This window comes from Argopecten irradians, chromosome 1 (genome assembly GCF_041381155.1).
Source record: "Argopecten irradians isolate NY chromosome 1, Ai_NY, whole genome shotgun sequence".
NCBI classification, from domain to species: domain Eukaryota; kingdom Metazoa; phylum Mollusca; class Bivalvia; order Pectinida; family Pectinidae; genus Argopecten; species Argopecten irradians.
In genome coordinates, this window is record NC_091134.1 from 60,311,349 (window position 1) to 60,455,527 (window position 144,179).

At 37.7% G+C, this 144,179-nt stretch overlaps 7 protein-coding genes, 1 long non-coding RNA gene and 1 other non-coding gene across 9 annotated transcripts; 1 reads left to right on the forward strand and 8 right to left on the reverse strand.

Moving 5' to 3' along the window:
* Positions 1-1,885: 1,885 nt before the first annotated feature.
* Positions 1,886-4,270, reverse strand: LOC138304738 (mucin-6-like). The gene has a single exon (XM_069245024.1). The coding sequence runs from the start codon at positions 4,268-4,270 to the stop codon at positions 1,886-1,888; it is 2,385 nt and encodes a 794-aa protein (XP_069101125.1).
* On the reverse strand, positions 4,267-13,573 carry LOC138304811 (mucin-3B-like). The gene is made up of 3 exons (XM_069245153.1): positions 13,388-13,573; positions 6,568-9,978; positions 4,267-6,078 (listed from the first exon to the last, which is right to left on the reverse strand). Exons 1-3 carry the CDS (start codon positions 13,571-13,573, stop codon positions 4,267-4,269), a joined length of 5,409 nt encoding a protein of 1,802 aa, XP_069101254.1.
* Positions 13,574-27,664: 14,091 nt separating this feature from the next.
* Trnae-uuc (transfer RNA glutamic acid (anticodon UUC)) lies at positions 27,665-27,736 on the forward strand. The gene has a single exon. It is a non-coding gene; the product is annotated as a tRNA-Glu (tRNA).
* Positions 27,737-35,055: 7,319 nt separating this feature from the next.
* Positions 35,056-50,904, reverse strand: LOC138336029 (uncharacterized). The gene is made up of 2 exons (XR_011210380.1): positions 50,610-50,904; positions 35,056-40,103 (listed from the first exon to the last, which is right to left on the reverse strand). It is a non-coding gene; the product is annotated as an uncharacterized lncRNA (long non-coding RNA).
* An 8,427-nt stretch (positions 50,905-59,331) lies between these two features.
* On the reverse strand, positions 59,332-64,975 carry LOC138336033 (uncharacterized). The gene is made up of 3 exons (XM_069285302.1): positions 64,418-64,975; positions 63,114-63,198; positions 59,332-61,282 (listed from the first exon to the last, which is right to left on the reverse strand). The coding sequence occupies exons 1-2, from the start codon at positions 64,905-64,907 to the stop codon at positions 63,128-63,130; spliced, it is 561 nt and encodes a 186-aa protein (XP_069141403.1). The 5' UTR covers positions 64,908-64,975; the 3' UTR covers positions 59,332-61,282; positions 63,114-63,127.
* Positions 64,976-104,906: 39,931 nt separating this feature from the next.
* Positions 104,907-105,500, reverse strand: LOC138304882 (octapeptide-repeat protein T2-like). Its single transcript, XM_069245282.1, has one exon. The coding sequence runs from the start codon at positions 105,498-105,500 to the stop codon at positions 104,907-104,909; it is 594 nt and encodes a 197-aa protein (XP_069101383.1).
* A 303-nt stretch (positions 105,501-105,803) lies between these two features.
* On the reverse strand, positions 105,804-106,571 carry LOC138304945 (octapeptide-repeat protein T2-like). The gene has a single exon (XM_069245396.1). The coding sequence runs from the start codon at positions 106,569-106,571 to the stop codon at positions 105,804-105,806; it is 768 nt and encodes a 255-aa protein (XP_069101497.1).
* Positions 106,572-106,666: 95 nt separating this feature from the next.
* On the reverse strand, positions 106,667-108,130 carry LOC138305033 (uncharacterized). Its single transcript, XM_069245467.1, has 2 exons — positions 107,685-108,130; positions 106,667-107,654 (listed from the first exon to the last, which is right to left on the reverse strand). The coding sequence occupies exons 1-2, from the start codon at positions 108,128-108,130 to the stop codon at positions 106,667-106,669; spliced, it is 1,434 nt and encodes a 477-aa protein (XP_069101568.1).
* Positions 108,131-108,253: 123 nt separating this feature from the next.
* Positions 108,254-109,609, reverse strand: LOC138305116 (sarcoplasmic reticulum histidine-rich calcium-binding protein-like). The gene has a single exon (XM_069245553.1). The coding sequence runs from the start codon at positions 109,607-109,609 to the stop codon at positions 108,254-108,256; it is 1,356 nt and encodes a 451-aa protein (XP_069101654.1).
* Between the last annotated feature and the right edge of the window lie 34,570 nt (positions 109,610-144,179).

Here is a 144,179-nt window from a genome sequence, read left to right on the forward strand (position 1 = left end):
CATGGTTACGTGTTGCGGATTTCCGAACGTGTAATCTAAGGATTAAAGTATACCCCGAAACATCATGTAATCGATATAATCTAGATATATACCCATTGGAATGACAAGGAAATTGAATTTGTGTGGTGAGAGTACGTTTTCTTACCGAGTTCTGAATGCTGATATATACCCGCTAGTGTGTCTGTCATTTCCAACCTTTGATCCTAATGTTTCCCTCTATTTATCTACTAATGTCAACCATTGATAAAAAGGAACAGCATAGCGGAGGTATAATTAGACGCGGAACTAACCGCATGCTACAATGTTATGGAATCTGATTTGTCTGAATCTTATACATTGTGTACCATCCTTATTCGTTATTGCCATAGCGATACAGAAGAAACAGTATCATTTATTGAATACTGGCTACGAAATAAAACTCAAACAGCGGTACGTTTCATATCATCAACAAAGACGATATGGAGATTCTTCGACATTTGGTGTCTCGTTCTTAAGGATACGAACAGAGCAATTTCGTCTGCAATGCGTGGATATTTAATTAATTAGGAGATTGATTCAATGAATTATTCCTATTTTTAGGAGAATATTGGATTCATGGGAAAAGAAAACCTGGTAAAACATTTGTATCATTGATAAGATAATAATAATAACTCTGGAAGATGTTGTTACTTGTTAGTGGTTACTTGTCATAGCTTCATTAATTTGCGTTGCGATTTCGAACTTCTCTATATCACTGTACAGTGTGGTGTATTGAGGGTGCTTGAAGAACCCATACGATGTATGTTTGTATAGATCCCCAGGGTGAAGAAAAACAGACGACAAAATTTCAATTTACAGACTAGTATTAGGTAATATTAACAGACGATAAAAATCTAACAAAATCTTAAATATCTTGTATCTTACCTTTGTATTTTTACTTCGTAGCCACATGTTTATAAACGTGACATACTTAAACTCCCTAACCACACAGCCTTGACACCTGGACTAGTGTACAGGAGGAAATGTCATATATAACATATATTAATAATTGTCAGGATTGCACTTTTTATAAATGAGTTACAAAAAATGTGATATATCGTTGTAAAGGTCGCGTGGGGTGATGTATTGACACAAATAACGGAGAACAAGGAACTGATGGTGGGACACGAAGGTGGGGTACAAAAGAGGGGCGATGTTGGAGACACAAAAAGGGACGATTGCGGGGCACATAAGTGGGATGATTGTGGGACACCAAAGTGGGATGATGGTGGGGCACAAAAGTGGGATGATGGTGCGGCCCAAAAGTGGGATGATGGTGCGGCCCAAAAGAAGGATGATGGTGCGACCCAAAAGAGGGACAATATTGGGAGGCACAAAATGTGATGATTGGGGCATAAAGCAGGGAAGATGGTGGGGCACAAAAGAGGGACTCGGCGATGATGGGATACAAAAAAGGACGATTGTAGCTGAATTTTCACAATAAATGATGAAGGTGGGATTATATGATGATTATGTTGTGATAACTTAGCAGTAATCAAATGTTCACTGACTATAATATACCTTTGTATGTATGAAACATTTATAAGTCTTTGGGGTGTAATAGGCTTCGAAACAAGAGATGCGATTCATTTATAACCAGGTTAGGAAGCAAACTAAATCGTTATTATACAGGAGAGGGAGCAAAGACTGGGCAGCGGGATAAAAGCATAACAATGAGGAACAGATTAATCAGAAGAAAGAAATTTGTATAGAAGGAATATGTAACAACAATGAGAGCGTGTAAATTATACAATTTTAAGGAAAACCGAACCAGGAAATACAAATAGGTAATGACAAAAGGAGGGAGGCAAGTTGAGAAAAGAAAGACTTAAAAGGAATGGACAATGGATATGAGCAATACAACAACTTAAAAATAAGTGGGATGAAAGTTAACATGAGGATGGGAGTGGATGAGACGAGGGCGAAGTTTGATGATGTGAGTGTGTGGAGGGGGTGGGTGAGACGAGGGCGAAGTGTGATGATGTGAGTGTGTGGAGGGGGATGGGTGAGACGAGGGCGAAGTGTGATTGTGTGAGTGTGTGGAGGGGTTTGGTGAGACGAGGGCGAAGTGTGATGATGTGAGTGTGTGGAGGGGGATGGGTGAGACGAGGGCGAAGTGTGATGATTTGAGTGTGTGGAGGGGGATGGGTGAGACGAGGGCGAAGTGTGATGATGTGAGTGTGTGGAGGGGGATGGGTGAGACGAGGGCGAAGTGTGATGATGTGAGTGTGTGGAGGGGGATGGGTGAGACGAGGGTGAAGTGTGATGATGTGAGTGTGTGGAGGGGGATGGGTGAGACGAGGGTGAAGTGTGATGATGTGAGTGTGTGGGAGGGGGATGGGTGAGACGAGGGTGAAGTGTGATGATGTGAGTGTGTGGAGGGGGATTGGTGAGACGAGGGTGAAGTGTGATGATGTGAGTGTGTGGAGGGGATGGGTGAGGAGGGCGAAGTGTGATGATGTAGTGTGTGGATGGGGATGGGTGAGACGAGGGTGAAGTGTGATGATGTGAGTGTGTGGAGGGGGATGGGTGAGACGAGGGTGAAGTGTGTGATGATGTGAGTGTGTGGAGGGGATGGGTGAGACGAGGGTGAAGTGTGATGATGTGAGTGTGTGGAGGGGGATGGGTGAGACGAGGGCGAAGTGTGATGATGTGAGTGTGTGGAGGGGGATGGGTGAGACGAGGGCGAAGTGTGATGGTGTGAGTGTGTGGAGGGGTTTGTGAGACGAGAGCGAAGTGTGAAGGTGTGAGTGTGTGGAGGGGATGGGTGAGACGAGGGTGAAGTGTGATGGTGTGAGGTGTGGAGGAGAGTGGGATGAGACGAGGGCGAAGTGTGATGTGTGAGTGTGTGGAGGGGGTGGGTGAGACGAGGGGATAGTTTGATGGTGTGAGGGTGTGGAGGAGAGTGGATGAGACGAGGGCGAAGTGTGATGTGTGAGTGTGTGGAGGGGATGGGTAAGACGAGGGCGATGTGTGATGTGTGTGAGTGTGTGGAGGGGGTGGGTGAGACGAGGGCGAAGTGTGATTGTGTGAGTGTGTGGGGGGGTGGGTGAGACGAGGGCGAAGTGTGATGGTGTGAGTGTGTGGGGAGGAGAGTGGATGAGACGAGGGCGAAGTGTGATTGTGTGAGTGTGTGGAGGGGGTGGGTGAGACGAGGGCGAAGTGTGATGGTGTGAGGGTGTGGAGGAGAGTGGATGAGACGAGGGCGAAGTGTGTGATTGTGTGAGTGTGTGGAGGGGGTGTGGGTGAGACGAGGGCGAAGTGTGATGGTGTGAGGGTGTGGAGGAGAGTGGATGAGACGAGGGCGAAATGTGATGGTGTGAGTGTGTGGATGGGGACGGGTGAGACGAGGGTGTAGTGTGATGGTGTGAGTGTGTGGATGGGGATGGGTGAGACGAGGGCGAAGTGTTATGATGTGAGTTTGTGGAGGGGTTTGATGAGACGAGGGTGAAGTGTGATGGTGTGAGTGTGTAGATGGGGATGGGTGAGACGAGGGCGAAGTGTGATAGTGTGAGTATATGGAGGGGGGTGAGTGAGACGAGGGCGAAGTGTGATGGTTTTGAGTGTGTGGAGGGGGTGGGTGAGACGAGGGCGAAGTGTGATGGTGTGAGTGTGTGGAGGGGTTTGATGAGACAAGGGTGAAGTGTGACGGTGTGAGTGAGTGTGTGGATGGGGTGGGTAAGACGAGGGCGATGTGTAATGGTGTGAGTGTGTGGAGGGGGGGTGGGTGAGACGAGGGCGAAGTGTGATTGTGTGAGTGTATGGAGGGGGTGGGTGAGACGAGGGCGAAGTGTGATTGTGTGAGTGTGTGGAGGAGAGTGGATGAGACGAGGGCGAAGTGTGATTGTGTGAGTGTGTGGAGGGGGTGGGTGAGACGAGGGCGAAGTGTGATGGTGTGAGGGTGTGGAGGAGAGTGGATGAGACGAGGGCGAAGTGTGATTGTGTGAGTGTGTGGAGGGGTGGGTGAGACGAGGGCGAAGTGTGATGGTTTGAGGGTGTGGAGGAGAGTGGATGAGACGAGGGCGAAGTGTGATGGTGTGAGTGTGTTGATGGGGATGGGTGAGACGAGGGTGAAGTGTGATGGTGTGAGTGTGTGGATGGGGATGGGTGAGACGAGGGCGAAGTGTGATAGTGTGAGTATATGGAGGGGGGTGAGTGAGACGAGGGCGAAGTGTGATGGTTTGAGTGTGTGGAGGGGGGTGGGTGAGACGAGGGCGAAGTGTGACGGTGTGAGTGTGTGGAGGGGTTTCATGAGACGAGGGTGAAGTGTGATGGTGTGAGTGTGTGGATGGGGATGGGTGAGACGAGGGCGAAGTGTGATGGTTTGAGTGTGTGGAGGGGGGGTGAGACGAGGGCGAAGTGTGATGATGTGAGTGTGTGGAGGGGGATGTATGAGACGAGGGTGAAGTGTGATGATGTGAGTGTGTGGAGGGGGATGGGTGAGACGAGGGTGAAGTGTGATGATGTGAGTGTGTAGAGGGGATGGGTGAGACGAGGGTGAAGTGTGATGATGTGAGTGTGTGGAGGGGGATGGGTGAGACGAGGGCGAAGTGTGATGATGTGAGTGTGTGGAGGGGGATGGGTGAGACGAGGGCGAAGTGTGATGGTGTGAGTGTGTGGAGGGGGATGGGTGAGACGAGGGCGAAGTGTGATGATGTCAGTGTGTGGAGGAGGATGGGTGAGACGAGGGTGAAGTGTGATGATGTGAGTGTGTTGAGGGGGATGGGTGAGACGAGGGTGAAGTGTGATGATGTGAGTGTGTGGAGAGGGATGGGTTGAGACGAGGGTGAAGTGTGATGATGTGAGTGTGTGGAGGGGGATGGGTGAGACGAGGGCGAAGTGTGATGATGTGAGTGTGTGGAGGGGGATGGGTGAGACGAGGGCGAAGTGTGATGGTGTGAGTGTGTGGAGGGGTTTGATGAGACGAGGGCGAAGTGTGAAGGTGTGAGTGTGTGGATGGGGATGGGTGAGACGAGGGTGATGTGTGATGGTGTGAGGATGTGGAGGAGAGTGGATGAGACGAGGGCGAAGTGTGATGTGTGTGAGTGTGTGGAGGGGGTGGGTGAGACGAGGGAATAGTTTGATGGTGTGAGGGTGTGGAGGAGAGTGGATGAGACGAGGGCGAAGTGTGATTGTGTGAGTGTGTGGAGGGGATGGGTAAGACGAGGACGATGTGTGATGGTGTGAGTGTGTGGAGGGGGGTGGGTGAGACGAGGGCGAAGTGTGATTGTGTGAGTGTGTGGGGGGGTGGGTGAGACGAGGGCGAAGTGTGATTATGTGAGTGTGTGGAGGAGAGTGGATGAGACGAGGGCGAAGTGTGATTGTGTGAGTGTGTGGAGGGGGTGGGTGAGACGAGGGCGAAGTGTGATGGTGTGAGGGTGTGGAGGAGAGTGGATGAGACGAGGGCGAAGTGTGATTGTGTGAGTGTGTGGAGGGGGTGGGTGAGACGAGGGCGAAGTGTGATGGGTGTGAGGGTGTGGAGGAGAGTGGATGAGACGAGGGCGAAGTGTGATGGTGTGAGTGTGTGGATGGGGACGGGTGAGACGAGGTGTGTAGTGTGATGGTGTGAGTGTGTGGATGGGGATGGGTGAGACGAGGGCGAAGTGTTATGATGTGAGTTTGTGGAGGGGTTTGATGAGACGAGGGTGAAGTGTGATGGTGTGAGTGTGTAGATGGGGATGGGTGAGACGAGGGCGAAGTGTGATAGTGTGAGTATATGGAGGGGGGTGAGTGAGACGAGGGCGAAGTGTGATGGTTTTGAGTGTGTGGAGGGGGGTGGGTGAAACGAGGGCGAAGTGTGATGGTGTGAGTGTGTGGAGGGGTTTGATGAGACAAGGGTGAAGTGTGACGGTGTGAGTGTGTGGATGGGGTGGGTAAGACGAGGGCGATGTGTGATGGTGTGAGTGTGTGGAGGGGGATGGGTGAGACGAGGGCGAAGTGTGATGGTGTGAGTGTGTGGAGGGGTTGGGTGAGACGAGGGCGAAGTGTGATGGTGTGAGTGTGTGGAGGAGAGTGGATGAGACGAGGGCGAAGTGTGATTGTGTGAGTGTGTGGAGGGGTCTAATGAGACGAGGGCGAAGTGTGATGGTGTGAGGGTGTGGAGGAGAGTGGATGAGACGAGGGCGAAGTGTGATTGTGTGAGTGTGTGGAGGGGTGGGTGAGACGAGGGCGAAGTGTGATGGTTTGAGGGTGTGGAGGAGAGTGGATGAGACGAGGGCGAAGTGTGATGGTGTGAGTGTGTTGATGGGGATGGGTGAGACGAGGGTGAAGTGTGATGGTGTGAGTGTGTGGATGGGGGGATGGGTGAGACGAGGGCGAAGTGTGATAGTGTGAGTATATGGAGGGGGGTGAGTGAGACGAGGGCGAAGTGTGATGGTTTGAGTGTGTGGAGGGGGGTGGGTGAGACGAGGGCGAAGTGTGACGGTGTGAGTGTGTGGAGGGGTTTGATGAGACGAGGGTGAAGTGTGATGGTGTGAGTGTGTGGATGGGGATGGGTGAGACGAGGGCGAAGTGTGATGGTTTGAGTGTGTGGAGGGGGGGGGGTGAGACGAGGGCGAAGTGTGTGATGATGTGAGTGTGTGGAGGGGGATGTGTGAGACGAGGGTGAAGTGTGATGATGTGAGTGTGTGGAGGGGATGGGTGAGACGAGGGTGAAGTGTGATGATGTGAGTGTGTGGAGGGGAGGGGATGGGTGAGACGAGGGTGAAGTGTGATGATGTGAGTGTGTGGAGGGGGATGGGTGAGACGAGGGTGAAGTGTGATGATGTGAGTGTGTGGAGGGGTTTGATGAGACGAGGGTGAAGTGTGATGGTGTGAGTGTGTGGATGGGGATGGGTGAGACGAGGGCGAAGTGTGATGGTGTGAGGGTGTGGATGGGGGATGGGTGAGACGAGGGTGAAGTGTGATGATGTGAGTGTGTGGAGGGGGATGGGTGAGACGAGGGCGAAGTGTGATGGTTGAGTGTGTGGATGGGGGATTGGTGAGACGAGGGTGAAGTGTGATGATGTGAGTGTGTGGAGGGGGATGGGTGAGACGAGGGCGAAGTGTGATGGTGTGAGTGTGTGGATGGGGGATTGGTGAGACGAGGGCGAAGTGTGATGGTGTGAGTGTGTGGAGGGGGATGGGTGAGACGAGGGCGAAGTGTGATGGTGTGAGTGCGTGGAGGGGTTTGATGAGACGAGGGCGAAGTGTGAAGGTGTGAGTGTGTGGATGGGGATGGGTGAGACGAGGGTGATGTGTGATGGTGTGAGGATGTGGAGGAGAGTGGATGAGACGAGGGCGAAGTGTGATTGTGTGAGTGTGTGGAGGGGGTGGGTGAGACGAGGGAATAGTTTGATGGTGTGAGGGTGTGGAGGAGAGTGGATGAGACGAGGGCGAAGTGTGATTGTGTGAGTGTGTGGAGGGGATGGGTAAGACGAGGACGATGTGTGATGGTGTGAGTGTGTGGAGGGGGTGGGTGAGACGAGGGCGAAGTGTGATTGTGTGAGTGTGTGGAGGGGGTGGGTGAGACGAGGGCGAAGTGTGATGGTGTGAGTGTGTGGAGGGGTTGGATGAGACGAGGGCGAAGTGTGATGGTGTGAGTGTGTGGAGGGGATGGGTGAGACGAGGGCGAAGTGTGATGGTGTGAGGGTGTGGAGGAGAGTGGATGAGACGAGGGCGAAGTGTGATTGTGTGAGTGTGTGGAGGGGGATGGGTGAGACGAGGGCGAAGTGTGATGGTGTGAGTGTGTGGATGGGGATGGGTGAGACGAGGGCGAAGTGTGATGGTGTGAGTGTGTGGATGGGGATTGATGAGACAAGGGTGAAGTGTGATGGTGTGAGTGTGTGGATGGGGATGGGTGAGACGAGGGCGAAGTGTTATGATGTGAGTTTGTGGAGGGGTTTGATGAGACGAGGGTGAAGTGTGATGGTGTGAGTGTGTAGATGGGGATGGGTGAGACGAGGGCGAAGTGTGATAGTGTGAGTATATGGAGGGGGGTGAGTGAGACGAGGGCGAAGTGTGATGGTTTTGAGTGTGTGGAGGGGGGTGGGTGAGACGAGGGCGAAGTGTGATGGTGTGAGTGTGTGGAGGGGTTTGATGAGACGAAGGGTGAAGTGTGACGGTGTGGTGTGTGTGTGGATGGGGTGGGTAAGACGAGGGCGAATGTGTAATGGTGTGAGTGTGTGGAGGGGGGTGGGTGAGACGAGGGCGAAGTGTGATTGTGTGAGTGTATGTGGAGGGGGTGGGTGAGACGAGGGCGAAGTGTGATTGTGTGAGTGTGTGGAGGGGGATGGGTGAGACGAGGGCGAAGTGTGATGGTGTGAGTGTGTGGATGGGGATGGGTGAGACGAGGGCGAAGTGTGATGGTGTGAGGGTGTGGAGGAGAGTGGATGAGACGAGGGCGAAGTGTGATGGTGTGAGTGTGTGGAGGGGGATGGGTGAGACGAGGGCGAAGTGTGATGGTGTGAGTGTGTGGAGGGAGATGGGTGAGACGAGGGCGAAGTGTGATAGTGTGAGTATATGGAGGCGATGAGTGAGACGAGGGCGAAGTGTGATGGTTTGAGTGTGTGGAGGGGGGTGGGTGAGACGAGGGCGAAGTGTGATGGTGTGAGTGTGTGGAGGGGTTTGATGAGACGAGGGCGAAGTGTGATGGTGTGAGTGTGTGGAGGGGGATTGGTGAGACGAGGGCGAAGTGTGATAGTGTGAGTATATGGAGGGGGATGAGTGAGACGAGGGCGAAGTGTGATGGTTTGAGTGTGTGGAGGGGGGTTGGTGAGACGAGGGCGAAGTGTGATGGTGTGAGTGTGTGGAGGGGGATGGGTGAGACGAGGGCGAAGTGTGATAGTGTGAGTATATGGAGGGGGATGAGTGAGACGAGGGCGAAGTGTGATGGTGTGAGGGTGTGGAGGAGAGTGGATGAGACGAGGGCGAAGTGTGATTGTGTGAGTGTGTGGAGGGGGTGGGTGAGACGAGGGCGAAGTGTGATGGTGTGAGTGTGTGGAGGGGTTTGGTGAGACGAGGGCGAAGTGTGATGGTGTGAGTGTGTGGAGGGGGATGGGTGAGACGAGGGCGAAGTGTGATGGTGTGAGTGTGTGGAGGGGTTTGATGAGACGAGGGCGATGTGTGATGGTGTGAGTACGTGGAGGAGAATGGGTGAGACGAGGGCGAAGTGTGATAGTGTGAGTATATGGAGGGGGATGAGGTGAGACGAGGGCGAAGTGTGTGATGGTGTGAGGGTGTGGAGGAGAGTGGATGAGTCGAGGGCGAAGTGTGATTGTGTGAGTGTGTGGAGGGGTTTGATGAGACGAGGGCGAAGTGTGATGGTGTGAGTGTGTGGAGGGGTTGGGTGAGACGAGGGCGAAGTGTGATGGTGTGAGTGGGTGGAGGGGGATGGGTGAGAGACGAGGGCGAAGTGTGATAGTGTGAGTATATGGAGGGGGATGAGTGAGACGAGGACGAAGTGTGATGGTGTGAGGGTGTGGAAGAGAGTGGATGAGTCGAGGGCGAAGTGTGATTGTGTGAGTGTGTGGAGGGGTTGGATGAGACGAGGGCGATGTGTGATGGTGTGAGTGTGTGGAGGGGGATTGGGTGAGACGAGGGCGAAGTGTGATAGTGTGAGTATATGGAGGGGGATGAGTGAGACGAGGGTGAAGTGTGATGGTGTGAGTGTGTGGAGGAGAGTGGATGAGTCGAGGGCGAAGTGTGATTGTGTGAGTGTGTGGAGGGGGATGGGTGAGACGAGGGCGAAGTGTGATGGTGTGAGTGTGTGGAGGGGTTTGATGAGACGAGGGCGATGTGTGATGGTGTGAGTGTATGGAGGGGGATGGGTGAGACGAGGGCGAAGTGTGATGGTGTGAGGGTGTGGAGGAGAGTGGATGAGTCGAGGGCGAAGTGTGATTGTGTGAGTGTGTGGAGGAGGATCGAGAATAGGATAGTGTGATACAGTACCATGTTAATACCTGTACAGTACGTACTCCAGCTCTGTAATGGGATTAACTCTGATCTGTCCACTTAAAGATCAGTCACGACCTACCTCCCCTACTCCTAATAATGAATGTAGCAATGTCCCATATACAACAAGCTGTTATCATACATCCTATCAAAATTAACATATATATACACAAATAAATTGTTTTCCCTTCATACACAGCAGGGAGGAGTATTCATTCATAAATACGTTGCATGTGTGTGCGTAAAACATCTGTATCGCTAATATATTCAGAATAAACTAATTGCATTTCTTTTAATATGCAAACATTGTTTTTTACGTGTGTGGGTAACACTCTCTGAGAGTCTGCATCAACCAATCAAAATGAATATTTTGCAATTTATATTATCAATGCAAAGTAAATGTATCATGTATCATTTTGTCAATGTGTTCAATTGCACAACCTGTAAGTTGGCGTTATTTATAATGCTGAAGTAAGATATTCAGGCATGTGAAGAATGAGTAAAAGGAAATTCTGCTGTAATACCATGCTGACAAGTTGATTGTGTTACAGGAGAAGACCAAAATTAGAGATATTTTCCTAGATCATACTGTCATCAGTCTCAGGTAAAAGGGATCTACAACTCTCGTCTGAAGAGCAAGGAGTGATTCAGAAATTTTTGAAACTGCAATTGAAAATTCATTAAAAAAAATATCTTTCGATATGCTAGTACACAATATGATATTAATATTTAAACCCATTTCACTGGAGACGCTACTCCAGAAAGAGAAATAAAATGATTTATAAACTTTTGACGTATATTTGCGTGTTTAACGAGCACCTTTTACTGCCTGGACAAATTAATATAAATAAAACTGCCCACTATGTCATTGCCTGATACTTATGACATATTATCTCCATCATTTCAGGCGAGAGCGGCTCTATCCATCCATCACATGACGATGTAGGCTAGCTGTGTCCTCCATCACAATGCAGTGGCTAGTTTAGGGTCACTTGGCCGTCGTCACCTTCTGCTTTAGTACACTGAAAAATGACTAAATGGCACGAAACAAAATGCAGCTTTGTTTTATTCTGTCACCATAATGTTATTGTTCATAGGGCGGAAGATTTACAACTCATCACTGACGAAAGCTCGACATCTGGAAAGTGTCGGGTAAACTACAGGGCGCGCCGAAGAGTATTGTTTGGTAGGTGTCATGGTATATCTTAATTTGAAATACATTCTTAGTATGTTGATTTAGTTGAGATGACAGTTAGTTTTATTTATTAATATGATTGGTTCTTACGTTGTGACAAACATTCATCATATATTTATATATGTGCATTTCAATAATCAGGGCATACCTTTCTTCGTGTTAACGTTGCAATAAATGATAGGTAACTAGGTCAAGAAATCGACAGTTCTACAACGGAACGTTATCTAAAGGTCGGTTACAAAAACACCGGAAGTGGCTGTAGCAAACGTTCCCAAAGGTTCACTGGGGTTATCTTCGAAACTCTATAAGCTGCTTATCTACAATTTGGCACAAATATAAAAATCGTTTAGTGTGTATTGATGATAATTAGTCGACATACGGGAACAGAGGTGGAAGACCGGGTCGGCCACGTGCGCCCAATTCTTCAACTGCGATAACGCACCAAATCTAAAAGACGGCGATTGCATAAGGCCTAAAGGAGTCGGACACGGGTCAAAGTTCCGGAAATTTAGCGTGTCTTAGTTTTTACCATTGCCGTTGGAGAACAGTACAGTGTTAAAGTGATAAGGCATATGGCAGGGAGGGATCCTTTGTGGTAACTCCCAACTGAACGGAACCAGATTTGTGTGAGATAATAAAACGCAAAGTAATGTGTGTATAAATGCTGAGTCGGAAATTATATATCCTGTATAGTAATGTCTTCTCCTTTGTCGTACAAAGAAAACACAGATGTAGAATGGAATAGCTCCACACAAACGATACTTCCATCAACTATTGTTTAATGATATAATTGCATCGTAATAACTATATCCTTAGTAACAACCCATCAAATCTAAAAGAGATGGAGAAATTTCGAGTTCTTTTCCGATTCAAAGACTTCATTATATTAAATGGTAGCGAAATGTGGTCTGGCGAACACGTGTACAGTTGACACCTTGATCACTTTGTTTTGTTCATGGAGCGAGAAATGGCCACCAAATAAGGGTTAATTGCTGTAATGAGTCCGTCATAGCAGGTAAAGAGACAGACTTGTCATAAAAATAGTCCTTAATGACTCCGGCGATGGTATTTTGTATCGAGTGTTGGATCGTTAACCATTGCCAAACGATGTTTTCAGTAATTTCGTTGTGATGGACTAACCTAGGTTGTACTGTCTTCCCGAACAAAATCTAAGGTGATTCTAATTAACCTTTCTGTATCCATATGGTTTCTCTGGCGATTACATATTTCAAACCAGCATTCCAAAACTTACAACGCTTTGAAGTGATTCTGGAATGCCATAATTGGTTTAAATATACAATAATCACTTTAACACGGTATTCTGCGCAATAAAGACAATTCTAAAGATTTTAAACATTTTATTATTCTATAAAAGACCCGAGATCATACGAGATATATATATACCTATCGCGTGTGACTGAGTTAGCATGACACCGGTGATGAATCGTTTTGAGGGGAGTTCGTTTGACAAAAATAACAAATTGAAAATCAAGTATCTTAGCAATAAAATTATTCGGATAAAGCATTTACATCTGATGTTGTAGTTTGTTGTTATTCTTTTCATCCTCGTATTAACTACACTATGATTAAACTACACTATGTAGATGTTGATGTTTATCTCTGCATGTACTACACAACACCGCGTGCACTTCTAGGGACTGATGTGATTATGTGGGGGTTTGTAAGTTCACCCAGTACATTAACACTTGATTCGCACCTAAACAGCCTAATGTATGACGTATTTCAGAGGAATTAATTGCCTTACAACCTGATAGTTCTACTTTCGTTCACAAGGCAACAAACGCGTCGTATAAAAAGAGAGAAATTAACTTGTTAATTTAGTATGCAATCGTATTTGTAATTAAACGGGACCTAATTAAGTAAATGCTATATACTTACGTGATCAAAACATTCACTTGTAAAATTGTAACAAATCAAGCAATGGTAAAGCATGTATAGCCGTTGATGGTCGTCGACATTTTGTCTATCAAATATGTGCTTCTTGTCACACAACATATTATGGTTATGTAATATTTTAGAATTTTTGTGGTGATGAAGGATAAAGGTTAATGTTCCTACCTTACCATGATAACAAACCACCAACCTTCACTGGCCCGTAGCTGGGCACCCAGGTGTGCAAATGGTAGCGATTATCAAACTTTCCAATATCCATTGAGGAGTCGCTGTGTTTCCTGTAGTCCAGTTGGTTTTTTTAATTATTTATTTTAGGTTTCCTTCTTCTACGTGTTTAACACAACTATCAAATGTATTTCTCTGCTGAATGTCGTTGTGTTCTCTGCTGAATGTCGCTGTGTTCTCTGCTGAATGTCGCTGTGTTCTCTGCTGAATGTCGCTGTGTTCTCTGCTGAATGTCGCTGTGTTCTCTGCTGAATGTCGCTGTGCTTTGGTTAGTCTTTTTGGTGTCCCCATCTTCCCTCATATGATCCTGCATGGTTTGAAGAGGTTAAACTACAAAAACAGAAACAGAATATTTATCAGCATATATTGAATAGTCTAATGCCGGGGACCTAGTTTAAGGATAGGAATACGTAAAGTTTAATAAGGTGAATAGTAATTTCCTATGATTTTCTTGGTGCATTTACTCATTTATTAATTATTCAAAATAATTTCAAAATAGTTATGTGATACATTTAGAAAACCCAAACTAACTGAGTTTTTATTAAAACATATTAATCGCTGCATATTAGAAGACAATAATTACAGAACAATGATTTTTAACTTCGTGGATTGTTTCAACCAAACATCAGCAAGTATATTTTGGTAGTTAGCGAGGTAAGTGGCATGGAAAAACCTAAGTCATTTGTTGTGGTAAATACTATAAGACTCTTTCATATGTGGATATGAAGGATAGGGATATTCTACCCGAGGGTCACAAAATGTAGTAAAACCCGAGGCTTGCCGAGGGTTTTGCAACATTTTGTGATCCCGAAGGTAGAATATCCCTATCCTTCATATCCACTTATGAAAGAGTATTTTTCTTTCATACCTCGACGTTTTATTGTAATTTTACAACAATAATATCTCGCCATTTTGAAATAAATTCGAAGAAATCCATGATTGAAAGTCAATATTCCATACATGAAAATTTACGTGATATTTTCAACACAAATTCCGTTGTTTGCATCTTGTATAATGAAAGCAGTCAAGTTTGTGAAAAAATGTTAAAATTTTACGGAGAAAATAGAAATTTTGTTGACGCCGTGACGTCACGAGGCTTTATTGCATGGGTAGCCATGCAATACAGCCTCAGGCGACATGAGTGTATTGCCCTAGATCAGCCAGTATTACACCAGTAGGTATGAAAGAAAAATATATATATTTAACCATTAATAAGTCTCTTTTAAGATCCAGTATCATATCTAAATTTAAATTATAATTGTCAATTGTGTAGTTTCGATTGATTTCAATAAATATCTTTAAAGAAACAAAGTCGATATAACACAATCCCTTTGACTTGTGTGATACTTCCCATTGGAAAAGGAAGTGAAACCAGTGGCCATCTTTGGTTCCAGTTTCAGTGACGTGGCAACTCAAACAAGGAAACTAGTCGGTAACGTGACATACGGTGTTACTTCCTCGTACTTCTCTAATCTTCAGAGTAGATTTACACTTCAGTCTAGATTGACAATGAGGACATATAACCACCCATGATGTAATGGCTATCAATGTTGTTTAAGGTAAAATTATATTTTAACTCGAACAATAAAACAAACAAAAAACTCATACCTCAATATAATCGATAATATTATGTAATAATATCATAATCATATTTACCAGGTTATCTTTTTCACAAACCTACAAGTACAAGTAACTACCATAGTTTGGTGAGAGTCGTAGTTAAATGAGAAAATATATATGCCCAACAGGCCTACTAACAATCTAGTGTTTCCCAAAGACATGCTCGTCTCAGATGAGGCAGTTACACAAAATCATTTATGAAATGTTTAATTTGTTTTAATCAACACACCATATTCATACAAATTATTAAATAAAAAGATTAAAAGAATTAATTGTAAAAAAAACCATTAAATAAAGCGAGAAATACAAATGAAATCGGTTGATATTTCCCCTGATATCTTATCCACCTTCAAACATCAGTTCCTGATACCTCACACTCACACTATATACCCATATAACGGGACAAATGTACAGACGTGCGCTATATTTTATAGGGCGTGAAATATAAACGATCTCCAGACCTTTTCACAAATAACTACAAATCTTAACAATTAAAAGGTGAACATTGGAAATATATATATCAACATGTGACCATTATAATCACTGGCTGTGCTGAAACATTGCTGTAGACTTTATATGATCTCGATGGTAGGGTCACATTTCATTTCAAACATGTCCGTTTGTATACAGCCCTTTGATGTTCATTTCTGTCGTGTCATCCAAGACGTTCCATAGTAAGGGAAATGGATATTTTTTCCTTACAAAGATGAAAAGGCCTCCAGAGCTCTTTACTCCTTATGATAGGGTGAAGTGGGATACATTAGGGGGAGGTCTTAGTCGCATCTCCTAAACATAGATATACCTGTGATCTCTGAGGCGTGGCCCTAAGAGAATGTACCACATACTTGAATTTTGTCCATTTACAGGAGAAAAGAGGCCGCACGTGAATATGAGAGTGTCTCAAGTGGCCCCATGGGATGCTTCAAGTGGTCATGGCTTTCTGAGCGGGGTTCTTCATCGGATAACTGGACGCTCTAATGATGGGATAGAGGTCTCTAATTAGCAACCTTAAACTGTTAAGGAGAACGAAAACGGGCAAATCTAAATTACACACGAATGCACTTGGATTTCTCCATCCGTGAACTGTGGAGTAGAATATAGCACCAAAGTGTCCATTGGGAAAACGTCGTTTGGAATATTAGCTCATTTACAAATCCCTCGCTCTGAGAGTCAAGTGTCCCCTTAAGGTCATTAAACAGGTGTCCAATCCACGTGGAGCAGGTCCAGATCCAACGTTTTAAACAACTGTGTACGCATTATGAACTAAAGGAAATAGTTTTGTTGTTGACATGTCGTTTAATAAATGGATATCAAACCAATTGTTACATTTCCTGGCGTATAATGAAGGCATTATTAAATATATTATAATGAAAATATGTCGAGTGACTGTTCAGAGATAAATCTATGACGTTGTCATAAATATAACATTCTGTAATCTCCGTATGCACACGTGATCATAAATCTGTGTTCCATACATACAGAATAGTTCACGGTTCACAAACATCCTTTCATGCACTCATGTCGCGTGCAAATTTTACGCATATTTGAAATGTGTCGAATTGAGTTTTCGTAAATGAATCTCAAACGTTGATGTGGAAATGATACATCTGACATTCTTCTCTGCTACCGGCGGACCTGTGAGCCTTTTCAACAGACATTGTCATAGGAGCTGTGGCACATCATCAAAACAGAAAACTATCGGGATAATCTGCAATATTTATATTTTCAAATTCATATTTGTTGGCCTACTGTTTATTTTTGAAAACGTTTTCAAAGAAAAAATCGTATTACAGATATCACTGGTGGGGATAATGTAGTTTAATGCCAACTTGTGATGAATTGTTTCACCAAAGATGTGGCTTGTTTAGGATCCACAGCAAGATCCCTCTTGACATTAAACATTCTCCATAACACGATTATGCATACTTCCCACTGTTTTAAATGCTATTGCTTATTTTTCCTTCTACATACAAACACTAGCCGTTATCATTCCTTGCATTTAAAATTTACCCTATTATATCTCGGCTTTTATACACTTTTTCATACTATTTTTTTTTTCTTTTAGACTCCTTTTTCTACTTTAGCGCTATTGTTTATTTCCTCGTGTTTGTAAACGCTAGAGTGCAACCCCATTGCGTTTTCAGACTAAGGTATTTGTTTCTGTGTAGATTTAGGAACAATTTTTGTTTTCCTGCGCTTTGGATTTTCCATATTTTTAGTATCACTTTGAGAATTTACTTAAATTAATGTGTTTGCCTGTAGATTCAATTGTTTATTCCCTATTTTGTATTTTAGACAAATTTATTATTTCATCAATGACCTATTTCTGTTATAGTTATTTCTGATTGAAGATTGCTCAAGTGCCTACAAACATATGCTGGCTCCGAACATCGAAACCTTTTTTCTGGATTTCATCATGTTTCTGATATAGTATACTTTTTAACACGTCGAAGGTCAAACTAACCAGCCTTTCTTACCTGTGAACGTGTTACACAGATGTTAATGAAGCAGAAATAAAGAGCTAGGATTGAAGGGATGTACAGGTGTGTTAAAATGACCAACGTTAAAGACGTGTATTTATGTCGTCAGCTTTAATCGGAAGGAAAGATTCGGTTACCTGAGTCCGTGTATGTTAGCCGTCAGCTGAATCACCAAGGTTTGCTTAGGTGTCGAAAATTACTGTATTTAAAAGTGCATAAACTTGTAGGGAAGTGTTTACGATTTTAACCCAGATTTTGACATTTTACTTCGCTCCTCGCATTAGTGCGCCGTAACACTTTCCTGTCAAATTTCACCTTTGATAACTAGACGCTCATTTAGCTTCTATAAATGAGGCTCTTTTGCTAGTTACCCAGAAGATTTTTGTCAGCATTTCTCGAAATTTAATTTGAAAACAAATCTCGTTTAATCATAGATAATACCTGGAAACAGCTGTGTCTGTTGTATATCACCATGGAAACCTGTAAACAGGAATCTGATCATTTTATACCTGACGCTAAATGTGTACGTGACATGTCTATCATATGACAAAAGTAATATTGATTTTATGTGTAAATAACTTCAACAGGAAAACAACTTTTTGTATATTTCTTCAAATTATTTTAGAAATAAAAGACAGTATTTTGTACTTTTGTCTAGTTTTCATTATTATAAATTTATGTTTGAGTTGCATTTAGAAATTAAGTAAAGATATAAAAATTGCAATATCCGCTGTTGAATGCAATTGATAGACTCTTTTGTTTGGCATGTTGGACTTCCGTTAACAGATTAGAATGAGAGCTCTCATCCGCCTGGACATTTATAGGCACTACCATTTAATAGAAATATGAATTTTCTTTCAGGTAATTGAGAGATGATTTGATGAACAATAGCAAAAGGACAATAACTTACACACAAACGTTTATAATTTAGCTACTGATAATCATTATGTCAGCTCGCAGAGTTTCAATACGACATTCTCTTCGACTCTTAGATAACAGTGTTGTCGTTTTGGTTGGGATATGTTCACTGTTTGATAAAACAAGGTGAGCAAGATAGAAAAACAATACAATATCAGATGTTTATTTATCAAGGTTAAAATGTTCAATAAACCATTGAGTAAATACTGAAAACTCATCGGACGATGTTATTCAAATATTTCAAGTTGCCAGATTGCAAAATGAAACAATTTTGCGGACTACTTAGTATTCCTTTCGTAAGGATTTTTGTATAAAAAAACTGCATTTTCATTGTGTGTTGCACTCAATTTGCATTGTTATTGCGTTTAATTACTTTTTGTGTTTACATTAATCTTAGATCCACGCTGTTAACACGCATTGTTAACTTGATGCAATAATCTGGTTACAACAACATCTTGTGATACCAAGGCTACACATTCCCGCTCAGAATCAATATGTACCACCTTTTTAGAAGGCTCTTGAGAATCTACTTGGAATTTCGCTGCACCTGTTGAGCTGTATAGATGAGATAGAGTCCTTATGACCAATTAGTCGTACAAACGTGAGCGACAAAATAGCGATCGCACGTGTGAGTATTAAAATATCCATTGGATTGGACTTGTTTAGTATGTACAGTGTAATAAAACGGACCACCAGGGACGAAGGGTTGATGGGCCCCGTGGGGCCTACCTGTGGTCAATTTGGGCGGCGCTCGGCGAGAAAAGCATGATAGGAGAATTATGAGAATCGATGCGAAAAGTTTATGTTCGAAGGCCAGTCAGGTAGAGCTACATTATCAAGACATCAACATAATCGATAATTTTAATGGCAAAGAAATGAACGATGGTGAAATTGATGACGATGAATAAAAATGACAATTATGATCATGATTAGAAGGAGGAGAAGGAGGAGGACGATGGTGACGGCGGCGATGACGACGACGACGATGATGTTCCCTCTTCGGTAGACACGCCCGACTACCCGTACATTATAATGGCGGGAAACACTTCTAAATTGGGGCAACCGACGCGTGATCTCTGATCCGGAAAATGAGCTATTTAAGTCTTTTGGTGACGGATATGTTAGAAAAAAAATCGCGTTTTTTGATGTATCGGAGTAATGAAATTTTTTATTGGCATCTAACTTTTGCTAGATAAAATTACAGGTATACACAGGTAAGTAAATTGCTCTGAAACTGGATCTAACCACGCATATACACTAAAGTGTCACCCAAGTCGACCTAGCGCGCGAGGAATCATTCGGCAACAGTCCGAAAGGCGTTCCGTACGGTTTGGCCACACACCTATCCTATTGAACACAACTCATGTAATTTTAAAAGGTGTAAAACTACAGATCGGGTATCATGCTTAAACTTATTTCAAAGATGTCCTTTTACATATCGTATTCTTCTTGAAGATAACGCATTATAATATAGTTTCTCGACAAAACATGACGACTATCACAGATAGAAAAAGGTACTGGTTTTAATATTTGAGAAACATGACATATGTAAGAAAGTCACTGTGGGGACTAGGTGTAAAAAACGTCCAAACTTAATTATTTCTTCAAAGTTGATACCATTCCTTTATTATCACTTTGTGGAAGACAGAATAGTTGCTCTAGAGCAATGACATGCACCGACATGGATAGTTCCAAATATATACAAAACTTAATTATCATTTTCTCGTGTCTCTGCTATACAATTGCAGATTTCTGTATTAAATCTAATCATGTATATACCCAGGTCAATTTATATTACTCTCTCACGTTGAAAATGAAGAAAAAATCTTAAATTGGAAATTGCATTTTCCTGCTACAATAAGGCTTAATTTTTACTGATCTACCCTATAGAAACCCTATCCAGGAATTTATATAATCTTATCATACATTTCACTGTTGGTTGTCGGCTAACAATGAAGATGGGATACAGAGAGCATTTATAACACAGATCAGCATTGTCGTGTACAGGATAAAAGATGATTGGTTCGGACTGGCCGGACCTCCCAGGTGGACAGTCCGGGTTATGTACACTGTCCATAACTAAGCTATATCGGCGTGAATTATTGGAGTTAGGCCATCTCAATGATCATATGTATACAGGCTCAGATTTGGTCAAACATTTCACTGATTGTCATTATCATAAGAGATAAAACAATCCTTACTTGATATACAATAAGAACAAATTCTAGTCCAGCTAGGCTTAATACAAACCTATGAAACACGATTGGGTTCATTTTGGTAGAAAAAAAAAGCTCGTTATTACGCGAAACTTTGGCGTGGATCGGCTTAGTTAGACCGGATAGATAGGTAAAACACTACAGAGAAATTTAAAGTATATAACTGCTGAACGTCGAGATAATTCGTCAAAGCAAAAATAAAAAATCTTTGAATAGTAAATACGATCGCAAAAGGAGCACACTAAAATAGTATTTGAAATTAAGTGAAGAGATTGATATGGATGAAACTCAAAGTTACTTTTAAAATGTAGCCCTGTTGCTGTGACCTTGACCCCATCACGACAGTTCGGCTACTGCCTCTGAGAGTTTGTTTACGTAATCTTCACTGACGACGTATCAAGATGACCCTGATCTGAAGGGAGAGGGGGGACTTGTACAAGAAACTCTGAAACAGTGATATACAGCTCGGCAAGGTTTTTTTTTCTGTACCAGCGACATTTTTAACAATACATTTAATAATGTGCTCATTTATCAAGGTTAAAAAATTAACACATGCAATATGTCAAAATGGCAACGACATCGTATCTCTTATTCAGTATTCAATTTCAAATAAAAAGTTGTTAAAAGTACATTTCATTTTCTGGGTCAGTCCCACTGCATATTATCGAAGTAACGCGCACAAGTCGTGCATGAAGCAACAATTATCATTAGCAATCACAAAATTGTTTTTACATATACATAAAAGTATGTATATGTCACTGCTGATATATCGACAGATGCGAGACCTCAAACATCGGTGACCTTGCTCTAAACTGCAGTGTTTTAAACACGGCCTTTTTTATCTTTCGCGCGATGGCTACAAATGATAGCGAGGTCAAAAGAAACCAAATAGGGGTTCACACAAATTACTTCAGTCAGCTGCATTTGTTTACCAGGCTAATTTCCCTGAGTATTTTTAGAACCTATGATACTTCAAAGAATTTCAAAGATGACCTCCTGTCAAAACTGTTCGAGAGAATCTACAGATGTTTTTTTGATCAAAGACCGGCCTGTTTGTATCTCCCAGCTTCTGAAACAAAATACACCATCATAAATGACCGCTCGTTGATGTACTGGACACATAAAATCCTGTCCGGTCGAGATAATTGGCGCAGCTAAATTTGTCTAAAACAAAAGGCTAACAAATTACCATAACTAAGTCCCATCAGGCCGGGCTCTTCCAAAAAGCAGTCAGCACAGCTCTTACTAACCCAAAGTCTGTTCGGCACATCGCGTTAATGGACCGCATCCCTGAAAAGATTATAAATCGTTATTTGTGGAAAGTCTTTTGACATTGATTCTTTATATCTCTTGGCACACGTTATCTTTCGATTTATTGGACCAATAGAGAAACTAAAACAATTTATGCTAAAAATTAGTAGATACTTGAATGCATATACTTGAGGATGTTAAATCTAGTAAAACAGACGTTCAGAATGAAAATCACCGAAGTGTTCGATGTAAATGTATAACTCGCACTACATTCCCACAAAATTAAGCGTATGGGCATGCTCCTGCTACACCCAATAGAAAATTCACTGTTTCTTAAGTTGTATAGTCTATGACTTGCTCTCGTTTTTGCCAAAGAAAAAAAAAAACTTTTAAAGTGTTCACAATACTTTTTCTCAAAAAATCCATTATATTCCACAGTATTTTGCATTTGTCATTTATTCCAAATCTAGCTGACGAGTGCTGGAACTTATATGGATTCATGTTTCTATAGTAAGGTCTAATAGACGGTCATCAGTCCATACGGTCACCGTGAATGAAAATATAATACTAAAGATGTGTAGACGTTTGTATTGAGCGCTGAAATTCAGGGCATGGTTAAAAAGATTTGTAATCAACCTAAATTATATATCATATTCCACGACTTTTACTGATCTAAATGGAAATGTAATATGTAATGTAATATGTAATATGTAATATCATTCAAATTTCTTGCGATGTAGAAATCGTCGCGAATGTTTTATCCATGAATAACTGAAACCTTGTAGATCATAATATGTTCTTATAGCCATGCAGATCGCGATATATAAGAGTGATAATCGCGATATTTTAGGCCAGATTCATTCCAGTGCTCTTCTGTGCCAACCGGGGTCTTTAACAGTCCATGATATTGCAACAGATCAAATCCAAATAGACGGTGACCTCGATAAGTAAAATAATATCGTTGTAAACTACAACCAGGCCATACGGTAAAGGTAAATAAAACTGCACGAGTGACAGTACCATTGGACTATATCTATAAGTCAGTGTCGTGGTATTTATCATACTAGGAATGCCAGCACTCAAAGTATTCACATTATCAGACAGAGTGAAATGAAATTAATTGTAAGTACTTTGTAATTTGATCTTCATATTAACATAAAGAATTGAATCGTCATGATGCACCTGTATAAGTAAAGCCTGATGTAGCCTGGACATTTTGACAGATAGGTGTCTGCAGAATTCTAGGTCCCAGGTGTCTGGTTTTCAGCATGGAAAATCTCCAGGACGCCCGACACAAAGTCATCATGTGAATTCCCAGTCATGTTCCAAATTATATTTATCATAAATGACGCTTGCGTGTATTTGGAATCGAGCCCCAATAGTAATATCTACCCTATAGTCCTTCCATCCAAGGTTGCTTGTCCGCCTTTTGTTTGGAAATTGCAGATCGGGCTATACATATGTTATTCTTGACCATTGGTTCGCTGTTTTCTTTTACATTATATTCACATCTAGCGACATTAAAGACGCGTCATGCTTTGACCACCGTCCTACGGTCATTACTCGCAACATCCCTCGAGTGTTGGACTCCTACCTTTCGGTGTCAGGAGAAGGTCCCGGTTGTAGTGATTTAACTCCTAATGAGGCACTACATAACCAACGAACAGGGTGATCTGTTTCTGTCTCGTAAACCTTACTGACACAACTAGAGAGTTGTGACGGTGCAAATTTCTGTGTAGCACTAAATTGGATGGTGTAAGTGTGTCAACACGGCAGGCTTAAACTAAGATCTTTATAAAGTTAACAATACAAGCGAAAAACTTCACATTAAAGTCTTCAATGAAACAAAAGTTATTCTGATTTCCATACTATGGATATGTCATCTATCGACGAAAACTAACGAATCATTCATCGATTGAATAGTCAATTGATTAGAGAATTAACACGTACAATCGTTTTACAGGAGAAAGACGACGCCTAAAAATTATGTCCTGAAAAAATTATTGTATACACAAATCACCCGCCGTAGCTGAAATGTCAATGGACCTAGGAGAAAAGGTGCAATTTTTAAGATCACTTTGACTTCTCCAAGGCGACCCGAGAACAGACATCTGTATACGAAGATCATTTCAGTATTGAAAGGTTTTGGACGAAATACCTTGATTAAGTCACCTGTTTGGTCAGATGAGTCCAAAAAAGAAAATGTAGGTGTTTGATTTACCTAAGAAAGTAACATATATGTCATAGCCCATGGCCGGGGGTAAACAATGAATTTAAAATGTGGGTTTCATATTAAGTGTTCTGAATGAGTTATGTCTATGTGAGCGTATGAAAACAAACGGGTCTTTATAAATATACATACATACAAACCACGATCTTTATTCTGACACCTAATGCATCAGAGGTTTCCTCTAAATGAAATATATTAATTGTCTCCCCTTCCAGAAGTCATAGTTCAGTAATGCTTTCCTTTGATACACGCCATTTATTACTGCTAATCAAAAATAGCAATATCGCGTTTCTTTAATTTGTTGACGAATGTCTTCGAATGAGATGTTTATGGCAATATTCTTTCTTAAAGTACAACAATATCTCGGCTATCCGATACAATATATGCAAACGGTCACCGCGCGTCGCCGTGTACCGTTGAAGACAGCTGTAGAAGCTTACTCAACGTAAAGGTTCCACTCAAAGACAAATAAATAAAGTGTCCTGATCAATCAGTTGTATTGTGCAGTAAGTTAGACCAATGATAATAAAACGGACATGCTTTCGTGACTGGTTGGTTTGGCTCTCTCGGACTTTATTAATAAATAACATAGCAATCAAGTTAAGGACATGTTCATGAACAAGGTACTTTCGTCACAAAAATAATGATCTCTCTGGGACCGAATGCCACCAACAGACCTGTATTCGTGAACAATTTACGGCCAGAAATGCAATATAAAATCCATAATGACCGTCTCAGTGGGGCTGTTCGTTGATGTGTATTCGGTTAAGGGTTTGCGTGTTGAGACTTTGCCAGAGAGAAATTGACTCTAATTTGACTGTTCGTTACCTTGGCGTACCTGTGAAGTATCGCCATTGCACATAAATAATTCAGAACGAGGTGGCGACTTCAGAGGTTACCATCGATAGGTAGTCATGTATACCTGGCAGTCACGCCATAGAGCGCTCCCTGGTGGCCACATCGGGAAGTGATTTCAGAGATTGCATTGGTTATAATGGAGTGTCAGAAAATGTTCTCTCGGCATGAGACAGAGATATCTCAATATCCTCTCCAATAGAGAGGTCAGGAATTATCTTCGATAGATCGCCTCCCGACTCCCGAGAAGTCATTCTCGCGAACCTGCCAATGCTTTTAATTTCCATATCACTGCACTATGATTGATAAGATAAATTAATAAGACATTATTGAGTCGGATTTACTTGGAATCTTCATCATTCAAATGATAACTGACCACTTTAGTAGCTGTTGATTAATGAGCGCGAGACATGTCAAAGATAACTCTCCTGGGACTTCCGAAGGAGCGCTCGATTACTGCTTTCTTGGCATACACACGTATCTTTGTACAGTTCGTGTGAAACTTTCCGGGTTCTCTGGATTTCTGTATTGGTGTACAAGAAATAGGAATTATATTATTTGGCTCTGCTTTAAGAAGCTCGTTGTAGGCGATGTTAAAAGTGATAAGCTCTGACTGCTTTCTCACCAATTAACTTTCTATTTGTTTAATTCCGAACTGCTGAAGTAAACTATATTTTTTAACATTTTCATGCGTTTAGATGTTTTAGGACTTTAGAGATCACATCTTTGTAGCATGGACGTGCATAAAGAAAGTTATAATTGTAGTTCTATTTATTTGTCTTTCCTAACGATGATTGTAAGAACACCAATCCAGTTCTATGATATGTTATCAGTAATGAATACCTGTAAGGTCGTCGTCACAGGTGTGTAGTAGTCTCCCTGCTGGGGGACCGAGAAGTGAGCCCCTGGCTCCACATGAGGCCAGAGTCCTCGTGTCATCTGCCATATCGACAATGACAGGACCGCAGCTTCGTCACCTGATACGCCGGATCAACAATAAATACCTGGCCCGGGTTCTTAATCGCGGATTTCTGACAACCTGACCCACGCACGTGTAGCGCTGTCGTATTAAATCCGTAACCCGACTATAAACCAAATCCGTATCTGTTTTCGCTACTGTCTGAGCGAGACAATTCAATTTAGACGCCATGTTGTCATTTGAGATGATATTATGATGTAGTGTGTACATTTCATGGCGGGAACCCGAGTCGAGAGGAGGGGAAGGAGGAAGGGGGGTCTTTACTACTCTCTGTGTCCTCAAAGCGTGTCATAGCTTATGATTATTTTGACAAGCTCTGGTGGTGTTGTGATATATGGCTACCATTCGTCAGTAATTGGCTCATCCTGTCCATCGCGGTGTCGTGCACCGTCCGGTGTGAGAGAGCTTCTCTAACGTAAACAATGCACTGTTGTCGATATAAACATCTCGATAATTTGACACTGTTCTCTTGGGAATAAAAAGCCTGCTTCTCGGAAACGATGACAACCCTGATCTACCCTATATGTATCGATGTCGCTGATTTGTGTGAGATCGTCAGTTATCTTCGGAGTATACGTATCCCGAATGGTAGGGAAGATACATATACCGTGCGTTCCATTTGCGGATTCGTACCAGTTGTACTAAATTGATACGGCACCGTCAAATGGACCGCGTTTGGATTTTTCCATGATGGCGGCATCTATATGAAAGATATGCTTCGAATATAAAGTCAAGAATGTTCGTACAATACAATTTACAAGATAATTTAATTCTAACAAAAAATGGATGGTAGGTTTAAATAAGAGTATTTCTGATGAAAAGTGGAATTTATTTCGAGCCAAATTCTGCAACGCGTGGACCCTGCCCCGTTTCAGTGTCTCGTCGTACTGTAGATACCCGGACCCGAAACTACAAATATATCATTGTGATTGTTGGTAGATTTCGTTCTTTGAAAAGTCTGACTGATTGCATACTAATAATAAAGAAAAACAACGCTTTGTTTGGAAATGGTGTCTTTTTACTATCTGGGGTTATGACGTACATTTGTACAATGACGGGCGCAGGCGCAGCACAAGAGCATCCATTTCCGGTATGAGTATACCCCCATACACCTTTCTGCAATTAAATGAATTAAAATTGTGTCTAAAGAAAAAAAAACAAACTTCTTTGTTTCTTAAGTTCTGTAAAACTTTATAACCACCTATTTTCCAGTCTTGAGAATTGAGGAAATATTTTATTATTCAGTTAGATGCTCCAGGTAGCGCTATTTTAACTTTTTGACCCTGTGAAATGAGCAATATGATAAACTGGACGTCTTATTTTCGCGCGTGACCGTGTGGTATGTGTGACAAATGCACTGACCCATCACAGTTTGACCTTTAAGATAGAGCTGCACCATGAGCATATGCATCACCTCATGGGTCAACCAAGATCAGGCGGGATTAGACGCGAGCTGGGCACATGTCCAGCTTGGTGTCATTACAACATATGTGTGTCCCCGTATAGACCTCATATATACAAGGGTGTTCATGCCAACTCGTACATCACCTCGAATTCCTCGGACTCTTCGTGAGTAATGATAGAAAAATCAGTATGAGTTAATGCCCGAAATAAATGACATTAGTATAGACATCTTTAGATAATATAATTAATAATCACTAGTAATACGAAATTGGAAAAGCGTGCTAATGAAATCATTTAATGTAGGTATAACTTCACTACTTTTCCCAAACACAAATTAGAAATCACACGATCCTCGCCATCACACGTGGTCATCATAGCCATTCATGTGTTGTTTCTTCTTGATAAACATATTTCCCCGCTTCGTCAGCGTCCGATGTGGTCTAGTGGTTAGGATTTCTGGTTTTCACCCAGACGGCCCGGGTTCAATTCCCGACATCGGAACATTTTATTTTTCCAAATGCATCTTGGCGGATTACCGAATACGTTTTGTTACTTCATCAGAAACAAAACTAGTGTTTGTAACTTTATACACAGAAAGGTTGATTAAATAATGAATTGTGTAGATGTACACTGTAGACCTTTCATATTTAAATAAACATTAAACATTAAATATTTATATATATGTCAGTGTTTAGACCTGGCCTAGTAAGTACTGAACTATCGTACGTATATTGTATAATAGGTCTGCTTACAGATATACAATTCAGTTCTTTATTTCCGTAAGTTTACAACTTATTGGAATAATGAAACATAACAAACATATATATATTTATATATATTCACATGAAAATTAGTACATTATCAAAGACAAGTTACAACTTTCATATACATTAAAAGCTTAAATTTGTACATCGGAGTTGTGTGGACATATGCTGTCACTTCGTATAATTTAAAATTTGTTCTCAAATAATATTTGTTTACTATACAAAGGCTACACAACATATAGGTTAAGTATACAATACTAAAACAACTACACTGAAATTATTGGAGGCGGGATCGTATTTTAATGGCCTCAAATATAAATTTTGCTAATTTACGTAGATCACTTATATTTTCGCAACATAGTAATTGCATTTACTTGTATAAAGACAGGTTACGCCAATAAAACGATTTTCCATTTTTCTTCCTTAAAGCATGATATACACATATAGACCATGACAACTAACAATCTGCTAGCTCCTACCGACGTAAAATGATACCTAGAGGGATATAAGTTACATTTATAAATTTGCCTTTGTTCATGATGCAAATCATGAATACATATAGCCACCGCTTTGCGCTGAAAAATTATATGATGTCATTTCTAATAACAAAAGATAGTGTCGTCATTGAAAGAGAAGATGTGAAGCGATCAGATACTTTTTATCGTGATCAAAAGTTGATAAATGTATTTGAAAAACCTCTCTTGTAAATTTATAAGGTTTAAAATCAGATTGTCCGAAATGTTTGAAGAATTGTGTTAGATTATACTTTGCAAAGTTCCAATTTTTAAACAAAAAATGTCGAATCTATGCGACCGTTTAGGCTATTTTTGCAGGCCTAAAATGCTCAAAGATTGCATTCCTACACTCAAAGAGGCTCGAAAAGGGGATTTAATGAAATATTCAAGTAAATAGCTATTAAATTTTTTAATGAAATTCATAAGTTCATAAGTGTAATTTTACAATTTGGTAAATGAAAGAATAATGTTTAAACCGTACCTAAGACAATGATACATGTCAACAAACTGTTTGACTGTTATTAGAAGACAGATCCCCATTTTGTCCCTCAAAAAAGTTGAGAAGGCACGCCAGCATGACCTTTGCACCCTTTGGACTGACGACGGCGCGCGTGCACAGGACTTTAATCTGTCTTTTTCAGGGAAAGCTGGTCTCGTGCCAAATATCAAGGACGAAAAGTTTTAACCACAGGCTCCATCTGAAAAAAAAGTTTCTGTGGAGAGTCTGCCCTTCCTTGGAGGCTTTCTTTTGTATGTATGAAAGGTTTATAATCTTATCTGTGTGTGATGACTCAGTAACAACTGCAGGCTCTCTATCATGCACAAATGAGGTCTAGACAACGCCAGCTAGCCTCATCCATCTGGGGATACCCCTCCCCAACATTTCGCCGGGGTCCCCAGAGCTCGTCAGGTCATGGCTCGCCAACTTAAGATAGAAAGGATTAGTGATATTTATTTACATTGAGCTGACTACAGATATCGTTTTGTTTGTTCAGTGTAAGGAAATCCGCCGAGTATATTTCCAGCTTTGGTTGTAAATTTTGAGCAGATTATGCTTAGGTTAACCTATCAGTTTACATTTTGTTTTCAAAGTTTTTGCTGAATTTTTACTAGAATAATGACATTGAAATTGAATGAATTAAGTCTGGTGCAATTATGTATTTGCTTAATATATACTGTAGTCTAACATTTTTGTCACAAATATTCTTTAAACATGAATTTTTCCTAGCTGCCACTGCAATCACTCATTCCTACTCCACCATTGTTGTTCTAAATATGATTTAGCACTTGTTATAAATTCATCGAGCATGTTTATCATTTTGCAGTTCTTGCCATATTTTAATAAATGCATTTTCAATTAAGTTTGTGATTTTAAGTTTATGGCAATAGAATTATTCGTGAAGATAATAAAAAAAAATCAATATTTAAAAAAATCCGGACTTCCATCTAATTTAAAAAGGAAACTACATATATATTGCTTTATACTCTGTTTAATTTTTTCTCCCCCTCTCTTGATTTTTACCGCGATATTTACTTTGACGTGACCGGTTACAGGAAAGCGTTGCAAAAAGCAATTAATACATATTCAGATGAAATTTGATCGCATGCAATCGACATTAGTTTTCGACATAATTTGATATTCGGATGCTGGTGGTAATGTAAACAGACATATATAGGCTAGTATTACATTTATAATGAGAAGGGAAACGTCAACAAATCATGTCGGTGTAAAAACACATAAAACATTAATTTTAAGATATCTAGTATGATGTACAGAAATTCTATACTTGTACCCTCGGCATGTACAAAATCACTGCAAACTATCATTTTTATCAGATTTGTTTCAACAAAAACATTACTCGAATAAAAAAAAAAAACACGAATTAAGCAAGAATGTTATAGTACAACTCGTCAATCCATCTGTCCCTGTAAGAAAATCATAGACTATCCAATAGCTGAAGTCGGCTGTGTCCATTCCGTTGATGAGGGGGAGTAGGTTGAATGTGGAGATGCTGTAAGGTTTTGAGATTCTTGCGTTGCCATATTGGCCCCGTGTATTGGCGAGTCATGTGCTGCCAAGATGTCGGAACTTCGATAAAACAAAGTGATGGAGGGGCCATCCACGCGTCTCCGATAAAAACAAACCAAGCAGATAAAGTCAGGGACCATGTGGCGCGGCAAACACGTGAGCACGCGTGCTCCCTTCTCGGGCACTCACTAAAGTCTGGATCATCTTCAGAATTTTTTAGTTTTTTTACCTCCTATTCCTCGAATTGCTTGAAATCATATCTATAAAAAAATGCATTTTTATAGTTTCGCTTACTTCGAGTGACGAAATAGGATGCAATGATAGCTGTGGTGTTGCTCTTTGTCAAATCAAAGTCTGCACGGAACAATATCGTCTCAAAGGTGTATGCAAAATCATTTGCAAATACACAGTATGGTGTAATGGCAGCACATTGGAAATGCTTTTAATTCCTCAAGAAATAACTTCCCGACTATTTTATGTGTTGTATTATTGACTAAACTTATACTAACTTTAATGGTTAACGCAATGGACCAGCAAATGTTCGCATCAATATCATTTTGATTTACTTAAGATTTTTCGAACCCAAATTTCACATATGATACTGGCCATGTTTTAGACAGTGCTTATTTCCATCTCTACAGTTTATTCTCTGACATCTTGTAAACCATATATACATCCCCAAACAGCCAACCCAAACAAACCCGCTAGGTCTAGTGCCCTGCCAGATTGGGCAATTACAGTCCTCCAGATGTAACGTACTACAAAATTGACAACGCCATCTGGAGAAGAGATCTGGAAAAATAAACATGTCTTTGTTTTGTTCCTATCTGTCTCCGATTACAGATTTTAATAAAGAAGTCGGTTTTTAATTAACAACGCCATTCTTTCGTTGCTTCTCGTTGTTATGTTTTCCAATACTATTTAACGCAAAGACGAGTTTCGAGCATGATAACATTTTGTTTTTCTTATGTATATTATTATGTTTATTGGTAAGGCCAGTAAGGTCAAATGTTCGCTTAGTTCTTTCCGGGACTGTAAGGCCAATAAGGTCAACTGTTCGTTTAGTTCATCTTGGTCAATAAGCAAACATGTTCTTTCCAGGACTGTAAGGACATTTCGGACGTTTCGTCCATAAAGTTACCGTAGTAATAACAAGCTTTCTTATCCTGATGCATTTTATAAAACGGACCACCTTTGCTTTGACGGAATTTTCTTTGCATATCGTTTAATTTCTCAAAAGACCGTTACTAACAACGAAATACATACTTCGATATTCCTTCAATAGTAAAAATCGTGAGAAAAAGTGAGAAGTCTTCTTTAATTGGAATTATAATTGGAATACAAGGCTGTTTTATGTCTTGTGTCTTATAAGGGTGATATTGTGATATCAGCGCCATAAAAACCGATTATAAATACAGAAAATGTAAAATTGTTGAAGCACATGAAAACTGCTGGGTATAAATCTATTTGTAAACAGGAATTGTCCTAACATTTAGCGCCCGTCTATTGTCCAGACCCTATGTGTTTGTAGTAGTCATTGTCACCAGGAAAAGAACTGCTCTTTACACTAGGAATATGTTCTAAAGATAATTTGTTTCGGTACTTAACATAAATTTGATTTTCAGTATTGTCGAGTTGTGTGGCTCTCGATTTGTCTGTAATGGGAGGTCAGTCGGACCGGACACACTAAATGGGACACTTGCTGAGAGTTCACACTTAATATATTGATATTAAATGCCATGGGTATCTAGTTAGACTACAACTAAGTATGTCGTCTTTCAGAAATCTGATTGACCTCGTCAAAACAGACTTTTAAACCCATAATCCCCGATATAATCTATTTTCCTCTTAACTTTATTTTTCTTATCTTGCCTTCCGCATATTTGTAATGGTCAAACTTTATTTTATGTGGTCAAACTACTTAAAAGCAGTGAATGGTGTTGGGGGCTTTTCACTGTCCTGTGTATATGGCTAAACACATGGACCCTATTTGGCCCTCTGATGTCCGGTTCACTTCACTTCCTTCAAAAGAGCCCCTCCACATCAAAGAATCCGTGTAGGTCTCTAGACCCCTGGCTTTGTAGGAACATATTACCACAATTCAAAGACAACTATACCCCCACACAGCGTTACAAATTGAAACAACGGTAAACTGTCTTAAGTGATTCAAATCAACGAATATTCCATAGAGCATCTTATCCATAAATTAGAAAAAGGGACATTGGCCGAGTGATCAGGAGTTTTTACTTCAGTAGTAATTGCAACCTCTTAAGTGGTAAAGGCAAAGGGAAAAATGATAAGTAAACGATGTACGATTATGTTCCTTCTTTATAGAAGACGGTTTTCATAGGGAAACACACATCTTTGAACAAATGAAAATAAAAATAAAAAATACTATTATCTTCGTTTTATTTCTTTACTGTAGATAGCCTTGGATATAATATTGTGAAAGTTCTTTATCTGCGTAATTGTGACGGGCACCAAAAAGTGATACGTTGTATCTCAAAATAGATGTCTTTAAATTCTTAATTCTGTTTCATAGATTTTATAAACAAAGAAAGTTTTCTCAAATATATTTAAAACATAAATTTGTTATCGCGCAATGCACATGCTACCGCGGTTCAGGTGGCTGAAGACCACGATCAATAGTCCCTTTGAAGGCTCGAGATGCCGTCTAAAAGTCTATTTATTTATGGAAATTAAATTTCAGTTTTTGATTGCTGCATTCTCCAGATATTTCTGAAATAGATAGATAGCATGGCCTTTAGACCTAGCGATTAAGTACGGGTAATTTACTGTACGACTCGTGGTTATCAAACGGAAGGCGGGACGGGGTCTTTTGCATCAATGGGTATCAACAAATAAGTTAACAGATATGTTTACAAGTGTGAAATATGAAGTTATCAACTGACAATAGATGTAAGCAGGTATTGATTTGGTGTTTAACTCCTGCCTGACAGTGAACTAGAAGGTGGTCGGTGTTGGTAGACTGGGTTACCTGCCTTAGTCCTATCCTTAGTCCTATTTCTCACTACTCGAAAGTGCAGAAGCAATGGCATTTAATCCATCATGTCAGTTCGAGTATACATGTATTTGTATATAACATGATATGCTGCACTGTCTGTCTAGATTGTTTTTCATTTTGATAACCTTCATCGTATAACCCAAACTATTTGCGTTGCCTTGACAACCATCCTCGTATAACCAAAGCTGTTTGAGTTGCCTTGGCAACCGTCCTCGTATAACCTAAGCCGTTTGAGTTGCCTTGACAACCGTCCACTTATAACCCAAGCTGTTTGAGTTTCCTTGACAACCGTCCTCGTATAACCCATGTTGTTTTATAGTTGCCTTGACAACCGTCCTCGTATAACCCAAGCTGTTTGATTTTCCTTGACAACCGTCCTCCACAGTCGTATAACCCAATCTGTTTGAGTTTCCTTGACAACCGTCCTCGTATAACCCATGTTGTTTTATAGTTGCCTTGACAACCGTCCTCGTATAACCCAAGCTGTTTAATTTTCCTTGACAAGCGTTCTCGTATAACCAAAGCTGTTTGAGTTGCCTTGACAACCGTCCTCGTATTACCCAAGCTGCATTGACAAGCGTCCTCGTATAACCAAAGCTGTTTGAAATGCTTTGACAAGCGTCCTCGTATAACCAAAGCTGTTTGAGTTGCCTTGCCAAACATCCTCGTATAACCCAAGCTGTTTGAGTTGCCTTACCAACCATCCTCGTTTCACCCAAGCTGTTTGAGTTGCTTAGACAAACGTCTTAGTATAACCTCAGCTGTTTGAGTTGCTTAGACAACCGTCCTCGTATAACCTAAGCTGTTTGAGTTGCCTTGATAACCGTCCTAGTATAACCCAAGCTGTTTGAGTTGCTTAGATAACCGTCCTCGTATAACCCAAGCTGTTTGAGTTGCCTTGACAACCGTCCTCGTATAACCCAAGCTGTTTTATAGTTGCCCTGACAACCGTTCTCATATAAACAAAGTGTTTCAGTTGCCTTAGCAACCTTCTTGTATAACCCAAGCTGTTTGAGTTGCCTTGACAACCGTCCTCGTATAGCCCAAGCTGTTATAACCTCAGCTGTTGAAGTTTCCTTGCCAACCGTCCTTTTATGATAAAAACTTGAGCACCTGGTATCGTGATTGACTGGCGTTGTTGGAGCTACCTTGATTGAAGTTGTGTGGAAAGTTTAAAAAGGATAAAAACGCGGTAACGACGATAGAAATAGCGATGGGTGGTAAATGTTGACAACTAACGAGGTTATTACGACTGTTGTTATTTTGTTACTTCAGTCCTGTCTCTGTGTATTGTTGTTTACCATCGTCAGCATATGACACTTAACACAGTAAGTGAGGAAATGGCAATGTGCACAATCAGGTTTATAAGCATACGGTTGTGACATCTTATACTCAGTTGCATTGAATTATTAAGACCGATGACTCTTAAGATAACCAGAAGAAGGAAACATCTATATGATGAAGTCAAAAAAATTTTAAAAATCAAAAAATCAAAAATCAAAATTTGGAAGAAGCATTCAGTAGTTAAAGGCAGCGAGTTGGTGGCGGTGGCTGTGTTAAGAGTTACATAATAATGCAGTGTATTGGGTCCCAGTCGGTATAATTGTAAAGCATGGATTAGTGACAGTTGGGTTTGATGCAAATTAAGATCTACTCCTAAAAACATCAAAGAAGATTTAATTATCAGGGATGAACGGTTTGACGCGGGTTTAAAGCACAACTGTAGCATTGTCGTTTTTAGTCTTTGAAACTGTGTGGTCCCAAGACTATTCAAAACAAGGAAATATAAATTCGTTGTAATATTTTTAATTGGCAAATATGATAAGAGTCGGACAAAAAGCATGTTTGTCTGACAAAGCGTGGTCTACTAGTAGATATATAGTGGCGGATCGTTATCGAAAAGCGGCCAGACACTTACTGGGTATTAAAATACATGTTTGGTGGTCATAAAGAACTAAGGGAGACAGCTGAGACTTTAAAACTGGTAAGCAATTCTTTTTGTTAAACAAACAGAACAACACCGCTGAACAGAGATAAGCTCCTAACTGAGGTTCGGAACCATCCCGCTGACCACGAGACGCGTTGAGTAACGTTGCGGAAAAACCGCTGCTACTTCAAAACCTGGGATAAATCAAGACACATTTGTGGTTAGAAGACATTAGTGAATTCTAAGTTGGATGCTTCTCGTCTGAATTTAATGGAAGACTTTGCGAGTTGCGGTGTGAGAGAAAAAACAACAACAGATTTAGTGTTAACTCAATGAGAAATATAATTTGCTCGTTTCCAAAGAGTTACGGATGCAAGTAGACTCAGAACCATACAGGAACGTAAGCAACTTTGTTCCAGGTGTGTTTGCGGCGAGCGAACAAATCGTTCATCTCTTCCCCATCCCATTTAATCCCTCCCTCTTACAACTGTAACTACGCCAGAACTATTACATATCATTACATATATATACACTACAATCAATGTAAAGCTATCTGGTGCAGATGGGGCGGGCGATAGGTCCGAAACCCGAGCCCTGACGGTGTAACTCGGTAAGCGGTGTTTAGTCTTTTTTCTATCCCCTAGTATAGAGGATGAAAAGTGGCGGCCATTTAATGAACACATAAATAATGCCACATCTGTTTAAAGTTTGATATAGATGGCGCTACTACTGTAGAGCTCAGCGCCCTCTACTGGTAAACACACATCTTTTTCAGCCTTTGATTATACGTAATTGCGTCTATAGCTTCATGGTTAATATCAAGCCTCCATTATTTATCAATTTTCTCCCCCAAAAACCGTGTCTGCAGATCAAGGGTCATATGCGTGGTATCAAATCACTTTGTGTTGGTGTGCTTATGTATTGTCCAATAAAAGCGGTTTGGCAGATAATGAGGATTGTGCTCGCTGGAGTTGGCCTCGCCATTACGTTATAAACCATGCCCTTTCTTTGTACTGATCGTAATTGCCACGCTTGACTTGCCCCTATCTCTTTATGATATTAAAATGGAAAGTACAATTAAGTTACATTGTCTTATTTACTACTCCCTTTCTACAGTACATTTCCAGTACCCAGAATTCTCTGGTATTTTGACATTAGACATAGAATAACGAAGGTCACACTAAAATAGACTAGTTTTATTCGTCGCCGGGGATTAGAATTGATCACTGTTCATTAAAAACAAGTACTCGCGTAGGTTTGTACGGAAACACAAAAACTATAGGGCTTCAGAGAACCATTAATCAAACGAACTACATTAGTTTTTGATGGAAAACATCCAAGGATAAAAACATAATGACGGATTGTTACATTAACAAGCTTGTATTAACAAAAAGGTGAGTTACGAACAGCATATCACTACAAACGGAACAATCAGAGGACACGTGTAAAAGTTTACAATAAGACATGGCCCGGCAATAGAGAGTTGATGAATCACAATATCCCTCAGCTTACTGATCTCCCCCCGATAGCGACAACAACAACTAGTCTCTGTGATCTGATCGAAACTTATATAATGTATACACCCGTAGTAACAGAAATCACGGCAACATCTAGAAAAATCAGCGCCATTGCACCATGGTAACATTTAGAACAATCAGCACCATTGTAACATTTAGAACAATCAACACCATTGCACCATTGTAACATTTAGAACAATCAGCACCATTGTAACATTTAGAACAATCAGCACCATTGTAACATTAAGAAAATTCAGCACCATTTCAGCAATATTGCACCATGGCAACATCTAGAAATATCAGCACCTTTGCACCATGGTAACATCTTGAATATTCAGCACCATTGCACCATAGCAACATCTAGAAAATTCAGCACCATTGCACTATGACAACATCTAGATATATCAGCACCATTGCACCATGACAACATCTAGAAATATCAGCACCTGTGTACCATGGTAACATCTTGAATATTCAGCACCATTGCACCATAGCAACATCTAGAAAATTCAGCACCATTGCACTATGACAACATCTAGATATATCAGCACCATTGCACCATGACAACATCTAGAAATATCAGCACCTGTGTACCATCGCAACATCTTGAATATTCAGCACCATTGCACCATAGCAACATCTAGAATATTCAGCACCATTGCACTATGACAACATCTAGATATATCAGCACCATTGCACCATGACAACATCTAGAAATATCAGCACCTGTGTACCATCGCAACATCTTGAATATTCAGCACCATTGCAGAATGGCAACATCTAGAAAATTCAGCACCATTGCACAATGACAACATCTAGAAATATCAGCACCATTGCATGGCATGATTTTGATAATAGATTACATTGGATGAATCGTGTGGAGAACATTGCTTTTTAATAAATTTGAATTATAAGACACAAATAGTATGCTTTTGTTGCAATTGAATTGTCATTAAATCATTTACATTTGCTGAGATTAAAATATAGTACTTTAAATCACTGGGACAGTAGCCGTCTCAATCGCCGAAGTTCCTCGTCTACAATTAACACTAGAGGCGACATACAAGGGGCAAAGTGACTGAGTCAGTGTCGGGGTGAATACGACTGTAATGAGAAGTACATGAAAAGAAGATCCAGTTCTTAGTGTATTTACCTATGAATTAGCAGAATTTTGTCAATGTTTTCCCGTCTTTGTGGCTTGATTGACTTTCGGAGAGGTATACAGCTATGATCTCACCTGTTTGCTCTATTTGACATCAAACAGACGCGCTAATATATCCAGACATTATCTGATCACAGTTAAACATTCAATCAAAGGAAGAATGTATAATTAAATATTTGATTTGGAAACATGAATACAAACATTCTACCGACCGTGATTGGGCTGACTCACCTCAGCGTTTAACAGATAAGATGGCGGCAGGGTGGAGACCACTATCTCTACATCGCGCTAACTTGTAGATACAAATCCTCGTAAACTTTTTAACTCCATAAAATAATACTTTCTGTGACGATATACACAAAAGCAGATAAAATGTAATTATTATATTATTACTCTGAACAATCAACAAAGGTTCATAAATAAGTTAGTATTACACTTCTATAATGATAATAATATATAAAATATACCTTTTGGACATGTCGCTTTCTCAAAAATTCTCATTTCAATTAAACTGATTTAGTAATGGCGATATAATCTTTTGATGGGTCGAATGTAGAATTTACAATTTCTCAATTACTCAGGGATTAACGTAATATCTTTAATGTCCATAGGGTGTTCAATTATCCATTGACCATTTGCCACACTTAGAAGGTCTCGCATATATAGCTTACTTTTGATAGATTATCGGTGGAATGACAATTTTTGCATTTACATCCAGCTCAACATTACACAGCACATCGTGTCCATTCCTACGCTGAGAGGAAAACATGTACTTAAGTCAAATAGAAAGTGTCCGGTCGTTGTCCGGAGTCATAGAATGACCAGTAGGGCGGACGTTCCGGAACATTGGAGATTTCCGAGTGTTGTTTATGTTTATCAATATAAAACCAGTCTCGAGTATAAATTAATTGTAATAAATCTACAAATAAGTACAAATAATCCTTGTAATTAGTTTTAAGTTGAGTGTCTCACTTCCGGTTCGAGATATAATTGTTTTCCGGTTTGTCGGCAGCGCACGCGACATGTTTACAGATACTGATTGTCCGGAATTTGACCGGATTAAGACAGAAATATTTGACATTCCAAAGTCATTTAATCAACATTACTCTACTTTATTTGGTATTTACATTTCGTTTATATGTTATGTATTTTTTGTTTGTGAACATAAGATTTTGGATTGGATTACCGAAGCTCTGAATGAAATAAATAAATAATAATTAAATATCCATTCGTTCTGTGATGTCGTGGCAAGTCTATGCTGATGATATAAACACAATATTTGTCTAAAAAGAATTGGTGACAATTCAGGTTTTAACACTGATACATCGATTTATTATGGGTTTTTTTCTTTGTTCATTATGCTGTGAACAAACTGTTACTGATTTACTGAGGTTTTTTTTTTCATTTCGTTATTGGTTTTATGTGACAAATCGAATTTTCTTAATTTTGAATATGGAGTATATAAATATGTATGATTCACATTTCTAAAGTTACCAATTTTCGACACACAACTCTTAAGTGATTAAATTTTGTCAGTGACGAACTTAGCAAAGTTCTCGTATCCTAAATATATTAGCCAATATTACTAGTCAATATACTAAATTTGTCAATGGCGTACCTATCATTTACTAACAAAATGTTTTAACAGATTATTGTTGTTTACAAACAATTTTCCTGTATAAACCAGCAATACCGATGAGTCGATATCCGGTAAGATCGAATTTATTTACGTCGAGCATCGCTACACACTCATACCAGGATGTCGTCTGCTTCCTGGTTCAATACACAACATGCAGTGTATCAATCACTATAGACAGCACGCAATGCACATGTAAATCAACAATAGACATTACGAAGTTTTAAACTGCAACATGCTCCCTTCAAATACTCGGAAACGCCATGTGTCCTAGCTTTTCAATTTATCGATACCTGAAAAAACGAGAAAATGATGTTAGGTTACACGGAGCGGAACGTTAGTGTATTTTCTTATAGTCGATTTTACTATAAATATAACTAATTACAATTTCCCTGCATTTTTAATGTTTCGTACTTACATATCCCTAATAAGATTTCCGTACAGAGTGGAGTCCCAGTGTACTTTCCCGATAATTCCATAGTTATATATTCATTATGTATATCCAGGGACAAAACGTGCAGCCGAATTAGATACTATTACGTGAAAATGTCTTTGCAATGAGGTGGTGTTGTATTTCCCTGTGGGTCGTTATATATTAAGGAAGAATATTGCAGAATACAACTATACATGCATGTATGCAAAAAACATGATCCGCAAAATATCGTCAGTCGTAACTAATCAGAACAAAACAATGTATTGTTGTTTTATTTCTTGGGGAAATTTTTTATTATTTATTCAAATAAAAAGGCTTGGAATCTAAGCAGTTATTTCTAGTGTTTTAATGATTTATGACACAACATAATTCATTAGGGCTATTGATAAGCGTATTTGGGGTTTAGATCAGTATTAGGTCCTGTCGTACGAAGGACGTTCTACAACGAAATGTAATAGAGGATATCAACCTGGAATTAATTTACCACAGTTCCTCTTTTCTACGTTTACAATTTGTGGAAATGTAAACTTGATGAACGATGTCAACACTGTTAATCCCAATTCCGTAAAACGAAACTCCATGAATATATGTAATTTACGCAGGTTTTTCTTTAACCATGTTTCTTAAATTATTAATCCAGAGTGTTTAGTCTTGATTTCAAACTAGTTGTCACTGAATGTGTTATCTACATACCTGTTTGATTGTCTGGTCACTAGAGACACTGGCAATGTACTTACAGCTATCCCAATGCCTCAGTGATGTGTTCGTCACTGATTTTGTAGGTCATTCTAACGTCATATCAATTATTGTATTTCATATTAATGTGTTCTTCGTCACCGATTTTGTATGTCGCACATCAATATTTAACGCCGTATCAATCGGTATGTTTCATAACGTGCCATAAGTTAAAAGACACTACATTAATTATGCACTTTCATGGGTTGATCACGGAACGATCCGGTCTCACCATGACGCCAGACCCATTCCAATGAGTTAGGCCAACCAGCTGGAAACAAAGTCATAGCTCTGTTCTGAACAATGGACTCCATGACAAGGTCACAAAGTAGGCATCGGTGGAATATATATATCGGTACATAATTATTGATGTTCTGAATCCAGTGGTACATTTAACCACCTTAATTGACTTGGTCTTTTGATGTTCATTTTTTTTTGTAACAACGATTAGTTATGCTTATTGATGAGATTTTATTGATACTAACATAGATGTAGACTTTTCGTTAAAACTCTATTTCCTAATAATAATTTCACTGAATTTTAGCTGAATTTTCTCTGGCGACCCTTCACTAACCTTTATATGTCATAATGTCCATGTCTGATGTAATGGCCAGAAGAAATTGACGGTAGATTATACCATGATGTTCATTTTGCCTCATATAGGTCATGATAGACCAGACTATATCTATAACTCAGAAAAGTTATAGATACACCCGGACTACATCTATAACTCAGATAGGGCATGCTTCACCAGACTATATCTATAACTCAGATAGAGCATGATACACACGGACTATATCTATAACTCAGATAGAGCATGATACAACCAGACTACATCTATAACTCAGATAGAGCATGATACACCAGACTATATCTATAACTCAGATAGAGCATGATACATCCAGACTATATCTATAACTCAGATAGAGCATGATACACCCAGACTATATCTATAACTCAGATAGAGCATGATACACTCAGACTATATCTATAACTCAGATAGGGCATGATACACCCAGACTATATCTATAACTCAGATAGAACATGAGACACCCGGACTATATCTATAACTCAGATAGGGCATGATTCACCAGACTATATCTATAACTCAGATAGAGCATGATACACCCAGACTATATCTATAACTCAGATAGAACATGATACACCCGGACTACATCTATAACTCAGAAAGGGCATGATTCATCAGACTATATCTATAACTCAGATAGAGCATGATACACAAGACTATATCTATAACTCAGATAGAGCATGATACACTCAGACTATATCTATAACTCAGATAGAGCATGATACACCCAGACTATATCTATAACTCAGATAGAGCATGATACAACCAGACTATATCTATAACTCAGATAGAGCATGATACACCCAGACTATATCTATAACTCAGATAGAACATGATACACCCGGACTATATCTATAACTCAGATAGAGCATGATACACTCAGACTATATCTATAACTCAGATAGAGCATGATACATCCAGACTATATCTATAACTCAGATAGAGCATGATACACCAGACTATATATATAACTCAGATAGAGCATGATACATCCAGACTATATCTATAACTCAGATAGAGCATGATACATCCAGACTATATCTATAACTCAGATAGGGCATGATACACCAGACTATATCTATAACTCAGATAGAGCATGATACATCCAGACTATATCTATAACTCAGATAGAGCATACTACACCAGAACTATATCTATAACTCAGATAGAGCATGATACATCCAGACTATATCTATAACTCAGATAGAGCATGATACACCAGACTATATCTATAACTCAGATAGAGCATGATACATCCAGACTATATCTATAACTCAGATAGAGCATACTACACCAGACTATATCTATAACTCAGATAGAGCATGATACATCCAGACTATATCTATAACTCAGATAGAGCATGATACACCCAGACTATATCTATAACTCAGATAGAACATGATACACCCGGACTATATCTATAACTCAGATGGAGCATGGTACACTCAGACTATATCTATAACTCAGATAGGGCATGGTACATCCAGACTATATCTATAACTCAGATGGAGCATGATACACTCAGACTATATCTATAACTCAGATAGGGCATGGTACACCCAGACTATATCTATAACTCAGATAGAGCATAATACACCCGGACTATATCTATAACTCAGATGGAGCATGATACACTCAGACTATATCTATAACTCAGATAGGGCATGGTACATCCAGACTATATCTATAACTCAGATGGAGCATGATACACTCAGACTATATCTATAACTCAGATAGGGCATGGTACACCCAGACTATATCTATAACTCAGATAGAGCATAATACACCCGGACTATATCTATAACTCAGATGGAGCATGATACACTCAGACTATATCTATAACTCAGATAGGGCATGGTACATCCAGACTATATCTATAACTCAGATAGAGCATGATACATCCAGACTATATCTATAACTCAGATAGAGCATGATACATCCAGACTATATCTATAACTCAGATAGGGCATGGTACATCCAGACTATATCTGTAACTCAGATAGAGCATGATACACCAGACTATATCTATAAATCAGATAGAGCATGATACACCCGGACTATATCTATAACTCAGATAGAGCATGATACAACCAGACTACATCTATAACTCAGATAGAGCATGATACACCAGACTATATCTATAACTCAGATAGAGCATGATACATCCAGACTATATCTATAACTCAGATAGAGCATGATACACCCAGACTATATCTATAACTCAGATAGAGCATGATACACTCAGACTATATCTATAACTCAGATAGGGCATGATACACCCAGACTATATCTATAACTCAGATAGAACATGAGACACCCAGACTATATCTATAACTCAGATAGGGCATGATTCACCAGACTATATCTATAACTCAGATAGAGCATGATACACCCAGACTATATCTATAACTCAGATAGAACATGATACACCCGGACTACATCTATAACTCAGAAAGGGCATGATTCACAGACTATATCTATAACTCAGATAGAACATGATACACCAGACTATATCTATAACTCAGATAGAGCATGATACACCAGACTATATCTATAACTCAGATAGAGCATGATACACCCAGACTATATCTATATAACTCAGATAGAGCATGATACACCAGACTATATCTATAACTCAGATAGAGCATGATACACCCAGACTATATCTATAACTCAGATAGAGCATGATACACCCGGACTATATCTATAACTCAGATAGAGCATGATACACCCAGACTATATCTATAACTCAGATAGAGCATGATACAACCAGACTATATCTATAACTCAGATAGAGCATGATACAACCAGACTACATCTATAACTCAGATAGAGCATGATACATCCAGACTATATCTATAACTCAGATAGAGCATGATACACCCAGACTATATCTATAACTCAGATAGAGCATGATACAACCAGACTATATCTATAACTCAGATAGAGCATGATACACCAGACTATATCTATAACTCAGATAGAGCATGATACACCAGACTATATCTATAACTCAGATAGAGCATGATACACCCAGACTATATCTATAACTCAGATAGAGCATGATACACCAGACTATATCTATAACTCAGATAGAGCATGATACACCAGACTATATCTATAACTCAGATAGAGCATGATACACCAGACTATATCTATAACTCAGATAAGATGAACACCAACTATATCTATAATCAATAGCATAACACCAGACTATATCTATAACTCAGATAGACTCATGATACACCAGACTATATCTATAACTCAGATAGAGCATGATACATCCAGACTATATCTATAACTCAGATAGAGCATGATACACCAGACTATATCTATAACTCAGATAGAGCATGATACATCCAGACTATATCTATAACTCAGATAGAGCATGATACACCAGACTATATCTATAACTCAGATAGAGCATGATACACCCGGACTATATCTATAACTCAGATAGAGCATGATACACCAGACTATATCTATAACTCAGATAGAGCATGATACATCCAGACTATATCTATAAATCAGATAGAGCATGATACACCCAGACTATATCTATAACTCAGATAGAGCATAATACACCAGACTATATCTATAACTCAGATAGAGCATGATACATCCAGACTATATCTATAACTCAGATAGAGCATAATACACCCGGACTATATCTATAACTCAGATGGAGCATGATACACTCAGACTATATCTATAACTCAGATAGGGCATGATACATCCAGACTATATCTATAACTCAGATAGAGCATGATACACCAGACTATATCTATAACTCAGATAGAGCATGATACATCCAGACTATATCTATAACTCAGATAGAGCATGATACATCCAGACTATATCTATAACTCAGATAGAGCATGATACACTCAGACTATATCTATAACTCAGATAGGGCATGGTACATCCAGACTATATCTATAACTCAGATGGAGCATGATACACTCAGACTATATCTATAACTCAGATAGGGCATGTACATCCAGACTATATCTATAACTCAGATAGAGCATGATACACCCAGACTATATCTATAACTCAGATAGAGCATGATACACCAGACTATATCTATAACTCAGATGGAGCATGATACATCCAGACTATATCTATAACTCAGATAGGGCATGATACACCCAGACTATATCTATAACTCAGATAGAGCATGATACATCCAGACTATATCGATAACTCAGATAGAGCATGGTACACCCAGACTATATCTATAACTCAGATAGAACATGATACACCCGGACTACATCTATAACTCAAATAGACACTGATACACCCGAACTATATCTATAACTCAGATAGAGCATGATACACCCGGACTATATCTATAACTCAGATAGAGCATGATACACTCAGACTATATCTATAACTCAGATAGAGCATGATACATCCAGACTATATCTATAACTCAGATAGAGCATGATACATCCAGACTATATCTATAACTCAGATAGAGCATGATACACCCAGACTATATCTATAACTCAGATAGAGCATGATACACCCGGACTATATCTATAACTCAGATAGAGCATGATACACTCCAGACTATATCTATAACTCAGATAGGGCATGATACACCAGACTATATCTATAACTCAGATAGAGCATGATACACCAGACTAATCTATAACTCAGATAGAGCATGATACACCAGACTATATCTATAACTCAGATAGAGCATGATACACCCAGACTATATCTATAACTCAGATAGAGCATGATACATCCAGACTATATCTATAACTCAGATAGAGCATGATACACCCAGACTATATCTATAACTCAGATAGAGCATGATACATCCAGACTATATCTATAACTCAGATAGAGCATGATACACCCAGACTATATCTATAACTCAGATAGAGCATGATACATCCAGACTATATCTATAACTCAGATAGAACATGATACACCCGGACTATATCTATAACTCAGATAGAGCATGATACACTCAGACTATATCTATAACTCAGATAGAGCATGATACATCCAGACTATATCTATAACTCAGATAGAGCATGATACACCAGACTATATCTATAACTCAGATAGAGCATGATACATCCAGACTATATCTATAACTCAGATAGAGCATGATACACTCAGACTATATCTATAACTCAGATAGGGCATGATACATCCAGACTATATCTATAACTCAGATATGGCATGGTACATCCAGACTATATCTATAACTCAGATAGAGCATGATACATCTAGACTATATCTATAACTCAGATAGGACATGGTACACAAGACTATATCTTTAACTCAGATAGAGCATGATACACTCAGACTATATCTATAACTCAGATAGGGCTTGATACACCCGAACTACATCTATAACTCAGATAGAGCATAATACACCAGACTATATCTATAACTCAGATAGGGCATGATACACCCACACTATATCTATAATTCAGATAGAGCACGAAACAGCCGGACTATATCACGAAACGCCCAGGGTATATCACGATACTCTCAGATTATATCACGATACACGCAGACTACAACACGATACACCCAGACTTTATCACGATATACCCAGACTATATAACGATACACTCAGACTATATCACGATACATGCAGACTACAACACGATACACCCAGACTATATCACGATACACCCAGACTATATCACGATACGTCCAGGCTATATCACGATACATCCAGACTATATCACGATACACGCAGACTACATCACGATTCACCCAGACTATATCACGATACACGCAGACTACATCACGAAACATCCAGACTATATCACGATACACGCAGACTATACATCACGATACCACGAGACGAAATCCCAAAAACGCGATAGACGAGATTCCGACACCGCGAGGCGATATCACTGGGCGAGATCCCGATCACGCAAGAAGAAATATCCCGATACTGTAAGACAAGATTGCAATAAAAAGATTGATATTGTGATACTACGAGACGAATTCCTAGCAGTGTTGTTGTCTCGCTTGGCAGTATCATGATTTTTTGAATTCGTCGAGATATTGTGATCTTGAATTATATTAATCCAGCAACCATAGTTTTGTCATGTTGTAAATAATCTGTATATATATATGGCACGCAACATTATTCCCTTATCACTGTATCAGAAACGTCATGTTCAGTTAACTCTCCGATCGAGTCTTGGATGAGAATATTTTAAAGTTATGTTGTTAACTATCGCTCGTGCCTCAGGGTTACATTGGCGAATTAATGGGAAATTCGAGATAAGAAGCATACTCTCTATTAGCCTGTATCACACAAATTGAGTAAGAAGGCAAATCCATTAGCGACAGTTTGACACCGTTATCTATCACAAAATGATTACTCGGCTTCCATATGATCTCTCCGTAGACTCGATGGTAACGGTATATGAATCAGGGTAAATTACTCTTTCGTCCTAACCCGCATTTAAATCGATCGCATCAAAAGTTTTGTCAGTTGCTAATTGTTTTCATTCATTTTTGAATGAGTAATGCTGATGAAATTTAAAGTGAGTGACAGCGTTGATGGTATAGGAAAGTTGTGGTATATCTTTTTGTTTTACAAAATGTGCACTTTGTTAATTTTTATTCTCTTTTGCTATGAGCATACGAGTCCCATGAAGGTCGATTTTTCGTTACAAGCCAGGAAAATGAGGAAATCTGTGAAATGTACAAAAGGCACTCAAGGTTGTTAAAGCATCAGGTCACGACGCCATTTTAAGTGCACGTGTCACAACGTAAGAACTGCCGTCTAGTCGGCAGCCGACAGGCTGTACCACATGCACTGACGTGCATTTATATACACTGCCACAACGATATATAAGTTCATAAAGCAATCCAGTTTATGGTGAACCCTTGTCTAAATTAATACACGGTGCCATATATTCAATATGTCACGTGCATGTCATGCTCGGTATACAGCCACCAGAGGACGCGCTAATTAGATCGCGCTACGTGTTAATGGGCCTGCTAATTCGGCGGGACATGGCACGCGCGCTGGATAACATTATTATGTTGTGTAAGTGGTCATTCGGGCACTGGTCAGTGTCAGACACTGGTCACAACCAATTTAATCTTTAATGTCGACGGTTAATTTGACACGGTCACTTTGCCGGACCACTTCACGAAGCCCGTAAATCTTTCCTGTTTCCGAGGACACACGGGTCAAAGGTCAAAGTTGATATTATACAGAAAGCCAAGTCCGGATGTCGCGTGAATGCTGCAACGTCATGGGAATGAACCTGCCTGATTAATTTGTACCCTACTAGCGGGTACATGTACGTCCAAGCGTGATCAGTCGTCATATTTCGATTTCTATATTTCTGTTAAAGGGACATGAACCTTAAATAATTTGTTCTGTATGCTTAGATATGGTTTCCGGATGTTTATTGAATATTTAATTACAATGATTGGTTATCTAAAACAACAAGAAAACGTGGGGAATACCTACCTCAAAAATGATAGAAATAGACCGTCATCTTATATTTTTGGAACACAAAATGAAAGCTGGCCGAAAGCGAGGTTATAATGAACAACAAACTTGCTGACGTGACAAGGAATATTAGTTTTCCACATTTTAAAATTATTTTCTAATTTACGATGGTTGATAAATGAAGTTTAAGCCATATTTGTTATAAAACAATTTGTATTTAGCGTAAGAATAATAAGTCAAAAGCCAAACGAGACTTTTCATTCGATCATGACAGGGCACCGCGAAGGGAGGTTCCTGACTTAGTATGAAGTGGGGAGTTGCTCCCGTCTATTGCATTTCAGCGATCCATTCATATTTACCTACTTTCCCAATCGCGCACGTTACTGACTCTTGACGTACACTGTTTTCTATCGGAATTCGTTTGTGTTCGCTTCACCCACGTTTTTGACCCAACATTTTGTTTACATGCATTTAATTTGTGCAGTGCATTGTGGGTGGTCACTAAAGTTCAACACTACTATACTATCGTTACAAAATTCGACCGGGTCGGTTCAAAATACAGAAAGATAGAATTTCCATTATAATTATTTTATTTGACACATTTGCACAATAACTGATATGTATTACTTAGTAAGGTATCTGACACGTCTTAAATATGTATTTTACTCAAATTTACATGGTTTATTTAGGTTCATGTCCCTTTTTTAAATTTGTCTCGAATGTCATGGGTGAATGTAAGAGATGTGATGTCAGTTGCTGAAGAAAACTGTATAGTGTAGAAGGATAAACTTAAAATAATACAAATCTGTCATCAGTACGTGTAACCGAATCGGTCCTGATATTACAGAAGAGATACATAGAGATTGGAAACTCCTTCTTTGTCCTGTCTGACGTCAGAAGGACTTCCGGTTGATAGACATTTTCCTTGTCTTACTACATTGAAGTGTACTGGATTAAACCTGTAATTTTGTATATATATCAAGTATATCATGGTTTGATATGACTGTGTTTTAGATTAAGCTGCTTAATAAAATATGTCTTATGAAAACATGAAAATGAGCATTTTTACCTTTTCAGTTTTACATTCAATGCCCTTTGTGCGTTTTCTTTTATTGATATTTAAGCTGAAATATTATTTTTTGTTTCGAAAATCGTACCCACACTATCTGAAAATTACTGGCGGATTCGCCAATCTCTCTAATACATGTATGTCTTTGCATGGTTCTTAGTAGGAACTTGTGTCTATCATTATTCTCGCCGTGTAGTAATCATAGAGATTTAGAGACATGTTGTGTGATATCTCAATATCTGGATGCAATAATATAAGACATTAGCAGTAGATTCCGGTCTTTACCCCATCTTTACCCCATCTTTCCACCATCTTTACCCCATTTTGCCACATCTTTACCCCATCTTTCCACATTTTTACCCCATCTTTATCATATCTTTACCCCATCTTTCCACCATCTTTACCCCATTTTGCCATATCTTTACCCCATCTTTCCACATTTTTACCCCATCTTTATCACATCTTGACCCGATCTTTACCCCATCTTCCCACATTTTCAAAACAGACATATTATCACCTCAGTTTGTTTCAACATAAGACGTGTCAGGTCGCAAGCCAAGATCTGATTATTCCAGTGTACTAGCGGTGTAACTTACAATCCGTAAAGAGACCGGAAAGCAACGAACGATCTCCGAACAAGACAACCCGGGGAGTCGGAACAGTATTAACTCAAAAAGTCAAAGTTCAAGTCACTCAGTTCCTTAGATTCATACACAGATGAAGATCTTCTCCACTGGATTCATATTTCCGAAGTCAATTATTACATGCTGCGAGAAACATCGCCTTCTACGCAACTTCAGTCATAATGGCCACACCGGAAATACGTCAGTAATTGCGTTGGAACTAATCAGGTCGATTAAATTCCGGAAGTTAAGGTTTCCTGCATTCGTTAAAACACGCTAATTTGTATAACATCATTACACGATTGTTTCCGTTCAAATGAGGACAGAGGTCGATAAAATCTGATCGTATATCCAATTTTAGGAGACAGTTTTAAGTTAATAAATTATGTAAGAATTTCGCGTCAGGTCTTCAAATTATCTTCTTAGGTATCAAACGTCCAAGTGATCCATTACTTCTGAATATCTACTTCCGGTGATCGGAAGTATTGGCAGACATAAATACGTACGAATTATTATCGGAAGATCGAGACACTTGTTTCAATGATTTCGGTGTGCCTCAGTTTCTTTCATTAAAGCAAGAGGAAACTCGTGAGAAAATAATCAGTAAAACCGACGCGGCATATTGTATATCTTCGTATTTCGTAAGCGTTGATATTACTTTTTTCTTTATTAAAACTCGGAAACGGGTTACAGAACGGTTTCTAACAATTTTTAATGAGCGTGCATCCTTATATGTTTCTCTATAAAGCACGTGTGTTTCTATTCAAGCACGACTGATTAAATTGTTATTAATGATTTGGCAGGAGAAAGTGGGTAGTTAGTGATCACGTGGCTTATAACTGAATTAGTGTCATTTTCCACAGCTGGAGAAAAAGGTTACTGACCCGTCCAAAGGTCAAGTACACAGAAATGAATCCGCGTTCGCGTCAATGTATGATTTTTTTTTTAAATTACAGACGACGAGCGCCAGTATTTCGTTTGTTGTAGGTAGCTTTCCAGAATGGTATACCTTTGAAAATTAGAAGCAAATCCATACAGTGCCAAGGAGTAGAATTTCATTGAAATGTAGCGCAGACTTAGTTGATATAAAGGTCTCTGAATGTTAGTTAGATTAAGTTAATTACGAGAGCAGGATCTGTTTTACACTAAATCGAGAGATCGACACCATATTACTATGTAATCAGTAGGTAACAGAAAAACTTGTACGTGTGTGGGAGAATATCAACTACAAACGAACTTAATGCACCAATCAGACAATGCCTATATATATGCCATCAGCTCCGTTTTAATGACGTCATCTATAATTGCTCTCCTTCATGTGTCTAAAACACACACAGGAGGCGTGTTCAAAATTATCCCAAAGTATGATTCTCTTTACTAATTGAAACGCCCATCATAAAATGACCGCTTTGTGAAATATCTCCATGTAACAAGACGACTTATTTCAATGATAGATCTACATATCCAATTTAAACACACAAAATCGCCGTGTATGATTCTGTGTGGTTGAAATTCAACCTTGAAATATCGTATCAATCATATTTACAGCGCGTACATCGTGACGTCACCAGGTAGCGTTTTGTGAGTCAGTAGACGGGAGAACCACGCCATATTTCATCAGGAAGCCCTCTGACCTCATCATAGGCGTATTGTTTTAGATCGAATAAGTATGATCAGGACAATGATACATTTCGACTCATCACACGAATGGTTTTAGGAGTTTTGACTATTTTTTCTAACCACGGTGAGAAAAATGCACAAGCATTGCATACAAACAACAAAGTCACTTCGTGGTTTTTGTTTTTAATATTTTCTAAAGTATCAAAATAAGATGTACAGTAACTTCTTTAACATACATTGTACGTTCATTTTCACAACTTACACGCATCATTGTCTTTCAAGTAAAAGTGTAAAATATTATATACATGTATTAATGAATATATAATTTGTCCTTATCACTTGCTCTTGCGGAACCAAACCCAGATTATGAGTGTGACAATCGCCGTGACAGTTGTTCTGACAGGGAGGAAGTCTATCGATAAAAAATGCCAGCTTTTATATTTCCGGGTTTTAGTAGCCACACTTTCGTACATTAATATAGTTCCGTCAAGAATATTGTAGCCTAGTTAGAACATGAGGGCACCTACGAAGTATTAACTAAAGCGGACAAATTGTTCGTCGAGTTTCCTAAGTGCAATATTTAGCACAAGCGATTGACCTTTACTTTGTTTTTCTTTGGCGTACAAGGTAATATTGCAAATATCTATTCCCATATTAAAAATACAACGTGAACTCTTTGTCAACTGTTCCCATAGTAAGAGTAAACATGTATCCTCGTTATCTGTTCCAATAGTAACAATACAGCATCATGCATCCTGGTTTCTCTGTTTCTATATTAACAATATAGCATTATATATCCTGGTTTTTCTGTTCCCATAGTAAAATACAGCATCATGTATCCTTGTTTATCTGTTTCTATAGTAACTATACAGCATTATGTATCCTGGTTTATCTATTCCCATAGTAACAATACAGCATCATGTATCCTGGTTTATCTGTTCCCATAGTAACAATACAACATCATGTATCCTGGTTTATCTGTTTCTATAGTAACAATACAGCATCATGTATCCTGGTTTATCTGTTTCTATAGTAACAATACAGCATCATGTATCCTGGTTTATCTGTTCCCATAGTAACAATACAGCATCATGTATCATGGTTTATCTGTTCCCATAGTAACAATACAACATCATGTATCCTGGTTTATCTGTTCCAATAGTAACAATACAGCATCATGTATCCTGGTTTATCTGTTCCCATAGTAACAATACAACATCATGTTTCCTGGTTTATCTGTTCCCATAGTAACAATACAACATCATGTTTCCTGGTTTATCTGTTCCCATAGTAACAATACAGCATCATGTTTCCTGGTTTATCTGTTCCCATAGTAACAATACAACATCATGTTTCCTGGTTTATCTGTTCCAATAGTACCAATACAGCATTATATATCCCGGTTTATCTGTTCCCATGGTAACAATACAACATCATGTATCCTGGTTGATCTGTTCCCATAGTAACAATACAACATAATGTATCCTGGTTTATCTGTTACCATAGTAACAATACAACATCATATATCCCGATTTATCTGTTCCCATAGTAACATCATGTATCCTGGTTTATCTGTTCCTATATTAACAATACAGCATTATGTATCCTGGTTTATCTGTTCCCATAGTAACATCATGTATCCTGGTTTATCTGCCATAGTAACATCGTGTAACCTGGTTTATCTTTTCCCATAGTAATAAGACAGCATTATGTATCCTGGTTTATCTGTTCCCATCATTACAACACAACATCATATATCCTGGTTTATCTAATCCCAAAGTGACAATACAACAATACGTATCCTGGTACATCTTTTCCCATAGTAACATCGTATATCTTGGTTTATCTGTTCCCATAGTAACATCATGTATCCTAGTTTATTTAATCCCATAGTAACAATACAACATCATGCATCCTGGTTTAAATGTTTCCATAGTAACAATACAATATCATGTATCCTGGTTTATCTATTCCCATAGTAACAATACAATATCATGTATCCTGGTTTATCTATTCCCATAGTAACAATACAACATCATGTATCATCTGGTGATCTAGTGCTCAATATCATATCAACGTGATGTACGCACAGGGAACGATCATACAGGGGTTCAACAAACGGTAGTGGAGAGAAGGCAATCTAATTAAAATTATACTCTATGATACGCTCCAATGCCATCCTCGATACTGCAGGGGTTGTTATCGCTGACCTTATATCCATCCGTGGACTATCTCTTAGTAAAACTGGAGGCAGTTCGGGAGAAAAAAAACTCTGACGAATGACAGGACTGCAAATACTTACTTCATTTGAAGTTTACAGAGAGTGATACGCTCAACTTCAAAACAACACAGTCAACCACAGTGTACCGTTATATAATCAAGTTACCTGTGTCTTCTATTGCCTGCATTTTTACAAGGAGATAGCCCAGAGGTAGATATAACGTCAGTGATAGGAACCTCTGGAGCATCCTTACGATCTCCACACCCCTGGACTATCTCATAGTGAAATTGAAGGCAGCTCAGCGGAAAACATTTGACCAATCACAGGCCAGCAAAGATTTCCTTTGAAGACCACAAAGAGGGCGACGCCTACACACTGTAACATCAAAGCCACACAGTCAACCACAGTGTACCGTTATACAGCTCTCTTGATGTACCTCAAATGACTAAATTACCTGTTCTGTTGCCTCCAGTTTTACTATGAGATAGTCCAGGGCACAGGGACCTGGCACGATTTTTTAAAACTAACAGTATACATATATATATTATAGTATCAAGGGTATGAACTCGGCGGTCGAGAAAAACGGACCTATTTTTTTAAAACCGTGATTATTTTAATAAATTGGTTCTGTGCAATACTGACGGATATCTTACCTTAAAGAGAAATAATTTATCTTTCCATTGAGTGCTTGATGAACAAAATTGGCCAAGTTTTGACGAAGTTATGGCTTGATGAATCGGGAAATTTACGAAAAATATGCTAGGTAGACATTTCCCTGTCCGGTCGAAATGTCGTCTCGGCTCTAATGGGTACCTAAAAAACCAAGCCAAAATCACAAAATCTACGCTTGTGGTGGTAAACAGTACCCATAACCGTGTTCATCCACAATCTCCTTTGCATGTGTCATCACCCGTACTTTGTAGAAACACCATTTAAACATCGTGTAGCTCTCTTACTTTAACCGTCACCGCCATGTTCATTTGTTCTTCGGAACGCTTCTCGAGTTTACTCACAAGCACAACACTACATAATTTGCATAATGTAGTCACGATATGTAAAGTCGAGAAGCGTTCCGAGAGAAAAATGAACATGGCGGTGACGGTTAAAGTAAGTGAGCTACACGATGTTTAAATGGAGTTTCTACAAAGTACGGGTCATGACACCTCCGAAGGAGATTGTGGATGAACACAGTTATGGGTACTGTTTACCACCACAAGCGTAGATTTTGTGATTTTGGCTTGGTTTTTGAGGTACCCATTAGAGCCGAGACGACATTTCTACCGGACAAGGAAATGTCTACCTAGCATATTTATCGTAAATTTCCCGATTCATCAAGCCATAACTTCGTCAATACTTGGCCAATTTTGTTCATCAAACACTCAATGGAAAGATAAATTATTTCTCTTTAAGGTAAGATATCCGTCAATGTTGTATAAAACCTATTTATTAAAATAATAACGATTTTAAAAAAATAGATCGGTTTTTCTCGACCGCCGAGTTCATACCCTTGATACTATAATATATATATGTATACTAATGGTTAAAAATTTTCGTGCCAGGTCCCTGTGGTCCAGGGGTGTAAAGATCGTAAGTGAGCGGAACCCCTGGAGTATCAAGGATGCCTATGGAGTATCGATTCGAGGATGCTCCCATAGTGTAGCATGGTATACGCCGTGGAGCAGAAATACGAGTCTAATTTAAATAGATTTGAGGAGGGGTCATTCTGAAAGGAATCTTTGTAGTGTACAGAAGACAATGAGAACAATTCGGATGCATTTGTGCATGTTCTCAAAAAACCGCATCTGTTATATCTTTATTGATAAAATAAGATCAGAAATTGATCAAATAAATTTGTAAAGTGAGATCAAACAATAGCCTAAATTCGCACTTAATCAAGAATGTCTGTTATATATTGGTAACATATACGTCCAATTAAACTTTATAACACGACGGCACTACACATCCAAACTCCTTTGTATGTGGGTCTGATGGCCGTATAAATGGGCAACCAAGCAGAAAACTCTGCCTATCACCTCCTGTGCGCGTACGCCTGCATGCCTGGGGTAATCCGAGTCCACATGTGCATCGAGTCCGACTGCGCTCGACCGAGACTTGCAAAGCACGAGACCAGAAAACAAGTTGATTGATACCCTCTGTGGAGTGGTGTTTTGTTGGCTATCTGGCCGAACTGCTCTCCAGATAAGGAGGTCGAATTACATTAGCTGCACGTGAGGATTCAAAATGGCCGACTGTTGTGGAATTTTAAGGGGTTTTTTCTACTCATTTTTCGCTTGGGACACGCAGTTAACATAGTTTTAAGTCGGATATCATTTTACTCACACGTACAAATACCAACATAATGGATACTTAATTTTTACGATTGAAAAACATCACAATTCAATTCATTTATTTGCATTTTTACATCCACAAACAAGGGTCGATAGCAAATTACAAAGATAACATTAAATGTATAACAAAATAATAATAAAACAAGAACAACTTAAGCATTCAGCAAGCCCGCTTTCCTCAGCTCAAACGACTTTTTAATGAAGAGGCCCAAATCCTGCAGAAGTTGTGGTTCATTAGATGACAATAACTTTATTAAATTTTCATAGTCTGTGAACATAGAATAAATTTTGTATTTAGATAAGAAAGTTTTTCTTTCAGTAGAATTTACTGTACACTTGAGTATGAAGTAACCGGTGCTGGCGAGGTATCTTTTTTGTCCTACCAGCGTAACTAGATACTATATCTGTACCTCCTTTTTTCCATTATTACAAATAACCTTCCATCGTGTCTGTGTTTTATAATAGAGATGACAACTTCTTGACAGGATTCGATTGGAAGGAGATCATTACGACAATATATAGTATCTATAGTTTGATTGTTACAGGATTTAAACATTCACAAGTGTGCCAGTGTTTTCTCAAAAACATTACCAGCGACGTTTTTTCCCCGGTGATCTCAAGTTAGAGAACTATATCTGAAGTGTGTGGTTTTTACTCTACTTGGCTCAATTCATGTGTAAATACTCCAAACATGACACATATGACACCAAGGGACACAACTCGTTTTGTGTTGTAGAGCCAATTTTGCAGTGTTGTCACTTTGAGACGGCGTATTAATACTTAGTATGTTTGAAACTGCATATATTTATTTGATACATATGTTCTAGGTTGAGTTTTACATTTAACTAAGTAATTTAATTCTGTTTAAGTTTTAATTTGGCTAGTACTAATTACATGAAGTATGACAAAAACCCACTTTATTTTTGTTTTTAATTGTATTAAAGGGCCACTAGCTTTCATCCCCGATACTCCAGGGGTTCCGATCACTTACGATCTCTCCACCCCTGGACTATCTCATAGTAAAACTGGAGACAGCTAATTAAGTCCTTTGATGTGCATCAAAATATTTGTAAAACGGTACACTCAGAGGGACCTGGAACGATTTTTTTAAAACTAACAGTATACATATTTATATTATAGTATCCTTGATACTATAATATATATATGTGTGTGTATACTGTTGGTTAAAAATTTTCGTGCCAGGTCCCTGTGGATACACTGTTGTTGACTATGTGGCTTTGAAGTTGGGCGTCGCTCTCTCTGTAGTCTTCAAAGGATTTTTTGCTGGCCTGTGATTGGTTCAGATTTTTTCCTCCGAGTTGCCTTCAGTTTTACTATGAGATAGCCCAGGGGTGTAGAGATCGTAAGTGATCGGAAACCCTGGAGTATCGAGGATGACTAGCTTTCTGAAACGGCTTATAAAATGTGAATGTAAAACGAGATAGATAATTTTGTAGTCGAAAAAGTTATTAACTGGTCGTTGATACTAGACTTATCATCATCTTCTGAACAAGTTAATTAAAATAAATAAAATGTTAATTTTCATAACGCGGGTCGTCCTATGTTTCCCGCCGCCTTGTAGTTGTTTATCATTGGCCTGCGTCAGATGGCAAAACAGCGAAATGAATCTCCACAGTTAACATATATTATGCAGGAAATCTTGAATATGTTTGGTGTTTTTACCTCAAATTAGGCCATCGACATGTATTTTTTTATGTTATTAATGTTTTGAAGAAGCTTTTAGAATTTGATCCGGAAAGGTTGTAGGCCTTCAAATTAAAGTCCCCACTAACAGCCAGGGTCATGTTATTTATACTTCTACCAACAGTGATATATATTGTTGGATGTGAATATAAGGAGGAGTGTTTTCCGCTATTGAGTTGACATTTAGTATTATATTGTAATGTTACTTACAAATAAAACACTTTACTGGTAAATTTTATGTAGTTTCCTCTAAAGTATTTATATAGAAGACTGGTGTGATGTCTCTGATTCACACCCGATTTTTGCAACATTTTCGTACGTAACTGTAGGATAATGCTATAAAGTCATCTAGCTGTAAGTAGTCGGCAGCAGGTAGTAGTCATTAGACAGTAGAATAGAGTGCAAGCGGTCAGCAGAGAACAATAACGTCAGTAGACACTAATCAGTTATCAGTAGCTAATTTATCACTTACACTATAGCTGAAGTTCCGATAATTGCAGTCCATGTTGTACATTATTTTAAAAATTGTATACTTTTTTTAAAAATTGTTTCAACATTAGAAATTAAGTGTACCTGCCATGCATGGATGTAATTCACTTAAGTCGAATCAATCACAGCAGTTGTTGAATAACCAGGATATCACAAATATCTTCATCTACTCACAAATTACATGTACATTTCAAGTATTTCTTCCATCTTTCTATAGAACAAGACAAGACAAAATTCATCATTTAAACCATCAATTTTATTGGGTTTTCTTCTTTCTTTTTCTTTTACAATATATTTTTTCTATTTCAGCATTAACAAGAAATAGTTTTTTGACAACACAACAAAGTTGCACTTAATGAATCATGATAAATGGAAACAAGTTGATGAGCTTTTGAGTCTTTGCAAATGTTTTAACTTCAAAACATCATTTCAAACATGCTGTCAGTTCATTCTCCATTCACTCAAAACATATACACGCACATTTATTTCAAACATACACCATTTCATTCGATCACACAGAAAACTCTCTGACTTAACTCTGTTAAGCATCCTCAGCTTGCATTTCCTGACTTAGCCTTTCCATATTGAACACATAAGTGAGTGTGAAACTACACAACTAAATGTTTGGTAATGATATTCCAGATAATTAGGTTTCTACCTAGGGTGATTGTGGCTCAACAATGAGATCATTTCAAAAATAAGGATTCATCTGGATCGTAGAATGTTAAATGACACCAACTTTTATTTGTCTGCTTACATAATGAAATTCATGGGTGTTGTAGCTATTATCACAATCATTTCATTGTAAAGGATTTATCAAACATTTATAAATATTTTGTGAATATGTTCCGATACCTTCATTTCATTTATTTTAGTTACAAATATTAGATAACTATTTCCCCATATTGGTGTCATTTACCACTTTGTAACAAAAGATGTTGTCCAATCAGGAATAAAAGAAATAGAAAGAGTAGAGAAAGAAAAGGTAGCTCTACATAAATAAAGATTTCAAAGGTGATACATGGAAATTATTATATTGCAAATAAAAATTCAAAATATTGAAACTCAAAAGAGTATACGTAACTGTTTCCATATTCCATAGCAATCATTTTTCTTCAAAGTTCTTCCAACATTTGCTTGTATTGTTTTTTTTTGTTTAAAATATTTACATTTGAATTAAATATTTTTAGTCTGACTTTAGCCATCAGATTAAAAGTCATAAATAGGGTTGTCTTCTTAATATTTGCTTTCACAAATATTTCATGTAATACATATATTATATACATTTAGCTTTAATTGTATTTTAAGTTAGAACATAATTTAAGGCAAACAATAAATTAAATGACAATATGCAAATGAGATCGGCCACATTACTGTTTACAAACACCCGTTGAGGAGAAAGCAAACAGCTGTAGTTACAAAAATATAATAAAATTGCACAAGGGTTTTAAACTTTTTGTCACAAACTTGGAAAATGAGGGCAGTGTATTATGGGTAACACAATAACACAATAAAATAACATTTTTCGCTCCACAAAGATAAAAAATAAAAATAGTTCTCCCAAAGATGTAAAACATAGTTGTTGTTATATTTGGCATCTGTGCCCATTGGTTGAAGATGTAAATATCAAATAAGTTTTGGAATGACTTAAAGTTTGAGAAAATGTATACCATTTGATGGTATGTTTGTAGTTTGCACTCGTGGATAAAAATTTACAATAGAGTTCAGCAATCAAAATATAAATATTTGAATCATGCACGCTGTATTTAGAAACTCCATTTAGTTTTTTTCACATAATCTAGGGTCATCGCAATGACATCTACTGGGCACATAGCGAACTATAAAGGGCAGACAAATAAGGATGACAAATATCAAAGATTTTTTTTCATGGCAATAATACTTGTGTAACAATATTTTCTCAAGTCTTTATCAAGTCTGTCAACTATACTGCAGCAAAACACAAATGTCTAAAATTTTGGCCAAGAATATATTTGTTGGTCATCAGCACGGATCCTGCCGCACTGCTGGCAAGCCTTGCAATGTGTCCAGTTTTTTCCGTCCTGGAAGACAGTTGTTTGTGTCCAGACAAACCGGTGATGTCTGGTAGCTAGCCCATAGCTTTCTGTCCTCATTGTACAACTGACACATCTCTTCACTGGCAACAAAGCACTTCTGTCTGCAAAATCTGTGAATATACAAAACAGAAACCTACATGAGTACATGTTGCCATATATGGGTTATTTCACACAAAGTTATTTACATACTACTGACAAGTATAGGACACCATTTTTAAAGTGGTTAATAAGATAATGTATACAGATTCAACCCTACACTGGTGTACTGTTTGAACTTGCACCTCAAATGCAAAATGTGAATTAATTCATACCACTAACAACTCGCATAGATTTTTCTTTTAATTCTTTAAGTGAAAAGCAATTAAGAATTCATTTTGATACGAAATATATCTACACTTTTATTTTATCCAAGAATGCCCGTCCTCTCTCTATTCGACACAGCTTTAAACTCGACTCTACGTTTGTCCCTAAAAGACCTCCTTTCCTTCCCCCCATATACAGCCCCACATTTTATCGCTTAACCATCTCTCCCGCAGTCATTCAAACGTCTTTGTACGCTACGCTATGATGTTGGAGGGCATTACTCTTAAAACGGGTCAAGCTTTATGCAAATGAGGTTGGAGCCTACTACTACTATGGTGTGTGTACATAGTAAATACACACGCTAGTGATCACGAGTGTATATGTATTGCGTTTTCATCTGTCACAGCCCCGGCGTCACTCAAGCATGGACGTTTTCCCCGAGATGTGGGCCAGCAGCCATTTCGGTTAGAGCGGCCTTCGGCCATAACTCATTAATCACCGGTTGTGTAGGCTTTAGCCCTGTAGTAGCTGTGTAAAGTCTCTCTTCATTGATGGTACAATGTGTATTGCTCACAAGCAAAATTTACCCAAGGTAATACTATCCGTAAAACCAACTAAATAACCTCCCAATTCAATTTCTTAAACTGCTCACGACTTATAACTAAGCATAGTCGCATTTACTACATTAAATACAGCTTCATCAATCTAATTTAATTAACACTATGAAGTATTAATTTTTAAAATGAAATTTTAAGTTTTACAGGACTGTAATTTTCACTGGGAGAAGGACCAGGACAACACCCTGGGGATAGTGACCAGCTTCGCTGACCAAAGACTACAGAATGTCAGTATAATAAATAGCTATATAGCTAACGCTTCCAACACTACCAAGTCAACTAGTGACCTTTGGTCAGCATTGATAGAGGACAACTAGGATAGCCGCTGGTCAAACAGCCGACCATCCCCTATACCAGTATACATGTACAGTTCTATAAGCTGGACTGGCATTTTCCCACGACTGGCTATAAAAGTTTTGTTCCTGGTTTTGTTGTAATATTACAAAGCCTACAGTTAACTGAGACAGGTGATGGTGTTTTGCTGACAATAGCTTAAAATGATTTCTAATAATAGGGGCTGGTCTCAATGTACAAGCGATGAATTTTAGGGTCATTTTTACCACTATTCGTCAGATTGAAAATAAATAAAAATAAATTGAAGAAATAATAAAATTAAAACACTATTAAAATGCTAAATGAAGCTGATGTTTTAAACGTGAAACTATTTATATTGTGACTATGAATGCTATCTATTTATTCTGATACCACATATAGCATTGAACAGCATAATAAAGCTCAACTCCTGACTAAATCTATGTTATCCGATCAATACAAGATAGTTTGTGAACAAAGATCCATGGTCCAGATTGTGAGTGTGCCACACAGGGTGTTAATTAGGCCACTTTTGTTTACTATTACCATGACAATCCAATCATATCTTCTCAATACTGGATGTTTAAATATTAATTATGGCAAGGTGTGTTCGCCAAAGGTGAATTATGCAATGCCGCATATATTGGTCACTGCCAGATCTGACTATCTATTGATGAGATACCTTAGTCTCAATGTAAAAGATGCTTACCTGTGTAATATGGACTATTCTAATCGTCTCGTTTTGCTTGTTGTTGATGTGCTGGGAGCTGCCCTCTTTCTTTTCCTCAGATACACTGAAAATGAAAAATAAATTAAGCTATTAATTTATCAAAAAATCTAAATTTAATATGGATAAAATGATATATTCATAATATTTTAAAATAGAATTTATCAAATTACAATATTTCAAATTTAATTCAAATGTTTAATTGTCTTCCATCTAAACTAGATGAAACATTGTTCATATAGTTGTACATAGTATATTGTATTATAAACATGTTCTACAATGTCCTTTTAATATCATGTTGCACAATATATTACAGGTGTCATTGTTAAATAGAACAATTAACTAATCCTTTATACACAACACGATATCGACCAGTTTTATATATAACTGTTCATTTCCATGGAGCAGAAAATAAACATCAGAGAAAATACGATTACGTGAGGCGGGAGTGAACAATGGTATGAAATCAGACGATTGTATTTGTGTAAACCTGCAGATCTAGTAGTATTTAAAAGTCCCTATGAATGAACCTGTTGGATCCTGGCGAAAACCTATCTCCGCCAAGACTTCGTACCTGCCAGGACATGTCCATTACGCTCACCAATCATGAAACACGGCAGCTAAATTTGAATGGCGCAAATATTGTTTCCCGCAATTCATATCCAAACATGTTTTCATTTAAATGCCCGCGTACAATAATATCAGCTGTGACAGAACATGTGCTTGCGTTTCCCCACCAAAATACGAAACATGATAAAATGACTAAATAAGGCACGCAGAAAGGGTTTCAGAGCTATTAAATACGGAAAAACGGGGAATAAAAATCCTAATACAAAAAATCTTGGGACATTGCCACATCTCACTGTTTACATTCGTAGTGAAAACAACATGATACAATCAAGATGGCCGTCAACATCAAAACTATTACACATATGGCAGTCATTAGAAGCTAGCACGATTTTCACTTTGCCCTGACGCTATCTGGGGCCGCTACTACGCGAATTTACAACCGAGAATGTATGTCACAACCGATACGGGCGTAGTTTCTCACCAAACTAGGTCATAGCTCGTAGGATCAACAATAAACACTTTTAACTACGCAACATAAAACAGTGGGAAATATAACATGACAAGGCCTTAAATGGAACAGAAAAACGATGTATTTGATGCAAACCCTTGCAAAATTACAGTGCTTTGATACGATTAGCTAGGAAAGAGTACACACGAGGCGAGGAGAGACCGGCAGGTCATCCCTCATCTCTGTCTGTAGTAGTGAAGACACTTACCATCCATGTGTGTTTGTACAAGTTTGGGTGACGTTGTTGTGTTTTTAGACTCCTCGTCTGATTTATTGCACAAATCCTGACTAGATAACACATTGTCCTCCTTATTAGCACTAGATACACTTCGTACATACTCATCGTCACTATCGTCGCTGCTATACTCCCGATCATACAGAGAATTGCACGGCACACGCGGTAAAACACGTCTGAATTTTGACGTATATCCTTTTTTGTAAAACTCTGGACAGTCTGTGGTCTGTACCCAATCCAATGGTCCTTCCTCGGGAACATCATTTATGATGTCATAGTTCCAGCGAGTTTTTGCCTCCTCGAAATCTTTGGCATATAATTTAGACACCTCAGCCTTAAGGCTATCTTTATCGGGCTTCCCGAATAAACACCTTCGGACTCTTGATATATCCATGGTTTTGTTGTGTTTGAGGTTGATATTTTCCTTAAGTTGAGCCACGGCGTGCATCTTTGATGCGATCATTAGAAACAGAGACCAAGAGTTTACGTCCGATCACACCACAAGTTACACACTGGTCTGCTTCAAGCCCAGACAAGCAGTCGGTAATGAAACGGACGCCTCGCCGGCTCCAGCCAATCACAGGGCGGGCGCCATTGGCCCCGCCCCCCAGTGGGCGGAGTCGCATCACATGACACTCTACGGTGATTGATAGTGTAGCGTATACGGTAGTATCGTGAATCACGCTATGTTTATATTTACAGTAATACTCACCGATGCATATATGCAAATTCGCTTGTTTGTAAACAATGAAAAACAACATTTCTAAAGATTCAAAGTTTACTATATTCATAATAAACTTGGAAATATTATATTCCTATATAATTTGTTGCTAAAAAAGTTCAGTTAATGATTTGTACTTAAAGCTGATTTGCATTTTTGTATATGACGGTCTGTAGCTAAAAATAGAATCAATTTTAGCGTGTTGGTACTTGCTCTGCTCACGTGAGTTCACTGAGCTGTGACACGTAAAGAGACTGATTTAGTTAGCCGAATGAGTACAGTTACACTTACGAACATGTGTGTAAGACAAACTACAACACATGTAGTGTAATGTCGTGGAAGGACAGTCGGATCTGTATCTCCCTGGTGTAAAACAATAAACGACTTCATGATGTCATTTTATATTAGTGACAAAATAGTACAGTTCAGTATATATATATATGTATTTTTTTAAACTAATGGTTGGATTCAGAATCAAACTCTAATGGAATAACATTAATACGTCTCCATCAAATCATGTTTTGGTATCATCTCGATCTGGCATCACAAATTTAATGAAATTACTATTTGTTTCTAACGGTGACCTGAAACTGTTGACTGAAGTAATCTATGAAATTATATTGTATGATCATTTGTAATTAATCTAAAATTAATTATATTTAAAAAACAACTTAATGATGACAAGTCCCCTTTAGTGAACAAATAACCTATTCAGCTATCTTACAACGCATCAAGGGGAATAACTCGTACGAACTGACAAACGTTGACGGTAACATGCTGTCAAAATCACAATCAGAGTTCGAGAAAACATCCCGATCAACAAATCAATAAAGTTATCATAAATAGCTATGACATATATATGTCAGTTCAATATTGGTTGTCGATATTTAGATAATTTTATTCAAATAGAATCGACAACACAAAGAAAATCGATGATATTGTCAGAAGAGCAGATGTTGGCGTTCATTGTGCTGTACTATTGATTTATAAAATCTCCCATTCATTATTGTACCGAGCGACTCCTCACTCCTTAACATCTTTTAATATGCAATGTAGGCCCTTCATTTCTTTGTCACACAAACATTCTAATATATACGTCATTTGAGATCTTAAGGATATATTTCGCTTTGTAAATAATTGCAATGATATGACAAAACTGGTATGGTAATACATTTTGACCATTTCTTAATCCATCGTCACCGCTGTTATAGGCATTTTATTGAAAATATTTACATGAAAAACAAAAGAAACATTAACAACAAAAAAATCCTTGCATTTTGTCTACAAAGATGTAAAATTGGATTTAGAAATGAGGAAAGGAAAAGTTTTTATTTCATACTTCTTATGTAAACACTTTACTTCCTACATTAAAATATATTGTGGTTTGGAAAGTGTACATTCGTGACATTTATGTAAATGGAGAAAAGGTTTTAAAATTATGATGAGAATATAATTATATCACAAGTAAAGTTCAGTTAAATGGTACACACAAAGAGTTCCAATATGATTCACTTCCATGACATCATTGTCAATTTTAATGTAAAACGATCTTCGGTGTTAATTAATAAATAATTAAGCAATTATGAACTCTTCAACTGATTTTCGCAGGTGCGCGTGTTTGTAAAACACAATAATGTGTTTCAGTGTCAAAATTAATCGATTAAAATGTAATGAAAACTAATGATGGATACAATTATAATAAAATTATACACACTTCCATTTCAGGTCTTACCTTCCTCACTTAAGGGCATAGCTACGGAAGTAAGAGTTGGTGAGAGTTTTCTAAGGTGTACCTGTTAATTAGAGCTAATTAAAGCGTTATAAATATACCTTCATCAGTGATTTTGAGTACTAATATTCGAAGCGTGTCAAAAATCAACATAAAATGGCAAACTTATGATAGGATTAGAGTAGATTTAGTTTCCTTCTGCGACAAGACGTGGTGAGACAAAGGACGGTTGTATATCGGTGGTGACAGATGGTAACATACAGTAGGACGCGTGGCGGTCCCGGACAGTCATCACTTCATGGCATCATCACTGTCACAAAAACTCGTATTTTTAAACAAGCGTTGCTTCTTCAGATCAGAGATTTAGAGACCTTAATGATCTAAATTTCAGGTCAGATATCGTACTGTAATGAAAAAGCTTACATGTAGGTTAATTTAATGTTAAAACTGAATTTTTAGAACGCTAAATTTTGAACTATCGTTTAAAGTATATTACTTTCATTTCGTTGAATTTTAATATTTAAAATGAGGACAAAATGCAGAAAACATAAGCTTCGTAGAACATAAAAAGGAACAGGAGATGAACCTATGTCCTATTCACACTAGGCGCTCCAATATACAGACTACGAGTTTGATTATCTAACACAAGAGACTATGATGACACGCGTTTCCTGATGAATACTAATTACCAGAGAGGAAGTATACTATGTATGTATGTGACATTACACGGTAATTTCCTGTTATTACAATACACATGTCAAAGTTGACGAACGTGCATTTGTTTGAGTGCTACGATTTGCATGTCATATATAATTAAATAACAACATTAAAATATAATAGAGAAACTGCAAGCATTACTTGTTATTTGTTGGTCTTCCAGAAAGATATGTCAAAATATATTCTAACTTTATACAGGTTAATAACTTTCCAAAATATAAGAAAATGGTAGGATTTAATATCATTACCTCTCGCTGTTATAAAAGTATGCTGCATTATATTTTATAATTTTAGAATTACGGCCAGCTCAGGTCCTCGTTTTCGGATATGCCCTTATTCGGCTTTGTTTATATTTCGTCTGAAAATTGTTTTTGTCTCTAGTCTTGGTCCCCATGTCCACACGTTGCTGTGCCATGTGGTATAATGACCCTTAGCTCTCACACAGGTACACGACATACGACTATATTAGCACAGACAACAGGTGTCGCTACTGATAGAGAGCCATACCTGTTGACTAAAGGTCAGTTGTTTCGATAATCACTTTTCAGTGACAGTGAAAAGAAATTGGTTTTCAAGTTTTCCAGACCACGAGACAAAAATGTGATGCAGAGAAATTGTTTCAGCCATCCAGACCACGAGACAAAAATGTGATGCAGAGAAATTGTTTCAGCCATCCCAATTTGCCTTTAGTTTAGTCGAAGTCTACCAGCATGTGAAATGTACACAGATTTGTATTTTTATAAAATGCTTATTTTCTGTATTTGGCGTAATAAGCTGCCCGCATTTGTACTTATCATTATATTCTCTTAACTTTGCGGATAAGAATCATAAATGATATAATATATATATTATTACACAAAAGGCAGGAGTTGCACAGGAATACATTGTTTAGAAAGGCCTGGGTAAGGAGCTTCCTATAATTCATAATGAACACGAAATTTAATTATGATAATAAAAGCGTTTAAAATCGCAAATAAGCCAACAAAATACCAATTATCAGCAAATTCCTTTTAATAAATACCGAAACTTGATTTACTCTGAAAACTCCCGCTAATTTTGTAAAGAGAAATATGAGTAGATAGTATCAATCTGGCTATAGTATCTACGTAGAAGTTGTAAGAGTGTCGGATGTCAGCGAGAGCCTTTCATCTCGGATACTTTTAATAGAAACGAGTTAGGAAGTGGATAACACATCCATCAATCTGCAAATTGATATCAATTCTCTTATCGCTAATTACCGCAGATAATTACCACGCGCAAATTACCGAAAGTCTCGCGATCTCAGTCCAGACAATTTTGTCCCGCTGTGAGAGTTTTATCTTGAAGTTGTCCAGACTTGACTGTGTCTAGTCTTGGTCAGATGCTGACCACACCGACCCTCGTTCATATCCCATTTTAGCCAAATATACAACCAGCCCATTCAAGAATTTTTCATACTGAGATTGAAACAGTAATTATGCCAAACTTTGTCGCTATATTATTGTGAAGAACAAGAGACTTAACAGAGGACTGAAGTGTGTCATCTTATTCCGTAAATCCTTGCTGTTCGTGCTAAGTAGCTTCCTGTATGAGAGGATCCCCCTTTTTCCGGAGCTACTTTGAGTCGCCTAACTGTAAGATCGGTATACTTTGTGGATGTTATCAAGAATATAAGCAACTTTACTCAGCTTACAGAAAATATGTTTACGATAGGATTATATTTGGGACTTAGCCTTTCGCCGTCTTTGTATAGTCTGCTGAATTTAAATACGAGGGTGTTAGGGGCGGGCGGGCTCTTTTGATACCGTCCTTTGTATTTCATGGTTAGCTTCCCTGCGTTGCGTCATAGCCGAAGTCCTGCACTGGACGTTCGTTGATTTCCGGAAATAATCTGGTGGGCTTTATCGTTTGTTTGTGAGATAGTGGGTTATCCTATTTACAAACAATCAAACGTAGCCTTATGTTGTACACACGGTAAGGTATCGACTCGTGTGCTTACCTTGACGTATTAGTGGTAAGGTAAGGCCCAAGACCACTGGCAACTTTTAAATCACTTTGATCACCAAAAAGGCAAACGTCAGACTTTATCTTAGACAAGAGTTATTTCATAATCGTATTTTAAATTTGTCTGTTGTATTCAGTGATCAACTTTACAATGATATCGCACAGTTTGATACGTTTTAAATTTTATACCACTAGATTAATTAATCACTAATTATTCGATATCAATATCCCCCAATAGAGAAGTGGGTCCCATGTGGACGGACGACATCCCCGCCTAACTTTGTATGTACAAAGGAAAACAGTATCATTGACGATCTCCCGCCAAATTATTACCCCCGTGGTCAGTTGCCTGCCGTGACTCCCCTCCCTGTCGAGCGTTCTCCCGCCTTTGACCACATCTCCATCACCGAGATGCTTGCACATGCCCTGGCGCACAGCAAACATTCCTATGAAAATCACAAGTCTTGTGACCCCCCCAGAGGATCGTCTGACCAGAAACCAAAGGGAACAAATGGCCGTACACTGGGCATGTAAGGAGGCCAGAGCCCTTCCCAGCATGTGGGCCAATCAACAGACTAGTCGGCGGCCCCTTAGATCCATCGTCGGGCTGTTATGTTAAAGAGTGATTTAGGCCTAATTAACGATAATGTGGAGTGATATATGCCTGCTGTGAGTGTTAGTCTATGAAAATAATCCCCGTGTATATGAGAAAAACTTTTCTGTCAAAGGAAAAACTTCATCCCCTAAATGCAAATGATCGCCTCGACCCTTACTTAATGGGAATTATCGCCATATAATCACTTATAGATAAGTCCATCTTTCAGTCGACCCTACAGAACACTCTTTGATGGAGATTTGTAACGGTGTCTCGTACCAATAGTAGCGCTTTAACAAATTCGTATTAATTACAGTTTGCAATATAAGTAAAATGTGACAATTACTACTCGGGCAGCTGCTTAAAATTCATCATATACTTTATTTTGTAGACCGGACATTATTTCCGTTGGCATGGTAATTAGGCATTCAAATAGCTGGACGTTTTAGCAGTATGATGAGTGATGTTTTCTGATGTTATTGAAGTAAGGCGAGCATATAGGGAAAGGATAACATGAAAGGGGCTCTGATAGTGGTATAATTATGGTAAATAGGAAACAAGGAATTTAAGTATGCTATAGGTATGCTTCCTTTTCATTCAGTTATTAAGTACCTCCACCCGTTTATATCCTATAGCAAATGGCATGCAGATTGAAATATAACCATGAATATGTGACTTTGTTTTGATCAATTACTGCATTGTCTTTGCTTTGTCATTTTATGCTAACTTACCAATTTTTATTATGTCCGACCAAACGTCACTTGGCAGGATCAGAAGTCAAACTACTTCAATATGCTGTTATGTTTTAGTCGTCTTTGATGTTTTCTTTGTTTGTGAATTGTTGTTGTAGGTTTGTTTACAAGTGATCCCCGGTAAGAAGGGAAACTCCTTACAAGTGATTTTATCTGCGTGTTTACATGTTACATACTTAAGTCTCGGACAACCAGTTCAAAAACTTACTTTCTATCGCCTTGTTCACCTGGTCGTAGAGAGATCAAAAGGTGGCGATAAGGCCGATCAGGTCTTAAAACACTGACCGAGGCCCGACACATCGCCAAAACGTCAGGACGTGATAACGGTGGTAACAAACTAACGGTTATCTCAACTCTCTACCCGAACATGCTAGCTTGTTAAGATTCGTATCGGAGAGATCAGTATTTGTCGTATAAGGGTTTTACTGATATGATAACTATCTGAGTAGAAATGGTCCGTCGTGGAATTCAATATGTAGACGAAGAATTCTTTTTTGAAATTTCTAAGTGACTACCCAGTTTTCAGAAGCAGTTATTGAATAATTGCTAATAATTTATTTCTGGCGGCGTTTGCAATTGGTATCGTAATTTGTGATTTTTGTTTATGTAAATGTCATTTGAAATCTCTGAATCATTTGGATGCAAGCAAATTATAGGAATGATGATCAATTTTGTTGTTGATATTATCCATTTAGTCACCATATAGATCTACTAACACATCTGTGGTGTTGGTGGTCTCGGATATGTCTGATTTAATCGTACTCGAAAGTTAGTCTGATAAAAGAATTATTTTAAATAACTGCGGACCTAATGATCAGTCTAGACTTAGTTTGGTTTTCTTCGTTTACAAAAAGTGTCATTTCAAAATTAATGTCATAATAATCCTGTAGCTCTGGAATGATGGTTTTATAAGTCTATAACTCTATTAGTGTCGCGTTTGTCTTACCTGTTACAATCAGTATCATATTGACATAGGACACCTACTTACCTGTTCACGTGCATCTACCTGTATACCTGTCACCTTACCTGGCATCTATATAGCCAGCAATAACTTTAACACGTGTCATTATTGTATCGTCTAATTAAATAAATGTACGAGAATTTTAGATCCGGATAAGAAATGTCAACAGTTGTCTGGCTGGATAGGGTAACTTTAACGTTATAGACGAAACTTCACACGTATGGTCATCTTAATCAATATTTTGAAGAAGCAAAATAAAAATTACTGATATTTAACGTTTCATAATTATTATAAGTTTTGATATCCAATCAATCGAGTACCGAATAGATTTCCCAACGTAGAGTATAGTTGTGGTTACACACTTTTGAAAGATGGATAACAAATATGTAAAACTGTAATCAAACAAGCTGACAAAACGTTTTGGTAATCTGACCGATTAATTAACTTAGTGTTGGTGACATAGTAATAAAGAAAACTGGCAGGTTTGAGAGCCCTTCAATAAACGAAGTGATACTAATAATAATTTATATAGCCTTGACAAGAAGATCACAGCATCTACACTACCTGTCTACCTGTAGCGGGCGTCAAGGATGCAGAAAAGAGGGAAGTCAGGTAACCGGCGCCTTGGTGTCAGAAATAACCGGAAAATGAAAAAAAAATTTTAAAAAAAATGACATAAATTAACCATAATTCGCGTGTTAAAACACAGATATACGATTAAACGTCCAGACAGGGAAACAGTATCAGCACAGGGAATGGACACTACTACCATATATCATTTTGAAACTTCCTTTTTGTCATCAACTGATTAAGTCGTTTAGGAAGGGTGATCTCATCAAATGCTTCAATCTTAATCTGATTTACTAGCAAGCGAATGGATCATATTAAGCAAGGCAGTTCTCCATCAAGTGATCCGTAAACTTTGCAAACCTAAGTGACAAACTAGACATTGCACATTTAGTTTACAAACACCTGGTCAGCAAGGTGCGACTGACCATTACCCCGACACCTTCACATTAGGGAAGTGTCCTTGAGTTAAAAGATCATTAACCAGTACTATCACATCTGATCAATATCCACAACACATGTAGACAAATATGGGCACCACGTGTTGTGTTTACCCAGGCATTTACGTCAAACACCCTCAATCGCCAGCGCATATTGACATAAGTGAGTAAAAATATCTACCTTTAGAAACACCGCTTGCCTAAATTGAAACATGCTGTATTGTGTTTTTTCAGCTTTAAAAAGTCATTATCTACTACGACGGTTTTATGTTCAAAGTAGACTCGTTCTAAATCGAAAGTAATATGACGTTACTATGACGTATATCCTTGGACCATGCAAGTCTTTGTCCGATGGCTACTTGTATAAACCTATATTCTTATATGTAGATATTTAAATCATATCAGCATTTTCTACTGCACACACAAAAAGAGAGAAAAAATTCAAACTAGGGATCGGTTGTTACTTGTTATGTTTTCTTCATTTTAGCATCTTTTAGTCATTTTCGGCGTCGACTCTTCGCTTGTTCAAAAAAATTATTCAAATATTGAGGCCTTTTATTGAAAATAAAAACATGTTTCACTTGCATTATTTTCATGTTTTAAATAATGTGTTTTTACCATATTATGTCAGTTGTGTGGTATTTTTTCCAGAAACTACGCTGTTACGATGAAAGATTGGGGAAGTCATTTTGTTTTGTTTCATATATGAAAAGCAGACATAACAATATTGATTCCTATCTGAAATATCAGAAATGCTATTAGTGAACTGCACTGATACCTTATTACGAAATTATTTTTTACTTATTTGTGTGGAATCGTAATTCGTATAACAACCGAAAATGAAAGAAAAAGGAAAAATTAGCGAGTGGTGATGATTCGTCTGGAAGAAAATAAAACGTTTTTCGACAGATGTCTGAAAAATCTTCAAAATATATTAGTGTTGACAGGAGGCAAAAAATGTCCGTGACAATTAGTGGTCAGTCGCGGTCACTTGTGGTCAGTTCAATGGGTTTTCTCCGGCCATTAATGGACATTTGGTGGAGGTTTTAAGATATTCTCACCTGGAGAAAGAAAAAGTCCTGCGGATTGATGTGTTTTACACCTTTACAGAAGTGATAAACTTAACATGCCTAACAAAATCATTTGTCCAATTATGTCGTTTTAAGAGCGACTGACCAAGACAAAGCTGACCTGTCCAGTCTATTAAAGCCACATTATAGTCTTTAGACCTGTCAAATTTCCATAATCCATCTGTTGAGCTGGACAGAATGCATGCATTTATCATTTTCACAGTTTGTGTGAGTGACGGCCGCTGACATTACTTGTTTAATGCGTCGCGCGTTAACACCGCCTTTCATATACCACTAATTCGACAAATAGGATTTCATTGTCATTTGATATAATCGCCTTTGGTCAACGCTGTTGATTGACAAGGTTGTGAAAATACATATTTCGCGTGTCCTATTATTATTGCTAATTGGACATGTTTTATTTCATTATTACAGATAATGACAGTTGTTCCCCCTTTTAAAGACAAAACACCAACATCACACCACCCAATTAAGGCAGAATACTAAGTCGACCTTTGTGCCTTTATCATTCTTGTTGACAGCTGTTTCTCGGAAGACAAAATATAAACTTTATGCTACCTCTTCATGACAAATTCTTTGTGGACTTGTACTTCTATTGTTAACAAACACAATCACGATTGTCACCAATGTACTAGCCAGTTAGACAACTGACCAATGCCACATTCCTGATTTGACATTATGAAAACATGTTTCGATTCGAGGATAACAGAGCTGGTCAGTTGTCCTGAGCGCTGACATGTCCACAGGCACGCTTGTTGATGTTAGTTCAATGTCTGGCATGGATTCCAGTAACGAAATTCAATACCACCAACCATGTTTTGCGTATCTACATCCAAACATTTGTAAGATTGAAAATGTCGATGATGTATGGAATTCAAACATCGATTAGAAACGCATTCGGAAAGTCAAAATAAATTTATGTTGATGTTGCAGATTTGTTTCTGGTGTAATAAGTTTGGCAAAGCATGTTACGTCAAAGACAACAAAATGTTTCTAGTATCTGATTTCATCTAGGCAAAGAACAAACGCTCTGGTGACGGCAATCAGGAAACTGTCGCGCATGAATCTGTAGTTAAAAGACTTTGTATGTATTTAATGTTTTGATGTGCTTACCATGCACTAGAAGTAATGGTTAAGATACATAATAAAAAATATTCAATTGTACTATTCAAGTTTTTTTTGTTTTTCGAATTTCAAACAAATGAACTCTCACAGGGGAAATTATTCAATGTTTGACAAAATCTCTATTTTTGGTAAATCGGATAAGAAGCTAAGAAAACAAACATTCGTAATTATGTTGATACAAAAATGTGGTTTGACAAGTCATCGGCCTCGTTCTCAACCCAGATAGAGTTAATCAAGAGTTATCCGTACATCATCGCCACGGGGAGTTCCGAATGTCAATGGAGAGTGAAGACGGGTCGCGATGGTATCAAACTGCGGGACAAATGACAACTCGACAGGATTCCATTGTTGTATAAGTATAACGTTATGAACCTGCCTGTCAATTTAAATCTTTACCGATAACCATCACTTACCTGTAGCCACCATTTCGTACATGGACACAGTCTATTATCTATTTTTCTGTTTATCTCTGTTTCCCACGACAGGGACATTTCATTGATTCCACGAGAACATTTGTCTCCACTTTGTTATACGGATGGACTTGGAAATTTGTCCGTTCTAACGTATAACCAGAGGTCCAAACTTCAGATTAAATGCCCAATTTACCTGTCATTTCCTTATGGACAGTACTGTATCTTTCTCAATCAATCTTCACGCAAATTAGTTTCTTCCATAAAATGTGTCCGAACTGGTGCATTTTTCAGGACATTTCCCTTCTCTGACACAAGTTTGTCAGCACAAGACAAATGCACATGAATTATAGGTCTGATTTGACATGGGAACTATTTCTGCTTCCTATTGTTACTATTTTGAGAGATTTGCAGGACACTTACAACACACGTTCTGTCTTGTTTTGAGGGACAAATACTAATAGAACTAAAAAAAACTCATTTTTCTTCATATTTTGCAGAAAAATGTTGTGAAAAAAATTATCAAGCGATTTATATGTGCATGCATTGTAGAAAGAATCAGATCATCTTAGTATTTCGGATACTTCACAAATCAGCACCTAATATAAAGTTACACTTATCATGTAATTTGATGACTTCAAACATCTCTCTTACTGAACAAGTATTGTCATCCGCCACACCTTACGATCAGTTGTAAATACTATTAATCTAGGTTTTCTGACCACGAATCACAAATATTTTGTAATATGACCATCAAAAAAGAAGACAATTAGCTGTAGGGTAAAAGATACAGTTAATATTTTTCAAGTTTGAATAAATGTAGATAGAAGCCATCATAGTTCTCACAAATTGTTCTAATTAATATCATTTTAATTACACATTGGGAACCTTCTGAAAATACTGGCTGCATCATTACCACATACATTATAAAGACATATCGACTACGACAAATGTTTGATTGTAATTAGATATTTAATACTTATTATATTTTACTGGCATTAATGATAATCTTTTTTTTTCACTATATTCTCTATAAACCGTATATAACGGTTTCCCGCTTAAAACCCGTGAGAAATCGCATATTCATTGACCAAATACGTAATAAATTGGTTCAATGCCTTCTGAATTAGGTCTACTCCTGACGAATTAGCGAGAAGTATGGCGGTTCCTTTGGAGGGCTATCAATACAGTGAATTAATTTCCCATGTAAAGTAATATTAGGTGTGCTAACACCAACACATCACAGGACGGCCCGACAGCTCCCGGGGGCACCGCGCAGACTCGTCAGATCGGATGTCATCAAACTGTAATTATAGTAATGAGTGGTATTTGCTATAGGTAATTGATACTCGTCAACAAAATCACGGACTTGTAACAACACTTATCATTGGTCGCCCTGAGCACTCTCCGTCCGACAATATTGTCAACTGCTCAACTTCCGGCTTACCTATTCAAGATGGCGGCGGCCAATTGAAAGGGGGGAAACGGAAGTCATTGTTTGAAAAAGCCCCGAGCAGTATCTTTGGAAGTCAATGTGTTTAATACTAGATGATGTGTTTTTAGAAAGAAGGTCGCCCTTTCTTAAATATGGCACGAAGTAGCAATGTCATGCCATGTCATTTATTAGCCAGCCGTACAATACGTTAACGAAGATTGACATCGAAACAATGAAAAAGTCGACGTTTTTGAAGCTGACATCGGAATTGTTCAATGAAAATGTCGACGTCATGAGAACAACCAGACGTTCAACCGTAAAATTCAATTTCACCTTTCAAATCATCCAATAAATGTATACGTAGGTAGACTACATACTGTAATTAGGGACCATTTCTATGATATCCCGTTGCCTCTCTCTTAACTACCCAATGAGAAATTATAACCATGGTCATAATTTTGTACAAATCCTTGATTACGCAAAATTTATTTTCTTCAAATGTGAAATTTTAAGTTATTGATATTTTTGTAAAAATCTTGTGGTCACCAGTAGATAAGATTTATCACCAGTTTAATTGCCTACAATGTTTTCGTTAGACATGTCGCATATAACTTCACAGATTATTTTTTTCTCACATTGAAAAAGACATTTGTAGGTCAATTTTGATCTATTTAACAGGAATACATAATGTGGTTTACTGCCTACATGACATCGCCTAGGTTTAGCCGCAGATGAGAGTTCTACATGGCTCTTTGAATTACCAGTCTCCTTGTGTTACACAAGTGATACATCTACGTCCTTGGTGTTACATAACATTTTCCACTTAATTACCATTTGATTGACTTTGTTTATTTCGGTTTCGTCAACTTTCAATTAGTCCAGCCATCTCAATATGGGGTAAAATGGTCAAAGCAAATGACCCATGTAGTCCACACAAAGAAATTCCAGCAAACTGACCGAACCAAATTGTTCACGCCTGTTACCATAAGACCAGATGGTGTCAGTGCTCCCGTTACAAACACGTTACATTTGTTGGGGGCCGTATCGATAACTTGTGACGTAAACAACATGGCGGCGGTCTCCTTTCAAGTCGCAATATCAATCGGTCTTCATTCAGAGAGAAATCAATTTTCATAGTCAGATTGGCGTGTAATTTGTCTCTGGATTGGGAAAGTGCCCCGGGAGATCGTAAACGCCGTACCCTAGGAGGTCCTATAACGGATTTGGCGACTTGTTAGCGACATTTGTCGAAGGGCCGTCGGTTCTGATGAACTTCTGTAGGGCACACGTACCTTGTCTCTTCAAAGACTTCCGATTAATACCTCCGAGGTTGATGGACTGGGTAGCATTACTTCCCCTTAGGTCTCTTATATTTTTTGTTGTGTAATTTTCAAAGTACATATTTGTTTCATTACACAATACTCATTACGTCTAAGATAAGCATACTTTTTCATGATATTGCTAAATGTGTTCCGAAGAGGGGATAGGTAATTTTATGATATTGCTAAATCTTTATAATAAAAAACCCGATTAATAGTGTTATTAGGCATCATGGATCATAGTTTGTAATTTTGGCACGTAAGTAAATAAGATGCCTGTTAAAAAAACCAATTTCTTCGAATCATAACGAACGGGCATAATGTACTTTTATCTTAAACATATTTTTTTCCTTATTATACAGAAACACTTGTCATTCTTTGATACTCGTGGATAAATTCTGAATACATACATTTTGGGACGTAAAATAGTCCCTGGCTAGAAAAGAACAGAAGTTGGAACTATTTGAAATGAACCATGCACCTCTAATGATAGTTGTTCTGCAAATGAATAAAGAGATCGAGATTGAGTGGCTTTTGTTATCTTTCTGCTTCTCATACTTATAAATTTAAGCCGAAACCGTGAAATGTTCAATATTCTTTCAATATAGTAAAATGTAATGCAACATTCATATATAAATATGATACACGAGAAAATATCCCAAATGTTTTATATACTAATTGTTCATTTCTAAGTAAGTCTGTTTCTTCCCCTAATTTATGCTATGTATAATCCTCGAGCCTCCAGCTGGCATTGTCTACTACAAATGATAGCCAATGCAGTTTTTACATTCGTCCTAAAACCTTAGGTATTTTCTCGACATATTTCTCCCAGTGTTTAACACCTGTAACGAATAATGATACGGCAACTGTTTACACCATTTGTCCGGAGGACGCGCTCCTGTGGTCAGTTCTTACTACCCCCATCAATTATGTATTTGTGGGAACAAAGTTTCTATGAAAAGTGATACTGACCATATGGGTCGGACAATAGAACAATTTACATGTGGCTCATTATCGCATGACATCGGGATACACCTAATTTGCATAATCTCATTGAGCATGTCATACACTGAAACATTTATGAGACGTGGATTTTGAAAGTAACCTACCATTTGGGTTAAACAATATACGGATGTAATTGAGTAGGCGGGACTAAACGTATCCATTTGAGAATTGAGTTCGTATTTGTAAAACAAGTCAACTCCTCACTTAATTACGTCCAATGACTTTTGTGATGGCATATGAGAATGTCCATTCCTCTCTGTTACGACAAATTATTAGCCTCCTCCCCAGCTCAGAGTGATAGCTGGCCAAATAGGTTACAGTTATGACCAATTATAGTATTTTGTAGACGTGAGTGTCCGGTCAGGGTTCAGAACGGGTAAAGTAGAATCTAGAATTAGTGTTGAAAAATGCCGAAGAAGCATTCCACAAATAATAAACAAAATTGTGGGCGTGTTGTTTTCTCGGCAAAGTAACCAAGTAAACTACACAGAAATGTATTTATCCTATGAAGGGGAACACATCAGAAGGTGTTGGCATGCGGATTCATCTTTCAAAAACAATAGTTCTTTGAACATTGCCTATTAAGTATTAGTAATCCATAGAACTATTTCATGTAAATACATGTACATTTATTCATCAATGGAAACGAATATTCAACAGTCACATACAGTATTTTCGTAAAATAATTATCATTTGTACACTTGACTTTCTTTTGGAACATAAATCTGGAACAGAGCATTTAGAATACCATCATTTTATGGAAATCCGTCTATGGTGGACATGCAAGAGGAAAATATTGGCGGCAATATCCCCACTGTGTTAACCAGAAAAGGGCAGACGACAGTTATTACTATGACGTCGTTTAGATCGACAATGGATACAGCGACACGGTTGCTTCCGTACGAAACCCCAGTTTTATTGTAAACCTTCGCAAGTCAAAATTATTGTTTTAGGTTGTTGTTTTGGGCTTCAAAGGTCAAAGGCCAATTTGGCTTTTACTTATTAATGTAAGTGTTGCAGGCGTTACATCTTCAATGTTATTCTAGTTTGTAACGCAAAGTGAGAATACGTTTCTGCAATCATGCCCTTCTGCCATTGTCCGAATGTATTCTCTGTGACTAGCTTATAGTTTATCTAGTTTATCGATTCCATACAAATGGCCAACTGATGAACATAATAAAGTATTGTTTAAAGCAATAGTTTGCCCAGAGGAATAGAAAAATGCCCCGTTTGTTGTCATAACGATCAAATTTATGTCCACGAATTAAAGGAATTCAATTCATTACAAAGAATCTAAATCCCTCTTATAATGACACTGAACCTTCTTAATTCAAATACGATAAAAGGATACTTCATAATATCATTATGGTAGGCGATTTCTTTATACGAAAATTTATAAATTATATCAAATATAAATCGCGTTATAAAACTCCTATAAATTCCCTTCCTAAAGAAAATAGATTTAATTAATTAGCTAGTCCCTGGTCCAGTATTTGTGGTCTGTGTGGTCTGTTGGGTAGATGTCCGATGAGATAAAACAGACGAACACGATAAGGATCTGGTGGGTGGAGAGTTTAGTCCGGTCTGACAGATGGGTTGGTACGTGTAATGTCCCTTATGATAACCTTTGGCCCTAAGGTCAGTCGTTAATTCACACTTCTTGTTGGGACCAAAAGAACATTGTCGGCATGGTATAGATACCGCTACAATTAATGGCCATGTAAGACGATATAGACTCGCTCCAAGACGACCTGACCCCTCGGGTCTGTTCCTCGAGGGGTCGGGTCGGTGACCTCGAAAGGTTGGGTGTGAAGAGAACACGGTTATCTTGTCAGCGCCTGTCAATACAAGAGTTTTTACGACTTTGTGTTAGTGGTAAGATATTGTTTACATCCGGTCTGAGACACGTGCGATGCAAGTAATAACAAATATGTCGACATAAACATTTCTTCCCCCCAGTGCCGCATTGTTTGTTCGGTTGACATCGGTACTTATTATCTTATCCGCTAGTGTCAATATCTATGTTTAACATAGTTAATTTTACACGGCTCCATTGTTTGCCTTCAGCTATTTTGGAATCGTTTATAATTTTGGTCTTTACCGAAAATAAAAAAAAAGAAATAATAGTAATACAATAATTATATAGACAGATAGATATTTCAACATTGAATGTGAATAGATGAATGAATGATTGAATTCTAATAACGTAAGCATGAATGATTGAATTCTATTAACGTAAGCATGAATAATTGAATTCTTATAACGTAAGCATGAATGATTGAATTTTAATAACGTAAGCATGGCAAAGCGTTATCGGGATGCGCTACATCAACTCTTGTCGTGGTATATGTGTAAACGCTTCAGCATGTGTTTAGTTGTGAAGGAAAGAAACCAATAAATACAAATTCAGAAAGAGCAAACCAAACAATGAGATTTGGAAACAAAACAAAAACCATTGCACTGACTTTTTTGACATAACGAAGATGCAAACAAAGCCAAGAGATTTGAGGCGAAACCAAAATATTACTTTGGTGACCTTTAGTTTGTAGACGTTGTGTCTAACGGTAAAAAAGGCTCTTGTCGTACTCATAAAAACCAAGAGGTATCACCAAATCTATCTGTGCACGTGTACATGTGATCTGCAGGTGCAAATTGATAATGACGACTGCGCGTGCCCCCTGTCACTTGATAAAGCAAACACATTGATGCACGTGTATACAAAATGTCAAACATTGCCAAAGACATGGGCATATCGGCCGATCCATCTCTAGGTGTCCTCGTTAGTGAAAATGTCACCCAAACAAAGTTGTCACCATCTGTTACAGGGACTAGTCGTTTAGTGCTACACAGAATGACTTACAAGTTTTTACATTACTTTCGAGCGGGTTCGTTTTCACTTTGAATGTGAAGCATCGGTGGTTCAATGATAGAATCATTTTATGTGTTTTTTTAATGATTTTATTTTCTCTGATACTAGTGTTGAAAATAGAAATTGTATAGAATAATATCGTTTTATCTTGTTTAGATTTGATGATATGTGGAAGAATGAAATTATCATGTAGTTAATTTTACCTGCTTCAAGTGAAGCACGATTTTGTACTTATAAAAGGTGGAAAATTGTCATGTGCAATGAAGGAAATGCGAATATTGTTATTTTTTCATATTCACAATTAAACTTTTTTGTTTAGATATTTTCCTTTATTTTATGAGTGCGCATAAAAGTTGTTTTCATAAAGTATTTAATGTCTTCTATTGCTATTTTCGTACTAAATGACTGTGATATTCAAATTATATTTAAAGCATTTACGAAGTTTTTAGTCCTTACATTGCATCTTGACTGTTTGAAACAATATATAGTGCAGTACAATATGTGTACCAGATACGGGTTTAATTATCTTTTATAAAATTAAATGATTTTTATCCTTGAAAAACATTCTTCCACGATTACTATCCGATGTACTTTATTTGATTTTTGTTTTGTTTTGATCACATATTAGATACATATATAGCAGATATAGATGATGTGATACTAGACTTCGTTATAAGGAACTGAAGCCAATCAGATTCGAAACACCTAATATTATCTCATCACAAATCCATTATGCACATGGTGGATTTAGAAACTTTGCAACACTGAGATACGGCAAAGCATTGTAACCTTTTTTTATCAAAGTTATAGAAAAACCGTTTTCCTTCAGATATTCAGAGGATATTTTACTTGAAACAAAAGCTATACTTGTTAATTCCCTTGGGTGATGAATTGATTTTGTCTGAATGAAATGAACCGGGAAGCATTTCGGGTTCAGTTCAATCCATCTCTCCATAAAACCAACTAACTAAGAATTAAACATGGCAACTAGAGCGTAAATTTACAACCCTTTACTAGTAACGGGCTATTGTGTTTGTTTATTTTCTTATTGTGATAGCAATCATATTGGTGATGACTTTATCTATTTACGTTATTTATTAAAGTGCCTATTTTTTATCGCTGAAAGAAAATAATGTATTTATAAGTATTTTTACATGATACCAAATGTTAAATGTTCACAGCTAATGAACTCTACAAATATCAAAATATTAAGAAAGGTAGGTATTTATCAAAGAATCTAATTTGTCCTCCTATATTGCATTTGTTGAATGCTCACTGCACTTTGTAAAGAGACTAAATGAAGTTTGAAATTTGTAAACAATACACTGTGAATTGGAATCTTCGTAAGCCATGACGCAATTGATATTTGATGACTTAATTAATATAAAATTAAAGGCATAAAAGTTGACATTATACACCAAAATTACTCCATTGCATTCATTTTGGTTTCAAATTTTCTCGATGTATTTTCCAAAATGAGAAGGTACTGATCTTGCTAAAAAAAAAAAAATAACGCTTGAAGTGAACATTAAATTTCGCCATGAAGCTGGACACACAAGTCACAAGTTAATATTTGTCTATGAAAATAAGGTGAAACCAAAATAGAGCGATCCGATCCAAGATAACAGGTCTGTATAGTCCCAAGAATTCTGAAAGACGTCCCATCGACACGCGAACAGGTTGGATAAACCTGCTAGAGCATTTATCTAGAGAATTATCGCTGACACTATTAGGGAATCCAATTTAGGTCCGGACAAACGAATACAGTTAATATTGATTGTATTTTAATGGGATTACATACTGATGTGGATACTTTCATGTGAACCGACAAAAGCCGACTCAATTGCATTCTGTTATTTACTGAAAATAAACCGGCACAATGTGGCGAAAATTTGGGCGATTCGGTCATTATCGGGACAAAGGCTTCCCGTTTTGTTCGCTAGAGGGCGCAGCGGTATCTCGCATCTATCTAACTGAGGCGAGATAAACGTTTTATTAGTTTTTTATTACAATGTTATCCATTGTTACGCCACACAAATGACCAATGGTCAAGCGGTAACGTTTGAAGCGAGCTGTTCACACCATCTGGACAAATGCTTAGCAATAACTGTTACGACCACATTCGTCTGAGTGACTAACCATTGTGTTCGGTTTATGATGCGGTTTGTTTACAAACGACAAGTTCTAATTAGCAGGAAGGTGTGTACGTTATTGGAATACTTACCATCGAAACATGTAACTATAATCTAAAGTATTCTTTATGTTGGCTAAACAATAATTTTATATAGTAGCAGCAGACCGAGTGATTGTTCTGTCTATTCCAGGGCGTGTGTACGGCATTGGTGTGTTGAATATCTTCTGACATATTATATCTCGTGAGTCTCTCTTGGTTATTTAAGGGAGCATGTAAGAATAAACGTTGTCGCATATTATGTAATCCATGTAAGTCAAACGTCCAATCAACAATTGTTGCTTTTCTACGAAGCTATACAAAATTCTTCAATGTAAAACACAGCTATGACAATAGATAGTTCATTTGTAAGCAAATGTATGGATATGTAGAGTTTCTATGTTACTGGCAATTCTTTTTAGAAAAAAAAACCCATTTCATTTGGGAAAATGTTTTTCTAGAAAAGCACAACTTGGGATATTTTGATATCAAATATAACTACACGTCAAAAGAAAATGTAATATCCAAAAACTAAATATTTAGTTGTTATATCAATCCCATGGCCTTAAAATGAATAAAGAAGTATTAACATTAATATCGACGTTGTATTGTTGAGACGTTATGGTAATCCCTACAGCTTTTATAGCAGTATATCAAATTACAAAGACATGGGTTGTTGACCGGCAGGCCAAACTGTGTCAAATAGTCACACACGAGGTACTGGAATTAATTGATTAAATCTGAAGGCTATCATGTGGACAAATCAATTAGATTTAGGTATCAATCGAAAGTGTTGGAATTCTCATTTGCCTGAAGTCGTCAAACGCGGCCGACTTTGACGTGTCGGCCATGTTTTGGTTGTGGACAGATGTCTGTCATTTATCCGCGCTATATTTAGCAGCACCGATTTACCGCCTCATTAACCTCCACATACGCTTTCAGGTAGACAAGTGTTGTGTTGCATTACAGTGAAAGTAAATCTTTTGAGTGGACAGCGATTGGACATGGTCATTATTGACCATACAATGGCTGGAGTCCGCAGGGTAGATCGGGTAGTATCTTTGTAGGTGCGAGTATTTATGTTTCAAGTGCTCTTAATGTGTAATAACCAGCGGATGAATCACAGGAGTGCTGACCAGCGGTCAGTTAAGGCCTTTATGTCTGGTAATTATCCGACTCCCCCCGGCCCCTCCCCTTTTATTGGCGTGCTTACATGGTATGTAAGGAATGGACACTGACTATTTAAGGATCACTTATATCGGATACTAATCGACCGTCTTAAAATTCCGAATCATTATCTCGACACCTGGTTAATCAAACTTCGACCATTTATTTACAGTTGACAGAGACCGCAAACGTCATCGTTAGTCTTAGTCTTCATCAGAAATAAACGTAGATAACATCATTGCACATTTGTATACATGGATTTTCCGCGTCATCCACTATTCCTCAACTGAATAATGTTGCTCTCCTTAAGAGTAATTACCCAACATTCTCGCACGCGCCCAGAACGGAAGTCCATCAAATACGATAAAATATATGCGGAATGTTTTCCGTATTTTTGTCAGTTATCATGCATGTGTGATGTCTGTACTTGTGTAACAAGCACGCGCTGACTAATGTGATACAGAGACATTCGGAATCTTATCACCGCGTCTCTTTGTTTATCTGCTGCAGCAACATTATACAATTATCGACTTTTATTTCCGTAAATGTCGAAATGAGCACACGGATGTGATATAAAATAAATTGCATGCGCCCCATGCAGGCATAATCAAGATATCTCGGCACATAAAACAATGACCTTTCGCGTCGATACGGCTTCTACAGTTGACGAGTTTTTCTTTGTTAGGTGACGAATGAGCGCACAGGTAGAAAGTCTATCAAGCTTTGATCTCAGGTACATCGTTTTCACCTGTCACCAATAACGAGCTAGAACAGATGATCAGAATTGGTCCAGCTGATGAGAAAGTGTCAAGCTCTCGAATGACTCTCTAAAATTAAAAGGATCGAATTTCAAACATTGCCTGTTCGATCTCTACACAGTGGTATTTGAAACTAAAGCCGAATTAATATTATATTTGTATATAGTATTACATGCCGTGTTTCTGTAGATGATAATTATTGTGAAATATAATACACACACCCTGGTCAGGCGTTCGGTGAATCTCTCGTTGTTGAGGACAGCGTCCATTCACATGAATTCCCAAATATAATTACAAAATGTAAACAAATGTGACAATTTTATACACAATTATGACAACAATAAACCAATTGTAATCTAGTTTAGCGTAAAAATCGTATCTTAATAATAACATCTGTTGCCGCTCTCTCGCTTTTTTACCCAAAGAAAATGCCTAATAGTTGAAGTGTGTATTGTATGTCAGATATAAATACAAATAATAAACGGCGGTTTGTTATCTATGGTAACAAAGAAAATATTAATTGAAAGAAGTTATACATTTACTCACAACACCCTTTATATTGTTTAAAACGATAAGATGGTAATGTTTAATTCAAATTTGCAGACATCTTTAGTCATATCTACAGAGAGGTAGGGTGTTCTAGTGGGCAATTTATATTTCAGAAATTCAAAAGTCGTGTATGAGAGAACTGTCTGTGTTGCGTAAGTTATAAAGCAGGCAATTCTTGTTAGGGATATAAATCAATCTGTTACCTGTTTTAGAATATACATTCAGAGAATGGGATGGTTTCTCTTTGACGAATGTTAACAACCTGGAAAGGAAACAATGTTACGGTTATATATGTACTTGTTAACAAACTTACCTATTTTATTTGACTAATATTAAGGAGAGGGCTTCATATAAATTGGTAATCGTGTGCCAAATCCCATTGTATATAAAATTATGCAATAAAATATGTTTAAATAAAAACTAATATTCTCCCTCCCAAAGTTGCCGAACGAACCATTAAACTCTCTGCATACCCTGGTTGTCATGTTCACTTCACTCTTTCCTTTCCTCATCTGTAAGACCAAGGAATATTTGTCCAACAACGTCAGAGAGCAACCATCCGTTGGTACATTTAAAAGTTTAATTCAATCTAATGTTAATTTTCCCAAGCTTTTATTTCGCTGGAAAAAAGAAAAAAATATCTTGCATACAAGCCTACGACATTCATGTAGCAGTTTGAATGATGACTTTAATAGAGTAAGTTTTATCAATGATCCATCAAGTCCATATTGTATCGATGTGAAAAACGCAGTCTACTATCGTTTTAAATGTAGTCTATAAGCTAGGCAACATCTTATCAAGCCTGATAATTCAAGATATGGCCATATTTCAATTGACGTTGTCTGATGTGGAAAACCGTACACACTTACATAACAGAGAGTGAATTAGTTTAGGTCAAGTCTGTAGTAATACTACGTTTTTCCATTCTTACCTTTTATATATGCGTTCTGTCTTCCAATCTAAATTTGTTTAAATAATTATTGCTTTTGCTGTCACGTTTAGTTTTCATCATTTGAGTTGTGTAGAAAATTGCAAAAACGTGTGCCTGATCAAATTAAACGTATATGACTATAAGACTCTTTCACATGTAGATATGAAGGATAGGGATATTCTACCCGAGGGTTACAAAATGTTGTAAAACCCGAGTTTTACCGAGGGTTTTATAACATATTGTAATCCCGAGGGTAGAATATCCCTATTCTCATATCAACGTATGAAAGAGTGTTTTTCTCTAATACCCCGTCGTTTTATTGCAATTTTACTATTATAATTTTCCACCATTTTGGAATAAAAACTCGACTGCGAGTCAATTCTCCATACATGAAAATAAGCTTGATAATTTCAACGCTAATCACGTTGTTTGTATATTTTAAAGTAAATCAAGCCTGCTTTCTGAATAAAACCCGTTATAATTGCACCGAGAAAATAGTAATTTTTAGGGCGCTGTGACGTCAAGAGGTTTTATTACATGAGTAGCTATGCAATACAGCTTCAGGCGACATGGGTGTATTGCCCTGAACCAACCAGTATTGCACATGTAGGCATGAGAGAAAATAATATTTGTTTGAATCGAAGGATGAGAGGTTTGTGATGGGACCGAGGACAAAAATCGACAGAAGAAAATAATAAGGGATGTTAAATGTTATTGAAAACAGTTAATAAACACAATACGTCATTACTGATTCAGAATACTGAATCATCATTTTGCAGATACAAATGCAATCATTTTACAGTCACCTTTAATGATTTTATAACCTTTTCAATCGGTCAATTTAAAGTTTACAATTATTTATTTTTTTGTTCTTGAAAAATCACCAGGATGATTTTGTTTGTTGTATTCGAAAATGGGTTTTATTGGTCACGTGCTAATATTAGACTGAAAAGAGGCATCGAGTTAACTTCGAAGCGAAATAATTCTATTGACACCAAATACATGTAAAAAGAATAAGCATAATATTGTCCATTGCGTTTAATTGATATTCATTGTATTGTCAGTATTCAATTGACGTTTTATGGCATGACATAAAAAGAAAACGTTATATTTCTGCACAATAACGCAAAATGAAATATTGTTTTCTAATTTCTATTTCTTTGGGAAGGAATTGTTAGATTTTATAATACTGAGTATTCATCCTACAGAACGATATTCCTTTATTTCAATACGGACATTTGTCAAACAGACATTGTAATAAAATACTTGAATTCAGTGTCGGAGTACATATTGTATATTCTTTTCACGCCGCATCCAGTAACCATACAATAATAACTTTTATGCCTCCAACCATTTATTCCAAAGTTTTAGAGACTGAAAAATGTATGGTTTGCTTTGTGCCATAACATTATAGATGGCTAAAATAACTGAGGTGAAATAGAAGCATTTTTGTTATGCAAATGCGCTCTTTCATATTCTACATTGATTGTGTAATTTCACAGCTAATAAACTCACAAAATCATCATAAAAAGTTGCTTTGTATGTAGTTCTTCCATTGTTACTAGTAACGGAGTCATTACCGCATCGATTCTGTTTGAATCTTTTGCCTCTTTTTAAAATAATCATAAAAGACTATACCTAAGGTGTATGTTCAGTTACTGTAGTTCCCATTCGTATAGCAACTAATTTTTGCGCGACCTTATCACATGCGATGACGTATGCGCGTCCCTTTACCCTGGGAAACCTTCGAAATGGCCAATATACATTCCCAGTAAATGAGTAATGTATTAAGGTCCGACGAGACATATAAATGCCCCCAAATCCACACGTATTGTTATATGTTTAAACACCTCCGCTAGATTCCCATGGTCAGCTATTGTATCATGGGAGGGGACAAAGGCCATGACGGGAGGAGAACCGCGTCGTCTGTAGTAGGTAGTCAGGTATTTAATATAGCTCCACCGAAGGCGTTACCTATTACTTCGTAAAACACTCGAGTAGATGAAATCAGAATTATCTATCTTCACACAAAACTTTAAGTCGTCGTTATAGTATTGTGTGGCGTGAAAAAGGCAGAACCGATTGCATGAAGTCAATTACACAAACAAAATTGTCCTATTGTATGAGTAATTTACGAAACAAAAACCATGGATAGTAGGATAGCGAGCTTGGAGCAATAAAACAAAAACCGGAAAGGATGACATTGTACTAAAATACAATACGGCATCATAAACGGCTATTCCGGTTTCTAAGCAGTTTAAATTGATACACAATAGTGGGCCCTACAAAAGCACTGTCATTCAAAATGATGCATGCTGTTCGACGCTCTGATTGTTTCGAAGACAAACCAGCGAGAACTCTTAGCGCCTGGGATAGATAATGAAACGTTCTGCTCTGAAAAGTTACATAAATAACACGAATAATAATCATCGTACGCTGTGAATAGTTCCCAACAATATACGATAACGAGGGAGATCCTTATCGCAGGCAAATCATTGTTATCCAACACCTGTGTCGGAACTCACTCTGTACTAAATTTCAGAGTTACTTATTAGAACCAGGACCAGAATACGACCTTCCATTATGGAGTCTTTTCAAAAGCCACTTACAAGCAATAGTGTGTATAGAACGCAGGGGACAATGCTGATTTGACTTACCTGTATTTACCTGGCTCAGGTAGCGTGATTTATTACCTGTCCTGGCTACTTTTGTATTCCACTTTTGTCAGGCCCAACAATATAAGTAAATTGAGACAGGGACTAAAATGATGTCTCTTTTGGCGTCATTTGGGGCCAATCAAGGAGCAATATAAACCACTGACAGTTTTTGGCATCTGTCTGCTAAGGTCTTATGCAGCTACGCACGGGTGGCGATTGAGGTTTTAGATGTTTAAAACTATGATTTAGCTGCATTAACTGGAAGTCAATTCAATGTTCAGTAGCAGATTCGAAGAAGCTGAGATTAATAAAGATATTCGGTGATTCCGAAGCAGAACACTCTGAATGATTACTAACTATTCAATAAATGCATCTTAGACGCATGGAATTGTATGGATATAATAATGTCAAGAAGTTCGCGATCAGTATTATTTGTGCGACCATCTGTATATGTTTCATGAACGTTTCTCTGATAAATGACTATATGTATGGTCATCGTTTGCTATGATAGTAGTGGAAAGCCTATTCAAATGAAGCAATGCTTTGCTGATGACAACTCGTATGTAACGCGTTTTTATTAAGCAGCCTTCTTTTAGTCTCCCTGTTGGTTTTCATCATCTCTCTCTTGATGCGTGGGAATCTAAAATGAGTCGGGTTGATCAATATCGTTAAAGCCCCCATTACCGTCCTCATTGGGTAGACATGACACATGTCAGTTTTCAATAACACTGTCCAGAGTTGTCCAATGTCCAGACAGTTAAAGGTCCAAGTCCGATTCGGGTATATGAATAATAATGATAAAACTGATAAGGGAATTTTACGTAGATTTGAAAGGTGACTATAGATGGAGTAGCGATCTGATGAGGTAGGGGGCGGGGCACGTGTCACAGGAGTATATACAAGTGTGATATCTCTGGACAGGTAAATAAATCAACGTGTGCAATATTTAAATGACCAAAAGACACCTGTATGGATACAGTGCCGGAACTTACCTACAGAAATACCTAATTAACGTGAATGACAGGTGTATGGTCAAGAAATGAAAAACAAATTTAAATGGTTACGGGGTTTGATATTCTTATTAGGGGTGTGACACATGCACAAAGGTATTGGTGACGTATACAGGTGAAATTGGGCTTTCCCAGGTCAGTGGTCAAGAACATGCCTATATCAAAATAAGCCTTAATATGGAACGACAAGAATTTGAAAGATTTTGAGGTAAAGATAAATGATGACTACAAGTCAAATTTCAAGTATTGTTAAATTCTCAAGAGGTCTTAAATAACATTCTCTATACTACGTAGGTCGTAAGGTTACGATATGTCCAATGTAAGGTAATGTTATTATATAAGGCTACGCTACGCCTGTTGACAAGGGGAGATCATTTCGTGACGTGTTATCGTAAACAGCTGCCATATGCGATAGGGACTCGAACTACAAGAGAGCGATAAAACTCAAACCATTTTGATATCAGTCATATGTGGTTTCTGTATACAAAAGAAAAAGAAGTGTAAACGCTTCATTTGCCATAGATTAATTGCCGAAAGCTTAAGGCCGTCATTTTATTGAAACTAATTTCGGGGCTAAAAATATTTCTAAATTCCATAGTCATACAACTGTAATACACAAACTAAATGCCGTTGAGAAAATAATGTCATTTTCTTGCAAATTTAGTATTGACATTACCAAATGACCATTTTTTGTGAATGTGAACTAATGATTATTCATGTATATATATATTTGTCTTTTTTTGTTAATCTTTCTGCTATGTTTACCTTTCGCATTTACTTTTTATGTTCTTTATTTTATCCTGTTCATTATTATTTATGTAACTATTCAATTTGGAGGAATAAAGAAATGAATGAATGAATGATTGAATGAATTAAAATAAAATAAATGTTAAATCAATCATTCGCAACAGAAGGTCATTGCGCATATCGTAACTATACGCCACATGAAACTTTAGAAATTACCTTGCATAAACGAAGCAAAACATACGTTTTGTTAATGAGGTTGGGGGTATCGTGCCATGAAGAAATCGCAACTAAGAGCCTTTCTCGTTGCTAATCAAATAGTACTAGTGTGGCTAGTAAATCTCTGCTATTACTGATTTTCAAGAAAAATATTTAAATTTGCTCTGCATACATGCCAGCTGCATCTTTATCTGAACTTTGAGATCAAGTAACTTTGAGAAAAGTACATAGTTTATGGTCGTACCTTTAAAAAATCGAATATTTCCTTAAGTAAATTTAATGTCTATGGAAAAAGGTAATTGAAACAGTTTAACGGGATAATTTACATGTGGCTGGGAACAGATTGTGCTCGGTAAGCAACGCATATAAAACATGACATTGTTACAAATAAACAAAACAACATCTCTAAAATCAAGGATGGGTCGTTATGCATTTCACGGTAATATGATAATAAAACTATAAATTGTATTTCTTTAATGAATCATGAATTATTTATTACTTTTATTTATTCCTTGCATTTTTTCACAACAGGTGCGAGGTTAGTGTCCAGATTTCATTGATTTTTAATGTCCATTAGAGATCGTCTTTTAATTTTGTTTTCAAACAGACAATAAAAATTATTACCATATAATTGGCCATTTCAGTGTTGTATACAACATAAAGACCCCGAAATATTGTTCATGCAACATTGGGTATTTTGGGGGAATCGAAATACTTCTAAATCATTTACTATCGCAAATATTGGCTTTTATCGATTTAATTATTCAGGTGAGCGTTTGATAATCACAGAGGACTTCATACCTGTACGGTTTTGTATCAGTCGGCACGCGACCAAAGTTAGAGAGTTGGAAACATAACAAAGAGCCATGTTCAGTTATATGATACAGGTACACAGATCTACAGATGATATTAGCTGTTTTTGTCAGAGATAGAGGATGGAAGGTGACGGCAGGTACACACTATCTGATTAAAGGTTATCTGTAGCGAAACACAGATTCATCTTCTTCGAAGTCAACCAATCAAAACGCATGTTGCCTGGTTACAGAATAGCAACAGAATAAACAAAGAGACAATTCACTCTTAGACAAAGAATATGCCATGAAATCGAATATCTGAAAATGAAAGGACCGGAAAAAACGGCATTAGATACGATCGAATGACGGACATTTCCAAGGTCCTTGTGCCAGAGATAAATGACATTAAAAGCTTTCTGGAGCAATTCATTAGGAAGGATCCTATTACTTCAAATAGTAGATCCGGATTGTGTTTTGTTTCTGTTCAGAAATTAGAAATCATTACCCTCAGAGCTACATTGTTGTTGTAAGTTAATCCTACACACCGAGGTATCTGCTGATTGAAAACGTGATTTGAAATGATAGGACTTTTTGTCCGATTTGTATCATGATATATGGAGTTACGTGATCGTCACAACCCCTCTCGAGTTATCAGTAAGATACACATATCTCAACGTAGATGAGACAGCATGGACATTCAGGATTTACAAAGTAGAATTACATGATAATCAAATATCCCCAAGAGCGAATGTAATCATCAGAAACATATACAGTTACGTGTCTGATCTAGGATCCAATGGATTAAATAAGACCAACAGTTCTTGCAACGTATACGATAATTTTTAATAAGAGTTTTGTAATCGCAGACGATTGGCTGGGTAAAATGTAATGACTAATTTTGTTTCGTGGTCCTGGTGTCTTGTTATACATAATAGACTTTGGTCCTTTTGCTTTACTTACATATTCTGACAAACAAATATTTGGTAAAGACCTACTCAGATAGTCTGATGGCAGCTAGAGCCAGATAATGAATTAACCATTTACGAACATGTATATACATTACATAAAATCGTATCTCACTTAATAATTATAAATCCTAGATAAAATGCTTCTGCTAATGATATTCGTTATCCATGACTACTTGAATTATATCTTTAGTAAGTAATCTATACTTTATGTTCCAATTTGCGTAAACTATATAACTTTATGATGGTTTGCCATGATAATCTGAAGTACTGTCGAGTGTCTCCGTTTGTAATCGTCAGCTTAGTTCAACATCCGTCACATGAGAGATAAATGGCCGACACACGGTTGTTGGTTACATGACCTCTCGTGGATTATTGTTTGGTGTAGTAACAATTAATATACTACCCCGGTACCACATACACGTTACTAGGACGAGCAGGAACTCGGCGTTACATGGCGGTAATTATATCCCCTGTCATAGCCTCGCCGGGACAACGGTGTCGCCACTGGGACATCCGGGCAAGTTGACGAGGACCCGTAAACCAAACTAGATGCGAGATGGATGACGGTCGGGGTGAAAGTTTACGGACCGAACACTCGAAATTCATGCACAAAGTACTTTAAATTGAATAGAGCGGGACGATATCACCCCGATCTTCGGTCCTTATCCAGATTAGATAAACTTAAGCACATTTCAATTGCGTCTTCTTCAGCACTTTATCATGTCTGCTAGCCATGTAAGGTTTAAATTTGACATTTCAAAAACGCTGCACTAATTAATAGGTCTCTCTATAGGAAAAATATATGGTACAAAAGAATGAAATTGACACAACCAACTACTCTTTGAAGACTTGGAGTCTAAAACAGGCCCATTTTGTATTATTTAGTACGTCTGGTGTCGACCAAGTTAGGATTGACACAAGTGTAAGTGTTACACAAATTGCACGTTAAAATTATAACAATTAATGGATTTAGCTGTTTCAAAGTGTGAATGAAGTATATCATTGGGGTTATCTTTGGGGAGGTTACATAAATGTTTTGATTAGATATGAAATGAATATTTTTGTCATAGTTTTAGGGAAGGTTCAGTCATCGTATACCAGAAGCTGAACTATGACCATCTTAGCAAATTGCATTATGATAAAACATCTAATTTGCATTTAATCAAGGTCAAGGACAAACTAGTTACTAGACTTTTCAGTTGTCCTGTTCACACGAAGCTTTTAATCGTTTCTCAGTAAAAAAGAGTTGGTAATGTTTGCTGATCTTAATATCCTTTGTGAGATAATGGAATTAATGATGAATGTTGAAGAAACTTTATCTATAATGCCGCCACATTTTCTTATACGCTGTAAAAGAAGGGCGATAGTTAGATAACAAGTCTTCTATGAAAGCTATTAACAAAAAATGTTTTGAAAGATGATTTTGCCTTATTGAGCACCACGCCTGCACAGGGAAAACCTAATTTTGATTGTTGGTGGGAATGTTTCTTATATCAGAACAAACAACGACACTTTAAAGTTTATTGATAAGAGAACAACGGCAAGGAGATGAAAAGATACAAAACCTATTATTTTGTAAAACATTGTCATATTCTTGTTAAACAATTATCTATGATCATTTTTGCATATCAGTTTCCTGGATAGGATTTCGTGATTCACACCGAAGATAAAAATCACTTGTGCGTGACAGATTTAAACATCAACTTAGCTTTGTTTGTACATTCATTCTATACCAACGCATTGTGCTACAGAGATGAAACACAGTACAATATAATACATAGAAGCAGTTATATTTAAATAACTGTGTGACAAAGTGACTTAACCATTCCCTATTGTAAGGTCTCTAGTAATGAATTTTAGCAGAAACTTTGAAAACGCCAGATGGTTACCTGGCGCTAAAAAGGTCTTGCTATGTATCCACACCTGTATCTCAGATTTTTCTTAAGATACCTGCTTGTTTACATGTCTTACCATTATCGATTAAACAGTTGATCCAACTGCAATATTCGAGTAAGTATATCAAACAAATCATGGAATAACTCTTCTAAATATGGTCGAGTTTATGGAGGCAAACAAATATGATTTAAAACGGGATATTTCATATCTGTATTTGATGCAACTTCAATTTTACCACAGTTTTAGGTATTGTGTTTAGATTTATTTTCGCTATCGAAACTTTACATTGTTGACAATTTCTATAGATGGACGAAACAACAGCTTGGTAAAAACCTTATATGTTTAAATTATATCCTTCGTTGTGTGTAGAGTCAGGATATTTATAAAACAGTATATGATCATCGCCCTGGTTCTAATGTAAAGGTAATAATTAATGTTATGACCAAGTGTTTGATTAGACACTTCACAATGAATCATTCTCTTACTTTTTCATAAATGAATATTGATTCAAACTCAAGTTTACCCCAATAAAGAATTTTGTTTTTGATATATTGAATTTAAACACTACATATTATATAAAAAAAACAATACACATCAATAATGTGAATGCTAAAAGATGAAATAATGCCACAATGATTGTAAAATCTACACATTTTCTGTTTTTCCTCCAGCTTTTATGCTAGAGACTCTTCCGTCGAGGATAGTGAACTGAATTTGGTTTAATCACAAAAAGGATTGTTTGTTTGACTTCAATGTTTATAATTTCGCCAACTTAAAAATAAACAAAATAACAAATTACATACTAAGAGTTTGAAACAGATAAAAAATATATATAGAATATTTCCTTGAAATTGTTTTTCTGTAGTTTAAAGGGAAAACCCTACAACAGCTTCATTACAAGGCTACGATCAGGATGGAAGCCTATAATCGGATGATCAAATTGATCAAAGTTAATATTTATTTTATTTTCAAATTTTAGTTTATATGCGAACGTTTATTTAAACAAGGTCGGTACTATCTACTCACAGACTATCAGTTACACAGAGATCAGAATTAGGGGGAAACCTGCCCAAAGCATGCGTTATCTAAAGCTTTTAGATTTATTGTTAGATCAATATCGCGGGAAATCATTATTCATTGGTAAGTTAGGCCACGATTAAATACACATTCGGAGGCCTTACTGTCTCCTTGGTATCAAGAGATCTGAGCTTCCGGCTACATTCCCCCGCCTCACTGAAGAATGAGTTTATTATCGTAGCTCTAATTGAAAAAGGCTATCTTTGATAATTTTATTCAATCGTACTAAATATTCCCGCAATTAAACCTTTTAAATTACGCTTTCTCGTCTTTTAAGATGATGTCTTGAACATGAAAGGCATTCTTCAAAATGAGTCAACTAAACTATTCCATTTCAAAAGATTTATCAGCTATATAAAATAAAAAGATTCAGTCGTATCATGGTATTGTGTTAGGTCGTGCACGACTGTTTGAGACAAATAGAAGATTATTGATGGGAGGTAATCGATGGCCTATTAATAATAATCATTCTAACTGGTCTATTATGACATTGAGTATTATCAGAGAGACGAGTGACAGTGCTTTATATATTATGCATTTAAACTGATTTTTCCTCCATTTACGTTCTCTTGAGTTTTGTAGTTTACCCAATTGAACCCAAAGATCAAACTTAACGTTTCCATTTATGGGCATAAAACCGTACTTTTTGATTTTTGATAACTGTCGAGCTCAAATGCAAAGAACATTATCTAAAAATTCATTGTACTTCATTTTAATGTGTATTTCAAGAAATGACATTACCAATTAAAACGGAATTTGTATATACATGTATCTGGATCAACCTATTGTCCTACTACCTCTACATCAGTGTTGATATTTCAAATTAATATTGATGTCTTAAGTGTTTAATACATAAATGTGTATCATTTTTCATGACCTATTTCCTTAATAATAATGATGATATACAAAATTATATAATGGTGAAATATAAAATAATAACAATGATGAAATAAAAACTGATATAATGATGAAATACAAAATAACAGTAATGGCGAAATACAAAATGATAATAAAGGTCAATACAAAATAATAATGATGATATACAAAATTTTATAATGGTGAAATACAAAATAATAGAAATGATGAAATAAAAAAATGATATAATGATGAAATGAAAAATGTCATAATGGTGAAATACAAAATAACAATAATGGCGAAATACAAAATGATATAATGGTGAAATATAAGATAATAATACTGAAATACAAGATGATAATAATGAAATACAAAATAATAACAATATAATGAAAAGTTTCCAGTTAAGGGAATTTTAGTACAAGTGCACAAGACCCCATCTTTACACACCACTCAGTACTTGTTCGCTACTGACTGCGCAATGTTTACTATATAGGGATTGGATTTCGTTTTTATGTTAACCATGCTTGTATGGAGCAATTCCTCTAAGAATATATTCTATGGGGTGCGTTAGCGCCCCATATTGAATATATTCTTAGAGGAATTGCTCCATACAAGCATGGTTAACATATAAACGAAATCCAATCCCTATATTTACACTCACATGACTTTTTATTTATATTTTATGCAAAAAAAAATCGTCATTTGAAAGTGATGTAATTATTCAATAAAAGTCGGTCAAAAGTGGGAGGAGCTTACTCAATTGAACAGCGAATAATGACGCTTCACGTAAGGTAGAATTATTCAACAGCGACGACAAAAAAGTTCAATATTTTAGTGTAAAATAAACATGACAAACAAAGTAAATTTCAGAGACAATTTCATTTAATCAGATCAGAACTTTAAATATATATTCAATTTTGCTAAAAGTTAATATATAGCGTAATAACATAAAGAATTTGTACACGGCCACATGTGTGAACTCGGTGACCGTTGTGCAGCGAGGCGAAGCTGACGCACGCTTACACACTTTAGTTTGCCGAAGTTGTCAAAACACCGATTTTCAAGTAGCTCAATGTGTTTGAGATGTCGTCTGACTTGACGATATTACATCCTTGGGAGCCATGTGATTATATAATCTACGCTTAGATCCATATCGCCATCGATAGATGAAACAAATTCACGATGGATACAATGTATTTGTGGTGACGCGGAACTGTCAACACGTGGATTATTAGCGGTGCATGTTTTATAATACACATGATTAAATACTCAAAGAACAAAGACAAGAAGATATGTTTATAACTTACCTCTATCAGAGGGTCTCACACCCGTCCACCCCAAAGGCTCGATCGTAGGACGAACATAGGCACAGAGGTAATGTTTACATTTGACACCCACCATTTTTAACAAAAATGAAAGCACGTCGCCCCGGTCGGGATATTTTTCCGTTTCTTTATACAATTGTTAATTTAAAAATTGTTTGAATCATATATAAATATAAAACATGTATATATTGTTTACATTTTTCCAAAATTCTATGAAAAACAACAATATACACGTAATGTTGCGTCAAAATGTAAACAAAGCCATGTGTTTCTTTAAAAAAAAGTAGTCCTTTTACGTTGCACAGAACATTTCCTTACGCAAGTTCAAAGTTCAATGTTACCATGCAGTTATGGTAAACAAAATCGGCTAGTATTAGCGTATAGTGACCAAGCCTAGCAAGTGTAAATATATTATTATATGTTCCGTGTCAATTCATAACACGCACATAGAAACAAATCTCTCAATACCATAGTCTAAATATCTTAGCTGGATGATATAACTTATTTTACTGTATTGACATGATTTAGTAAAATTTCCCCCATGAGTACGCAACAATGGATATGCTTATGGTGCTTGAATCATAATTGTATATTCTAACCCCTTGAAGACGTTTGACTACATTATACAATTTACATGCTCAATTTGATTTTTCAGCTGAACTGCTGGCTCATAGTAATTGTTTGATTGATGAACCATGGTTACTTACCGCACCGATAGTAGGCTGAATGGGATCTTTACTCATTTGACCTATTTATATAATGTGTAGTAATTATTGTCAAACTATTATTATTCTATCAGTTTTAATACACTTCTTTCCAAACCATCACCAAAGTCAGGTGTACCGTGTGTATTACAAGCGGGCAAGTTACAAATAATAAACAGAAAGGACTATCAACTTATCCTTGAAATGACATTACAGTCGCACATTTCGTCCCATAGGTATACACTTTATTTTGGTTGACTGGTTGATCAGATTTACGTCCTATTAACGTCCATATAAGGACGGTCTATTGTGTATGCGATGTGGTATGTGTGAAGTGCGTGCGTATTTTGGGAGACTGCGGTATGTCCGTGTTGGAACTCTTTAAACTGTCACATGGAACTTTTCCTCTTTTGATTAGTGTTATCTTAATGAAGCATGCCACCAGATACACGAACCACGTCCCATTGAACACTTAGCAGGAGTAGACACTATCACTTTCTTTTCTTACAGGGGAAAGGGCTCAACTCATGAAAAAGGCGAGACGGTGTCAAGGGAGCCATAAAGAAGAAGAACGTCAGTTGGGAAGACTAGAAAAGATACGATCCAACTTTAGTCGCCTTTTATATGCAACGTGGCATCAGATACAATTCGAACGCTCTGCATGATATACCTTTGAAACGATAAACATCTACTGATACCCTTAGACATGTCTTTCCGTCACACTTATGGGTCCTGGACAGACTGAGAAATAAAGACATGCTTGCGCTTAGCATGCGCACTTTGTTCTACAATTTGATAATGTGATTGGATGTGCAATATACTTATATCTTATGACTGGTAAAAAACCAAAGCTGTTTCTTTCGAACCGCCTGGCTTTATTCTCATATACTCGAGACATTTGTCAAAAGTCTCCGAACAAACATATTCCTCCTCAGATTATGAGTGTCGAAGACGGATTTGCTCTTACGTTTTTCAATAAATGATGTTGAATTGAAAGCAGTTCTCATACTATGAATATTTGCCATCATTCTGTTGTATATGACTGTCCGTACTTGAAAATGTTTTTTGATCCATATTATTATCAGTTCATGGTGCATCCTATGTTTGAGGTGATAACATACTGCGTCCTTTTACTCATTCTGGTACGCATTACCTTTATTCGCTTTGTTCTTGGTTGTCTCGAACACTGAGGACAAAACCGTCGCTATAAGTATTCGTTAAGTAATAATAAAAATGAAAATCTCAGACGATCATGTTTTTTACATGGCACAGCTGGACAACAATCAGTTGCAAGAACAAGATACGCATCAATTTGCTGCAGTGAGCAAACTAATGGTGTAAGAAGGGGTAACATATCACCACCTAGCAGACATAACGTGGGCTTTTGTATTCCCGTCAACGTAAAGCACTGTCCCCGTCGTTTCTGGTTGTGCTAGTCACCGTTTCACCTCTGTATGTCTATATAGAAGAACAAATGTAGATCTGTTATCGACTTTGACGTAACTGTGCTGCACTACGGTCACCTGGGGTCGGTCATGTGTGTCGGCCAGACAAGCCGTAGTAAGATGTGTGTACGAGGATCAGTCAATGCTATGATAGATGTGTCTAGAGATACAGCCACGTGCAGGCTATTTCTACCCTCCGTTGCCGAATTTACTCTTTGTTATGACCGAAGACGTTTTTAAACACCTAAGACTTCAAAGTTAAACTGAAAGCTATTTGCAATACATTCATGAAGTTTTTATAAAGCTTTACAAACTAAGGCTTGTCATTTTTATAGTTGGAATACCACACACATTCTACTCCTCTTTACAAATGTACATATACCTACCATCAATATAGAAATCAATCAGATTCCATATTATCTGGGACATACGATGCAAATACCAGTATCTGTTATTCCTTTTAAACTAGTATCTAAAGGATATTCGATATATTTCTATACATTATTTTCCATGTCTACATAGAGTACATATATATAGCAATGTTTGGGTTGAAAATGAATGATCTAAGTTTTAGTACATCAAATCATTTGGGGGTGGGGGGATAAAATCAAAGCAAACAAAACGAAAGAACAAAAATACATGTATGTGGGAATATATAACCTATGAACATTTAATTGATGTTCACCCAATACATCATTATTGTTGACAAAGAAAACATCTAGTTTGGTAAATGTATAATAATTAACTGAATTAGACCTCACTATTGCCCTCGCCGATGTTTATCAGAGCTGACCTGTAGAAGACACCGGTGTTGTCCTCAAGTTAGTAGTAACAGTAGTACTAACTTATATTGACAGGTTAACGCTGCTCCTGGTCAATAGTTGTCGCTTTTAGGTTGATCGATAGCCAGTTTGGCCGGGTTGCTGACCGCTGAGATGAGGACACACGAGGATAAATGCATGTCTTTGTCAGTCAGAGGTGAGATCTACTTTGATAAATGACCACATAAACATTAGTCATTGATCTATTTCATGATTATCAAACATTTATACCTGTTCGGATACTCCAGGATCAAAATATTGTGTTGTTATCAACTGAAAGGACTCGTGTGCTAGACATCTCTTACATTCATGAAACATTCCACAGAAAAAGAAAATAAGATTTCCTGGTACATATAGAAGCTTATTGTTAACCACAAGCTACTGTAATTGTGTTGTTATTGATAATTTTACAAACAATTCATTGGTTTGTTAATTAACCGATGTGATGTTGGTGACACTGTTCGCTTCCAGTTACATTTAGTTGTAACAGAAACATATATCATATTACGTATATATGTTTCTGGTTGTTATAGAGACATTAATGGTTGAAATTTAACAGAAGCTGAAAACAAGGATGAAGATGACGCTTATAAATCCTTAAAATAACCAGAGGATGCAACACGATGTCATCATCAAGGCGCCTACCTGATTGGCTCCGAAAACGTCGTTCTCTGGAACTTTTGTCTAGTTGAATTGTAAACCTAAATGAATCCTTCAATTTTTCCTCCAATAAAACTTTGTTAAGGGTGTACACCTCTGAGAAGTCAAAATATTCTTGTATTAAACTTGAATTTCATCTGATCAATTGACATTATTTAGAAATATATATTTCATTTACATCGAATTATCTAAATGAAATTTCCTAGATTGACGTTTTAAATATATCTATATTGGAAGCTATCAATTTCATCAAGACGGATATTGGAAATGAATGGTGATTAATTGGCTTTTGGTGACACGCATAAAATATATCTGGTGTTACGCCGGGTTATTTGAGTTTTGAAAATCATTCGACAATGAAGCGATTCTCGTTAATATGGTTTTGATTAATCACCGGTCATTAGACAGATGAGCTATGTAGATGTGTGGCCATATGCTTTGGAGCCTTTGGAGAATTCTGGCAGAAGTTCACCGAGCGTTGCTAATACGACAGCTTGGAGATAGATGGCTTGGTGCTTACTTTTTATTTAGTGGACAGACCGAGGTTTCGAACCCTATTCTTTATTACTTTCATTTATTTGGTTTATTACTTTAAACATATAAATACGTATTGCATGTATGGAACAAAGGCAAAAACAAAATCTCCCACCCCTCCACTCATCACCTGACAGAGAGGAACCGATAATACGCATAACAAGTGTTTTAATTAACTAATAATTAATTTCATTCTCTGTTACTCCAATAGGATATTTTCAATTGATAAACATTACAACATTAAACAATATAGATCTTACATAATCATATTTCTATAGACGCCTAAGGTTCTTTGTATAATTGGCAATAACAAGGTACTGCACCACGAACTGCGATTTTTTGACTTTACAAACAAGTAATGATATACACGGTTCCTTCTGCTTAAAGAGTTATATTGTTATAATCAATACTAATGTCGGATCTAATTGATCCAAAGAGATCCTGTGTGACCTCTCTTTGAATGTGGTATTATACAGCGTTGATATCAATTTCTATGAAGACAGAAAATATGATTTTTGTTAATAAAAAACCGCTCATTTCAGTTTTAAGAATTATCAGTGTCATTTTCTGTAGTTTAGAGTCCAATTATATTTGCTATAGCTAAACGGTTGTGCATGAAACCTAATTAAGCATGCAGATATTTATAGATATTTTACTAGGGTATATTCAGAGTGAATATATCAAACGCTATTCACAATACCAGGATCCCACATAATAATTTATATCGGTTAACATTACGACAAACTATATAAACGCTGGTGTAAGTAGTCCACAGTATGTGTTTGATTTACAGCTGTATCTAACTAGATATAATACCTGACGCGTTTCTTTTATCTCACGATGTAAGCTGTCAGAAAATCAGGGCGACTTTTGGTAACCCCAGATATCAGGCTACACGCCGAAAACCTCTCACACTATCAACGTGAATGGTAATACAGATTTTCACAGCGATAATTAACCACAACTTATAAAAAGAAAATCTAAGTAATATTATTGTATATTGTGATGAACTGCTTTCGTAATATTATAAGTAATGTCAGACCCTCCTCCTCTCCTTCTCTCTCTCTCCCATCTCGTCCTCCTCCTCCTCCTCTCTCCCATCTCGTCCTCCTCCTCCTCTCTCCCCTCGTCCTCCTCCCTCTTTCTCCCATCTCGTCCTCCTCCTATCTCCCACCTCTTTCTCCTCCTCATTTCTCTCATTTCGTCCTCCTCCTCCTCTCTCCCACCTTGTCCCCTTCCTCCTCATCTTTCCCTCCTCGTCCTCCTCCTCTCTCCCACTCGTCGTCCCCCCCTCCTCTCTCTCACCTCGTCCTCCTCCTCTCTCCCACCTCGTCCTCCTCCTCCTCCTCTCTCCCAACTCGTCCTCCTCCTCCTCTCCCTTACCTCGTCCTCCTCTTCCTCTCTCCCCCTTGTCCTCCTCCTCTTTCTTACCTCGTCCTCCTCCTCCTCCTCCTCCTCATTCCCACCTCGTCCTCCTCCGCTCTCCCAACTCGTCCTCCTCCTCTTCTCTCCCACCTCGTCCTCCTCCTACCCCTCCTCTCTCCCACCTCGTCCTCCTCCGCTCTCCCACCTCGTCCTCCTCCTCTCTCCCATCTCGTCCTCCTCCTCCTCTCTCCAATCTCGTCCTCCTCCTTCTTTTTCCCATCTCGTCGTCCTCCTCCTTCTCTCTCCCACCTCGTCCTCGTCCTCCTCCTCCTCTCTCACCTCGTCCTCCTCCTCTTCCTCTCTCCCACCTCTCGTCGTCCTCCTCCTCTCTCCCACCTCGTCGTCCTCCTCCTCTCTCCCATCTCGTCTTCCTCATTCTCTCTCTTACCTCGTCCTCCTCCTCCTCCTCTCTCCCACCTCGTCGTCCTCCTCCTCTCTCCCATCTCGTCTTCCTCATTCTCTCTCTTACCTCGTCCTCCTCCTCCTCTCTCACCTCGTCCTCCTCCTCTTCCTCTCTCCCCCTCGTCCTCCTCCTCCTCTCTCCCACCTCGTCGTCCTCCTCCTCTCTCCCACCTCGTCGTCCACCTCCTCTCTCCCATATCGTCCTCCTCCTTCTCTTTCCCATTTCTACCTCATCCTCCTCATCTCTCCCACCTCGTCCTCCTCCTCCTCCTCTCTCTCACCTCGTCCTCCTTCTCCTCTCTCACATCTCGTCTTCCTCCTCCTCTCTCCCAACTCGTCCCCCTCCTCCTTTTCTCCCACCTCGTCCTCCTCCTCCTCCTCTCTCCCATCTCGTCCTCATCCTCCTCTCTCTAACCTCGTCCTCCTCTCTCTAACCTCATCCTTCTCTCTCTAACCTCGTCCTCCTCCTCCTCCTCTCTCCCATCTCGTCCTCCTCCTCCTCTCTCCCACCTCGTCCTCCTCCTCCTTATCTCTCCCACCTCGTCCTCCTCTTCCGCTCTCCCATCTCGTCCTCTTCCTCCTCTCTCCCACCTCGTCCTCCTCTTCCGCTCTCCCATCTTGTCCTCTTCCTCCTCTCTCCCATCTCGTCCTCCTCCTCCTCTCTCCCACACCTCATCGTCCTCCGCTCTCCATCTCGTCCTCCCCCTCTCTCCCATCTCGTCCTCTTCCTCCTCTCTCCCACCTCGTCCTCCTCTTCCGCTCTCCCATCTTGTCCTCTTCCTCCTCTCTCCCATCTCGTCCACCTCCTCCTCTCTCCAACCTCATCCTCCTCCGCTCTCCATCTCGTCCTCCCCCTCTCTCCCATCTCGTCGTCCTCCTCCTCTCTCCCACCTCGTCCTCCTCCTCTCTCCCACCTCGTCCTCCCCCTCTCTCCCCCTCGTCGTCGTCCTCCTCTCTCCCCCTCGTCGTCCTCCTCCTCTCTCCCACCTCGTCGTCCTCCTCCTCTCTCCCATCTCGTCGTCCTCCTCCTCTCTCCCAAATCGTTCTCCTCCTCCTCTCTCTTACCTCGTTCTCCTCCTCCTCTATCCCATCTCGTCCTCCTCCGCTCTCCCACCTCGTCGTCCTCCTCCTCTCTCCCACCTCGTCGTCCTCCTCCTCTCTCCCATCTCGTCGTCCTCCTCCTTTCTCCCAAATCGTTCTCCTCCTCCTCTCTCTTACCTCGTTCTCCTCCTCCTCTATCCCATCTCGTCGTCCTCCTTCTCTCTTTCCCATCTCGTCCTCCTCCGCTCTCCATCTCGTCGTCCTCCCCCTCTCTGCCCCTCGTCGTCGTCCTCCTCTCTCTCCCTCGTCCTCCTCCTCCTCTCTTTCACATCATCCTCCTCCGCTCTCCTACCTCTTCCTCCTCCTCTCTCCCCCTGGTCCTCCTCCTCCGCTCTCCCATCTCGTCCTCCTCCTCCGCTCTCCCATCTCGTCCTCCTCCTCCGCTCTCCCACCTCGTCCTCCTCCTCCGCTCTCCCCCTCGTCCTCTTCCTCCTCTCTCTCTCCTCGTCCTCCTCCTCCGCTCTCCCATCTCGTCCTCCTCCTCCGCTCTCCCACCTCGTCCTCCTCCTCCGCTCTCCCCCTCGTCCTCTTCCTCCTCTCTCTCTCTCCTCGTCCTCCTCCTCCGCTCTCCCATCTCGTCCTCCTCCTCCGCTCTCCATCTCGTCCTCCCCCCTCCTCTCGTCCCTCTCGTCCTCTCTCTCCTCTCTCCCACCTCGTCCTCCTCTTCCGCTCTCCCATCTTGTCCTCTTCCTCCTCTCTCCCATCTCGTCCACCTCCTCCTCTCTCCAACCTCATCCTCCTCCGCTCTCCATCTCGTCCTCCCCCTCTCTCCCATCTCGTCGTCCTCCTCCTCTCTCCCACCTCGTCCTCCTCCTCTCTCCCACCTCGTCCTCCCCCTCTCTCCCCCTCGTCGTCGTCCTCCTCTCTCCCCCTCGTCGTCCTCCTCCTCTCTCCCACCTCGTCGTCCTCCTCCTCTCTCCCATCTCGTCGTCCTCCTCCTCTCTCCCAAATCGTTCTCCTCCTCCTCTCTCTTACCTCGTTCTCCTCCTCCTCTATCCCATCTCGTCCTCCTCCGCTCTCTCCCACCTCGTCGTCCTCCTCCTCTCTCCCACCTCGTCGTCCTCCTCCTCTCTCCCATCTCGTCGTCCTCCTCCTCTCTCCCAAATCGTTCTCTCTCCTCCTCTCTCTTACCTCGTTCTCCTCCTCCTCTATCCCATCTCGTCGTCCTCCTTCTCTTTCCCATCTCGTCCTCCTCCGCTCTCCATCTCGTCGTCCTCCCCCTCTCTGCCCCTCGTCGTCGTCCTCCTCTCTCTCTCCCTCGTCCTCCTCCTCCTCTCTTTCACATCATCCTCCTCCGCTCTCCTACCTCTTCCTCCTCCTCCTCTCTCCCCCTGGTCCTCCTCCTCCGCTCTCCCATCTCGTCCTCCTCCTCCGCTCTCCCATCTCGTCCTCCTCCTCCGCTCTCCCACCTCGTCCTCCTCCTCCGCTCTCCCCCTCGTCCTCTTCCTCCTCTCTCTCTCCTCGTCCTCCTCCTCCGCTCTCCCATCTCGTCCTCCTCCTCCGCTCTCCCACCTCGTCCTCCCTCCCCTCCTCCGCTCTCCCCCTCGTCTCCTCTTCCTCCTCTCTCTCTCCTCGTCCTCCTCCTCCGCTCTCCCATCTCGTCCTCCTCCGCTCTCCCATCTCGTCCTCCTCCTCCGCTCTCCCACCTCGTCCTCCTCCTCTCCTCTCCCTCCCCTCGTCCTCTTCCTCCTCTCTCTCTCCTCGTCCTCCTCCTCCGCTCTCCCATCTCGTCCTCCTCCTCCGCTCTCCCATCTCGTCCTCCTCCTCCGCTCTCCCACCTCGTCCTCCTCCTCCTCTCGCTCTCTCCCATGTCGTCCTCCTCCTCTCTCCCCCTGGTCCTCCTCCTCCGCTCTCCTATCTCGTCCTCCTCCTCTCTCACTCTCGTCCTCCTACTCCTCCGCTCTCCCATCTCGTCCTCCTCCTCTCCCCCATCTCGTCCTCCTCCTCTCTCCCCTCGTCCTCCTCGTCCTCCTCTCTCCCACCTCGTCCTCCTCCTCTCTCCCATCTCGTCGTCCTCCTCTCTCCCATCTCGTCCTCCTCCTCCGCTCTCCCATCTCGTCCTCCTCCTCTCTCACTCTCGTCCTCCTCCTCCTCCGCTCTCCCATCTCGTCCTCCTCCTCTCTCCCCTCTCCCCTCGTCGTCCTCCTCTCTCCCACCTCGTCGTCCTCCTCTCTCCCATCTCGTCGTCCTCCTCTCTCCCACCTCGTCCTCCTCCTCCTCCGCTCTCCCAACTCGTCCTCCTCCTCCTCCTCTCTTCCACCTCGTCGTCCTCCTCCTCCTCTCTCCCCCTCGTCCTCTTCCTCCTCTCTTCCCTCGTCCTCCTCCTCCTCCTCTCTCCCACCTCGTCGTCCTCCTCCTCCTCTCTCCCATCTCGTCGTCCTCCTCTCTCCCACCTCGTCCTCCTCCTCCTCCTCTCTTCCACCTCGTCCTCCTCCTCCTCCTCTCTCCCATCTCGTCGTCCTCCTCCGCTCTCCCAACTCGTCCTCCTCCTCCTCCTCCCCTCTTCCACCTCGTCCCTCCTCCTCCTCCTCCTTTCTCCCCCTCGTCCTCTTCCTCCTCTCTCTCTCCTCGTCCTCCTCCTCCTTCTTTCTCCCATCTCGTCGTCCTCCTCCGCTCTCCCATCTCGTCCTCCTCCTCCTGTCTCCCATCTCGTCCTCCTCCTCCTATCTCCCACCTCGTCGTCCTCCTCCTCTCTCCCATCTCGTCGTCCTCCTCCTCTCTTCCATTTCGTCGTCCTCCTCCTCTCTCCCATCTCGTCCTCCTCCTCCTCTCTTCCATCTCGTCGTTCTCCTCCGCTCTTCCATTTCGTCGTCCTCCTCCTCTCTCCCATCTCGTCCTCCTCCTCCTCTCTTCCATCTCGTCGTCCTCCTCCTCTCTCCCATCTCCTCCTCCTCCTCCTGTCTCCCATCTCGTCGTCCTCCTCCGCTCTCCCAACTCGTCCTCCTCCTCCTCCTCCTCCCCTCTTCCACCTCGTCCTCCTCCTCCTCCTTTCTCCCCCTCGTCCTCTTCCTCCTCTCTCTCTCCTCGTCCTCCTCCCTCTTTCTCCCATCTCGTCGTCCTCCTCCGCTCTCCCATCTCGTCCTCCTCCTCCTCTCTCCCACCTCGTCGTCCTCCTCCTCTCTCCCATCTCGTCGTCCTCCTCCTCACTTCCATTTCGTCGTCCTCTTCCTCTCTCCCATCTCGTCCTCCTCCTCCTCTCTTCCACCTCGTCGTCCTCCTCCTCTCTCCCATCTCGTCGTCCTCCTCCTCTCTTCCATTTCGTCGTCCTCCTCCTCTCTCCCACCTCGTCCTCCTACTCCCCTCTCTTACCACCTAGTCATCCTCCTCCCCTCTCTGTCTTTCACACCGCTCCCTCCTCTGCCGTTACATAAAAAGTAAAGAACATCTATCATTGCTATATTTCGTTCTTTTCGTTACTCCATACATTTAAAACCAGATTCAAGCGGAATGTTCAATCAAGAGAATAGTTAAGTTATGTCTTTATTACCAAAAAATCTTTACCTGAATAGAAATTCACTACTTAACATTGTGTTTTTTAGCCCCAATAAAATGAAGGATGCTCATTTGAAATGGCAGCTTACTCCTACCTACTAAATGAAGTGGCGGTAATCAATAATCAGTCAGCATTTCTACAAGGTTTGCTTCATCTTAACTTTACAAACATAAGATAAAATCAATATTAGAATATGCCATGCACAAAAAAGGCTAAAATAATTTCAACAGCGAATGTTCGTTGCATTACAACTACGGCCTTTCTTATGATTAAATAAGTATACAAAATTGCATTTCCCGTCAATTCTCTTTAAGAAGTTAGTAATGATAGGTACAAGATGTCAGACTAGCATAAGGATTTGGGAACAAAGAATCCCTAGTTTTATATCTACTATAACATTATTATAACATACAATACATTTCTCATCTTTAGAGACACGAGTCTGGCGGTGACGCCTTATCGTTCGATACCAATTATTTTCCATGACGACTAAATTCTGTGTTGGTATTAAAATTACGTCCATACCGCTTTCTTTCTGTTTATCTAGATTTCGATATTTGACCCTATGTTTATTTTCCTTAAATCTGTGATTGACTTTCTTTATAGTGTGATGTGTCCCGATGGCGTACTGTCCTGATTCACACATTGATGGATGAGAATTCGATGTCTGGAGACAAAGACACACCTGCCGTCGATGTAAAGTAATAAGTTATTTCTTTCGGTGCGCACGCGTGCAGGACGTGTGCACATCACGGCAGATGGCGCAGTGATCACTAACAGATCCCCTGTCTTATTTGACAACTCGTGTACTAAGACAATGCCCACGTGTTCCCTCCTTCACCCAACACGCGTAAAGGTATTTGACGCGTGCCTGGCAGTGACAGGACAGGTATGGCACGGCACAAAGTGGCGACACCTTTCACGGGTCCCCTGACGGAGGGAGCAGTACATCTTTGTTACCTGCATTTCCTATCAGTAGGGGGAAGCCTCTGTAGACCTTAGCTGCACGTGCTGGATTGAATATAGCAGGAAATGGACTACACCGACACAAGACGAAGATATTGTTTTTCTTAGGATCGAGTATTTTATGGTGTTTTCGAATTAACATTATTGTTCGTAATAAAGTGGTGTGACAAGCAGATGTTACTACTGGTGATCAAATTATAAATTACAGTTGCGGAAAACTTAAAGCTATGCAATAGATATAATTAGATTCTTTGAAATGATAATTTAAATCTAGAGAGATAATGCAGATGATTCCATATTGTCCGTATAAGATCACGATGATGAAGTTGCTTATGTTATTTTTTTATTTTTGTTTTAATTAAACAGATTCATATTGTGGAAGGAAAAGTAAACCATGTGTCAAACACTTATTTCTTAAATGAGCTCTATATCATTTTTTTTTTTTTTTTTTTTTTTAAATATCCACAACAATCCATAACGGTTGTTTTGGTAACTAGCCTTAAAGGGACAATTCACTCAGGCTAATTCTTTTACATAACCAAGAAGCAAAATATAGCATAAATGTATTGTTCTACATTTCTTATGAAACATATAACGTAAAACATTGACAAATTCCACGACATTGTTAAGTATTTTAATTAATATCGTTGAAATATCAAATCGTTGATCAATGCGATTCAGCAGGTACAATATGGACGCTGTACCCATACCCGAGCCTAAGTCACGCACGTTAAACAAAAAAACTACATAACCACTGTGAAGGTGATAAAATGATTTTTAGGCAAGACAATTCACCTAATAAGGTAAACATACTACTGTCAGAGCGATTTGAGAAGTTCTAGACAACAGTTGCATTACTCTGCGAGCAAGGGACAGGGTTCGGCATACAAGAAGTTCGACCACAATGTGTAATGGCGGACTGCGAGCGAGTTTGAACATCTACACACATGTCACCACCATGGGCTTTTCAGGCATATCACAGTAAAACTGAGTTTTTTCCGATATTTGTACAAATTTTAATGTTCTCTTAGACTGAATTGTCCCTTTAAACATGGTTCTAATGATAGTCGAACGAGCGTAATCATTGTCTTATTGTAATATTTATTTGTTGTTTGAAGCCCTGTGGCGCTTTGTAAATGGTTTCCTAAATAATTAATCAATGTTGACGTTACTTGTCTTGAGTCCCTAGGGACCTGTGGACTGGTGTCCGTATGGTAAGAGCGGAGACGTGGGCTCGGATGATAGGGGACATCACCTGTTGTGATAGAGATCAGTACGTCTAATGTGTTTCTCTATCGATACAGACATAACGACGTTCGGACAGCAGGGAAATGACCTATGGTCACAACTCACAAGTACAGCAGGGAAATGACCTATGGTCACAACTCACAAGTACAGCAGGGAAATGACCTATGGTCACAACTCACAAGTACAGCAGGGAAATGACCTATGGTCACAACTCACAAGTACAGCAGGGAAATGACCTATGGTCACAACTCACAAGTACAGCAGGGAAATGACCTATGGTCACAACTCACAAGTACAGCAGGGAAATGACCTATGGTCACAACTCACAAGTACAGCAGGGAAATGACCTATGGTCACAACTCACAAGTACAGCAGGGAAATGACCTATGGTCACAACTCACAAGTACAGCAGGGAAATGACCTATGGTCACAACTCACAAGTACAGCAGGGAAATGACCTATGGTCACAACTCACAAGTACAGCAGGGAAATGACCTATGGTCACAACTCACAAGTACAGCAGGGAAATGACCTAGGGTCACAACTCACAAGTACAGCAGGGAAATGACCTATGGTCACAACTCACAAGTACAGCAGGGAAATGACCTATGGTCACAACTCACAAGTACAGCAGGGAAATGACCTATGGTCACAACTCACAAGTACAGCAGGGAAATGACCTATGGTCACAACTCACAAGTACAGCAGGGAAATGACCTATGGTCACAACTCACAAGTACAGCAGGGAAATGACCTATGGTCACAACTCACAAGTACAGCAGGGAAATGACCTATGGTCACAACTCACAAGTACAGCAGGGAAATGACCTATGGTCACAACTCACAAGTACAGCAGGGAAATGACCTATGGTCACAACTCACAAGTACAGCAGGGAAATGACCTATGGTCACAACTCACAAGTACAGCAGGGAAATGACCTATGGTCACAACTCACAAGTACAGCAGGGAAATGACCTATGGTCACAACTCACAAGTACAGCAGGGAAATGACCTATGGTCACAACTCACAAGTACAGCAGGGAAATGACCTATGGTCACAACTCACAAGTACAGCAGGGAAATGACCTATGGTCACAACTCACAAGTACAGCAGGGAAATGACCTATGGTCACAACTCACAAGTACAGTAATGGAACTATTGCGAAAAAGAAGCCATTTATTTTACAAAGCATTGTAAAACAATATTGTGTTAAGCCTGTTTACCTGCAGTCATGATATGCATGTGGATAAAAACAAACAATATGTACGTTGTTATTATTACTATTCAAAGTGATATGCGAAGAAATTGATATCTAGTACATTAGATATGCAACCCAAAATATCGTATAATTGAACTCATCTTGTGATCGCAATCCCACAAATTTGTTTTTACGCAAATGAAAAATAAAATGTGGGCAAATATCTGTTATATGTATTATAAGTCCCAGTGACGATTATAACTTTATATTAAATAAATTAATTCATCAAATAATTGAAAACGAATAATAAAAATTGAAATAAAAAAATAAAGGAATGACTTTGAGAATGCAATTATTTTTTCAGAATTATTGCCACTGCCAGTCAAATAATTATGAACCAAATTTTGAGTGTTAAATGTTATTCGTATCACCGAGGATCAGCTGTTCACTCACTGAATCACAAAAATAAACCGAGGAGATGTATATGGTAGCATAGAGAGTTATATAACAAAATCACTATGTTAAAAAACCCATTTTAATCTTTTCTTACTATGCATATCATACCAGCGTCATTAACTGACAGACAAAATACGTATACGGATATATAAACATCCCTATGTCATGAAACTTACAGGAAGAACAAAATCACAAAAGTTCAATATCATTACATGTTTATAACAAGGATAAGACATAACTTGAAATATATTGCATTTCTACCTAAGTCATTTATCCATAGTTATTAGACATATTAAAAAACTCGCGACAGACAGAGGAACAATAGTAAGGGTTGAAACATGTTGCTATCAACTTACTAGTAGCACTTTGTGTGGCGAATGAAAAGGTACATGTAACCTTTTTACTTTTGTTACAGTATCGCTGTACTGTTAATAATATGTTTCCTTCTGAATTAAAGGTACACATGTTTTCACCTAGAGGCTGCGACAGGTACGCTAGCCATAACAATCTCAAATTCTTGGTTTACATGCAGATAATTAAACTTCATTCTATTTGTAGTGTTTCCACAACTCCCCGTAACCCATGGCCTATGGTTGGATGGAAATCATGTGCCCAGAACGAATGCATCTCGACTGACTAGAACACATATCAACAGGCTGGAATACATCTCGACTGGCTGGAATATATTCCAACAGGCTAACAGGCTGGAATACATATCGACTGACTAGAATACATATAAACTGGCTGGAATATATTCCAACAGGCTAACAGGCTGGAATACATATCGACTGACTAGAATACATATCAACTGGCTGGAATTCATCTCGACTGGCTGGAATATATTCCAACAGGCTAACAGGCTTGAATACATCTCAACTGGCTAGAATACATCTCAACAGGCTAACAGGCCGGAATACATCTCAACTGGCTAGAATACATCTCAACTGACTGAAATATATCTCAACTGGCTGGAATGCACAAACATTATAGAGGTTCAAATAATGGTAGACCTAGTATAGTAAAAACAAACGTGCTTCCATGGTCATCATTCTAAGCATAAGGAATACAATGTGCATATGACAATAATAGTAATATATCCTTTGAATATAGATATAAAACTGTACAACACATTTGATTTGCTCTTACCGCGAAAGAGAATACTTATAAGCAGTTGTATAACTTGCGTCATGATTTCAGAAATCTGTATTTTCCGTATATAAGATGTGAGGGTCAGGCGCCGTAGTTGCTGTCAACCAACACAGCCTTCTGAATCATACTATTGATAATAATAGCAGTATTATCATGATCAGTGAACTGACAAATGCAATGTTCACTAAAGTACTCCACAATACTGCGGTAATTACATGCATATGAATAATTTCTCATTGATATTCACTTACAGATAAACTCCTGCTCAGTGGTGATGACGTCATAACAGTGATACTAATAACTAATAATGATTTACTCACAAGATTTGGATGTGTAGCATGAGTCGGTTAATGTTATCACCGATTTTGTTAACTATCGCTAACACAAATAACAATGACACTTATATACTGTGTTCTCTTTTTAGGATAATCATAAGATACCGTGATTGTAATAACCAAGCAGAGCTGGTTCAAGTAATTCATATATAATACGTGTAAATAATTAATACGGGTTTTTATTGCTAATTTAATTCATATGGAAAACATATACAACAATAATGAATAAAGAACAATGTTACATCCTCAGGTTATACACACATGCCAACTGTGATACCCACTATAAAGTATAGGGTACACGTGATTCCAGTAAGCGAAATATAAGAAAACATTAATGATATACGGCGAAGTTTGAGATGAAGTATAAGGGGAACACGGACAGTTTTGTTTTCTGTCTTATTCGTTTTGTAAGAAAACTAGTAAAACATTAGATAGACTTAGTGCCTACCCACTGTTATTGTAAAAGAGCAAACTAATAATCTTCGCGTCCAATACACTATATAGCACTTCTTTTAGTGAGAAAGTGAGTGAGAAAGTGAGTGAGAAAGTGATGTATTTTGTAAATTTCTCTGTACAATTATATATGTAGAAAAAGCAATTAAATAAAATTCTTTTGAATGAAAAAAAACCCTGTAAATGTCTGAATGTAAACATGTAAAAACAGTAAAACTGTAAACTGAAAATGTATTTAAATTTTCACACAATTACATTTTAATGCAAAATCTATTATATAGAAGTTCTTACATGAATGGCTATGTAATATGCCATTTATTAAACTAGCTCAATATTTCGATATTACATTATTTAACGAGTTTCATTATTTCCTATTATATAGCCATGAGTGTAAGATTTACGTCTATATTTCAAATAACTAATGAACGGGCCAGTGATGTGATCAAATAGTTTGGCAAATTGAAGAATTCAAGCATTTGTAATAAGTAATGTATAAACGGCATGTAGGAGATGCATTCGGCGCAATAATATTTTGCAGCGAAACTTACACGAACATCGTTCAAATATGATTACTTAAACATACTTGCTTTCATCATACATTCTATTAGCATGGTCGAAATTGATGCAAATTGTTAACCCTGCGACTGAAGAATGTTTTTTTTTTTGCTAGGCCCAATCTTTCATCGTATAGGAAATCATTAGAGCATATCAGGACGACACCGTCGGCTCATTTCGAGACTTCCGAATTGTCATTTTACTATACAAACGACTGATGGTAGAAATTTCCATATAAAATTAATTATTTTTTCCTCTCTCTCCTGCTATGTATATAACATTTCACAACATCCACACAAACTAAAACACCCCCATCACAGCTGTTACATCAAGGGGTGACCTGCTAATTACCCGTGAAGGCGATAAGATCCGGAATTTTGTATACCGCCATGATCGGAAGCTTTTAGTGTCGCCCTGATAATGAAAGGGATCACGTGCTCTCAATCGTTTGTCATTGACAGATATTGAATTTTAATTTCAAACAAATTAATTCTCGGAAATAAAAATGACAGTTGAAAAAACTGAAATGACGTTGATTAAGTGTATGAAAATAATTACAAGTCGTGGAATCGACTTAATTGAAAAACTGAAGCGAGCCTTAGGACCTTTTAACACAGAAGCGACAGTTAATGAAATTAAAATGATTATCAATGTTCTCATTTGCTCACATTAACAGAACATTACGACATTGATCTTTTTAAAATGCTGTAGCTGGTGCATACTTACCAGGACAAAAATGATAAGACAATCACACAAAACACATATGTAAATGTTAGTTGAGGTTGAATTGAGATTAGTTATGGAGTTTGTTTGTTTTTGATAAAGTAAACCCCTGCACTTTTAGATACCCAGCATTCTAGGGCATGTATGGGTCAACGACCGTATTTAAACAGTTGCATGATGGACCCGCCTTTGCAATTATTACACGAATAAAAATATCAAAGAACGGAAAACAGGTTGCGCTAAACACATGTCGCTAATGTCCAGTGAATTACAAGTCGTTGTTGTTCACTTCTGTCTTTAATGACCTGGAACAACTTTAGATGGAGGTGTGGTCTCCCCTGGGTACGTGTAACCAAAACAAGGTGTTACTGTCCTAGGAATGGTCATTGGTGTCATTTTAATGAAACACATTTAACGGTCTCTACCGTAGAAAAGTTATTGGGGTTAGGAGGACTATATCGGTCACACTACACGAAATTGATGTGTGGTTGTTAAACTGTGAATACAAATTAAAAAAAACTAGACAGACTCAAATCAACTAAATCAGGGTAACGTTTTTTTTAAATAATCTAGAAAAGAAGGGAGTGAGTGATGGAAAATGCAGAAACTTGTAAATCGAGTCTAGCATAGAAATAGGCACTATTTTTGCTTTCGCTAAAAAGTGATAAAACGGTCAATGCATATTTTCAAATGGTTACCAATTATTTTCAAGTAAAGGTTGTCCATTAATGATTATACTGAAAACGTATACCTGGATATAATAGCTAATAATACGACGAAATCTTATCCTTAAGGATAGAAGCGTTTTCTGGATGAGAGGTTGTATTGTTGGTTTCTGTGGCATGTAATTTGCTGCTAATGGAATCAAGGTTTGTATTTCATACGGTCTTTATCTGCATAGTCTACGATAGGTAATAGACAACGACATCAGATATCTCGTATGAAATGAACCACGTGATGTGAGGAGAAATTAAACACGAAAACGGGTGTGTATTACACGTGTTCATTTCCTAGTGGGACTATCATATTACCAGTAAATGAGTTTCATCGTTCCTCTACTTCATGGAATAATGGTCAACTAACAACGAGCCATTGCGTTTGTTATTGTCTTCTTCAATCCCCTTTGCATCAGAATTTTCTCTATGAATATGGAGTTATTGGACTTATATATGAAACTTATTATTGTAGATGTATCAGATAACGTATAAATATTTTGTTATAATTATGTCTATACTTTTTATTTCCAATGCCAAATCAATTACATTGTATTTACGTACATTATGTATATGATATCAAACTGTATCTAAAATATCTTAAAACGACTTGTTATATTAAAGTATCATCTTATTCAAATGCTATATATTTTATGCATAAATAAAAAAAATGCGAAACAAGTTTATAATTTATACGAATCAATTTCGATGAAAAATGGAAAAAAAAGATAATTGTAATTGTAATGTAAGTAAAATCAGTTTCAATTACTGCAACATCGCTACTGCAATAAATCTGCGCTACGCTTGTATAAGAGAGTGCAAGATAAATAAAAGTACTCTCCAAATATAAACCTCAAAGTAATACCCTACGCTACAACACACATTTATTAATGAAAGGCAATGCCCTTTCCCATACTACGAGCTCGACACGTTGTATATTTATTCAAGACATCTTACATGGGAATCATGGCAATGTCACATCTATAAATACAAATGTACAGACTGTAATGTCCGGCTCAGGGCCAGGATTACACTGGTCAGCTATAAATGGTCAAGACAACAATTTCGGCCACTACGGGGTCAGTCTAGGTCGGCGAACTTTAAAACGTGAATGGTCAGAGAATATGTCCGTGCTACTACGAACATGAACCTTATTGTTTTGCGGACTGGTGGCAGACAGACATTCAATGTAGTTACAGACATATTATTTACTTCCTTGTTTATTGGGGTTACATGTATAACATTAATGAACTTTTATAACGATTACCCGGTAAATTAAACATGGTAAGTGGTGTTGAAATGTTTTTGATTTTTTTTTGTTTGTGATAAACAATACAGGCAATGTACATAGTCAACCTCCAGATATAGTAACTTTACAAGGTGAAAGCCATGATGATGCAGATTCCCACTCATTTCCGTAAAAGGCGTAATGCCCAGATGGAACAAAAATATTATTCGTTATCTTTGAGTAAATCATATTTAAGATAGTCACTGACATTTAACGCATTCATGTCGTATTCAATCTCTTATTAAAATTTAACTTTTACAAAAATAAATTGATAAAATAAAAAAAAAAATGAAAAAAAAAACTAAAAAAAAATTGTTTATCTTTAAACACTAACAGGTCTCTGTTTGTAATAAACAACAAACACCACATCACGGATTTATTTCATTGTCGTCTTTTAACCTTCCAAACTGCAAGTGTCACCAGGGTCTGTTGATTGCGAATGATTGAGATGGAACATTTCGTGTTTCCCCACTTTTTTGTTTTACCTATTCTTTCTGAGTGGTATCCTTAAGGCAGTACCTCCTTCAGGACAGCTCACACCATGTCTGGACATCAGTGAAGATCCCTCCTTCACTAGTACCCTATCCTCATAGCCTTCACACACTGGGGGTTAGCAGTCTACCTTTACATATTTATACTTCTGTTAATGGACCATATGAGCTTATTGACGAATAATCTGATAGACTGATGTCATACCAGCCCATTCTTCGTCATCAACAGCCAGTATAATACCAATGAGATCGTTATGTCCAATCCTCCACTACAGCTGACAAAACATCATCAAGTATGTCATGTTATCAAAACATGCTTCTTCTGCTCAAACCTTTGTAGTTTAATATTATAATAGAAAACGTTATACATTCTTCATGGTTGCAGTTATTAGGAGAATACATCTTATAATGCGTAGGTAAATCCAACTCTATAATTGTGTACGTTTTGAATATCATAACATCATTATAATCATGTTGTTTTCTAGATGACTGCTCTGGCGTGGTTTCCAATCTACGTCAGTACTTCTAAGATATTTCATTTTCCTTAATTTCAACTTTGGTGGCCACAAATCGGCCAGTAGTAGGTCAGGTTTCATTAATGTTCCTTCACTTTAGAAAATTACGATTTTCAAATTGTTCATATTAAAGAACCGCTTCAAAATGTTGTTTAGTTTTTAATTTTGATTTACTCAATTTAAGGAATTTGCATGAAACTGACGCAGTTTTTGCTCGTCTATTTACATAACATAAAAATATTAATAAGTGGGGTTCAGTTCTTGTGTATGTTGTATTTTTTCTTTAAAGATGCTACACCGCCGACGAGTGGTATCTATCAATCTATCTATGGTACAAGGTACTTCAATATACAAGTATTGAAAATAATTGCATCCCGACACAAATCCATGACTGTATGGAATGATGTGCTGATTTTGCAGACAAAAAGAGCCAAAACATTGTTTTATATCATTTTTGTGTAAATTAAACATATACATGTGTATACACGATTACACTATCAATTATTGTCCATATGTTAAATATTAATTATGTTCTGTCGGCGGTGGGGCATCTTTAAACGTAAACCAATTATAAACTGTACTGAGCCTAACTTTCATGGGAAAATGTTAAAGTTGAAATTTCACCACTCGTTTAGATACTGAAATGTAATCACAGGAAGTGAACATTTTCGCCTTTTCACACCGAAGAGTTCGCCACGGGCGACTAATGATTCAAAAGCGTAACAACGAAAACTTAACGTTGGCAAGTGGCTGCTGTCTATTCTTCATAAAGGCCATTAATTTTGTGTTATACGATAACTTCAGTGTTCGATCTGCTGAAAGGTGTTGCCTTTAATGCTAATCGCTGTTGAAGTGCCCGGTCAAAGAGGCATATAGTTCACAATTAAGAGGATATTTAAGAAGCCATTTTCAACAGCGTTCAAAGAACCGTAAGCAAATACATTGATACGATTGGACTGTTCTTATACAAATAACAGTCTCCTTGTCATGAATGATCTGTATCGCCGATTTATGAGCGTTACCGGTCCGAATGTCGTGATCTCATCGAATATCACCTGGACACCTACAGGAAATGGACATTCACAGCGGAAGTCGGATAAAAAGGTCATTGACAATATAGGTTCATGTTTCATTTCAAGAGTTAAGCGCCAGAGTATCAGACTTTACTTTCATATTTTCATGTTGATTATTAAGAAAACACGTTTGATCTTATAATAAAGCATATTGATCATTGATTCCATTTCTACATATTGATTAATCTCAACTTATTTTGGTGCAGCAAATATCTATAAGTAATTTTGTAGTGATACATGTATTTATCTTCGTTCTCTTTTTAGATATTTTAAATCCCTTCTTTTATTATCAAACAATCTGATAAATAAACTTACATCACTTTATCACTTTGTTGTTGACATCATTTTTTCAAACAAAAAGAGTCGAACTTATGTGTCATCTTGATACGCATGTGATGTACATTAAAATATTTTATGATAGATCACAATAACTTATCGATATTATGGATATAAATACTTTATGCATAATACCCAAACCAACAAATAACGTCTTACATTAAGATTATTTCATAATCGACAGATACCGAATTGAAACATTAACTAACACTCCAGAACGAGAAACTCCGGGGATTCAATGAAAAAGTACATTCTAATATCAATAACATATAAACCACATTTAAAAAGTTTTTTAAAACTCTAAGGTAGAAATATCATTGGCCTACATAATCCGTTAGATTGTATGTGCATTTCAATGATAATCTCGCCAGGTAAACTTTGACCTTGAACATAAAGGGATGTTAGGTTGCCAGGTGCGAAGGGGCGTACGTAGCGAGTTGATGATTTGCACATTAAGACTAGATGGTTTGTTGACTTCACTATTCGTAACGACCCTAATATGTACCTGTCCGCGTTTGATGAATTTACCTAATTCTTACCTGTGTATCCTCAGCTCAGGTGAGCACACCTGGGCGACAGGTTCATCCGACGTGTTAGCCGAGATAACCTCTTATCGTCATGGTTACACTGTTGTGTATTCATGGCTTCATTTCCATTTAAGCCTTTGAATAGATAATAAATGTGGCATTTTATTTCGTTAAGTAGGTTTAAATTGTTGAAATCTGTAATTGCATCAAACCTCGCCATTGTGGTGTATATGATAAGTAGTGATTGTGTTTAAATATACATATAGGGACAGATATAATAGTTTTTTTATACTTAAATTCTGTTTATAGATGGTCCTTACATCAGTACACACAAACTCAAATTTATTCAATGATTCATTTTATCTTCAGACGTGTGCACTCGATATCAGTATGTTATACGCACTTACTCATAATAATTGCTTTAGAGCCAAACAAATAGTAGATAGTAAGTAGTAGCCAGCAACTTAATATGAAAGAAAATGTTTGACAGGGTAACAAATACCAAAATTAGTGTTCGAGATACTATTATCTTTTGCTCATCGTCAAACATCTATCTTGAATGTTCATACTTTTAAGGACTATAATGTTATCATTTCATCTACCAGTCAACATTTATAACAGTAAGTATAAGTTAGTTCAGTCAACGAATACAAATCATTGTTTTGTTCTGTCGAATCGATGCACTTCTGAAATTCTAAAAGGTAACTCTTTTCCTCCGCCAAACCAATCGTAGGTATATGTGATAGGTATGTTAGGACTATGTAAATGGCAATTTGTTTTTGTATCATACAACTGGTACAATATATTGATACCATTAGTGTGTTGTGTATTTCTGTTATATGTGTACCGTAACCGTTAACATTGTTAGTAGTTACAAAAACTGTCGGAATCTGCCCCACCTGTTACATTGCCTGCGTCATAAATTACATATCTTCGTATAGCTACCGTTGTTTCCTCAACGACTTATTAACGACTGGACCTGCTCTACAGCCCGTAGTGGTGAAACATATGTACTTTGTTTGTCCACACATAACTCCAGTCGGAATGACATCTGTTACAACACAAACCCACAAGTCGTGCGAAAATCGTGCAAAATCAGCGACGCGGACCCAACTAACGGTGACAGGTTGTCCGGAGACCTTTGTGTTGCGGTCTTCTATCGCTGCAACCTGGTACTTCCTATTTCTAGAAACCATTTAGATTCCCTTACATCAAATAATCAATATTTTATTCATGTCAACATTTTTGAGGTAACGCTATACCTCAAAACATCCCGTAGTTTGTTGCGGTGCTTTGTTCAGCTTGTTCATATACCGTATTGAACGATTACTTTCTTAAGTGTATGGTAGAAACATGTACAGCGAATTTATGTAGGCTTAACACCTGGTGTCATTTACGAAGCATGTAATGATGACATATCATATATAAATTCATGTCAGACCTCTTACCTAACAAAATACTTATCTCAGATCTAGGTGTGCCTATATCCTTGTTCCTATTGCGTTGAATTTATTGAACAATTTCTTTCATATTGAAATGAGGTATTTGCACGTTTATGCCATAAAATGCTATAATTCTACATATAAATTAATTGTCTCGAACAGATGTGTGATATCTTTCAAATCTAAGACGCCGTTACAGTATATTCGAACGCATATTTAAATATTCAATAAATTACAATTTTCAAAATCAAAATGAAATCTGCTTGGCAAACTAACCCTGGAAAAATAAAAGAAATTGAAAAAAAGTGTAAACAATATTTTCCTCATATCGACTTATGTTGAAGAGTACGTTCATGTTTTGATTGATCGAAGATTAATAAAATTAAAGATTTTAAATTATCAAGCTAACCGTCTTTTGAAAATTATTGAGAAGACATGTCTATAATGTATCTTGTTAATGTAAAATCTAGTGAATTATGAGAAAAGACGAGGGCCTATATATTGGAGTCAATACACCATCCTAGCCTTAGTGGATAGGTATTATATCGTACAGGAGAAGTAACCCTCTCACAGATAGAACCAGCTACCTCAGTGTGAACGTGTCCACTGGTAACCTTCAATCGAAACGAAATCATTTCTTTGTGAAAGCCATAAAACTGGACAAACGAGGATACATTTTCAATTTCTGGTCTGAAGTGTTCCACTGTTGCCCAGGTGTAGAAAACGTTTGATCCTAGCGGCTCCAACAGGTGCAATGACGTTAGACTTCACGGTTAGGGGTGGTGGAATAATAACCCGTGTCAACAGGATTAGTCTCGCTGTACGCTCGGCAGGTCGAGGACCAGCGGAAAAAACACAAGTCTCTACAAATAAAGAGATAAAGGAGCAATTTTGGATAGTTCAACATCGAGGAATTTCACACGAACAGAAGCTTCCGCTTAGAAGACGATTATTTGCAAATGAAAATATTTTTGTTAAACAATTACAGTATATCAACACGTGAAATGGTAGTCAACATGTAATCTCCGAGGGTAAATTCCACCTGGATGGACTTAAAGATAATTGGTAGTTGTTTGATCTCACGTCACAAAGGCATAATGCCTAATATGGCGAAGTTGTCATTTGTAAAATGTTACATTGTTGTTCTTTGAAGATTATGAAGTAGCTTTGTCTAATAAAAGTTGTATATGAGGTATCGATTTCTGTTGTGTGTTTCAACAAGCAGATGTGACGGATTATGGTAAAAAAAATCATATCTCATTTTTGTTTAATGAATGGATGTGTTTACATTTATTGCTATTTGATCATTTTCAATATAAAATTATCTTAGGAAGAATTATACGATTTCAAATTAGATTTAAATATCAAATCCTAGGAAATACTATACAATTTGAAATTAGATTTGAATATAAATTAGTCATGGACGCTTGTGAAAAACATAACAAAGAAATTTGCTATACATCACATTTTGTTTTAAGTAATTTACAATTGTAATTTAATACCTTTTGTGCAGATGTTACACATTTTCGTGTCTGAGGAAAGCAAATAAACTATTAAACTTTTAGTATCAAGACATTTCTTTTCTTGAATGATAACGTTCGAAAAACAACATACCGTCAGCTTGAACCATAAATATTTCAGATATCATTATCAAAAATGGTGGAACTTCCCGCTGTATAAGAAAATTCACAAGGTTAAAGTGTTACCCTATAAAATCCTCTCTGGACTCGTCACATGGGAGCCAATATTAGCCTAACCTATGGTTATTAATATTCTAACGTAAAGGAATCTGTCCGGCAGCGTTAATGTGTGGGAGCCGTTCATGTAAAGGCATCTGTAATGTCCCATAACGATGGACACCGGTCAACGTCTCTCACGTCTGTCTGTTTACATCCTTTGTCAAGTATCGTAAGAAAATATAATTAAATAAAAATCAATATCACTGAGCGAATATTGCTACAGGTAGTCTGATAAAGTTCTGTCACAGTATTTGAGGTGACACGACCATATGTCTCGCTGGATTACTCTCAAGTTATGAAAAAATGTTTGTTTACTCGGCAGCGACCACTTCCAACTTTTTGTTGGTACGGCCCAAAGACGAGCAAACATGTCTCCATTTCAAGTGTCAGCTAGTTTTGTAAAATTTGGAGTATCAATTAATACGCTTCAACCTGTCTTGACATTAGAATAGACTTACTGAGGAAAATCAACAGATAGTCGGAGTCAAATTCTATATAAGTATTTATCTTTGGTGAGGGGTCAAGTAGCAAGACAAACACGCACCTGACTCGGATTGACGATCGTGCTGCACCCTGTAGGGATTATTACAAACTAAACTGATAATTTATTGTATAATTCTGTGTCCTCAGAATGCAAACGATGGCTACTCCTGTCGTGTATTAAAGGCAGTATAGCCCAGGTTCCAAGCAGATTAGGAACCAGTCCTGACATTTATATGTATATAGACATGAGAAAATGCTGATAGCTTTACATTGTGCAACAGTTTGACATAACGCAGAAATAAATGAGTTACTCCTTTATTAGCGTATATGATTTATAGGAGCAAATTTATTAACTTTTTAAACAAATATTTTCCAGAAAAAACGTCGAATATCTGTATATCTAAAATCATTTTAATTAATTTGGAATGATGGAATTGTGTAACACAACTAAATGCTATACCATAACGCAAAAGTGAATGGCAATTCGTAATTAAAAATATTCAATAGAATATTTATATCGTAAGTTGTGTCTTCTGCATGAATTGTACCACTATACAATACCCATTGTCGCAAGTAACAGGTCCAGTTCTATCTATGTTAGTTTGTAAGAAGATACAATTTAAAAAAATATTTGATTCTTGTCATCATCTTTCACTGCATGTAAGACAATCACTAGCTTCCTTTAAAAAACCTCAAACATAAAATGGGTTTATGGTAAAAATACTTTAGCCAGAGAATTTCAGTTGTCTGTAGGACTGGAGAATTCAGAGGTTCTCTTCTACACAGATCGCACGTAATATCATAACAATAAAAAACGATTATTGACACGGCTAAAATATAAAACTGATAAATAATATCAACACAGAACCAGAAGCACTCGATCACGTTTATCAGCCAAGGTCTTATACAGGATCAATTATGTGTGGCCGAAATCAGGCCAAAAGGTCTGTTACCTGAACTGACCAGCTGAACCTTATGCCCTGACCAGGCCATATCGCATTTTCGCCACTGGTCAAGATTAGCAGTCTTTATCTCCCAAACAATAACATGAATACATTTCCTCGTGTGTATTTCAACCTTATTAAGCACTATTAATGAGATATGGATGTGTTAGTACCAGGTATAATAACATCCAGTAGGTAATTCGGGTTATACTCCCGTCCATAGCGCAGTGAGAATCCGACCAACTACTGGTCACTGCTCTGGTCACTTTCTCGGTTATGTACTCTACTTCACCGAATAAGGATCGCCTTGGAGCAATATATATTTATAAAAGAGCAAGGCGAATTCTGTTCTTGTTTTACGTCGTTGAGATGTCGCTACTTTTTTATTATATAGTTACCCAAATGTCCATCGCCACCTTGATTTGTGAATATTTCTCGCTATGAGCAGAGACACAAGTGCATTCCTAATATACAAATACATTTTTCATTTTTGTATAGTTTACCTCAGAGTCGGACTGTATTAACACGTCAACATAAAATTATCTATCTATCTAATTAACGTCAAAGAAGTATAATGGTTATACAGAGACATACATGAACGCAATTTCATAATATACAATTGTTTTTGGAGCGTAATGTTATAAAATGTATCAAATATATATCATAAAGTGTATGTGGTTTTTTTTTCTTTTCCTTTTGTATTTAAATTATATTTTTTTTCACCTTTAATCGAAATCATTTTTTTCCCTATAACATTACCAAAACGAAATATTTTATTGTTCGTTCTTTATGCAAAATTCTGTAATTACCATAAACATCAAAGAAAGCTTATCGAACAGTATCAGATAATGTATCGCATTAATATCATATATTCATCTTGTTTCCGCAATGTCTAATACATGTCACCGATGAGTATTCAGCAACTACTCGTAAATCACATCCAGATAGCCCTACACTGCATATGTAAACATTACCGTAATGTTTTTACACAGGAAACATCAGTTTCTAATGTCTTAATGTATCCAACCACTTCCTTATGGCTACTGCTTTTTCTCCCAATACTACCCGAATACCCATTTTTAATGTCCATTTAAGCATTGATGTCACTATTTTTTAATTTTATCGGGGCATGAAAAAAAATTGTTTGCAAACTGTGTGAATCCGCGTAGCGGATTCTCACAAAAGTTTGCAAACAATTTTTCTTTTCATAACCCAATAAAATTAAAAAATAGTGACATCAATACTTATGATTAATTTTATACTCTATTTGATAAAATGACGTATGTTTAAATGTAACATTACAGTGGTTTTTCAAGGGACTTTTTTTCCGAATGAATACGCAACGTCAATGTCTCTATTGTGACGTCACGATAACGTCGGGGTTTCGCGCCATTCTCGGATTTTTTTTCATAGTGGTATGCAAAAAAAATACTGGCCAATCAGAAAGCCAGATTTGGTATGAAAACAAAGAAAAATTAATTATAAAAATGTGAAGAGCATCTGATAATAATCATATTTTAAACAAAACCATACAAATAAATGACTTTTTTATAACAGAGTTAATACAAAATCCAAATATATATAATCTGCCATTATAACTCAGTAAGACACCAGCCATAATCTCTATAATCATAGTTTGGTTAAAGGTATGATGAAATGGATACTTAATGTTCGGCTACTCTCGCATTAGTTTATTTTTTGATGTATAAACAACAGAAATTGAACATTGTTTTATTGTCCAGCATAACGATTAATGGCGAGTAGCGTTACACACGCCAATAAAACCAACGCTTAAATAGTGGTCTGATGGAATTTAATACCGAGGGTCAAAGGAAAAGTGTTCTTTATCCATTAATGGCTCTAATAATCAGAAACAAATAAATACCATTTTATAGGTTAACGTATTAAGACATTAACTCCACGTGGAAAAGATGTGTTTATACACATTAAATCAACCAATCAGAACACTCCATACTACCGATTTGATGGAGCAATCAGCTAATGTTTCATATCAAAATCAAAGAGGTGATCAAATTATGTGAGATCAGAGAAGTAATTTTAACGTCTAATAACGCACGCGTTTGTATTCAATACGCAATGGCCATAACAGTGATATAATTATTATTAAGTGATCTCTAGGCCGATAAGTAGACCATCTGATTACAGATAACGATTAGAAAATGTAGCTTAATAAGGGCGCGTGTTTCATTGACATTAGACGGTATAAAACAGAAGTCACCACCTTATGGTCATGGTTATTCAACGTAATTCAAAATGGAGTCAAATTAAAGAAACATTTTAGACTAATGGTCAGTAAGGTGATTCATTACTATTTTATTACAACATCAAAGGGGGTAGGAAAGTGATCATAGTAGTGCAATGGAAATATAATAAAGATATTTGTCAAAGTTGTTACCCATACCGTACTTTAAAATTACAGTTTATCAGTCAACGTTTAAGATATGTCATTTAAAAACAATAATGTTATTTATACATATTGTTTTAGATATTTATTCATATATGAATATTAATTGGTTGTAAATAATTTTGCCTTTTTAAACACACATGAACTATACATGTATCAAAATCAACAATCCTTTTAAAGTCTTCCACGTATATTTCCTTGGTTTGTTTTCTGAGTTTAATTTTTATACTTCGGCAACATACTATGGGTATACAACGTGTAAATATCAAATGGAATTTTAGATAAAAAATAAAATGATGTCGATGTTGACTGACAAACCGATTATTCCTACCTACGTGGTAAAGCACATCCCCTACTGAGGCACATGGCATTCTCACAAATAAACAGAACAGGTAAGAAAATCTACTAGGTTTTATGTGTTCAATCTGCTTATGTGTGTTAGCTATCACGGTAGATGTCAATTCGCCTGGCAAGTATATGTGAAAACGATTCCTGCGTCAGATAATCACAACACCCTGTCTATAAATATAATTTAACAAGGGCAGTGACATTACCTGACAACTTTTAAACATATTTTCGAATTTGTTGCGGGTAATTTTACAATATAAATATATGAAATTACCCACAGACGGTCAACGAAGGGTTAAATACGAATAATTGTATTAGGAAAACAATTTTTCAGTCTTCAGGCCAAAATAGGCAAATTATACCTTTCAACAATTTCCATAATTATTTTGCCTAAAGGGGAGGTTAAATGGCCCCCGCCTTCTGTTGAACATAGGAAGATCCCATATGTAACAATGAACAGGTTTCTATTTGATATGTAGATCAAACATGTTACACATTTGCCTAAAATCTCTCACTGTAACTTCAAACGTTTATAAAACATGTCCAGATTTCCCCCATCTTTGTTCTATAAAGCTTGGCATGCCTTTGGGACCTTATGGCACGCGCCATGGACTTTACGGACGCTTGATGATGGTCATCCTTCATTTACTAACTGGACATAAATAGATTTATACCGCGGTCCGCATGATCTATGGGTAAAGGGACGTAAATAGGACTAGGGCATTTTACATATACATATCTGTTAATCGTACGGTTACATTTCTTTAAAACTGACTCAATAAAAAAATTAATTATCAATCTTTATACATCCAATATCCATTCTCAAAAGTTATATCTATTGAAAGAACATCCTTCCAACTATCAGTAATTATATTATTCTTTTGATCATTATTACTTTTAAGTATCTATCTAGTATTCCTCTTACATCAGACTTATTCCATAATTACCTAAGTATTAGAAGATTGAGTGTATATGATTTATAAAGCAATGCAGATATTGCATTAATTGTACATGTTGGTATGATTTTCTAAAGGAAATTTTACTAATGATATTGGAACTGCATGAGTATTTTGAAATACTGCAGGGATATGGAATTTAAAATCGCTTTCTAATTATTTTGCAGTGGAAGTTGTATTTAAATTTGATATTCTAATAAAAATTAATTTAACAATATCATTTGAATGGGATGGTGAAAAGTATTTCGTAGATGTAATTTTCTTAAAGCATCTGCTCTTCTGAAGAACCATCTGATGTTGAAACTCAAAAAGCAGCATCTGGAAATAACATTCCACTTTGATATTGAACATTAATTTTTAAGCATTTACCAAAATTGGTCATTTAATTTCTGTTATTATCGCGTTCATTACTTCAAATCAAATATTGTAACCGCAAGCAGGCGTTTTGCATTCTAGTTAGATTATATCCTTGCAACCAGCCTTTGTATAAACTAAACCTACAAAGGGAGAAATACATTAATCAATTTATCGAGCAGCTCTGATACCCATATCTATATTCAATACCTGCTACTGATATGGACATTATAAATACAGCTGAAGTGCAAGCAGTACCAATAAAATGGCAACCAAATGTCCTATTTATGCTAATATGGTCTTCATTGTCTGGTATATGGCAATATATGGCAATTACGTACGACAGAATAAAACATCAATTTGAAATGCTTCGTGGAAATTAGATAAAAAAATATTCTCATGATAACTGTACAATAGAAGTTGTTTGTATCTGACTTATGAAAAAACCCCGACAGAAATGCCAGCAGAAGTAATTTTCCAGGTATTGCTAGACATTCATCTTTTGCTGAAAATCTGACAACAATTAAACACAATGCAGCTATCATATCTGAACTTTCTCCTTCCCGCATAATAGAGACGCGGCATTTATAAAGTAATTGAAATTGCAAGATGAATTATAAACGTATGGTTAATAATTATGGTATGCTATTTAATAAGTACCAACCGCATATTAATTATGATGTGTTTCGCCCGCCGATGAGATATGCTGCTGGAATCTAGATTATCGTTTCCCAAGAAACAAAACGAAATGGAAAGAATGTAGATGCAATCACTTTAGTATTCCATATACCCTAAAATGTTTTTTAAGTTAATTGATTTGTACTTTCACCTCAAAGTACAAAGCAGAGAGCGTGACCAGAAGGGTTCACCATCTATAGAACGTAAAAGGCTAATCACAAGATCGTAAGATTTAAAGCTTTATTTTATACCAATACAATAGTGTAGCTTGACGTTGCTAGTGTAAGCATTGCAATGTGTAAAGACTCAGTAGCACGTTATTAAAAGTTGTAACACGTTATAAATCTACACGACAAAACCTTGTAAATCTTGGGAGACAAAACGTCGCACAATAGCAGCACGCGCCCGTGACAGAGGCGTTGCCAATCAGCGCCTAGTGTACCTGGATGTTAGGGCCCCTCCAGTAACCACCTGTGTCGCGTGTCTGCTAATGGTCCGAGGCGCGTTAGATCAAAACGGCAACGCCAAAGCTAGGACCCTCATTGTTCCCAATTAACGGTCGAATAAGATTTTGGAAAAAAGACAGGCAGCTAGCGTGGGTTTAAGATTGATTATTTATACTTTAATTAGGATGATTGAGATGCTAGGGTCACTTACCCGCTTACGGTATGTTACTATGGCTATCATATTACAGAGAACCATGAGATTGTTTGTCACTCGGCTACATATACCAATACGTTTAGCGACTAACAAGCTTATCATTTAGATATAAAACAGAATGTCTCTGTAATTTATTTCAAACCATTCTTGTAGGTTATGCATGTTATTAGGGCATTGGCATTTAAGGTCATTTGGGTGTTTACTGAAGGGACGTTCACCTCGTCATTCAATTATTTTCAGTGAAATCAACATCTGGATTTTATTGTACTGATATTTAATGTTTAATAAATTAATTTAATTATTAATGAAGAGAAATCATATAATTCGTTTACTTTTAGACTTTATTTATTTAGAAACTTATCCAGTGCATAATTTACTTTTAAAATTCTACTCAACATTAATGAGATGTTTTTATTGACTGAAATGATTCCTTGCAGCAAATGAAATATTAATCTTTTCCACGCGTATTTTCCTCCATCTAATAGTTGATCTATGGCTCATAAACTTCTCTCTAATGGATTTAATGTTTTCTCGACACAGAATGAAAACACCCTGTAAAATCCAACGGTCAACCTTGAGTAAATTACGGAAGGTTCTATTTCATTTTATTGGATCTTTCTACATTTTTTAGTCAAGAATGAGCGTAGCACTGGAGAAGAATTTAAATAGATTGAATTTAATATTTCATCAGGACTATAAGTAAAGCAAAACAATTGAGGTCAGTACGTTACTTCTTTAAGTGCTTTGTTTTATTCCCCATTATAACATTAAGTTAGTGCTTGTTTTAACTGAAGTTAGTGCATTGTTTTTATTAAGTTAGTGCTTTGTTTTATTCCTTAATATTACATTAAGTTAGTACCTTGTTTTATTCCTCACTATTACATTAGGTTAGTGCTATGTTTTATTCCTCAGTATTACATAAGTTAGTTCCTAGTTTTATTCCACAGTATTACATTAAGTTATTTCCTAGTTTTATTCAACAGTATTACATTAAGTTAGGGCCTTGTTTTATTCCACAGTATTACAAAAGTTAGTGCCTTGTTTTATTCCTCAGTATTACATTAAGTTAGTACCTTGTTTTATTCCTCAGGATTACATTAAGTTAGGGCCTTGTTTTATTACACAGTATTACAAAAAGTTAGTGCCTTGTTTTATTCCTCAGTATTACATTAAGTTAGTGCCTTGTTTTATTCCTCAGTATTACATTAAGTTAGGGCCTTGTTTTATTCCTCAGTATTACAAAAAGTTAGTGCCTTGTTTTATTCCTCGGTATTACATTAAGTTAGTACCTTGTTTTATTCCACAGTATTACAAAAAGTTAGTGCCTTGTTTTATTCCTCAGTATTACATTAAGTTAGTGCCTTGTTTTATTTAATTTAGTGCCTTGCTTTATCCCTCAGTATTACATTAAGTTAGTGCCTTGTTTTATTCCTCAGTATTATATTAAGTTAGTACCTAGTTTTATTCCACAGTATTACATTAAGTTAGTGCCTTGTTTTATTCCTCAGTATTACATTAAGTTAGTGCCTTGTTTTATTCCTCAGTATTACATTAAGTTAGTTCCTAGTTTTATTCCACAGTATTACATTAAGTTAGTGCCTTGTTTTATTCCTCAGTATTACATTAAGTTAGTTCCTAGTTTTATTCAACAGTATTACATTAAGTTAGGGCCTTGTTTTATTCCACAGTATTACAAAAAGTTATTGCCTTGTTTTATTCCTCATTATTACATTAAGTTAGTACCTTGTTTTATTCCTCAGTATTACATTAAGTTAGTGCCTTGTTTTATTCCTCAGTATTACATTAAGTTAGGGCCTTGTTTTATTCCACAGTATTACAAAAAGTTAGGGCCTTGTTTTATTCCACAGTATTACAAAAAGTTAGTGCCTTGTTTTATTCCTCATTATTACATTAAGTTAGTACCTTGTTTTATTCCTCAGTATTACATTAAGTTAGTGCCTTGTTTTATTCCTCAGTATTACATTAAGTTAGTGCCTTGTTTTATTCCTCAGTATTACATTAAGTTAGTGCCTTGTTTTATTCCTCAGTATTACATTAAGTTAGTGCCTTGTTTTATTCCTCAGTATTACATTAAGTTAGTACCTTGTTTTATTCCTCAGATTACATTAATAGTGACTTGTTTTATTCCTCAGTATTACAAAAGTTAGTGCCTTGTTTTATTCCTCAGTATTACGTTAAGTTAGTGACTTGTTTTATTCCGCAGTATTACATTAAGTTAGGGCCTTGTTTTATTCCACAGTATTACAAAAAGTTAGCGCCTTGTTTTATTTAATTTAGTGCCTTGCTTTATCCCTCAGTATTACATTAGGTTAGTGCCTTGTTTTATTCCTCAGTATTACATTAAGTTAGTGCCTTGTTTTATTCCTCAGTATTACATTAAGTTAGTGCCTTGTTTTATTCCTCAGTATTACAAAAAGTTAGTGCCTTGTTTTATTCCTCAGTATTACATTAAGTTAGTGCCTTGTTTTATTTAATTTAATGTCTTGATTTATCCGTCAGTATTACATTAAGTTTTAGTGCCTTGTTTTATTCCTCAGTATTACATTAAGTTAGTACCTTGTTTTATTCCTCAGTATTACATTGAGTTAGTGCCTTGTTTTATTTAATTTAGTGTCTTGCTCTTTCCCTCAGTATTACATTAAGTTAGTGCCTTGTTTTATTCCTCAGTATTACATTAAGTTAGTACCTTGTTTTATTCCACAGTATTACATTAAGTTAGTGCCTTGTTTTATTCCTCAGTATTACATAAGTTAATTCCTAGTTTTATTCAACAGTATTACATTAAGTTAGGGCCTTGTTTTATTCCACAGTATTACAAAAAGTTAGTGCCTTGTTTTATTTAATTTAGTGCCCTGCTTTATCCCTCAATATTACATTAAGTTAGTGCCTTGTTTTATTCCTCAGTATTACATTAAGTTAGTGCCTTGTTTTATTCCTCAGTATTACATTAAGTTAGTGCCTTGTTTTATTCCTCAGCATTACATTAAGTTAGTGACTTGTTTTATCCCTCAGTATTACATTCAGTTAGGGCCTTGTTTTATTCCTCAGTATTACATTAAGTTAGTACGTTGTTTTATTCCTCAGTATTACGTTAAGTTAGTGACTTGTTTTATTCCGCAGTATTACATTAAGTTAGGGCCTTGTTTTATTCCACAGTATTACAAAAAGTTAGCGCCTTGTTTTATTTAATTTAGTGCCTTGCTTTATCCCTCAGTATTACATTAGGTTAGTGCCTTGTTTTATTCCTCAGTATTACATTAAATTAGTGCCTTGTTTTATTCCTCAGTATTTCATTAAGTTAGTGCCTTGTTTTATTCCTCAGTATTACAAAAAGTTAGTGCCTTGTTTTATTCCTCAGTATTACATTAAGTTAGTACCTTGTTTTATTCCTCAGTATTACATTAAGTTAGTACCTTGTTTTATTCCACTGTATTACATTAAGTTAGTACCTTGTTTTATTCCTCAGTATTACATTAAGTTAGGGCCTTGTTTTATTCCACAGTATTACATTAAGTTAGTGCCTTGTTTTATTCCTCAGTATTATTACATTGTATTTCGCGTGCATAGTCATATCTGGACAGCGCAGCTGTAACTGCGGATTCTGCATACCACAAAGCATTAAAGAAAAAATTGAATCAAGAAATATGATTAGGTTGTATTTTCTGAGAAAAGGGTTACGTTTGAAAAAAACAGGTGCTGTATTTTTATAGCGGACGCTGATACTCATAACCTTCCTTCGATGAGCGTCCCCTCTTTGAACTCTTCGGAAATCGCAATCGGAATATTGGAAGCACGCTTATAGAACTAACATTTGGTAGTAACAGCTGTGCACGAGTCTCCCTGCCGTCCGGAACTTGAAAGAAACCAAGCCTTATCCTGCAATTCTTTAGATACCATACAGCAAGAGTGAAGACATCCTAGTCTGATACCGTTACAGTGCAGTACAAAGCAAACCGTGATGCTATCTGAACGTACTTGAATATCAATAGAGTAGTTCAGTTGTTCTCCAATAGTCTGATAGCCGTAAAGCGCTACAGTCTAAACATCATCATCTCTGCACATCTGTAAAATACGTAGCAAGGAAAAAAGCTCGCGTCCTTTGTTTTAGACAAGCTGAAATGAAGCATCACCGATAAACCTTTGACTATTGTCCTCTCGCTTTTATAGGGACAATAGGATAGAGGGACCATCACCTAACACCGTTACACCTGGTCGGCTAGCCGAGCTTACACTACCATAGCTTTGTCAGAAAAAAAACTATTTATGAACTCGTATCAGATTTCAAAGAATGGTATTATCATATATGGTTGAGATGAACCGTGGCAAATTCGTATAGTACAAATTAACTAAACCGAAAAGTGTTGGAAATGTCTGTTAACAGATGCGAAGTATATGGTAGCGTTTCCTCTGTCAGTGGTTCTCTGAATCTACATTTCTTTCGATCCTATTTGATACTATGCGGCAAATGTATCGATATTAAATCAGTTATTGATGTGCTGACACTTAGCATTTCTAAATATATGCGATTATCGAATGCATTTGGGACTTTGATGGAAATTTCATAATGAAACTGTACTGGGTAATTAGTCAATGAGAGACAAGCCCTTTTTGTTTTTAATTGAATTTAGCTGAGAGTACCAACCGACCATAAACTCAATTGTAAAACTAAGAATATGTGGAAAGCAAATAATTCATATAATTCATAATTGAACTTATTCAAATCCTCCGCGCTTATGACAGAAATTATCAATTTAATTCACAATCATAATTCCATCTCCGGATATCCGACGATTTGGATAGATTCGAGGTGCTGCGTCAAGCTAAAAGCCTATTTGTTGAGACGTGTTATAGTTAGTGGTTACAGAGAAGAATACAATTAAATCATATAGCATACCTAGTAATGACCTGGATAGATAACAAAAGATTCATTATTTGTTAATTATTTGCCGTTATGTATATTGGCAAGTAACAGCCCGCAATTGAATGAAATAATTTTGTGCAGAAAATTTAACAATGGTATTTCTCAGTATTGTTTAAAGAAAAACATAATCATAGATCTAATTTAAATTTCGTTCTAAAATAAGTTAAGAATGGTTTTGAAATGATTTCGGAAATTTTTAACATGAATTGTTTTAACAATATTTTTCGTCGTATTCTTGGATACAGAAGGAGACCATGAAAAGCAAAAAGCATTTCTTTGGTTACAGTTTAATCATCTTACGCGTGCTCAGTGAAATTGTGTATACCATCAAACGGACAGGGGTGATAGGAGCCACTTCAAAACTGCAACAGAATGAAGTGTTCGGGTATAAAAATCTGCTCCACTGTAATGGGGCATGACTGTAAGTCATTAAGTCAGAAAAGGACTTTTATCAAAAAGGATCAGAGTTCACACAGGATCATCCGTGCCCGATTAATAGATTTACGATCGTCGTGTGTCTATCGTTTTAATATCACTCTGGCTTTTATTACGACTCGTATAAAACATATCTGTGTGTGATCCGTGACGCAATACGATCAAAAGGGCTTGCTCGATTGGTGTTTTCATTAAGATGCAGTTGTTACAGAGTCAATGTTATCTACTGAGGGGTTGGTTCACCTGTCGAATGCGCCCGCCGATGTGACAACATGGCGCTTTGATCCATATGGCGGCCATTAGTTGGCGTTACCGTAACAATAGAGAAGAGAACAATAGCTGGTCGCGTGCCGCAGCATGTGTGATGGACCAATGCATCGCAAGAAATGTTTCGGCGCTATACACACCTGTGAAGAAATACAATCACCGATGTAATTTAACCGTAAAATCCACTTAATTATAAATAATGCGAATTGTTCACATTAAAAAAATACAAATTAAGATTGTTTTTCTCAAATCAAGTTGCAAGAGCAAAAATTTATAATGCGTGTAATATAAACATTTGTATTGATTGAGGATGTTTAACGCTCCCATTTATTGTTGGAATAATTATCGTGTTATCTCTACGATTAGCTATCTATAAAAGATCAAATTAAAGAATCGCACAAGAAGTTATGTCAATTATTTTGACTTAATTTATCGTGAAAAATCATTTAAATGTCTATCGTCATATCTGATATTACGTAAATATAGGATGTTAAATGAGTGTTCGTTTTATACGAGATTTTATAAAACGAAGTGTGTTTTACTTTCGTAAAATCTCATATGAAATGAACACATATTTGAGATATTTTATCAAATGACTACAACAACCTACATTTCGGAGAATTCCGACGTCAAAATGTGTTATGAAAATCCAGCGGAGGTCGCCATTTTGTCACGATGTGCTCGAATCTGACGCCACGTCATTGTTTACAGGCGCCAAGTCATGACGTCACAATGAATTTGAAGACACACGAGTGATATAAGGTGGGTACATAAGGTGGGTATATGAATTCACCGAGAAATAAAAACATGTTTTTGATTAACGAACATCGGTAATTTTCTTTCACTGCATATAGGACTTAAATATTCTCAGAAATGAGGGAAGTTATTGTTATTCATTATCAAAAGACTTTTTCGCCGCACAATAGTCCATGTTAGAGATATTGTTTGGATCGAGATATGTCAAATTTCGCCACAATGCGGCCAAGATTAATAACCAACATCACTGGACTTACTATGAAAATCAAGTTATAAAATGTTCTCGACAAATAAAGCATGTTTAATTGTAAATGATCTAGGTGCATAAAAAATACCATTAACTAAATAAAATGTTATTAGTTATACGTAGAGATGAAATGTGTTAATATAGGTATCAACTCATGCATTAGTTTATATGTGAGCTCTTGTTTGACTGCCTTGGTATAGCAGATGAAACCGAAAAAAAAATATCAATCATCTTTTCTATGACAATTGTTCTATTTGAAACAATATCAAGTATGTCCTACCAAGGTGTGCTTTTTCAATCACTACAATCCATTTTTATTTGCGATTTACTTCATACTTAAAGCCGCATGATCCGTATCTTTCAGGGTCCGTAAATCAACAAAAGAAAATTAGGCTACATATATTATAAAAAGTTATCAGCTTTCCCCTAATTAAACACCCAAAAAGTCCCGAGTTCAAAAGAAATTAATGATTAAAAACTCGATATCCAGAGTGTTTGAATATGCATTTTCAATGCGTAGACGATCACGTGACTTTCCAGACCAAACGAAATGGCGTGCCCAGTCAAAAGTGTGTCGTTCATGTTAGCAGGAACTTCTACGGAAGAACTTGTTACTTATCATGAACAAGTGAATTTTTTGTTATGTGATGAAGTTAAAGAGTTCCCCAGAACAATATATATACATTATCGTCGTGTACACAATACTTCCATTCGGTCATTTTGAGCGTTTACAATTCGGCGATCGGTTGACTATGCTTTGCCTAATTTCCGGGGGCCACCGGAGGGATTTTTGTGGGAACGGTATATAAAATACGTGTTGCGATACAATTCATCGTACTAGACTAGATAATAAATTGTACAAAAATGTACCAAATATATAAATAATGGTATTGATAAATAATGAAATAGACAAGACATATCGTACTATATAGAGACGAAAATGGTTATCTACATGTAAATCTCTTTTTTAAAATAAATATCTCAGACGATATTTTACTTGCCTTGGATAACCATTTGTTTTATAAACGTCCAAATGAAATATAATAATAAATCAAGTATAATAAGCGCGGAGAGCAAACTTGACATAATGTGCATTTTTGTTCAATGTCATGTGTAGACATGTATACATATCTGTTAGTTAAAAATCGCCATGTACCGCCATAAACGAGTATAAAACTTAACACATGTATGTATATTACTGATATTTATGTTGGAAAAGCTCCATGTTCGTTAAAAACATGATGATAAATTTCTGTTGAAACTATAAACATTTGGTTATATGATTTCAAGGATTACCGAAAATTAAAAAAAAATAAATAAAAGAAAAAATGGAGTTGAGGTTGAAATAAGGCGGTTTAATGTGTTAAAAGTTCTGAACGTCTAACATACAATTATGTATATATTTTCTGTGTAGATAATGAAGACAGCTCCCTTGGTTAAATTTGTGATGTACATTATAGCTTGCCAATTAACCATATAGCTACCATATAATATGATGTCCAGTCGTGAATTTGCCTCTGAATCAAATGAATCAAAAACATGTACAATGTATAATGAAAGACCTATGTGTTTCTTATACAATCAAATTCATGCACAAATAGCACATTCATATACATTGTATAGTGTACATGTACACATATTATGCATTGAATTTTAAGTCAATAAAAAATGACTTGAGTTCAAAATAGCTCCAGTAGTAAATAAGCTGACCATATAATGTGATTATCATGTCATCAGAGTAATTTCAGTAAAAATTCATTTTTAGTATGTATATAGTCTAACCTGGTGGAAAATCTAACTTTATTAGATGTATTTTGTTAGTTTATTTTTATATATTCCAGCAATCCTAATTCCTTTAGTGTGATCTTGCTCCAAACACTAAGTGAAGTTGCTATAAGAGCTTGTACATGTAGACCTTGATTGACCTGGACTAATTAGAAGTTATTGTCAGTCTGTTCATTTCTAATTCAACCAAAACTTTGCAACTTAAAATAGTCAATAATGAATAATGCAATTCAACAACATGCATCACAGGCTATGGTCTCTACAGATATATGGATATTCTTATATATATGCAATTTGTGTATTACACAACAACAAGATTTTTTTTATTACACATGGGGATATATGTATATCTATAGAGCCAAAATCTTGAGATTTCACACTGACTTTTGACCCAAATAACCTTTGATCTAGCTCCAGTCTTGTTTGCTATCTTTTTCTGTATTTGAACATTTCTAAAATGAAATGGTATATATTATTTTATTTGGTTTATTGTTCATAAATTATTCAAAAGTTATACATACTAGGAATGTAAACATGCAATAATCATTATTATTCCTTTTTTCATTTGTGTGAAGAAGAAATAAATTATTTCAAAATATCCTGGTGATAATAGTAAAGAATTATGCTAGGTTTGTACTTCAAGTCTGAATCTGTTCCTTCCTTCTTGAAAATCATTTCTTTCTCGTTCATAATTGGTACATTACAAACAGACTTTATTTTTTTACTGTCAGTTTTGATCTCAAGAGATACATGTAGTTGTTTTTCCCATTTATTTTTGGGCGAGCTGCCATCACATCTTGCACTTGTGTCATCTGGTTGAAGGTCCCATACATTCTATAAAGAAAATTTGGAGTAAATGTCAGTTATGTACAGAGATAAATACTGTATACATGCATGTACATAATCTTTCAGTGAAAGCCTACATGTAAAACTAACTAGTTCCAATTGTATTCTGTCAAACACAAATTTATAACAATTACATATCTTTTGAACACAAGTTTATCAAAATCAAACCTAACTAGATACTATGTTAGTCATTTCTTGAATTACAGGGGTCTAGGCATTTTCATGTGAGGAATAATGGTACTAATTAGTGCCAGAATTTATGTAGCCTAAATGTATTGGACATAATATATAATACATATTGTGAAAAGTCATTCACTATTCTTTACTTACACCACTTATGATGTATTGGTGTGAATTTTATATAATTAAGACCAACAGATAGGATAGCGAGTACGTGGCTAAGTAACTATAAGTCTAAAAAATAATCTTACACACACGGGCACTGATGAAGCAAGTTTGAAAGTGGCTTCTTTAATACAGTAATATCCATAGCATACAGTAAAAGGATATATTTCACTGCATATGCATAAAATTATAAATACACAAATAGATATCGGAATAGATATCACACTCCTGTCGTTGTAACAGTAGCTACGTATACATGTATATCGTACATGTATAACATTGAAGAATGCGATCATCTTTTAAGGAAACGCGTATAATATGACTCTATGTATGCTTCTGTTGTAATCCAAGATTAAATCTGTTATATGTTCCCCAATATATCAACACTTTTCCTGATTTCTAATCTCTATTTTACTATGGTACCAATTCCAAAAAGTGACCAAACACTTATATAATATAACTGTTACCCCTTCGGGGCCCCACTCACCTTATAGAGACGAAGAGAAGTCAGTTTATGTGGTTTGGGTAGATCATTCACAAATCATAGTTGTTGTCATAGCTCGAATTCGTTTCCATATAATATTTTCAGCAATTCACAACATTTTTAAGTTTAATTAATCTCTTTATTCACTTCGAATCCGCAGTTGATTCTAAGCCGGTAAGCTTTCACTGCAAAGCTCGCTCCATTGCGGTAAACAACTTTTATTTCCGGACATGCGCAAAGTAGCATTTCTAAGCTTTGGGGCGTTAACGTTTGACTTTCTGTCGGACCGCGCATAAGTCTAAAATAAAATTTTGTACATTTATAACTTTGGACCTCTTAACTTTCTAGACTTGTAATTAGGGGAAAGTTCATAACTTTTTAGGGCTATTACACCATATCTTGTCATTGTTTGTTTTACGGACCCTGAAAGATACGGATTATGTGGCTTTAAACGCGATACGGAGAGGTCACAGCATAAGCTCAAGTTATCATTTTTGACTGCACAAATCCTTTATGTTTCTAAATCTAATATGAATATCGTGAAGAACTTAGGAATTAGTAAATAGACAGTCGACTAACAATTCCAAATTTTGTTCACCTGATTCCACAGTATTTCCCAAACAAAGGGGCTTTGTACGGAGGGGCTGAAACATGAAGCCATGTCAGATATGATGCATCGTAATGTATTCCTTATAGTTTTACATCAGATAAGCCTGTTCGCTGGTTGTTTACATAGTGCTGACAATGACAAAGATTGATCTATGAAGCGAATTTCTTTGTACCTTAATATAAACATTGAGTAAACACGAAGGTGAGTGTCGCCATTCCAATTTCATCTAAATCCCGTTAATGAACAATGACTCTTAACTTAAACAGGTGGTTATCAAAACAGCTTAAACATTCAACCAGAATTTTTTTTAACTTGCAACCTTATCTAACAGATATATCCAGCAATAAATAGAAGTCTTAAAAAATATTTCTTAAGCACATGGAAATGCTTGTTCGAGACAATGGTCTTAACAAACAATGGTCTTAAAAACAAAGAAGTTGTGATTTTTATTTAGGAAAATGTGATATTGCACAGAATTTATAGACGAAAATAAAAAAAATGAAGTTGAGAAATAAATTTATGATGAATACACGACGTAAATACTGGCATCATATATATATCTATATGTATATACTATCAGGTTTTATGTTTCACGATTCCTAGACCACTATCGTACAATATATTTGATTACAGGTCAGGGGCCTTTAACATAAATTATCTTTTCCTAGTTGTAACTTGAGGGTTTCCTTGTTATTTCAAAGCTATAAAATGCAATCAAAGGTCATGACGAAACCGATTGGAACGCCATTTAATTTTACCGCGAGCGCTGAAAAACTTCGTTTTCGCCATAAAATGATTCATTCTGAAATTGAAATTCTATTTAGTCATCAACATTTGTAACATCTTACGGCGAGCACACGTTGAAGACATTAAAGCGAAGATTGGTGATTTTTTAGGAATGTGAACCACATTAGAGTCGGACGCCGTTTTAAGCGTCCATGACACGCGACTAGCACTAATATATATCCTATTACCTACCCATGTCACGCTTAATGTCGGCTCAAATGACCAGCCATGGAGTCACATATGCGCTCACACGTATGTAGGTTGTGTAAAGACTATAAAGGCTCAATTACATATGTAAAATATATCTTCCATGATGAATATATCTATCTCTGGACTTACTCTACAAATTGGCAAGAAAGCGTATCAAATATTTATTGTTCTGAACCAATTTGACTCTAAAAACGTGCTCATGCCATACATACCGTGAATAAGGGAGAGTATTAGGAGGATCAAATGTGCCCTTTAGTCAGTAAATGTACTTGTGTGGTACGTAACGTCGGGGTAATATCAGTACATATTATTATTAGACACTGAGTAATCAGCAGTATCAGACGTTGTTGATCTGAGGGTTCCTCACTATTCTTGTTAAAGTGCATATGTTTATAATTTTACTATAGGTGTCTTCGATTATCTTGCTAACATTGATAATTTTATTTCAATTTGATTATTCCTTAGCATACGCTGTGCACAATGTTCTGTACATGTCTACAATTTATATCCAAATGCTAAAAATCGAACGAAACAACTA

Excerpts from the sequence above, each read along its gene's own strand:
- LOC138304811 (XM_069245153.1), bottom strand. The coding sequence starts at position 13,573 with ATGGGGACACCAAAAAGACTAACCAAAGCACAGCGACATTCAGCAGAG. Across the intron at positions 9,979-13,387 it reads TTGATAGTTGTGTTAAACAC|AGCTGGAGTACGTACTGTAC; the intron begins GTAGAAGAAGGA and ends ATCCCATTACAG. Across the intron at positions 6,079-6,567 it reads TCATCACACACTTCGCCCTC|ACCCCTCCACACACTCACAC; the intron begins GTCTCACCCCCC and ends TCGTCTCATTAG.
- LOC138336033 (XM_069285302.1), bottom strand. The coding sequence starts at position 64,907 with ATGATCGCATCAAAGATGCACGCCGTGGCTCAACTTAAGGAAAATATC. Across the intron at positions 63,199-64,417 it reads TGTACAAACACACATGGATG|TGTATCTGAGGAAAAGAAAG; the intron begins GTAAGTGTCTTC and ends TTTCATTTTCAG.
- LOC138305033 (XM_069245467.1), bottom strand. The coding sequence starts at position 108,130 with ATGGGAGAGCGGAGGAGGAGGACGAGATGGGAGAGCGGAGGAGGAGGA. Across the intron at positions 107,655-107,684 it reads GAGAGGAGGAGGAGGAAGAG|AGAGGAGGAGGAGGACGAGG; the intron begins GTAGGAGAGCGG and ends ATGATGTGAAAG.
- LOC138304882 (XM_069245282.1), bottom strand. The coding sequence starts at position 105,500 with ATGGGAAAGAGAAGGAGGAGGACGATATGGGAGAGAGGAGGTGGACGA.
- LOC138304738 (XM_069245024.1), bottom strand. The coding sequence starts at position 4,270 with ATGAAACCCCTCCACACACTCACACCGTCACACTTCGCCCTCGTCTCA.
- LOC138305116 (XM_069245553.1), bottom strand. The coding sequence starts at position 109,609 with ATGGGAGAGAGGAGGAGGACGACGAGGTGGAAGAGAGGAGGAGGAGGA.
- LOC138304945 (XM_069245396.1), bottom strand. The coding sequence starts at position 106,571 with ATGGAGAGCGGAGGAGGACGAGATGGGAAAGAGAGAAGGAGGACGACG.